This window comes from Jatropha curcas, chromosome 7 (assembly GCF_041381405.1).
Source record: "Jatropha curcas cultivar XTBG-Jc1 chromosome 7, XTBG_Jcur_1.0, whole genome shotgun sequence".
Lineage (NCBI taxonomy): Eukaryota > Viridiplantae > Streptophyta > Magnoliopsida > Malpighiales > Euphorbiaceae > Jatropha > Jatropha curcas.
This window is the reverse complement of record NC_143157.1, coordinates 27,811,491-27,947,555: the sequence shown is the minus strand read 5'-3', so window position 1 is coordinate 27,947,555 and position 136,065 is coordinate 27,811,491. Positions and strand designations below refer to the sequence as shown.

At 33.9% G+C, this 136,065-nt stretch overlaps 23 protein-coding genes, 3 long non-coding RNA genes, 1 other non-coding gene and 1 pseudogene across 33 annotated transcripts in view; 13 read left to right on the top strand and 15 right to left on the bottom strand.

Annotated features, from left to right (window-relative positions):
* LOC105638685 (non-specific lipid transfer protein GPI-anchored 5) overlaps window positions 1-355 on the bottom strand; it is a 1,127-nt gene extending 772 nt beyond the window's left edge. Inside the window, exon 1 of the mRNA XM_012222523.3 lies at window positions 1-355. This exon is cut by the window's left edge and continues 195 nt beyond it. Within this exon, the coding sequence (XP_012077913.1) occupies window positions 1-133 (133 nt within the window). The 5' untranslated portion in view covers window positions 134-355.
* Window positions 356-852: 497 nt separating this feature from the next.
* LOC105632014 (non-specific lipid transfer protein GPI-anchored 20) lies at window positions 853-2,038 on the top strand. Its single transcript, XM_012214281.4, has 4 exons — window positions 853-1,273; window positions 1,366-1,392; window positions 1,474-1,533; window positions 1,627-2,038. The coding sequence occupies exons 1-4, from the start codon at window positions 931-933 to the stop codon at window positions 1,845-1,847; spliced, it is 651 nt and encodes a 216-aa protein (XP_012069671.1). The 5' UTR covers window positions 853-930; the 3' UTR covers window positions 1,848-2,038.
* A 1,651-nt stretch (window positions 2,039-3,689) lies between these two features.
* Window positions 3,690-6,868, top strand: LOC105632015 (sugar transport protein 14). The gene is made up of 4 exons (XM_012214282.4): window positions 3,690-3,995; window positions 5,085-5,407; window positions 5,495-6,124; window positions 6,305-6,868. Exons 1-4 carry the CDS (start codon window positions 3,854-3,856, stop codon window positions 6,755-6,757), a joined length of 1,548 nt encoding a protein of 515 aa, XP_012069672.1. The 5' UTR covers window positions 3,690-3,853; the 3' UTR covers window positions 6,758-6,868.
* Window positions 6,869-7,003: 135 nt separating this feature from the next.
* Window positions 7,004-8,580, top strand: LOC105632214 (Bifunctional inhibitor/lipid-transfer protein/seed storage 2S albumin superfamily protein). Its single transcript, XM_012214537.4, has 3 exons — window positions 7,004-7,550; window positions 7,965-8,030; window positions 8,211-8,580. The coding sequence occupies exons 1-3, from the start codon at window positions 7,169-7,171 to the stop codon at window positions 8,432-8,434; spliced, it is 672 nt and encodes a 223-aa protein (XP_012069927.1). The 5' UTR covers window positions 7,004-7,168; the 3' UTR covers window positions 8,435-8,580.
* Window positions 8,581-8,678: 98 nt separating this feature from the next.
* Window positions 8,679-13,016, bottom strand: LOC105632016 (putative RNA helicase SDE3). Its single transcript, XM_012214283.4, has 5 exons — window positions 12,680-13,016; window positions 11,375-12,153; window positions 11,123-11,290; window positions 9,490-10,953; window positions 8,679-9,141 (listed from the first exon to the last, which is right to left on the bottom strand). The coding sequence occupies exons 2-5, from the start codon at window positions 12,149-12,151 to the stop codon at window positions 8,899-8,901; spliced, it is 2,652 nt and encodes an 883-aa protein (XP_012069673.1). The 5' UTR covers window positions 12,152-12,153; window positions 12,680-13,016; the 3' UTR covers window positions 8,679-8,898.
* A 659-nt stretch (window positions 13,017-13,675) lies between these two features.
* On the bottom strand, window positions 13,676-16,815 carry PBD2 (20S proteasome beta subunit D2). The gene is made up of 3 exons (XM_012214284.4): window positions 16,554-16,815; window positions 16,329-16,452; window positions 13,676-14,129 (listed from the first exon to the last, which is right to left on the bottom strand). The coding sequence occupies exons 1-3, from the start codon at window positions 16,709-16,711 to the stop codon at window positions 13,803-13,805; spliced, it is 609 nt and encodes a 202-aa protein (XP_012069674.1). The 5' UTR covers window positions 16,712-16,815; the 3' UTR covers window positions 13,676-13,802.
* A 242-nt stretch (window positions 16,816-17,057) lies between these two features.
* On the bottom strand, window positions 17,058-19,496 carry LOC105632018 (vicilin-like antimicrobial peptides 2-3). The gene is made up of 6 exons (XM_089724513.1): window positions 18,686-19,496; window positions 18,417-18,592; window positions 18,249-18,329; window positions 17,904-18,149; window positions 17,514-17,811; window positions 17,058-17,409 (listed from the first exon to the last, which is right to left on the bottom strand). The coding sequence occupies exons 1-3, from the start codon at window positions 19,446-19,448 to the stop codon at window positions 18,288-18,290; spliced, it is 981 nt and encodes a 326-aa protein (XP_089580639.1). The 5' UTR covers window positions 19,449-19,496; the 3' UTR covers window positions 17,058-17,409; window positions 17,514-17,811; window positions 17,904-18,149; window positions 18,249-18,287.
* Window positions 17,213-17,802, bottom strand: LOC149495121 (vicilin Jug r 2.0101-like). Its single transcript, XM_089724501.1, has 2 exons — window positions 17,514-17,802; window positions 17,213-17,409 (listed from the first exon to the last, which is right to left on the bottom strand). Exons 1-2 carry the CDS (start codon window positions 17,800-17,802, stop codon window positions 17,213-17,215), a joined length of 486 nt encoding a protein of 161 aa, XP_089580627.1.
* A 5,859-nt stretch (window positions 19,497-25,355) lies between the features above and the next one.
* On the top strand, window positions 25,356-26,512 carry LOC110009277 (hypothetical protein). The gene is made up of 2 exons (XM_020678573.3): window positions 25,356-25,857; window positions 26,171-26,512. The coding sequence occupies exons 1-2, from the start codon at window positions 25,526-25,528 to the stop codon at window positions 26,304-26,306; spliced, it is 468 nt and encodes a 155-aa protein (XP_020534232.1). The 5' UTR covers window positions 25,356-25,525; the 3' UTR covers window positions 26,307-26,512.
* Window positions 26,513-28,583: 2,071 nt separating this feature from the next.
* CVL1 (CVP2 like 1) lies at window positions 28,584-34,218 on the bottom strand. The gene is made up of 13 exons (XM_089724223.1): window positions 33,429-34,218; window positions 33,219-33,303; window positions 32,707-32,775; window positions 32,513-32,597; window positions 32,323-32,427; window positions 31,529-32,228; window positions 31,236-31,429; window positions 30,771-30,879; window positions 30,499-30,647; window positions 30,074-30,327; window positions 29,279-29,351; window positions 28,996-29,178; window positions 28,584-28,909 (listed from the first exon to the last, which is right to left on the bottom strand). Exons 1-10 carry the CDS (start codon window positions 33,456-33,458, stop codon window positions 30,105-30,107), a joined length of 1,749 nt encoding a protein of 582 aa, XP_089580349.1. The 5' UTR covers window positions 33,459-34,218; the 3' UTR covers window positions 28,584-28,909; window positions 28,996-29,178; window positions 29,279-29,351; window positions 30,074-30,104.
* Window positions 34,219-41,537: 7,319 nt separating this feature from the next.
* ATSUV3 (ATP-dependent RNA helicase) lies at window positions 41,538-48,686 on the top strand. Of its 3 annotated transcripts, none has more exons than XM_089723596.1 (16): window positions 41,538-41,824; window positions 41,955-42,081; window positions 42,803-42,924; window positions 43,054-43,244; window positions 43,947-44,087; window positions 44,647-44,769; window positions 45,174-45,251; window positions 45,576-45,744; window positions 46,075-46,187; window positions 46,282-46,362; window positions 46,983-47,048; window positions 47,221-47,285; window positions 47,481-47,526; window positions 47,607-47,723; window positions 48,053-48,144; window positions 48,219-48,686. In XM_089723596.1, the coding sequence occupies exons 1-16, from the start codon at window positions 41,755-41,757 to the stop codon at window positions 48,331-48,333; spliced, it is 1,716 nt and encodes a 571-aa protein (XP_089579722.1). In that variant the 5' UTR covers window positions 41,538-41,754; the 3' UTR covers window positions 48,334-48,686. The 3 variants fall into 3 exon arrangements, with proteins under 3 accessions (XP_089579722.1, XP_089579723.1, XP_089579725.1); XM_089723597.1 differs by having other exon boundaries at window positions 41,539-41,824; window positions 41,958-42,081; XM_089723599.1 differs by having other exon boundaries at window positions 41,540-41,862; window positions 41,958-42,081.
* A 516-nt stretch (window positions 48,687-49,202) lies between these two features.
* Window positions 49,203-50,729, top strand: LOC105632215 (uncharacterized; the record flags this gene model as incomplete). The annotated part of the gene is given in 4 exon segments (XM_020678541.3): window positions 49,203-50,139; window positions 50,142-50,251; window positions 50,253-50,589; window positions 50,592-50,729. Coding segments are annotated over 4 exon segments (1,506 nt in total), but the record flags the coding sequence as incomplete, so codon positions are not given.
* Window positions 50,730-52,114: 1,385 nt separating this feature from the next.
* RDM1 (RNA-DIRECTED DNA METHYLATION 1) lies at window positions 52,115-53,710 on the top strand. 2 transcript variants are annotated; one of them, XM_037635497.2, is made up of 3 exons: window positions 52,115-52,300; window positions 52,744-52,921; window positions 53,092-53,710. In XM_037635497.2, exons 2-3 carry the CDS (start codon window positions 52,762-52,764, stop codon window positions 53,457-53,459), a joined length of 528 nt encoding a protein of 175 aa, XP_037491425.1. In that variant the 5' UTR covers window positions 52,115-52,300; window positions 52,744-52,761; the 3' UTR covers window positions 53,460-53,710. The 2 variants fall into 2 exon arrangements, with proteins under 2 accessions (XP_037491425.1, XP_012069678.1); XM_012214288.4 differs by having other exon boundaries at window positions 52,116-52,384.
* Window positions 53,711-53,954: 244 nt separating this feature from the next.
* LOC105632216 (putative F-box/LRR-repeat/kelch-repeat protein At1g11620) lies at window positions 53,955-55,474 on the bottom strand. Its single transcript, XM_012214539.4, has one exon. It carries the CDS (start codon window positions 55,405-55,407, stop codon window positions 54,226-54,228), a length of 1,182 nt encoding a protein of 393 aa, XP_012069929.1. The 5' UTR covers window positions 55,408-55,474; the 3' UTR covers window positions 53,955-54,225.
* A 148-nt stretch (window positions 55,475-55,622) lies between these two features.
* LOC105632023 (homocysteine S-methyltransferase 3) lies at window positions 55,623-58,092 on the bottom strand. The gene is made up of 7 exons (XM_012214289.3): window positions 57,680-58,092; window positions 56,971-57,027; window positions 56,642-56,868; window positions 56,439-56,568; window positions 56,152-56,355; window positions 55,996-56,067; window positions 55,623-55,901 (listed from the first exon to the last, which is right to left on the bottom strand). The coding sequence occupies exons 1-7, from the start codon at window positions 57,854-57,856 to the stop codon at window positions 55,746-55,748; spliced, it is 1,023 nt and encodes a 340-aa protein (XP_012069679.1). The 5' UTR covers window positions 57,857-58,092; the 3' UTR covers window positions 55,623-55,745.
* A 2,325-nt stretch (window positions 58,093-60,417) lies between these two features.
* LOC105632024 (pentatricopeptide repeat-containing protein At2g22410, mitochondrial) lies at window positions 60,418-62,558 on the top strand. Its single transcript, XR_016321885.1, has one exon. It is a non-coding gene; the product is annotated as a pentatricopeptide repeat-containing protein At2g22410, mitochondrial (transcript).
* A 284-nt stretch (window positions 62,559-62,842) lies between these two features.
* LOC105632025 (serine/threonine-protein kinase 54) lies at window positions 62,843-67,659 on the bottom strand. Of its 3 annotated transcripts, XM_020678464.3 has the most exons (7): window positions 66,439-67,649; window positions 66,202-66,364; window positions 65,263-65,384; window positions 64,744-64,940; window positions 64,479-64,653; window positions 64,050-64,184; window positions 62,843-63,322 (listed from the first exon to the last, which is right to left on the bottom strand). In XM_020678464.3, the coding sequence occupies exons 2-7, from the start codon at window positions 66,326-66,328 to the stop codon at window positions 63,113-63,115; spliced, it is 966 nt and encodes a 321-aa protein (XP_020534123.1). In that variant the 5' UTR covers window positions 66,329-66,364; window positions 66,439-67,649; the 3' UTR covers window positions 62,843-63,112. The 3 variants fall into 3 exon arrangements, with proteins under 3 accessions (XP_020534123.1, XP_012069682.1, XP_012069683.1); XM_012214292.4 differs by having other exon boundaries at window positions 66,202-67,651; XM_012214293.4 differs by having other exon boundaries at window positions 63,208-63,322; window positions 63,971-64,184; window positions 66,202-67,659.
* Window positions 67,660-73,764: 6,105 nt separating this feature from the next.
* TCX2 (TESMIN/TSO1-like CXC 2) lies at window positions 73,765-77,998 on the top strand. Of its 2 annotated transcripts, XM_012214295.4 has the most exons (10): window positions 73,767-74,167; window positions 74,889-75,049; window positions 75,130-75,790; window positions 75,909-76,384; window positions 76,465-76,533; window positions 76,627-76,807; window positions 76,888-76,983; window positions 77,062-77,128; window positions 77,252-77,408; window positions 77,489-77,998. In XM_012214295.4, the coding sequence occupies exons 1-10, from the start codon at window positions 74,117-74,119 to the stop codon at window positions 77,835-77,837; spliced, it is 2,268 nt and encodes a 755-aa protein (XP_012069685.1). In that variant the 5' UTR covers window positions 73,767-74,116; the 3' UTR covers window positions 77,838-77,998. The 2 variants fall into 2 exon arrangements, with proteins under 2 accessions (XP_012069684.1, XP_012069685.1); XM_012214294.4 differs by having other exon boundaries at window positions 73,765-74,167; window positions 76,888-77,128.
* A 905-nt stretch (window positions 77,999-78,903) lies between these two features.
* Window positions 78,904-86,834, bottom strand: LOC105632027 (protein NETWORKED 1A). The gene is made up of 5 exons (XM_012214296.3): window positions 86,555-86,834; window positions 85,819-85,926; window positions 85,465-85,732; window positions 80,772-84,934; window positions 78,904-80,327 (listed from the first exon to the last, which is right to left on the bottom strand). The coding sequence occupies exons 3-5, from the start codon at window positions 85,565-85,567 to the stop codon at window positions 79,158-79,160; spliced, it is 5,436 nt and encodes a 1,811-aa protein (XP_012069686.1). The 5' UTR covers window positions 85,568-85,732; window positions 85,819-85,926; window positions 86,555-86,834; the 3' UTR covers window positions 78,904-79,157.
* Window positions 86,835-90,571: 3,737 nt separating this feature from the next.
* On the bottom strand, window positions 90,572-92,911 carry LOC105632028 (small ribosomal subunit protein eS1). Its single transcript, XM_012214297.4, has 7 exons — window positions 92,761-92,911; window positions 92,609-92,656; window positions 92,391-92,496; window positions 91,555-91,692; window positions 91,260-91,445; window positions 90,961-91,161; window positions 90,572-90,858 (listed from the first exon to the last, which is right to left on the bottom strand). Exons 1-7 carry the CDS (start codon window positions 92,769-92,771, stop codon window positions 90,760-90,762), a joined length of 789 nt encoding a protein of 262 aa, XP_012069687.3. The 5' UTR covers window positions 92,772-92,911; the 3' UTR covers window positions 90,572-90,759.
* Window positions 92,912-93,601: 690 nt separating this feature from the next.
* LOC105632029 (leucine-rich repeat extensin-like protein 6) lies at window positions 93,602-95,231 on the bottom strand. Its single transcript, XM_012214298.4, has one exon. The coding sequence runs from the start codon at window positions 95,021-95,023 to the stop codon at window positions 93,911-93,913; it is 1,113 nt and encodes a 370-aa protein (XP_012069688.1). The 5' UTR covers window positions 95,024-95,231; the 3' UTR covers window positions 93,602-93,910.
* A 1,387-nt stretch (window positions 95,232-96,618) lies between these two features.
* Window positions 96,619-98,798, top strand: LOC149495120 (uncharacterized). Its single transcript, XR_016321811.1, has 3 exons — window positions 96,619-97,014; window positions 97,748-97,829; window positions 98,623-98,798. It is a non-coding gene; the product is annotated as an uncharacterized LOC149495120 (long non-coding RNA).
* Window positions 98,799-102,196: 3,398 nt separating this feature from the next.
* LOC149495119 (uncharacterized) lies at window positions 102,197-104,607 on the top strand. The gene is made up of 3 exons (XR_016321815.1): window positions 102,197-102,823; window positions 103,557-103,638; window positions 104,432-104,607. It is a non-coding gene; the product is annotated as an uncharacterized LOC149495119 (long non-coding RNA).
* A 2,647-nt stretch (window positions 104,608-107,254) lies between these two features.
* LOC149495118 (leucine-rich repeat extensin-like protein 4 pseudogene) lies at window positions 107,255-108,929 on the bottom strand (annotated as a pseudogene).
* Window positions 108,930-111,682: 2,753 nt separating this feature from the next.
* LOC149495117 (Tetratricopeptide repeat (TPR)-like superfamily protein) lies at window positions 111,683-116,142 on the top strand. Its single transcript, XM_089723825.1, has 8 exons — window positions 111,683-112,105; window positions 113,343-113,436; window positions 113,532-113,582; window positions 113,695-113,868; window positions 114,166-114,345; window positions 114,471-114,590; window positions 114,970-115,103; window positions 115,624-116,142. The coding sequence occupies exons 1-8, from the start codon at window positions 111,945-111,947 to the stop codon at window positions 115,697-115,699; spliced, it is 990 nt and encodes a 329-aa protein (XP_089579951.1). The 5' UTR covers window positions 111,683-111,944; the 3' UTR covers window positions 115,700-116,142.
* A 587-nt stretch (window positions 116,143-116,729) lies between these two features.
* On the bottom strand, window positions 116,730-121,563 carry LOC149495116 (sulfate transporter 3.1-like). Its single transcript, XM_089723823.1, has 12 exons — window positions 121,030-121,563; window positions 120,695-120,902; window positions 120,265-120,436; window positions 120,088-120,153; window positions 119,289-119,402; window positions 118,884-119,000; window positions 118,384-118,510; window positions 117,988-118,274; window positions 117,715-117,905; window positions 117,511-117,596; window positions 117,344-117,420; window positions 116,730-117,242 (listed from the first exon to the last, which is right to left on the bottom strand). The coding sequence occupies exons 1-12, from the start codon at window positions 121,343-121,345 to the stop codon at window positions 117,054-117,056; spliced, it is 1,950 nt and encodes a 649-aa protein (XP_089579949.1). The 5' UTR covers window positions 121,346-121,563; the 3' UTR covers window positions 116,730-117,053.
* Window positions 121,564-128,388: 6,825 nt separating this feature from the next.
* On the top strand, window positions 128,389-131,387 carry LOC105632034 (uncharacterized). The gene is made up of 3 exons (XR_005176918.2): window positions 128,389-128,623; window positions 129,506-130,608; window positions 130,738-131,387. It is a non-coding gene; the product is annotated as an uncharacterized LOC105632034 (long non-coding RNA).
* IQD19 (IQ-domain 19) lies at window positions 128,888-131,206 on the bottom strand. The gene is made up of 4 exons (XM_012214301.3): window positions 130,790-131,206; window positions 130,435-130,671; window positions 129,481-130,167; window positions 128,888-129,356 (listed from the first exon to the last, which is right to left on the bottom strand). The coding sequence occupies exons 1-4, from the start codon at window positions 131,204-131,206 to the stop codon at window positions 129,336-129,338; spliced, it is 1,362 nt and encodes a 453-aa protein (XP_012069691.1). The 3' UTR covers window positions 128,888-129,335.
* Window positions 131,388-136,065: the final 4,678 nt, after the last annotated feature.

Genomic DNA, 136,065 nt, shown 5'->3' with positions numbered 1-136,065 from the left:
TTACATAGTTTAGGCAAGGAGCCAGGCCAATGATCACACTGGTGCAGCCTGACTGAGCCATGGCTCTTGCCCACAACATGGCCACAAGGAGAATCACTAGACCTGTATAGTTCATGATTCCCCTTGAGGCCATGTTGGATTATAGTAAAGGATGGATTCTTGAAAGTGCTACTAAAGTCTCTTATCTTTTTTACTCAGTTACAGAATTATGTAATAACAGCTTTAGATTATCTAGTTTTTACTGAACTGAAGGGACTAATTTATAAAGATAAATTTTTTCATTTGTTTATTTGGATGATAAACTCTAATGGAGGCTTTGGTGAACTAGAACAGACTATATGAGGTAAGATTTGCAATTTTTTTTTTTATGTTATGAGGTTTAAGATTCATTGCATAGTAAGTATTGTTATATGCTACACTTTTTTTTCAAAAACAATTTCAAGGTGCTGATTAGAATAATTTTGTGTAGCAGCAATTGGAACTTGAATGTGACCTTTGAACAAATAGACAGACAGCAGTCTGTTTACCTAATTTCCAAATGGATCACATCTTCTGAACTTGGCTGAGATAATTACTTCTCTGCCTTTGACAAAAATGCTCAATTGTATTAAAGTTGACTATGATCTCTCTATATATATATACCTCTCAAGGGCCAGGTGAGCTAAAATGCCAAGTCAAAATACGGTCCTGAAGGTAACCTATGCCACTTGGCAAACTCAAACTCTTTTGTTACAGACAGAGTTAGTTAAGGTAGTTGAACTTCATACCCAATAAATCTACACCTAATATCCTACCTCCTCCACGCAAACTCCCCTATAAATCCCTTAATCTCTCTCTCTCTCAAGCACACCAAACATAAAAGATTCAATTTTTTTTTTTTTTTCTTCTCCAACAACTCCTAGTTATCCACAAGAACTCTTTAAACCCAATATGTACATTTTTAGGCCTGTTTCAAGAATGCTAGCAATTCTTGCAATTGCTTTGATAGTCTTGATTAATTTTCCTGCTGATGGCCAAATAAGTACCCCATGCACACCGTCAATGCTTTCTACATTCTCTCCTTGTATGAATTTTCTAACAAATAGCAGTTCCAATGGAACTTCTCCAAGTCAACAATGTTGCAGTTCACTCAAGAACCTTACAAGTAATGGCGTGGACTGTTTTTGCCTTATTGCGACCGGAAGTGTTCCTTTCCAAATTCCGATCAACAGATCCTTAGCTATCTCTCTTCCTCGCGCTTGTAACATGCCAGGCGTCCCACTCCAATGCAAAGGTACAATCTTTTTCAACAAATTAGTAACGTTCAATATTGTTATTTTAACTTGTACAGTCAAAATATTAATTCAAACCTTTAATTTCTTGCAGCCACTGGTTCACCAGTTCCAGCTTCAGGTATAACTTAATATTTTTTTTATAACTAAGCCGAAAATTCAGTTAACTATATGCTTATTAGTTGTATTTATTGATATTCAGGCCCTGCCTCACTTGGACCAACTCTTTCACCCAGAATTTCTCCATCTGCTAGTCCTAAAGGTGGTCTGCTTCAACCTTTATATTAGTTTTGCAAAATTTTTTATATATGTAAAGATTTGTGTGTTAACAGTAAAAATTGAAATCATTGAGCAGCTTCTGTTGTGCCTGAGCCAACTCCATCTGCTATTCCACCAGAATCCAGCACAACACCAGTTCTGCCTCCACCTTCAACAACAGTAGGTACTGGAGCCCCTACATCGACAACTGGGAGCCGCCCGGTTCTGACTCCTCCGTCAGCTGCTGTCTCCTCTCACAGCTTTTCACCATCTCTTCTAATTTTTGCATTAGGATTTGTAACTTTGAAGTACTACTAGATTGTTATAGATCTATTCATGCCTTTATTTATGAATTTAGAAATATTCTTTTGAAGTTTGATTATTGATTTTAGCCTTTTAGTATAATTCCCATGATTGAGTCCCCTATTGGGTGATAATTTATTAAATAAAATTTTTTTGTATTACACATGTATTAGTGAATATAAATATCAGTTTATTTCTGTAAATAATCTTCAAACATCCTTCGAGGATTTTCTTACTTTTTTTTTTTAAAATTTATTTCTTGATTGGCAATAAAAAAGAAGCCGAAGGTAATTCATGATGGGCTTTCTCAAAGGGCCAATAGCCCAATACACTGTAAGTTATAAATTCCATAAACAGACCCACCATTTAGATTAATATTTAATTTGATAAAATTAATTAATTGTGATGTACTACTTATTATTATTTTATACCCATAACGGTAATGGATTCCCCAATTATCAGAGGGTATCTAACAAATAAAAAAATTTGTTAAAATAATTTCTATTTGGTCCAAATTACTAAAGTCAATTTAATAATTTTAAGTTTATCATATTTGTAAATATAATTAATAAGTGATAGTGCTCTAGGAGTTGATGGTATGATTGTGCTCCAACCATTGGTACCTTTTCGTACAACTAATATAACACAATTAGACAACTAATTGTTTATATTGAGAAAATTAATTATTTAGAATATATTTATAATATTAATTAAATACTTATGAAAAAAAAAAATCAAAGATGATGTGAATGTTGGATATATATCTTTTAGTTTCGTATTGGATAAAAGATTAGTGTTTGGTGTGAATCATACATTTTGGTAGAAACATAAAGCATGATCCACTAAAAATATAATCACTGCTTAATTATATTAATTAGATTAGATATGCCCTAAATATTTTTTTCCCTTTGTTAGAAATTTGAATTACTGTACCTTACCTGGCTAAAAACCTAGAAAAGGCAATTTTTCAAAAAAAAAAAAAAAATGTAATTTGCCTTGTAATATTAGTGTTAATGTATATCCAAAACTAAGTAAGTAGATAAGATATGATTGAATAGTATTGAATAGCCATTATTCTTGACCTGTATTTTTCTTTTTCTTTTTTTTTTTTTTTAGAGAGGAATTCTTTAGCTGTATGTGCACTAGATCAAGATCATCAACTTGCTGTCACCTGTACCTGAGGCTTTTTATTATTAGCCTCAAGGTCAAAAAATTGACCAATGCATAGTAAAGATATTTTTTCAGCTTTTTCTTAAAAAAAATTGATATTTTCTTTATATTAAGAAGAAAAATTGCTAGGGAGACCACTTGTGCTATGACAATAACAAATACTCAAAAATATAGACTTGTAGTTGGTGCTTATTAATATTTATTATTTTAATTTAAAAATAAGTGTTTTTCATAAATTAAACTATAACGCTAAATACTCTCTCCGTACTAAAATATAAGTTATTTTAAATAATATTATTTTTATTTAAATTATATACAATAGTTATTTTCACAAATTAATTTTGAGTAAATTATTCTTATTTTTATTTATAAAAATTAATTGCTTCTTCAGTCCCGATAAAACAAAATTTTAACTAACTTCTATTTTCAAAAAATATATATAATTGAGCCATTACCGGTTCCTAAAACAACTATTGAAATTGTTTAATAAAAGAAAAAAAGAAAATACTTATCTAAAGCCGCCGTGTATTTTAAGTAACTGGGATATTTAATTTAAATAAAAAACTAATATTTTTATCGAAAAATAAAATAATAATAAATGATAATAGTTTTTTAAATGGAAATTAATTATTGATTAGATAGACGAGAAATTGTTTGTCCTACCCATTATGTTTTCATTTGCCCTCCGTTGAAGTCCAACCTTATAGAGTTGACTCTATTGCTATTTGCTTTATAAATACTATAAACACAACATTCTCTGAATGCTGTAGTCTCTAGTCTCTCTCTACTCAGAGATCTCTTCTTCTCTGCAACACAGAAAAATCAGAGAAGGTTAGGTGAGGTCTTAAGTAATGGCAGGTGGAGGATTTGTAGACGGAGGAACTCTCAAAAGAGCTCATCAATACGAGTATAAGATCACCGGTTACTTTATCTTTGCTTGCATAGTTGCAGCTCTTGGCGGATCCCTTTTTGGTTATGATCTTGGTGTTTCTGGTCAGTTTTCTTCTCTGTTCTTCTTTTTTTCTTTTCTTTTTCATTTATGTTTTTTTGTTCAAGATTCATTTGATTTCACGTGTCACTATATATGGAACAATGACCTGTGCATTTCTTTCTTTTAATAATAATAACGATGTTATTGACTATTGTTGTGATTATCAAGACTTACAATGACAGCTTCTTTTATTTAAAGTATTATACATAGAAGAAAGAAAGAAACTTTCAATTTTTTATTCAATTATTATTGTTATAGTGAGACGAGAAGAAAAATACATAAACTTCATTGTTCCTCTGTTTTGTTTGGATCACCAGAATGGAAAAAAATGCAAAAAGAGAAAAGAGAAGTTTCGTACTTATCAAAAATTTCTTCTTGTTTCATCAATTTTCGTTCTCATAAAGAGAGGTATCTTTCATCAGTTTCTGATTACAAAAAAGCGCATATCTTTTCCTGTTACCGGTGAGCCTGAAACATAACTTTCTATGGTTCCTCTGTTTTGTTTGGATTACCAGAATGGCAAAATGCAAAAGAAATAAAAGAGAAGTTTGATACTGATAAAAATTTTCTTCGTTCTCCATAGAGAGAGAGCTAACTTTCATCAGTTTCTGATTACAAAAGCGCAGATTTTTTCCTGTAACTGGTGATCCTGAGATCGCAGGCTGTTGGTTTTTGTTGTTACTGGAAAAGATTCCCTCATATAGACGATGGAAAATATTACTTCTGACATTTTGTTTTTTTTTTTTCCTCGATAACTTGTCGTGTAGAAGGAGAATATGGTGCCGTATAGGAGGATAATTTAGTGCATATCTTTTAGATTCGAGAGAGAGCTGAATGAGTGAAGAGTGAAAATGATTTATGGATGGTAGTTCTCAATTGGGTAGTTACTACATCCTTCACTAACAAAGCAATATAACTAAGAATACATGAAAATGCTTCAAATTGATTTTCTTGTTCAGCTTGATTTAATTTGGTTCTTTTGAAGAAAAAGAGAGAGGTGAAAAATTTATTACTAACTTTAGATTTTAGTATATGTTTATCTAATATTTAGAGGTGGTAATAGCAATTGAACTTATTGTGTGCTTATCCAGGTGGAGTTACTTCCATGGATGATTTCTTGAAGGACTTCTTTCCAAAAGTGTATCGGAGGAAGCAAAAACATCTTAATGAGACAGATTACTGTAAATATGACAACCAAATCCTCACACTCTTTACATCCTCATTGTACTTTGCTGCTCTTATTTCAACATTTGGAGCCTCTCATGTTACCAGAAATAAAGGAAGAAGAGCCAGCATTATTGTTGGATCAATTAGTTTCTTTTTAGGAGCAATCCTCAATGCAGCTGCCGTCAACATTTCAATGTTGATCATAGGACGAATCCTGCTTGGCACAGGCATTGGATTTGGCAATCAAGTAAGTCCATTTCTTTCAAACCAAAAAAGTTTTTACTTCAATTATTTATGAAACTAATTTTATTGTTTTCTTGTCCTAATGTTTCAGGCAGTTCCTTTGTATCTTTCGGAAATGGCTCCTGCAAAAATTCGAGGAGCAGTTAACCAATTGTTCCAACTGACAACCTGCTTAGGGATCTTGATTGCTAACCTTATAAATTATGGAACTGAGAAAATCCATCCATGGGGATGGAGGTTATCTCTTGGTTTAGCCACAGTTCCTGCAAGTCTAATGTTCATAGGAGGAGTTTTCCTGCCTGAGACTCCCAATAGTCTTGTAGAACAAGGCAAATTAGAAGAAGCGAGAAAAGTATTAGAGAAAGTTAGAGGCACAACAAAAGTTGATGCTGAATTTGATGATCTTATAGATGCAAGCAATGCAGCAAGAGCTATACAGCATCCATTCAAGAACCTTCTCAGAAGAAAGAATCGCCCTCAATTGATAATAGGGGCTATAGGAATCCCTGCATTCCAACAACTTACTGGCATGAATTCTATACTCTTTTATGCTCCTGTTATATTTCAAAGCTTGGGTTTTGGTTCTGGTGCTTCTCTATATTCATCAGTCATAACCAGCGGAGCACTTGTTCTTGGTGCTCTTATTTCTATGTCTTTAGTTGACAAATTTGGAAGAAGAGCTTTCTTTCTGGAGGCTGGAACTGAGATGTTCTGCTATATGGTAACAGCACTCATTTTTAGATATCGTTTCAACTGCTTTTCAGATTGCACTTTTTCACCTTCTTTTAATTTTTTTTTTTTTTTTTTTTTTTTGAGTTGTTTTTCTCAAGCCATACCAGTATGGCAAAAGTAGTCTAACCGCAATGTCAAACAGACACTAACTTCATTGTTTGATTTACAGGTTGCTGTGGCTATAACTTTGGCCTTGAAGTTTGGAGAAGGAGTGACTCTTCCAAAAGGAATTGGCATATTTCTTGTGATAGTAATTTGCCTGTTTGTGTTAGCATATGGAAGATCATGGGGTCCTCTTGGATGGCTAGTTCCAAGTGAGATCTTCCCACTGGAGACAAGATCAGCTGGGCAGAGTATAGTTGTGTGTGTTAATATGCTCTTCACAGCTCTTATAGCACAGTGTTTTCTGGTTTCACTCTGTCATCTTCGATACGGGATCTTCTTGGTGTTTGCTGGTTTGATTTTGATCATGAGTAGCTTCATATTCTTCCTGCTGCCAGAAACAAAGCAAGTGCCAATTGAAGAGGTCTATCTTCTCTGGCAAAATCACTGGTTCTGGAAGCGCATAGTGGGTAATGGGGACCAAATTGAACTAGATGAGAAGACAGGATCACGAGTTTAAAAGTCTACACTCTGTAGGGGGAAAACTTTGTTTTGAGAATTGTTTGCTGTTTGTGAATTAAAGTATTTAGTTAGTTGGGCAAATTATAAATAACAACACAATTTCATTTCATATCCGCATGAAATATAAATAATTGGAACGCTGAACGTCATGAATAAAATGGTGATGCCAAAATTGAAATTAAGAAATTGTGTTAAACGAAACTAATACGGCGTCGTCGAGTTATGGGGAAGGGTAATTTTGTCAAATCAGACGAACAAGCCAAATCTTCCCGCCAATATAAGAGTTACCAGTAACTAACTTGGAACAAACTAAACAAACCAGCAAAATTCCTGTGTCTCTCTCTTGCTCTCTCTCTAACGCGCGCTCTCGCTCTCTCTCTCTCTCTCTCTCTCTCTCACACACACAAACATGACTGCCATTTTTGCTCTCATTTTCACCTCCATTCTCCTTCTCACCACTGCTTCACCTCCACAACCATCGCCGCCTCTGCCATCATCGTCACCAGACTGCACGGAGGAGCTCGTCGCTTTCTCCCCTTGCCTTGGCTATGTCTCGGTGGAACCAAACAACCTGACGGACATGGCTACTCCTCAGTGCTGCAACGCCTTCTCTAAAGCTGTCAATGCCAGTGATGGTAACTGCTTCTGTTATCTTATGAGGCAGCCTCTGATCTTTGGATTCCCGTTGAATGATTCGAGAGTGGTTTCTTTGCCTTCTGTTTGTTCTTCCGTTTACGGTTATGGAGGTTTAGCGACAATTGATGGCGGATCACTGGAATCGATTTGTTCAGGTTCGGATATGAAGCATATTCTTGATTGATCAGTTATATTAAATGTTCAATTTTGATTTTACTGTTTTTCTTTTCTTGATTAAATGATCGATGACAAATCTTGGATTTATTTTTGTTTCTTTTTGAGTAATCACTTTGGAGTTCAGAGTCTTAGAAATCCATAGCCACAGAGCTCTCTCTAATCTCTTTCTCTTGGTTTGGCGCCATGTTTCTTCTAGAATTTTGGGCGCAAGTTAGCCTTCACTCCAGGAATAATTAGGTGTAGTCAGGTCTACTGATAATTCTTATGATGCTAAAATTGCTGCTGTAGCATTGTATATTTAGAGATCATGGCATTGTATTGACCAATAATTATCCAAGATTTGCTCCGGAACTGTCTAATTATGATTATGGATCTGCCCGCTTGTGCTACAGGGTCATCAGCACTGCCTCCTCTCCGGAGCACAACAGGTTTAATGATTCCAAAAGGACCTGATTCTGGTAAGCAGACTCACTAACCTCCTTTTACCCTTATATCCACTGTCCTCTTCACTTGGTTGAATCTTAATTTTGTTTGGCACCATAGCTTACTTGACAAAATGCTCTCTGAAATATTCATCTCTTATAGTTTTTAAAATAAATTAACTGTCCTACTTGGTGAGTTTTACTCCAAAATTGCAGAAGTTCCAGACATTGCGTCATCTCCTTCAACAAGTTTTCCAGCAGAAAACGCTGAGACTTCACCTACCCCGCTAAGTTTGATACCAGAACCTGTTGTTAGTTCTCCGATAGCTTTGAAATCGCCACTAACTCCAGCCAATCATTCATCTGCAGTGAAACATATTAGCAACAGCTGGGTTTTTCCTGGAACGCTAACTTCCCTGGTTATCTTTTTCTTTTCATGAACTGGATCCTTTTATTTTCAGTCATCTGTAATGCTGCACCTGCAAACACCATTATGATTTCTTCACTCATCTTTGTCACTGCATAATCGACGAGTGACACTTGATTTTGAAATAGCATATACAGTTTCAAGCAAAAGTTAAGAGCATCTCAATGTGCATACAGCAATATTTGCTTATATGATACATTTTTTTTCCCTATCAAGTGTTTAGAATGGCATTATATCACCATACGCTACAAGTGAAATTGTAGTTAATTCTCAGCAACATAGAGAATGATTCATCAAAATTCACGGCAAAAACAACTGTTAGATTTGAAATTGGCTGGACAACTTGATTCCTTGAGCCAACCGAGATTCCATTATCGAGTACATAGGAACATCTTATCTATCTAAGGATCAAACTAAAATAAAATGAGAATAAGCATTCCCGTTGCTTTAACTTCTGTGAACAAAAAGACTGCACATCTATGACTTCCAACCATCGGACCACTCTGCTTCATCCACAGGTTTTGAAATTTCTGTTCGATATGAGTCTTCACCCCATCCAGCCTCTTCGGAGGGCTGAGGGTTTTCTACACCATAGTTACTGTTGACACAGTCCTCCTGCTCTTGAGATTCATCAAGAGGATCCTGTCTTTCTGGGAGACCACAACCTTGATAGGAGTCGTTGTCTACACAATACCACAAAAGCTGATTCCAGTAAGGGTCCTGCAAATTGCAAACAATTAAATATAAGTAATCAAAACAAATGATCAGCAAAAATTTCAACCGAATCCGACTCTTTAACTGTGTATCATATGGCCAAGGCACATAAATTTGACACATCAAATTTTGGTTTGGTCAATAATTTAGTTATCATATCACTCTTGCACATGCACAGAAGCAGCAAATACAGATCTCTAAGTCTATATATCTGCACAGGTCATGCATGTATAGAATTATAACGTTTAAGCTAATTAAGATGCAATCTTCAAGGAAAAGTATAATTGTTTGCCCAGTATCCTTCTGTTCCAATCGATTAATTTCTTACGATGGCCTCTAAAAAACAAGTAATACCTTACTGATAATGTGTGGATTCCCAATAATGATAAGCAACGACATAGCACGGGTAATAGCCACATTAAACCTTCTTGGATTGCTCAAAAAACCCAAACAATGTCTTCGGTCAAACTCATTGTGTTTGATTGTCGATCTGACAGTTGATACAACAATAACTTTCCTTTCTTGCCCTTGAAATTGTTCAACACTGCCAACTTTGATGTCAGGGATATCCAAATCATCAAAGACCTTCTTTAGTTTGAGTACTTGCTGCTTATAAGGTGTGATGACCCCAATATCAGCTTCATTCATATCTCCTGCACAAATCAGTTTGTTTACAACATCTACTACCTTGCTTACTTCAATGCGGTTAAACCATGATGGATTATTTCCTTCCCTCTCATCACAGCCTTGTACACCAAAGAAGAGAACAGGAAAGTTCCTGCCCGGAAGGAGATTCACCAAAGACATTAAGGAATTTGTATCATCTGTAGACTCTTTGCTTGCAATCAATTCCCCTCCATAGAACAGGTTTGAAGGGAGATGCAAAATATGTGGGTGACATCGGTAGTTCCTAACCAGTTTTGTTACATAATTTTCATCTCCATTGCAGTAATAATCACATTCAAAGAGCCTTTCCAAGTATGATTTTCCTAGTCCGAAATTCTCTGCATATTTAGAGTATATTACAGGACCCAACTGCATGGGGTCTCCAGCAAGAACAACAACTGTATCCCTCTGGCTGAGATTAGATATAGGGACCATGCTTTCTGGCTCTGAAGCTTGCCCAGCCTCATCAAGGAAAATATGAGAAAAGTGACCACGCTCAACACCCTCTCCATAAAGAAATGAGGCACTCATATAAGTTGATATTATGATCCTATAGCGTGTGAGAGCACAGAGTGGAGGACATTTGAAGAGGAACTCATCAAAAAAACAAAACCTTTTATATTCAGATTTTACATCATCTAATGGTCGGGAAGTTGCATTGAGTCTGAATACTTCATTTTCTCGAATATTAACAGCATTCTCACATAGAATTTTCTCTAGCAAGTGATCTGCTGCGCTATTTGAAGGTGCACACACAAGAATCCGGGTATCTTTTCGATTTTTGTAGAGCTGGAGGATTGCTTCCACTATTGTCATAGTTTTACCAGTACCAGGTGGCCCATAAATGACATAAGGGGGACCTCCTTTGCAGCCAAGGATCATCTCAACCGAAGACATCTGCTCTTCATTGAGATTATAAGTAATGGGCACCAGAGGAGTAGTTTCAATAAGCCTATTTTCAGAGCAATCAGATGGAAATAAGAACTCTGTCTTTAAATTTTCAGCTGCATCTACAGCCTGATACTGCCTTCTCACATTGAGCCGATTATATGTAAAGTGTACATCATACAGATTCCCACTGAAATTGCCAGAGTGAAATTGAGGGGCAAACTTTAAATAAACTTCATCAGCCTCAACACGGTGAACAAAGCCCTGAGAACACATTTTTTTAACAAGAAAACACAATTACAAAACAAATCTAATATAGTCAGAAAAATAACATAGTACATTGTTGTTTCTTTGCACTTGGATTCTCTCTAACCGAAATTCTTCAAGCAAAAACTGATCTTAATGTAATTATTTTATATAAGAAAGGACAAACCTGATACGGAGGGGTTGCTTCATCAGAATTTGCAAGCTTAGCAAAGATGAAATCTCCATGGACAAGTGAAGGTCTCCGCTCAGCAAGGCCTGGGACCACGAGGGACAGAAAATCCCCCCTCTCCTTCCTCATCCCAACATTCTCCATGTCATAAGTTCTCATGTCTTCCTGAATAAAAATAAATAAATTCAAATGAATAGAGTACAAATTTAATACCATCATTGCTATTGTAATTGCTCAAAGAAAAGCTACCTCCATTTGTATTTCCTCCATCATCAACAATGTTTTGAAGTAAATAGCATAATTCCCCCTTATTAGACCTTCTGTAATAGCATCAGGGGTCTGCTTGCTCTCAATCGATTCTCTAACTTGTTTAGGAATATCATAACGAGGAAGTCTATTTTTGGATGGACGGCCTACTGCCCTCAAAGGACGTGAACCTGCAACAAATGTGTCCACAGTGAATTGCTTCTTTCTTGTAGATTTTGAATATGGCCTTTTTGAAGCCAAAGACCTGGATATCTTATCTTCAGCCAATAGGAAAACCACCCGTTCAATTCTATCATCTCCAGCATCAAAATGCACAACTGAAGTGTATAGTCCTATTTCTTTCGGTTTGCAATTTAGCCAGATGGTTAATGTTTCATTAGGTTGAAGCATTCTATCCTCTAGACTATAAGACTCTAAGAAATCCTGACTGTTGTTCCCACCATTTACTGATGTTGGCTCCATTAGAGAAAGTGTAAAAGAATCTTCAGGATTGGAGGCATAAATTTTGGTCCATAAATCAACAGCTTCATCAGTGGTATTCCTAATAGTTACTGAATCTGTAGCAGTTTCTCCAAGAAATACCGACCGAGGTTTCCCATCAACAAAGGGAAATGGGATGGAAATGACGATAGGACTCTCTTCAATTGGGTTATAACTGCAAACAGATTTGTCATCCTGATAATCAATGAACCCAATTTCACCTTTTCCTCCAATTACAGAGTATTCATCATCATCCCATCCACCATCAACGCTACCCATCTCTAAACCACAAAACAAAAAACCCATTAGTTCACCCAAACCGTAGCATGTTCAATATATACAAACAAGAGCAGATCAAATAAGAATTGCTCATTTGATCTTCCAATTTTTATAAGTATAATAACACAAATCATTAACTGGACAGACCGAAACTCCGAATAATCACAATCCATGAACAATAGAACAACCGCAAAGAACAATGTAAATGAAATACCAGTATTATTTAATAACCAGGGATTTAAGCGAGCTTCTCCCTTCCATTTCATCAACAGAAATAACATTTAAAAACACATATAAATGCTACTGACAACTTCAAACATGCACAATGTATATTTACTTGCCATTGATCGGAAACACGACATGGTCTCAATAAATAAATAAAATATTCACTCGATCCCAGCAAAAACAAACCCATCTTCACTACTACACTTAATATGATTATTAAATTCTTATTACCATCGTACATGAAAAAAAAAAAAAAAAAACAAACATAAATATATAACAAAAAAAAGAGAGAACAACACGAACCTTTGTTGGAAGTTCAGAGATGGTTGAAACTCAGATGCGGATGATAGAAATGAAGAATTGAGATAAATTGAAAAGACCCTTTACATTTGGTAAGGTGGGTATAAATTGGAAAGTGAAAACCCTCGCAAAAAGGGTTGGTTTAGCATACCGCATATAGTGATGAAAGTAGAGTGAAAAATCAAGCTTAACGTGGCAGAGTCTCATTGCACAGCGTTACTATATTTCCAGGGATAGAGGCCTATATTTCGGTCGTTCGTTAACTCTTTGATTCTTCACTGTGTGGATTGGTTAGTACCGGTGTGCTTCCCAGTTCGACCGATCCCATGGGCCCTATAATCATAATGACTAATGAGTCCATTTGTATCTTTGGATTTCCCTTGTTTACGAAAACAGACAAGTTTTTGTCATCACTCCAATGGCTTCGACTTTGTTATAGAAATATAAGAAATATCTCATGAAAAATTAAATATTTAAATATTTGATAAAAAGAAATATCAGTGCTATTGGTTTGACAAGTCAAAAGTAAGTCAGATGAGTATTTTTGTTTTTGGGTGGGTTCTTAATTTCTAATCATCAAAGTAAGGTTAGTGTAGTCTCTTCTTGTTTCCTGAAAGCCCGCCCCACTGTTCTATTTTTGACCTGTTTAAGAATCCACATAAGAAAATTATCTAAATCTCGGAAAATTAAGGTAATGTTACCCCTGGCTCCTATAAGTTCTCAGGTAATAATTGCTGCTTCTCAATTCTCATTCACAATCCAATAGGCTTGGCAGCCAATTGAATAGCGGAATTCACCACTGAGAATTTATTTTATGGACATCAGCGCCATATCAAGTAGCTTCTTTCCTGCTTCATGGTATGGATGATCGTGCCTTCATTTCCCATTCCTTTATAGTTTTGTCACTTCTAAAGACAAACTCAACTGACTTTTGAGAGTTGAGAGAGCTTAGTTCAGAAGCTGTATTTACAACTTCTCAAGAATATAAACAAAGTAATCTTTAACAACAGGTACAAAGAAAGAATTTGAAATTAGTCCTGAATTCTGATCCAATTGATTAAATCATTCAGTATCGGCCAGTCAACTTAAACATAAAACAAGAAACGGATGCCCAAAGAAGAAAAACTCAGGCTGCTGCAGCGTCCTTGACAGATTCACGCCATGCATACTCTCTGGCTCCATCCTTGTCAACAATCTTGATCACGAAATTTGGTGGTGCCACAACCAACCTAGAACGTATCTCCATTATGCACTTATCAACTAAATCAATTGCTTCTTCCACTGACATGCCACTGTGGTAGTGTCTGTCCATCATGGAGAGAGAGAAATAAGACCCGTATCCAAAAGCTCCCTTATCAACCTTGTGAAGGGTAGCAATATAGTCGATGTAGTAGAGAGAAGGGCCAGTCTCATTGTCATAGCCAGCCAGAAGGATGTTCACAGAGTATGGATTCTGAAAAACCAAATTTTAGAAAAGGCATATTAATAGTTACCTCAGAAGAAGCTTCGAACTTATAGGCTTAGCACATGAGTATTTATGATAACTTCATCTAGAAATGGTTTACTTCACCCTTAACACGGTTTTTTTTTTTTTTTTTTTTTTTTTTTGGGGGGGGGGGGGGGGGGTGGGTGGGCCACTGCTCCCAACTCCTAAGTCCCATAAGCATAATATGTCTACTTAACAAACTATTGACCATGAAAGAGTCATACTGCACAAAAACGGGGAATAGTAATAGAAAAAAATAGAGTAATTACAAAGGGGATGGTTAAAAATAAGTGCACTTTTCCAATAAAAAAATTTGCATAACGTTCAGGTTTATCCCATTTGAAAGTGGCTTCCTTCTATCTATACTCTTCCTGATAAAAGAGATCTTCATAATATTCAGGTGCATCACATTTGAAAGTGGCTTGTCTCTATCTTCTTTCATGTGCAAGAAAATAGTTTGAAAATAGTTTCTGGTACTACAAACATTAGCAACATGCCCAAGATGATAAATTTTTGCAACGGAAGTGGTAAGACCATCCTTACAATAAAGCAGTCACTTGTTAAGAAATTTCCCAACGTAAAAGGATTCTTATGAAAGTTGAATCCTTCCTGAGCCTTCTTTCAATTTGAGTTCCATGACATGTTAACATACATATCTCTTCTATACAGCTAAAACCAGAATGCTCATGATGAATATTAGTGCGAGAATCCACTTCCAAAACTTAAGCCCTCACTGCCGAGTCCAGAAAAAAAAAAAAAAAAAGAAGCTACATATGCACATACATGTTTTCTCAAGCCAAAGCAATCTCATATGAGTGGCTAGATGCAAGGATCATTACACACCTGGACAAAGCTCTTCAACTCAAAAAGTTTCCCACTACCATGTAAACCTAGTTACATCTCTCAGCCATGGGGGACTATATAAGGCCTCAATAAGCCTTAACTAAACCAAAAAGGAAAAGAACATTCTAGTTGTAGATTCACGCTCTAGAAGATGTCAAATACCCATGCCCAAACCCAAGAGAATCAGCCCAAAAGGGTTATACAAGTCCCAACAGAAGGGCAAGGGAAGCACATGTGACAGGATGATCCACCAATTAGGTTCATAGATGATGTAGCAATTGGAAAATAGATGTTTCAACAAGTTCCATGCTATAGAAGCCATCAAGCCAAAATAAACTACCATATCTAATGGGAATACCCCAATTTCTTATGGTTCCTATCTTGGGATTAAAAAATAATTGTGATTCTAACCCACTTGACATAAGCATAACAGTTATCCCTAACATATTGAAAATCAGTGATGTCCACAACTTTTCACGGAGGACCTTAAGGAAGCTAGTTGTCTCCTGACACCTGCTACTCTAAGGGCCTGTTTAGGTGACATTGCTTCACATAAAAGCCTGGAATCAAAATGGCTTGCTACCAAAGGGCTCTAACACTAAGCTACATGGAAGAATGGAGTTTGTAAATAGCTTATGCTTGGACTAGTGACAAGTTAAGATGTTTGCTAAAGTGCTGGGTCAGTCCGAGAACTCCTCGATCCATAGTGCAATGTACCTTCTATTTTTATAGAATATGATGGAAAATTGATCTTGAAAAAGCTCGCAGTGCACAATCTTAGTGATAAAATTCAGAGTCTACAAAAACACTGAAGTAACTCATAGTGCTAAAGCCAACAATACATTAATTGCCTGACTAATTCTCAACAAAGCATACCTTGACTAGCTAATCAAAAAGTAAATTTTATTTCATTGCTTAAACTAACCAAATAGCAAATCTCTATAACCAAATAGACTATACTTCAAAGTTCTTGGCCAAACACAGCATACCTCTATATGTTCTCAGAGCATGCTGAAAACTCTTTTTAACCAGGCATTCTCCATCAATTAATAATACCTACATCTCTAATTCCAAAAATTCACTCTTAAAAACATTTTCCTCTAAGAATAACTTCAAATAATAAACATAGCACCCAAAACCCATCAGCTCTTAGTTTTAATCACAAAGCAAAGTAATCTATACCATATTCAATTCGCATTGCAGCATCAATAGAGCAAAAGCCCTTAAATTTTCCTCAATGAAGCGAGCATGCTCAAGACAAACAGTCAAACCCTAAACAAAACCATCAAATCTGTAACTGCCAAATAAATGCGACCAAATTACCTTTCTCAAAGCAGTAGCTAGCTCTCCTCTAGTGAAGTTGGCAGCAGCCGCAGTTGTCAAAGGAATTCCATTGCGAAACTGATACAAAGCCACGTTTTTCTGTATGTACTCCGTGAATTGAACTCTGCAAACCAAACCCCAAAAAGTTCAAATCTTCAGAATATAGATTATGGTTTGTTTAAATTTTAATATGGTTTCATTTTATTTTGTAAGTGATCGAAGGACCTGTCGCCGGCCTCGCCGCTAGCGGCAACGAGCTTGTGGGAATCCAGGATCATGATCTTGTCTTCATTAGACTTGTGTACGAGGATACTGTTTACGGCCAATGTGTCCGCCGCAACTATCGCGAAACCGTTGCCTACTAGTCCAAACACGCACTCCATTGTTGTTGATCTATTTGTGGATCGGTTTCTGTTATGTGTTTTTCTTGTTCTGTTTTGGTAACCAAAGATTGAAGAAGATGGCAGGGTTCTCTTCTTGAAGAACAAGTAGGAATTTCTGCATTAATTCAGGGATGTTTTGGTCATTGCAAGTTATACGGTAATGTTTGGTGGTAAGAAGTAAAACGTTGTCGTTTTCGAATAAGAGTTACTTCGGAACTGCTTAGGATATCCACCGTTCCGTCCCAAACGGAGTTTATTCTTTTTTTGAAAAACGGTTCAGTTTTTGAAAATCTTATTACTCAGTTCTTAAACTAATTGATTGTTGCTCTGGTCATTTATAAATTGATTTGATTATAAAGACAAAAAGAGAGTACTCTTCTCTTATTTATCCACAGTGGAGATCTTAATCTCCATAGACACATATTGTCAGTACTCTATAGGTAATTTACATAATTTTAACACTTTAAACGACCAACCTTCTGTACTATTACATTAACCGAACTAAAAGAAACCGGAAAAATCCAAAATTGAAGGGATAGAGTGGTCTCTATCCTCTTCTCTTCCATGGCTCTGTTGACGCGCAGCCACAAAGTGTGATTCTTTTTGGTTTCTAAATATCTTTTCTATCAGTTCTGCTGGTGAGTTGAAAGACAGCTCCTTTGCTTCTCTCTCAATCTGGTTCATTATATTGTCCCGTCCTGCAAAACAAGAATATGTACATATATATTTGATTAGATTATTTGGTTAATTGGGAATTAATGTTTTGGTTTAAGCAGCAAAGATTGAAGAAAAGATCCCTAACCAGCAAGGAAATTTCTCTGGTTATCCCGTGCATTGATTGCGAAGCCTATTAAAATCAGATTCTGGTTTTGGGAAGCCAGAACTGCAACTGGATGACCTGCCGGTGTTATGAAGACATCACCAGGAGATAAGTCAGAGCTTATCTTTTGGTATTGTCGAGTCCCCTCTGGTGGTTCTTCTCTAGGTTCCATTCTTTGACTTGCTAGATGTGGACAAGCCATTTCAAAGCGTCCAGCTCCTTCCACAACTAAAGCAATCATTGTAGCCTTCGAATTATAGTGTGGCACCATTAAAGCTCCCTACGATTTTTTTATAGTTCAATTATTATTGATAAAACCTTCCAATATTTAAGAACTAAAATTAGTATTTCCATAGTAACTATTTTCCTTACTCTTTTGATTTCTGCATAAGAAACAGAGATGTCTACGTCCTGCAATGAGGCTTCAATGAAGTTACCAAATCTATTTGAGTACAAAGGTTGCCGATTGAGAAGATTAAAAGGGCGTTCAGATTCATGGCCTTTCTGCTTCGTTGATGAAATATGTTGGCTTAACGCCTTGAGATGTTCTTGAGAAGCCTTTAGAATCACACCTTGTCTCTGTTGTCCAAATAGTCTGTCTAGCTGATCTCTTGGAGTCTTTATATACACATCATAGACAAGATAATGGAAAACCCAAATTAATATCCAAAAAATAAAAATAAAAATAAAAATAAAAATCATTAGAAGAGGCCTTACGTCAAGAGCAGCTTCAAGAACATCATTGATGAAGACTGTCTAAAATGACTCAGGGTTATCTCCTCCTGCAGCGAAATATTCCTGCAGGATATGTAAAAGGTATTACAATTATAAGATTGTAAAACTAAGAAAATTGGACCGTAAGAGAAAAATGAGTTAATAACTTACCCTGAAATTTCCAGGGGAATTGACAGGTTGCATAAGCTTTACCATATTCAGTTTTTCGTTATTATCACGGTTAATCAAGTATAGAGTTGCCCCTGCAGGAATCCTGATAACATCTCCTTTCTCCAGGTTGTAGGAACGTCTTTCATCCCGCAGCACACAAGTAATAGTCCCTTTACCTGCAAGGAGATTAGTACATTTTTTGTTAAGAAATTAACTATGTATTAAGGGTAAACAATTCATACAGCATGCAGTTAAGAACTCTAACTCACCCCTTAGGACAACAATAATGGATTCTGCATCACAATGGTGTGGGACAACAAAAGTGTTAGGATTTGCTTCCAACGTTGACAAACGATAATTTTCTATACCACGTAGAAGCTCAGACCTATCAGAGAACTTCTCAAGAACACTAATATGACCTTCTTGTGTCTTATGTCGAGACTGTAATCTCTGTGCATGGAAATAGTAAGGGTTATCCCTCTGTTTCTCCATTTCTCTGCTTTTGGTTCCTCTGTCCGAGCCTCTTTCTTCACGTTCTTTCTGTTTTTCCTCAAATTGCCTCTCGCACCTTCCTCGACACTGCGATTTCTGGCGTTCTGGTTGTCTATCGCATAGCTCTTGGCATCTCTCATATTGCACGCGAGGATCCTCACTTTCGCCCTCTCTCTCTTTGATAACTTCCTCTTCACAGCGTTTCTGACATCTCTGTAGCATTCTATCATCAGACTCCTCCCTTCGGCATTGTTCCTGGCAACGCTCAATCTTCCATCGAGGGCTCTTTGGATCTCGGGGTGAGATTTCTTCACCTTCACGCTTTTCCTCTCTATGGTTTTCATATTTCCGTTCACAATGACTTGCACAGGAAATCAACCCTGAAAAGTCTTTCTTAGTTTCATGGCAACGTTCTAAACATCGCTCCTTGTCAGTTTTTGGATACGGAACCTCATAACCAAGAGAAGAAATTCCAAAAGAAAAGAAAAGCAATAATATTGGCAAGAACAAGAAAAAACCAGGCTGTGCTTTGATTGTCATAACTAGGCACCTGGTTAATACAGCTTGAGGGATAATTTAAACAGAAAAACCCACAACCTTATTTATACATAGTGCAGGCGAAGACACTGGCTTCGTGGGTCAACATGCAAGGTGACACGAGTGACAAGATAAGTGTCCTGTTACTGCCATTAACGAGGCGCTACATCCTTTGCTATGCCTCACGTGGTACGGAAAATGAAGGCTTTATAAAATTACAAACATGATAGTATTTCTATTCATGCTTATCTTTCTTTTTGTTTTCCTTCTGGTAGTTCTTTGTACAGACATGTATAATCATTCTTGTAACAATGTAGTTTCTGTTGCAGGTTAATGTAATGTATTATGTATGGGTGTGTGCAGGATGGACATCCAGTCGTACACTTGTTGACTTGCATGCAATACATTACAAAATAGTATAAGATACAAAAGTTTGATTGTTAAATGCGGCGAAGCTTATCTGTACCATCAAGAGAATACAGACATACGCCGGCAGCTGGCGGTTGTCTTCAAGGTTGGAGTTTTCTTGAACAAGATTGCAATTCCAAACAAAGTATAATGTCGTTTAATTTACATGTAAAATTAAAAGGTGTTTCTAATTTGCAAACGAGAACCAACTCTAGAGTCAGGTGATTTTCAATTTTTTGACGGCACTTAGTTGAACGATGCGTCGTACTAAAATGAAAGGGGAAAAAGAAATACTTACTGTAACTGGTGCGCGTCGAAACTTACGGGATCTTCATTTTACTGCCAACAGCAAATGAGTATTTAGAATTGGGGCCCGCGGATGTCGGAGCGTCGCTGTTGGGGCGGAACTGTTATAGCCGTGAGCAAGAGAGAGTCTAGGGATTTGGGAGTTTTTCGTGCGTTATAAAGTTTACGAGTCACTACAATTCCCGTCGATAGCAGACGACAACGTATTATTTTGGCCTTGTTCTCGTGTGTTAGAGCTCATTAGGTTTCACTATTTATACTATTTACAATGATATTCTCGGATATAATTATTTTATATATTATGACATATAATATATATATTTTTTACCAATAAAGTGTTATCTGATTAATCTTTCTATCTCTTGTAGAAGATATAGAAAGTAAGAGGTTTCGAGTTCGAGTCCTCTCCATTGCAAATTGCAAACATGATCGAATAAGTTACTACGTATCATACATGCCAACTCGAATTAATGAATATGAAAATTATATTCTATATGATTAATACTACTTATTCAACAAATTAGATTGATTGATACGGGTTGATTTTCTGTTACGATAAATTGATGAAACAATAGCTGGTCCAATAGCTGCTTCAGCGGCTGCGATAGCTATAACAAAAATTGAAAAAATATTTCCCTTTAGTTGGCGACTATCAAAAAAATCAGAAAATGTTACGAAATTTATATTAATTGCATTCAGTATAAGTTCTTATTTCAGTCTATTAGACTTATCATGTATCAAAAAAAATATATATTTTTTTTTTTATTTTAAAGATCAACATATTGTTTTTTATTATAACTGAAAAATATCAAGTAAATTTTGAGAGTAATACTTAATAAAATTACATTATAAATAAAATGATTATAAATATTAATTTTTAAAAAAATATCGATAATTATTTTGATTAAGTTAATAAATTAATAAAATTTAAATATAGTGTAAATACAAATCAGCTAAAGTTTATATAAAAAGGTTTCAAAACCTGATTGATGAAATTAATCATCAATTAAGACTTTCATAAAAATACGAAATGTTCCAATTTTGTGCTTCTATTTTTAGCAATGCATTAATAATTGTATTGACATTGCATTATATTAATACCATGTTGTGAAATTTCAAAAATAACTATTAATGCATTTATTAATATCTCATTTGAGCTAGATTAATTTGATTCAAAATTTCATCCAGCAGTGTCGTTTAGATAGTATAGATTACAGATACTTTCTCTGTTCTATAACTTTTGTTGTATTTTCTTTTTCCATTTGTCTCAAAATGTTGATCTATTTTTTCTTAAAAGTGAATAACATTTGAAGTCCATTATCTTGTCTTTATTTAATACTAGTGTTAAAATCCGCGTAATGCGACGAACAATATTAAAAAATGAAATAATTTTTTATAATTTCAATACGAACACAATACGAAAAGTAGACGGTTGACACAAACATGACACGTTCAACTCGCTTAATATCATAAGCAGGTTAAGTGAGTCGTGTTGATCCATATATAACTTGTGTAACCCGCTTAATATCATAAATAGGTTGAGTGGATGTGGTGACCTATATACGACTCACTTAACATACTTATAATATTTTTAACTTTTAACCTATTTAACTCAATCATATTTAAAAATAAATTTTCACACGTAAAATGCATAAATTCTTTAAAATTCACAATTAAAGTAAAAAAAGTAATACAACAATAAAATTTAAATAGGTTTTAGTTTGACTATTTATATCTATTACTAAAATTATCTCTTTACTCTTAAATAAACGGATCACTACCCTAACTCGTGCGTCAATCCATGACACAACACGTTTATATTCGTCCATTTATTTCTCGTGTTAGACGAACCGTACTCGCATGTCGTGACCCATTTTGACACCCCTAGTATGACCCGCATCAAAAAATGCACACACACTATTCATGTATTTTTCTACGGTGATAATAATTTGCAAATTTAACTAATTGTATTGAAATAAGAAATTAAGTTTTTTTATATTTATAATTTATTATAAATGATTATTTATTTATTTGAAATATTAATATATTATACTTATTTAGTATAGTGTATCTTAAGGGCATGGATCTCTTACTTTTTTAAAAGTTACCGTAGCACGTGATACAATATTTTTTTAATTTATTTTTTATCCTTTTTTATTAATGAATAATCATAAAAAAAATAAGAATGGACTAAATTGTTATTTCGGAAAAACTTTCGTTACTTATTTTTTTGGATCTAAAAGAAAATTAAAATTAATTTTTCTATACAAATTTATTTTTATAATTTCTTATTTTTCTTCTAATTTTAAGAGAAAATTGTCAAAATTCTTTTCTCTTATATTCTTTTCTTATTTTCAAATAAAGTAATTTTTGCTTATTAATATTAATTTAGTTTTTTTTCCTCCTATATGATATTATCTGAGAATACAAAAATTGCTTTTTTTCCATTATAATCTGCATAATACGTAGGGTAATATTAAAATATGAAATAATATTTTATAACATCATTCAAAATAGTAAAATTATATAATAAAATGATAAATTATATCTGATTGAGATATGATGAAAAGTTACGATTCTAAAATATGTCTTCTTAAGTATCATGCGAAACTTTTTATAAGGTATGCAATAGTAAAAGTCATCTTCTATTTTTTTTTTCCTCCTATATGTATCTTATGTTTATAATTTATTATAAATGATTGTTTATTTGTTTGAAATATTAATATATTACTTATTTAGTGTACTATGTCATAAACGTGTGGATGTCTTACCTTTTTTAAAAATTATCATATCATGTTTCCATGCAACATAGCTCCCGGTATATGAGACTACTCTATACACCAAACTAATCAATCAAGGTTTTTTTTTTTTATTACCAATAAAAATGAAGTGTTTTTTAATTTATTTTTGAGTCATTGAAATAAGAAATTAAGTTTTTTTTATTTTGTGTTTATAATTTATTGTAAATGATTGTTTCTTTATTTAAAATATTAATGTATTACTTATTTAGCGTGTGTCTAAGCGTGTGGATATCTTACCTTTTTAAAAATTATCGTATCTTGTACATTATTGCATCTTATGTCCTGTGTTTATGCAATCTTCCTTCTGGAATATGAGACTACTCTATACACCAAGCTAATCAATTAATTTTTTTTTATTATCAATAAAAATAAGTATTTTTTTAATTTGCTTTTGTCTCATTGAAATAAGAAATTTAGTGTTTTTTATTTTATGTTTATTATAAATAATTATTTATTTATTTGAAATATCAATGTATTACTTATTTAGTGTAGTGTGTTTTAAGCGAGTGAATGTCCTACTTTTTTAAAAATTATCGTATCTCGTACGTTCCATATCTCGTGTCCTGTTTCCGTGCAACTCAGCTCCTGGTATATAAGACTATTCTATACACCAAGCTAATCAACCAAAATTTTTTTTATTACCAATAAAAAATGAAGTATTTTTAAATATTTTTTGTTTCATTGAAATAAGAAATTAAGTTTTTTTTATTTTATGTTTATAATTTATTATTTATTCATTTGAAATATTAATGTATTACTTATTTAGTATAATGTATTCTAAACGTATGTATGTCTTAATTTTTCAAAAATTATCGTATCTCGTACATTATAATTTATATTTTTAAATTGCTTATATATTATTTAATAGTAATGTATTGTTTATTCACACTCTTTTTCAGCATGTGAATTACTTATTAATTATTTTATAAGAAGAAATAAATTTATATTAATATATTAAATGCTAGAGATAGTCCTTTTTATATGGATATTATCTTGATATAGGGATTATCTGAAAATATAAAACAACTGATCTTTTTATAATTTTTACAGTTATACTAAATTGTGTAAATTTTAACATTTGTGATTCTATAATGCAAAATAATGCTAAGTGGCAAACTGTGCTAGTTACACTTGGCTTTCATATAAAGCAAACTACCCTACTTTTATATATTATATAGTTAGGTATAGATTTTTCAATAATGATAATAATTTTGAGAATTTAACTAATTCTATTGGAATAAGAAATTAAGTATTTTTATTTTATATTTATTATTTATTATAAATGATTATTTATTTATTATCGTACATTCTCGTATCTCGTATCATGTATCTATGCAAGCTAACTTTTTATATATAAGACTACCACATATGTCAAGGCAATCATTAAAATGAGAAATTAAATATTTTTTATAATTTGGGTTATATGTATTTTAATTTAATTTTAATTTAAATTAATTATATTTCAAAAATTAAGTATTTTTTATTTTATGTTTTATATTTATTATAAATGATTGTTTATTTATTATTATATTTCGTATGTTTATGTATCTCGTGTCTCGTGTCTGTGCAACCTAACTTATGGTATATAAGACTACACTATACGACAAGGTAATCGATAAAATAAGAAATTAAATATTTTTATTTATTATTTATTATAAATAATTATTTATTTATTGTCATTTATCCCGTATGTTTTGTATTTCGTGTCTCATGTCCATGCAACCTAGTTTCTGATATATAAACTACCCCATACACCAAGATAATCATTAAAATAAAAAATTAAATATTTTTTATTTTATGGCTTGGCTATTTATATTTTAATTAAATTTTAATTGAATTTAATATATTATCTTGATGGGATGTAACTAATAAATACTATCATGATAAAGATAATATCTATAAATATGAAACAACTTATTTACTTACAATTGCTATCATTATACCTTATAATCATGCTAAATAATTGTTGTCCTCTTTATACTTGTCAATTTTAGATGTTTACACTTGGCTTCCATATAATATAAACTGCTCTGCTTTTACATGTATAGATGCTTCTTTGTGAACAAATATAATAATCAAACTATTATATTATTAATTAAAATATTGATATAAACAAAATTAGAATATCCACATCTAATATTTCAAGAAAATTCTATTTAATTAAATATATATTTGATTATAATTTGATTAATTTTAAGAATAATTTGATACGAAGCATTTAATTTCAATGGATATTAAAATAAAAATATATTACAAAAAATTATATTTTACCTATATTAAATAAATTTTTTCTTAATCCGTATGCAATTCAATTTAGGATAAACATTATGGAACTGATGGAATATTAATTAATATGCAACTCAATAAATATCATATTGCACCCTAAAATCAAACCAAGCTAAAAGCTCTAATTCCATCAATTCCTTTATATCTACAAATCTAAAAAGACAAATCGTCCATTTATTCACAGAATATACTTCACCGACAAAACCCTAAACACAAACTTCTTGTAAACTTTATCGTCAACAACGTCTAAACCCTAATTAATACCAGCAAGCTTCTCCAATGTCGTCGAAGCGATCTCGTGTAGTTAGATCATCGAGTCAAGGAGAGATTGGGCTATTCAATCAACTTCAACCTATTGAGTCTCCAGTGGCTTTATTTCAAAGGAAGAACCCCGCCCCAATCACTACTACGTCGTCGGCTTCAAAACCAGTTAAAGAATCTCAACCGACTCATCGCCAATGTATATTCTCGTTGGATACGCCAGAAAACCAGAAGAATGAACTAACATTGTACGCGAACAAGGAATATGGTAAAGGGTTTGGAGAGTTTCTTAAGGCTTGTTCCTTGTGCAAGAAGAAACTCGATGGTGGCCAGAGTCTTTACATGTACGGGTAAGTCTTTTCTTTCCTTTATTTAATTTGATTCAATTTTTCTTTTTCTTTCTTTCTTTATTTTTCCAGGAGATGAATAATGATCTTAACTTTATGCCAATCCGATTTTCACTTGACATTATAATTGCTCCAATAATTATTTCATGGATTTTCAAAATTTTCTTGAATACCAGTTCTTGCTGTTGATCTCAGATTTTAGTGTTTCTGATATGATTTTTCGCTCAATTTAATATTCTTTATTGAAGATAAAATATTTTGCTACCCTTTTGATTATTTTTGCACTAAACATGCTTTCTTTAATTGCACTGATTAGTTACCTAGGTGCTTTTTGCTCAAGGGAATGCCGGGAAGATCGGATGGCTTTGGATGGGTTTGATAAAGAAGTGGCTGAAGAATTATCAAAAAGAGCAGCCAAGTATGCGCCAAGGCTGGGTTTTAAGCTTAATTGACTCAAAGTTCATTTGTTAGTTGCAGAAGTGCATAGCTGATAGCTCTAATGTTTTCCATTCAGGTTGCACTTTAATCAGTATGTAAAAAATAGTAAATTTTTCCTAGCTCACATGTCAATGATCTTGTAAATTTCCACTTTCTGATCATTTTTATGTTTTGGTCTCTTTTAAAAAATAGTACTCAATTTCAATGTTTTTCAGATAAATTTTCTTCTTCTGTTAATATCAGCAGCCAGCAGGCAAGGCAGCATATATATATATATATATATATATATATATATACATACATATATTCAATATTTATCCATCTTTTGCTTGAAAGTACAAGGTTTTGGCTTTGATTTGCATGTGCACAATGATTATATTGCAAATGTGATTTGAAAGTAAAGTGTGGGGAGAATAAAAGAAATAAAGAGATTATTGCCTTTTGCAAAAAATATATTGAACACTCAGAATCCTTCAACTACATGACATAGTGAGTTGTTACTAATTTAAGGAGCAGAGAAGCAAGACCAATCCTTTAGCAGGGTTCTGTACTGCAAAGACAAAAAGAAAGACTCTTGCTTTTGTCTTTCATTCTATTTATTTGGCCAATGTTGCTTTCAACATCCACTAACAAAAGGGTACTGAATACTGATTTTTCGCAGCCAGCCCAGATTTTATCAGTCTATTCATCTAATCCTTATTTAAAGTTTGCATCAGTTAATAATATCAGTAGTCGAAAATTATGGTTATATACCAGTTTTTTTAGTTAGTAAATCACTATGGCCTTGATGAACTGAAACAGAAAGGTAATGTTAAAGGCAGAAGATGAAGTGGAAGTTGCACACATCATGACTTTCTAATATGTCAGATTTTTAGTCTTGTTTTGTGCTTTTCAAGTTTTTATTTTGATCACAAGGATAGACAGATCAAGCATGAGATATCAGAATATGCTTTCTGTTTCGTTTGCAATTAGTATCAATTCCTTAAAGAATTTCTGCAGGACCGCAAAATGTTTACAGATTCAACTAATTCAGAAGCCATCTGATTAATTAAGGCTTAATTGATAAATATAAAAATTAGAAATGTAAGAATTTTTTTTTTTCAAAAAAAAAAAAGACAAGAGTATCAGTTGGTTCATGATAGAAACATCACAGACACATGACAGGAAATTTTGCCTCCAACTGGGGACCATTTCTACAATAAACTAAAGGAAAAGGAGACCTGTTTGGAAAAAGTGTAGGATTGGAGATAATGCAATTAACAGATTCTATTGGTTCATTTTTACTAATTTTCTGCAACATATTATCTACATTCTCTGAGAAATTTTAATTGCTATTGTTGGATGAAGATGGGAATGAATTATTGTATTGATAATGCACACATTGAAATTGAATCGGTTGACATTAAATAATGAATACCTGTTTATGGAAAACTTGGGTGGTCTGTGGTCATAATCCCGTAGAGATAGTTCACTGATAGACCCGGTTATAATCCCGTAGAGGTAGTTCACTGATAGACGGGATAAGTAATTCGATTCATTCACGTCCAAATCATAATATATGGAATCCATATTATGTAAGGAGACATTGCTTTTGCTAATTCAAATTCGTCTATTTCCGGGTCAGTTAAAAAGAGCATATTTTTAGGTAGAAATTGCTTTTTTTTTTTTTTTTTTTTTTCATTGTCTAGTTATCTTCTGAACAAGTGATACAGAATAAGTATTTTCCAGTCACAGAAGATCCATTGTCTTCTAACTTGAACAAAGAATATGCATTACTTTAAAGCCAACATGATCCAATCAGCAACAGTGCTTTTTTTTTTTTTTTTTTTTGAGGAAAATCCAATCAGCAGCAGTTGATTTTGAAGTTGACACAGCAGTTCAACTTTAACTAATTCATGTGCCTCCACCGATATGCCTATCGCATTCACCCTATCTAATCTAAGTTAATATATATTAATACTTACTTTTAATTTTCTTGAAAAAAGTAGGTGCCTAAATTGGCAGCTTTGGACATAAAATATTACTCATAAGGCACTAACTTCCTGTTTTTCCTTCTCGTGGACTAAATTTTAACAGCTGTATAGGCAGAACCTTTCAAATGTCACAGTAGGCAGATTAACAAAAGAGATGGTGGATAAGCTCGTGATATAGAGGAAACACTTAAAAAGAGGAGTCTATAAATCATGGCTCCCAATAAGCCAGCAAAAGCAGTAAAACTGTCTTATGCTTTTCTAGTTTGTTATTCAAACCACAGTAAAAGAAGAAAAGAAAAACAATGATGAAGCTGCAGATTATCAAAACAACCTTTTTCAGTAAAATCATCAGCAACAACACAAAGAGCAAAGAGGCATTCTGGAATCTAACATAAATTTCAATACTATATAATTCTTTCCATTTTCTTTTTCTTTTTCTCTCACTTTAGTAATCAATATCCATCCAATCTTTACTTGGCTTCTCATTTAAAACAAAAAGTAAGTTCTCAAATGATTGCATTGACCATCATCTTTCATCTTCTTTCAGTCATCAAAAAACAAAAACGCCGTCCTAAACTAAGAAAAAATTGAATAAATTAATCTCTGGACACCCACTTGGCAATTCCTGACGGGGTAAGTTCATCCTGCAAAACAAGAAAAAGTTTGTTCATTATCACTAGGTTATCTTTAACATGAGCAAAATAAAGATAGATAAAGAAGGATATAGTACCTAATCACATTTTATGCCTGTGAAATGCAGTGCAAAAACTGCCAAAAAGTAGGGTGTTTGTTAATCAGGTTAGCGAATCATGTGACTGAACAGAAACTGGTTGTTAGTGGCTAACTACGTTTGATGATCCAAGTTACAATGATTTGATGATGTGTGGAGTTAATTAGCTACAAAAATTTACACCTGAAAAAAAATAAAGAAAGAAAAATGGAGATAAGTTAAAAGAAAGAAACAAACATGTACAGCAAAACCAAGAAAAGTTAAAGAGAGGAGAAAACTATACCTTTTTCGGTTAGTGGGCAACGGAATGTCTCTATCACCCTTCAAGGAAAAATTTTCTTCAAAGTTATTCCCACCTGCAAATGAGACCAAATTCAACATTAGAATAGGAACAAAGCAAAAGATTTTCTCAAGAAAACTTGTGAAGAGAAAGAGGGTGTCTATGACCGACTCTTATGCATAAAATATTTCAATAAATTCCCAATTCAGGTTCTGTTTTTTCAGTTACATTTTCATTTAGATTCACATAATCCATGAGGTAAATTACCAAAAGCAGCAATATTCAGTTTCTTGTGAGATACACCATTGATATCTCCTTAATGCTTAAAATGAAATCTAAATTCTAATTCTACTAGAGGACCACCAAATTGGACCCTAGCATGCTAATCCATTTTGGTACCATCCATTTATCAACAGGAGAAAAGACAGTGAAAAGGGGAAAACATTTTAAAAACGAAAAGGTCAATAAGAGTTTACCCTTGATTGAAGAGTTATGCTAGGAACTCACAGGTATTGTTTGAAAATGTTTTGATGACTTGGTTATAGCCCACAGAAGTCACTCGATGATGCAAAAGAGGAATAAATGCATACTACAGTTTCAGATCATTCCTCTGTGTGCTGTTTCTTGAAAAAGATTATGGAGGTGCATGTAAAGCATCTAAAAGCCTAACTACTTGGTTCACACAACAAAAATGCCAATTTTTGTATATGCAGGAGCGAGTTTGAGTGCATGATTACATATGCCTGTCCTGCAATCATATGCAGATATATCAGAGAAAAAGAGAAAGAGGAAGCATACCTGCACTGCCTCATTGCCATCTCCTCATCCATCAGAAAAAGTTTAGCTCTGTGTAACCATGTGAGTATGGCAAGAGCTCCTCGACCTCAATCCTGGAACTGGAGTAACTCACACTTTTCTTTAATCGGCCCTGGCTAGACTCAACCTCTGCCCAAAATATGCCGTACACTGGCCTATGATCAGAGAACCTAGATTCTCCACGTACATAAGATAATTGCTGGAGGCCTTCTCCATGCCATAAAATTCTATCGCACCTTCACATAAAATTGGTCGATCAGCATGACAAATGATTAAGAATTAATAATAGTGCTCACATATTACCATTTTTAGTCCTATATTGATTGTTTCTTTTGCATGGAGAATATGTCCTACTTTTTCTTTTTTGCATAATTCCTAATACATTATGGTAATGTAGATGTTCTTACCAAGCTGGAGTGCGACGCTTCTCCTTTGGGTGCATGTCATCTCCTGCATATCTGTCTGAATTAGTGGAATATTTGTATGTAGGTGGGAAATAAATCTTTCCTTCATTCCAGCCTACAAAAACCCGACCTCTTCTCTGTTCTATTCGTAACTGTAAGAAAACAATCATCAAATCAGATGGAAGCTTATTTATAAGTGATAAAAAGATTTTATATGTTCCTGAAACAGAAAGAGAACTGAGAGTAGAGCTCAGAGAGAGGGTACGTAAACATGCCTGGTCATTCTGCAACAATGCCCTCCAGTTTTGCATCTCAACCAGTGCCTTAGCAGATCGATAAGAGAGGGCGATGCGATAATTCAAATCCCCAAGCCAAATAATTCGACTACATCAACATAAACCAAATTAGATACAGAAAAAGTAAAGGGAAGAAGACTTGTTGGGGGGGAGGGAATTACATAGATAAATAGAGTGTGAACCAGAACCACATGAATGTTGATTTAGAAAATTCATACAGATATTTACCAAACAAACATAACATTACAAAAAGCACAACTTGGCACTTCAAATGCATTAGAAATTATAATTAAATCAACTCAATTCTCATGTAAAGGGAGATTATTTTCCTTTCATATCCTTAAATCATCAAATCTTCTCCTTTATGTAAACACTTATCCAAAATTTTCCAGTTGCATGTAGTAAGAATAAGTTTCTTTAATAGTTAACAAGAGAGGGCATTACTCATGCTGAAGAATTGTTTCTGGGGATTTCTCATCGGCCGCACTGTTAACACGCGGAAACCTTGTCTTCTTAAGAATCTCCATGACATCGGCATTCCTTCTTAGCTCGTCACCTTCTTTTTGTCCAGAGGTTAGATGACTACAGATGAAGCAAAAGGTCGTTTCATGCAAGGACATGCTAACTGAAATAGATCCCTGCAATACCCAGCAGAAGAATGCTTCTTGATATGTATGACTTGAAAAGCCAAGTAATAAAGAAAATATGAGAAAGTACACGTTTCACTTGAACAATACCTTATTTCCAAGATAACCCATCAATCCTCTGCCAACGCAAGAAACTTTCATGTTTCTAACATGATCTCTCAATTCACTCCGGACCCATATTGTGAGGAATATGCCAACCATTTGTTTACTTGCCACAAGACAGTACCTTGAATATCCTGGCCTCCTATATCCATCTTCCATAGATGTAGATCCACTATATGAACCACCATAGGACATTGGTGAGTACAATACAGTACTTGGTGAATCCCCCGGCCCATTATCATCATCTGATGAACCCCATCTGGAGTAATCACTAGGCCTGGAGTAATCACTTGGCCTTGAAAAATCACTAGGTCTGTGACCCCATCTATAACTGGGATCATAGTCACTTGGCCTGTGACCAAATATAACCCTGTCACAAACGCTAAACCGCCGATCTAGTCGTGGTTGTGGAATTGAAGGGTCATTCTCCATTCTCCAACTGTGAGTTGTTTGGAACGACCGGCGATGAAAGAAAGATGAGTTCTTCTGCCTAGACGATCCCTCGAAATCTGCATCCATTTCTACAATTGGTTCAGGGATTGGAGAAGGTGTATAACACCCACCACTTCCACTAGCTCCAGGAAGATTGTTTAGAGTCTTTCTAATGAGGGCCAACCATTTTTTGGCAGGGCCATTGTCTTCTGCACCAAGAACATTACCAGCATTCAAAGGAACTATCTCTTGAAATCTGAAATACAAATGAAGTAACACATTTTTCCATTACTAAATAATTAGAGAGCTTATTAACAAAAGATGAAAAGATTACAACAACAGGATCATACCCAAGAACATATATGTCTGCAGGAGGTGAGGCATGAAGCCAGTCATCAAGACTCAAATTACTTGGTGGGGATCTTCCTGCCACATTCCATGTAGCTACAAAAATGCTGCCCCAAATTGCAAACAGAAAAGCCATCAGTACTTACACATCATTAAAAAAATGCTAGGAAAAGAAAATTAACGACAAAGCACCTGTAGTTCTGCACATCTATGATTCGAGGGTGATCAAGATTCATTCTCCCTCGCCGGACCTGCTCTGGATTCTTGGTAAGTTTCTCTGCATCAAAGTTGAGGAAAATATTAGGAGTTTACATATTGAAGGGAATTGAAACATAAATCGAGGGATATTCACCAAAAGTAGCTCTTAAGTTTTATTGATACTCTACCTGTTTTGCTTTTCTTGATGGTGCACGGCTCCCTCTCAGAGAAGCTAGTCCTGTATTCCACTTCACCACCTGAAGAAAGAGAATCAATACTCAACATCAATCTTATTTTCGTCATGAAGGGCTAAAACAGTAGGAATTTGTAGAAACTCAATTTCTATCAGCAACAAGGAGAGAGTTGGCATTAGCAAATTTGTTAGACGAGGAAAAAAAAAATCCTTTTAGTTCTTAAGGAACTGTGGGAATAAAGAAACAAGAGATACGAAAAATCTTATTTCTTTTACTGATTGGATGCCTGCAGTTGCTAGTTCTACTATTGGCAAAGGAAAAGAAAGTGTGATTGATTCTTGAGAATCACAAGATCGTTAAACACAAAGTTCCAAAGCATATTCCTCTTTCTTTTCCCAATTTTCTCAGCAAAAACCAGAAATTTATAAATTGTACAGTAACCCACTAATAGAAGGAAGCAAAGTTTGATTCTTTGATTCTATCAATCCCAAAAAGAAAATGCCAACCTCCATAAACATCATCCGCTTGAAATTCCTCAGTTTTACTCCTGATATTGAACCACTTCCTGACCATTTTTTTCGACCATGAGAGCTTCACCATACAAAAACAGAAAACAAAAAATAATTAACATCGTCCAAGAACCATTATAATTGCTCAATTAAACAAAAGGAAACAAATTCCATTGGTTTACAGACGCAAATAAAGTGAAAAAAAACCTTGCTTTTCTTGGAGTTCCCATCTCTCATTTTTCACCACTACTTCATATAGCACTTCTTCAACTTTCTGCTACCCCAACAAATTATTGGGTTCCGTTTAATATCCTCAAAAATATCAGAACTCGACACCAGGAATTTGTCTCCTCCAGTTTTAGTTTTCTTGCTACAATAAGCTTTGATACAAGAGGCCAATAAGCACAGCTCTGTACTGTCTATAAACTCCAAAAAAACTCCCAATGCTACCAAAATAAAAACTGGAAAACGACCAAACGGACCAATTAACAATTGGGTATCTTGCTTTCGGCTAAAAACTCTGAACTAAGCAAATAATTAACCAAATAGACCAAAGAACCAATTGGTTTTCTCTTGGTTTACTCTTCTAGTGCTTATTATGCTTATGAAACACCAAGGAAGAGCAAAGAAGCAAAAACCTAGAAAATATGAGAGTGCAATTAGTCAAGAGAGACAAATGCTTTAATGCGTGGAAGTGAGATGAGATTCTTGAAGTAGAACAAGACAATGTAGCAGACATAGAGAGAGAGAGATAAAGGAAGCAAGTTTTAGACAAAGAAACTACAGAGAGGGAAAGCTTATAACCTTCTCTCTCTCTCTCTCTCTCTCTCTCTCTCTCTGTGCTACTCTTTCTCTCTCTATGTCCCCTCTTTGAAACAAAGAGCCTCGTTCTCAGTGAACAGCAAAGTATCGAATTTGAACAGAATAAAGTGCAGCAACAGAACAAGAGAAGAAGAGAGAGAAAGAAAGAGAGACATAAGACTCAGTCTCAAGGGCTGGCTTTTCTTTTCTTTCTTTTTCTCATTTTCCAATTATTTTTTCCTTTTATTTTATTTTTTTATTTCTTAGTACCCTTCTTCAAAGTTCAAATCTCAAGGCAGGCCCAGCATGCTTAGGGCAAAACGGGCAGGTCGTTTTGTTCTATAACCTTAACATAAAACGACAATGGTCAACTAAGCAGAGCCTGCCCTGGGTAAACAAATAATGATCTACAGTGTCATGTAGCTGTGCCCTTCCCCTTCTCTTCCCACTCGTACCCATTCTGGTCTTTCCATCAAAGTGAAAAAGCAGTTAAAGAAGGAAAAAGATAAAGGGAATGTATGTGTAGTACTGCTATATCTTGTTTCTGCTTCCATCTGTCTCTTTCTCTTTTTAAATTTTTATTGATTATAATTTTTTTTTTTTTCTTTTTGGGTTTTTGTGTTTCTTCTTTTATTAGGCAAGGAATGTTTTTGGAGATGGAGAGGGCTATTGTGTAATTGAGTATTGACAAAGGGATTCTTCTTAGTTCTTCCATATAGGCTTTTTGAAAATTTTGGCTCTTTTTTTCAGCTCATTATTTTTATAATTATGCTTTTGTTTTTGGAGCATTGTGTAGATTTTGATTGCATGGGAGATTGGTAGCTCTTGGCGTGTCAAAGGAATGTTGTTAACCAATTTGGAGGGTTCTTTTGGCTCAGCCTATAAATTGTCCTTCAAAATAAGGGCATTTGTCCCAATTTTAAGGTCTTTCTGTTTTTTCATTTCCATTGCTTTGCTCCTTAAAAATCTACCATCCATTTGAGGTCCCTTGCTTTGTGCTTATTGTGATTTTCTGCTCTATAGGGAGCCTCCTAAATCCTTCCCCATAGAAATAATGCTATGTAGTTAATTTCTTGTTGTAGATAAAATTTACATTATGCTTTCAAATTTATATTATGATAATTTTATTTCAAATATAAATATTTGAACTCAATTATGAATCCTATATTAAAAATTCAATATGAATATTATGAAAAGGATAAATATTTAAGTTAAGTAAAAATCCTAATATTTTTTTATAAAAAAGCATAAATAATTTTTTTTAGTAAGGAAGGAGGGCAAAAAGAATAAATAATTTTAACTTAATTATGAATAGTTGAACTTAATTAGGAAGAGAAAATATTTTTATACAGTGAAGTAAAAATATAATTATTAATTTATTATTATCACATTTTTAACTTAATTATAAATATTTTTGAACTCAATTAAGAATTCCAATATCAACAAAGATAAATATTTTAATTTAATTAAAAATCTAATATCTTAGCAAAACAAAAAATAAATTAACTCAATAATTGTGAATTCTAATATTAAAAATTTCAATTAGTAATTTAATAATTATAAGTATCTGATATCTGAACTAAACATAAAACAAAAAAAAACGTGATAAAAATTTTAAAAAGTTTTTTGAATTAGGAAAGACTCATTTCATAACTAAAAACACAAACAAAGTAACAATTTTTTTTCCGCCTAAATTATTGAGCTAAATTTGGAAGCGCCCCGCCGCCCATGCCTGTGCCTCCGCCTTTATGAGCGGCTCCGCCGCAGATAGTCAACTCTAGATTGAAAAACATAATTAAACAAATAAAAGAAAAGGGTTTCAAATTTTAATTGACTAGTCTTATAGCTACTTAGTGGGTTTCTTTTACATATGGCATGTTGCTAATCTCATGATTGTTGGGCCTTAGACATTGATTAGAATAAAAGAATTATATTAATTAAGCCTGACGGCTAGGCCATGCCTAGTTGTGGTATTGTAAGGCACAAATTGAAATTGGAAAGTCCTTTTTTTGATCACTAAACCCTAATCAAAGTCTAGTTTTTGTTTTGTTATTATTGCAATTTGGTCCCAATTAGGAGTATAAGCCGTATAAAAGTTGTTTTTGCTAGCAAAAATAAAACACACCCAGGTGTCCCATGACATGGTGTCTAGATTTGCTTTATTCCTCAGAAAGAAACCTCACTTAGAGCTCAACTTGCAGTGGATGGATACTGATAATATCCAATGTCACATCCCATTAATTTTACTCTAAAAACTTCTAATTTCATAAATTTTACCCTGTAATTTGATCCATTTTTAATATTAAATTATTAAAATTTTAATCATTGAATTCTCATGTTACGGGATAGATGCCTGTATAAAAAAATATATGTTAGAAATTTTGTTTATGTGAAAAGAATATTCTACTAGTGATATATTTGGAATTTGTCTTTCAGAGTAATGTATGTGATGATGCTTATATAATTAGGATTGTTGGACAAACTGTTAACTGTTACGATAACTAATGACTGTTTTAGTAGCGTTTAATTATTAGCTGTTTAAATAGTTTTTATAAGATGCTAAAAAATTAAACGTTACACGGATTAACTTTTTATAAAACACTACATTAACCTGTAAAAACTAATTCAAACGATATATTATCAAATATTATAAAACGCTAAAAACTATTTAAAAAGTTAACGTGGAACACGATATTAAACAAAAATAGAAAATGAATATAATTTTCAAAACATGTGTAATGAGTGGACTTCCAATGTGTTCAAATCAAGGTTATCTAATCAGCATAAAATCAATTACATAAGTGAAAATGGATGCTAATGTGCTTTTCCTTTTGTATGAAATTTAGAAAAACAACAGATTTGGGTTTTTGATTCGTCTAATGTGGGTCTTAGGAAATGATTTCAAGCAATAAGGTAAAAAAAGTGAAGAATGAAATAATACAAAGAAACTTGTAAAGTGAAGACTTGTATCAAAGGCTAAAGAGCAATTGGGTCCTGTTGGGCAAATTGGGATATCTAAAGATGAAAAGAAGAGAGTAGAGAGACCCTACATTTTGTGACACCACTTCTATTTTGCCCCTTTGACAACCTCAAATAATGGTATCAAGAGAAACCAAGGTTTTTGGATTCAATAAGGACATTATGAAAAGTTGAGTTCATGCCTCATTGTAGGGAGAGGAAAAAAGAAGAATGTGCATTTTTTGTTTGGATTCTATTGAATGTTCATTCTTCTTCACTATTCTTTTGTAGTATATAAATAAATATATGAACAATGTAATTTTTTTTTTCTATTTTTTGAGTATCTAATCTATTATTTTAATTTTCTGAATTTTAGGAGTGGGTGTAATAGGTTAGGATTTCAGTCAGGGTGTAGTTATCAGATTTACAGTTTACGACCTATTTTTTACTATACAAAATAAACGAATTTAATAAATACACGGAATGTTGAAATTTTATCATTTAAATTCAATCGAGTTAATAAGATATCAATCATGAAGCAAAAAAACAAAAAAAAAAAAAAAAAAAAAAGAGAGTATTTTAGTACCTATGTAGCTACCTCTTTTTTTAATAATAATGAATAAAGTTAGTCTTTGAAGTTTTGTGGATACAAAAGGGCAAGGCAGAGAAAAAATGGACCGTTGGTTAATAAATATAAGTAGGCCCTATATTTTTCAATCAAAATTTTCATATCCACCATGTAAATCAAATGTCTATTTCTTAGAAACTCTAAACAGAGAAATTCCATCAAGTGGTATCCAATCTAAGGGAACACAGCCTTCATGTATTCAACTAGGAAATGATGAATTTGTGATACGTTTTTTTTTTTTTTTTCAATAAATAAAAAAGAAAGCCAAAATATGAATATCTACCTATATGTAGCATGACCATATTTCAACGTTGAGCACCATCTTTCTCATTTAATATGGACCGCATAAATATTTTGCAAATTGCTTAATGGAAAAAAATATGAAAAATTCTAATAAAAGATCTCACGAAAAACAATCCATGTTGTAATTTTCATTTTTCGTATTATAAATATTAAATTTTTTCCATTTTGGTTTAAGATAATAGCACGACAACTCATTTTTCACTCATTAATATATATAAAAGTAATTAGAATATAATTTCTAATAATTCACTAATAAAGTTTGAAATTGTTTTTTTGTGCATGCATGCTCAAAGCAACACAATAATTTCCAATATGTCTATATATGGTACGTAGTACTATTAATTTTCCCATTATAGCTTCCTTTGTGTGTGTATATATAATGGAAAGTACTAACTTATATCTTGGTGTATCTAACAAAATTAATTAATTTTTTTTTATTTAAACAATTATATTTTTATAGGAAAAAAAAGATAAAATTGTAATAATATTTAAAAAAAATCTCTTTTTAATTAGTTAGATACATAAATAATCTATGCACCGGGTATAAATAAGTAGCATTATTGTAAATAAATAAAACAATATTGGACTAACAAGCCGCCCATATATATAAAGATTATATGAAAAACAGGTCAAAGAAAACAAAAAGAACTCCAAGAAGATCTTACTTTGCTCTTTTTTCTTTTTTCTCTTTCCAATTATACCCTTTCAAAGTCATTTCTTTGGTGAATCTTAAGGGCTTAAACTTAAATCATGATTTACGAGGCAGTCAAAGGAGGAGGCAGCAGCATATTTATCATTTTCTTTAAGATTTTTTTTTTATTATTATTTTTCTAAATTTGCTTTTCTGGCTTTGAAGAGAGACCCCATTTTCTCTTTCTCTTTACCATATGGTTTTTATCCGTTTTAAGGCAAATTAGCTTTCATCTTTTGATTTTCAAATTCTATAGGGAGACTCTTTCCTTTCTTCTCATGTCATTATCTTTAGCATCTTCCACAGTTTCATGTGTCTGTTAAATTTCATTTTACCATTTTTACAATATGGTGTTTTTAGTTTTTTACACACATTATTTGTATTTGTCTGTATATTTATACTTCTTGTGATGTAGACATATCTTACATGTACATGTATCTATCTTCTGATACTTTTACTTGATATTTTCTGTCCTTTTATTTTTCTTTTTTCAGTAGAAATATATACAAGTATTGTTTTCTTTTTTTTTTTTTTTAAACTACAAATCTCCACTTCCAAAACAGTGAAGGAAGAAGAATGAGTAACGTTGGAAGGAACTTTTGGTGCCCCAAGCAATGCATGCAAGTAATGGAAATTTGTCAAGCTTGATAATTAAACCCACTTTTTTTATCTATAGAGGGTGAAAAAAGGTTGTAATAATTAGTAAAACATGTCGGACCATTTGATATTATGCTATGAGTTCCCCAATTCCCACCCATTTTGCACCCACAAAATGATTAAAAACACAAAATTGATCGATTCCATTTTACCCCTTTCATGCAGTTAATTTTTTAATTATTTCAATTCGGTACTAGTTGGTAAGTGTGTGCTAGATATTTAGTTACACACAGATGACCTAATTATTTTACCACTCATAATGATGTAGTTTTATGACGAAGAAGACTCGGGATTTGAGACCTCAACTTTCTATATCCGTTATAGGATGTAAAAAGACTAATTAGACCATTTAACTCGCATGAAATATCATTTTAAAGGCAAACTCATCGATCTTACTTATTTAATAATTTGGAGTGTTTTTCGATGAGGATCAAATGTTGTTCCTTTAAGACTCCATTCCCTATTTGTTGGAGAGACTTTATTGGTTTTTTTAATTTTGAACGATAGGAAAAGCATATTATGTTCTTATCATTTTGATTTCTTAACATGTAAAGGGAGTGGATAAGCTTATTCTCATTGAATACAGGTTAATTGTAGAATATTGCAAGGTATATAATTGAGAGAAAATAAAAGTGATATTGACAATTTCTTTCGATATTAATTAATTATACAAAAATATTAATTTGGAAATAATTATTTATTACTAAGTATTTTATAAGATTAATATGGTCCAATATAAAAATAAATATAAAGTCTTTAATATAACAATTTATATTTAAATCTGGAAATAATTCTTTAATTATTTAAATTTTATTTTCCTTTGATTATTTGCAAGTCTATTTGCTTCTGCAAGTCGATGGACATAGTTCACCAAAATGGGGTCAACAACCATGTATACCTCATAATGCAGTGGTCAATACTTGGGAGAATGTCTGCAGATAGGACCATAGCAATAAACGTAAACAAGAGGAAACCACACCTCTTTTCTGCTATATGTCTACATATACATATCTAATAATGTATACTCTTTTTTGGATACGAAACTGATCTTATTTTGGTATATTCATAGCTACCTTTTCTCGTAAACATTTTTTCGTATATCGAATCACAATATGTAAAAGACATCCCAATAATAAATTTTAGAAATCAGTCACATAGTTATACTGTTCAAGTTGAAATTCTAATAGTTGTTAGAAGAACCTGTGGTGATGCATTTGTATAATTAGGTTTGTATGGGGATAGGGTTGAAGGGAATGGAGATGTCAAGAATTGAATGATCTCATTAATGTTTTGAACAAAAATAGGTAGATGTAGATGTGATGAGTTTATTACAGGTTCATAGTACAAGATGAAAAATCAGAAAATGGGGAATGACCCAATGGATCATACAAGTGGAAGAGCCATTTGATGACCGTTTACTTGCTATTGGTGGTTGCTCTTTTTATAAACCACCTTCTTCCATGTTGGCTATCAAATCATCGAGGGTCTTTTGTCCTTTTTCAGATCTTGTCCTCCATCAACCTCCCTCTCTTGTCTTTCAGTTACCACTTATTGACTGATTGATAATAGGCAGAGTTTCAATGTCAATGGTGTGCCAATTCTATCACTATCCCAACCCCATCTCGCAGTTGCCATGCACTCACATCTAGTGTCAGGCCCAGGTAGTTGTAATTCACTATTAATTGTCTTTATCCTGTCTATATCTTAATAATCCAAAATTGTGCTTGGAATATAATTTATGCCTACCCTAAAGGAACTGGAAATTGTCTCTACGAGGGTATGGATTTGCTAGGAAAGACAATTTTCTTTTTTTAATTTTTATTCTATTTGGCTAATAATTATGGATGGTAATTATATATGTTCTCGCCTTATTTCCGTCCTTTTTAATAATTTAATACTTAAATTATCAAATCCACCTCAATTACCAAAATCAAAAAAATTAAGTTGGTTTGAATTATAAGCTGCCTTTTATAATGTTGAAATTACGCAATTAGTCCTGATCCATTTTATAGAAAAAATAAGTGGTAATGGGCTTTCAACTTACTATTTGGCCACTAATAAGCGTCCAATTGAAAACAATATTAGGGTTTGTATTTCGAAAACCAAACGGACCTATTCCAATCAAGATTTGGATTTGCAGATATTTTGGGCCTGGCTAGGACTAACTTTCGAGCCTAGGGATATGTTTGCAACATATTTTAAGAAAAGGCGATGTAAATGAAAATAACACAAAATTCATGGGCAACTGGTATATTTACAAATTCTTGTACCGTTCGACAATCGAGTATCTCCAATGCTTCCGGCGAACAAGCAACTAGACTAGAATAGACATAAAGGCTGTCTATTCTTGCAGCGACCGCATGTACTCCTTCGATTTCGTTATTGCTTCATTATCTAAAATAGTATATATATATATATATATATATATATTCCATCATCGACAACGGTAAAAAGTTCTCCGACTTACCAAACGAGAAAGAGAATAGAGAACGAATATGGCTGCCTTTTTACTTCCCTTTCGCCATAGAAAGGTTTCAGCTCTGGGAATTTTTTGCCTTCTAAAAGGTTCAACTTTAGATTCTTCTCGCACTTGTTGAATTGAGGTTAACTGTTATTTGATTATGGTTATCGCATTGGTAGAAAGTTATGTTATTGCAACTCTTTTAACTTTTTTCTAGTTGAATTAAATGTTTAGCAGGCAATTTGGACCCTTATCAGTTGCGTGTAGAATTGAAGGTTGGAGGTTTAGTTGGTGTTCATAATATGCTGAGAGAATACAGCAGTGGCAATGCTACTGCCAAGATTGATTTTACGGACTTGACGTAAGAAATCATTTTCTTGCAGATTTTTTTTGTTGTTTTTTTTTTTTTTTCACTGGACATGCAATTGCTTTTGTGATCTTAGAAATTTAAGCGTCCATGTAAGATAGGACATGCAATTGCTTTTGTGATCTTAGAAATTTAAGCGTCCATGTAAGATATGTTACATCTTCCCGTTCTGTTTGTTTGGCATGAACTTTTTAAATAGAAGAAGTGTACTTCTGTAGTTTTGTTCATCATATATTTGCAGTAATCTATGCATTATTTCGATTGGATTTTAAAGAATGAAGCTAGGTTCTAGTTTTAATTTAGAAGCTATGTAAATGAGAAATTATGAATTCCCAACTGTGGACTTGGGATTTGTAGAATGAGGTGCTTTAATTTCACGCTTATTGAATTAAGAAAAAGAAAATTTGTGGGTGTTCCTGTGAGTTTGCTCATTCAAATGGCTCGGAAGATAATCTAAATTATTAGCTCTTCCGCAACATTTATTTTTGGATTCTTACATTTTAATTTTTATCTTCAGTTGTGGCTTGGAATACCATCCTGGACTCTGTAGTAGATCTTATTTTCAAGCGTTTCTTTGTCTACTTGATTGATTTGGTTATGCTACTTGTGATAACTGGCATTTGTTTTACAACTATATGTTAACTGAGAAACATTTTTTTTACAATCTTCATTCTTCTAATTATCATCCTACTAACCAATGTTTTGTTCAATGCAGTTGTCCCCATTCATGGTACCCAAAAGCTCGGAGGAAGCATCGCAAGGTTTATCTGCATGTGGGACCCACAAATAGTGGTAAAACTTATCAAGCCCTAAAGCAGCTGGAGTCAAGCCCTTCTGGTGTGCTATTACTGCCTTTACCATGCTTTTTTATTAATGTTGTCATCTAAATCACTAGTTCAAGAGTAAGACAGGAGTGCATAAGGCAAGGGTGAAGAATATATTTGCATTGGCTTTGTCACTTGGTAGGTATATATTGTGGTCCTTTGAGGTTGCTGGCATGGGAGGTGGCAAACAGGCTGAACAAGAGAAATGTTCCGTGTGACCTAATAACAGGACAGGAGAGAGAGGAAGTTGAGGGTGCAAAACACAAGGCCGTGACAGTTGAAATGGCTGATGTAAACTCCGATTATAGTTGTGCTGTTGTTGACGAAATTCAGGTACATTGATATGGTCTATATGAAAGATTTACTTCAGGGATATCTTCCCAAACAATTCTAAGACTTATGATCAGTTGCAATGTAAAGTTGCAGAATATAAAATAGTCTCAATGATAAGGCAAAAAGTAAACAGATATTTCATCATCCTCAATGATTACAGTGTCCATATCTGTCTGGTTCTCCAGCACATTTTCTCAGTTACTTTATTTAATATTGGTAATCTTGTTTATTTCATTGCTCTTCACACGGAAGGGGAATTTTAGCTTAATCTTTTCCTATTCTTTAATAAAGTATGATTGCCCTTAAAAATCTTATTGTACCTGTAGTTGTAGAAGTTAAAAATGTGGATTTTATATTGGTATAAGTTGAAGAAAACGTATTTTAGGAGATGGTCTGATGCTAAACAAAGCCATGAGGGGGCATAGGTTTTCTTTTCTAATTGATACTTCCAGTACATGTTTTGGCTTTATTTCTTGAGTTCACTAAGTACTCCAACAAATAGCTTTATCATTTTCAATATGAAAACAACTTGAGGTCTTTTCTGATCTCAGGATAGGCTGTTATATAATGTAACGAGTCATCTTAGAGCTGATTGACGAATTACAGTTTCTGTAGCCAACCTTAGGATTAAAATATTGGATAGGTTGTTGTATTTGAGCATTAGTGGATTTCTAATGTCCATTACTTCTAGTTTTTCTTCAGATGTTGGGGTGTAAGACAAGGGGTTTCTCATTTACACGTGCTCTTTTGGGAATTTCTGCTGATGAACTTCACCTTTGTGGAGATCCAGCTGCTGTTCCTCTTATTGAGGAAATACTCAAGGTCACTGGCGATGAGGTTAAGGTAACATAATTTTCTTAATGCATAATTGGTTTATGCCTTTTTTTTTTTTTGTTAACTTCTTCAAAGTCACATATACAAGCATATTTAGTGATCTTGCCTTTAATGAGAGGGAACAGTGGAAATAAATTGTGAAGGAATGCAACAACATGTTGCCCTTTTAGTTGGTTTTCTTCATGAATGTATTCCTGGAAAAATGCTAATTTCCTCTAGGTGTCACCCTCCTGTTTTATCCTTTCCTAAGAAATTGAAAGATATTCAATATTTTCGTAACATGAACAAGAGTTATGGTGCTGTTATGAATTTTCAGTGTATTTATTTCGTTTTTGGCTATAGAGAACCATGCCAGTAGCGGAAAGCACAACAAATGTTAAGGGACTTTTGTTTTAAGTGGTATAGAATTAATGGTGAATATTGATGTTGTAATTTGGAATCATGTAAATTGGTGCAAGTAAATTTGTATTAAATGTATAATTGACTATTGAGGCTGTAAATATGTATTATTGGAGCTATAAAAAACCTTGTTATTGAAATTTCTGACCGTTTTTGTATTACCTTCCAGGTTGAATACTATAAGAGACTTTCACCGTTAGTTCCATTAGAGATACCTCTCGGATCCTTTTCTAATATACAAACAGGCGATTGCATTGTAACATTTTCACGTCGTGAAATATACAAATTGAAGGTTAGAGAGTTATTTTAATATTTTCTCCCTTATTTTCATTTCAATTCCCCCCCCCCCCCCCCCCCCCCCCTCCCCCCTCTCTTTTCCTCTTTAGATGCCACTATGTACACTGTTTCAGTTTCTCCTGCATATTTCTTCATGTATCTCCATCAATTTCCTTTATATTTTTTCAGTGTTCATATTTGATGATGCACTGTTGAATAAAATGCTGTGATCTTGCCTTTCTATTATCTAATGCTGAGTCTTGAACTCAAGAATGAAAATAAATACTAATGTCATAGTTCTAGGGTGGAGAATGAATTTACATTTTCTTATATACCGTTCATGTTACTGATTATTTGATTGTTAGATACACAACATCTCTTTTGATTGGCCTTTTCTTGTATCCCCTTTTTTGTTGCTAGAAAAAAATTGAAACTGCTGGGAAGCATCTATGTTCTGTAGTTTATGGTTCACTGCCACCAGAAACTCGAACAAGACAGGTGCAAGTTCCTTTTCTTGCTTTTAAAAATCTTCATTTACCTTGTTAGGTATATAGTCTATTTTAAACTCGACATATGTATTCTCACATGATACTTCTATTCATATATTTCAAATTTGCTGTTTTCAATTGTTATGTGCATTATTTAATTGGTCTCCTCTCACTGAAGTGCCTCACGTGGAAATGTTTATTCAATCTTTTTTTTTTTTTTGGTGTGGATTTTGAAATTTATATGCAGCTAGGCGGTCATTATTTGTGCCATTCCTTCTATGATATATGTATTATATTATGAGTTGCTGAGTTAATATGTTCTATAGGATTTCAGGCAACCATGTTCAATGATTCTAGTAGTGAATTCGACGTTCTTGTGGCTAGTGATGCCATTGGGATGGGTCTTAACTTGAACATTTCTAGAATCATATTTTCAACAATGAAAAAGTTTGATGGTGTTGAGATGCGGCCTCTAACAGTTCCAGAGGTCAAACAAATAGCAGGTATGTGATTAAAATGAGGATATTAGTTTGGTAAATTGTTTGGCCTTATTTTAGCTAATTTTATATTTTATTAAAAATTTGTTTAGCTATGTTGTTGTCATATGTTAATATGCCATGATGTATTTTAGATACATTTGCAGTGTTTGCATGCCAGTTATTCTATTGTTTTTCAGTTAATTATTGGTTTTTATTTGTTTCCTTGACCTGTGGGTTTAGCATGTTAATGTATAACAACCCCTCCTATTTGTGCTTAGGTTTAGTTTAAGTTCCATCGAGTTACGTTTTAGTACATTTATCTATTCCCTTCAACTGTGTATATTTTGCTTTTAGGGCGAGCTGGTAGATACGGATCGAAATTCCCTGTTGGTGAGGTGACTTGTCTGCATGCAGATGATCTGCCCTTGCTTCACTCATCATTGGAATCACCATCTCCCATTCTTGAGGTGATTACTGATGTAAAACAATTTTGTGCTTTAATGGTTTTAAGACGTGATTTTATAATTGCATGTTCTAAACTGAGCAACTTGTATACTGCAGAGTGCAGGATTATTTCCTACCTTTGACCTCATGTTCATGTATTCACGGTTACACCCCAAAAAGGGCTTTTACCAAATTTTGGTAGGTCACTCTATAACTATTTGCTTTCATTATACTGGATTTATCACGTAATGAACATACACATTTCTCACCTGCAAATTTAGTGACTGCTAATGGTCATATGTTTCCGCTTTCTTTGGTGCAGTTAATATTCCTTTATTGTTTTGTTAGGAATATATAATGTGCAGAGTTATTCTGGCAAATAAATGGTTCTGCTCTTTTCACTGTGTAAACTTATACTTGTATATAGTGAACTTTATAGATGGATTGTTTACATTTAGCTTCAATTTTGGTGTATTTAAAAAAAATAAAAATCTCCCACTTATAATACGATATTCTGCGACTTGAATTATTTGTATATTTATTCATTCTAAAAGAACCTATAAATATTAGTTACTTTCTATGTTCTATTTTTCTTTTCTATCTATTTTGCTATGTGTAAATCTGAAACAAAAATACAGTGTTATATTTGTGACTTTATTATAATAGATGTTTTGGTTCAGAATTAAGCTTAAGTTGAGACTTTTAAAATATTTTGGGAATTCACACCTTCCTTGTTTCCTCTAGTAATTGCAATCCATTAAGCTAGTTTTTTGTATTCTATTTGATATTCAGTTGACCCTTTCCCCTTTATGCTGCAGGAACATTTTTTAGAGAATGCCAAACTGTCTCCAAATTACTTCATTGCTGATTGCGAGGCATTATTGGTAAATATCATTAGAAGACAGATGTATAGTTTTAGCGTAGTCTTGTTGGCAACATAGAATATCATCTCTCTCTCTCTCTCTCTCTCTCTCTCTCTCTTCTTCTTCTTCTTCTTTGTTATTTTTGGATTTACAATAACCTTTTGTCTAATTTGTTAAAAATGTTTGACATCAGAAAGTTGCTGGGGTTATTGATGAAATGCCTCTTTCGCTGTATGATAAGTACCTTTTCTGCATCAGGTAACTATTTTTCCTTCCCTCAGTCAACAACGATTTTGTTAGCTGTGCTTTTCCTTCAGTTAATGTTTTTTAATGGTTCATTAATTTCTTGGACACTGCTCACTGCTAATTTTCTTATTATAATCTATATCGGTGATAAATTTTAATACCTATGTTGGGTTGCATTTCTAATGTATTACTTTTTCTCACATGCAGCCCAGTCGATATGACTGATGATATCTCATCTCAGGGTCTGACACAGGTAAATTTGTGGTCCAATATTTTAAGTATGTTTTGTTTGGGCATAGAAGTCAATTTAATTGTTATGTTGAAATGGACCAGTTTGCTGAAAATTATGCAAAGAAAGGCATTGTTCGACTAAAAGAAATATTTACCCCTGGGACACTTAAGGTGCCAAAAACACAAGCTGCACTCGGGGAGGTCGAGTCAATTTACAAGGTTAGTTCTTTTGCTATTCAAATCCTGAGAGGGAGAGAGGCAGAGAGGGGTTCATTTTCCACATTGAAAGGTTGAGAGGGTTTCTTGTATGTATGTAAATCGTCAAAGTTTTGCTTGAAAGCTTGTTCAGCAATGGAGGAAAGCACACAAAGTTGGAATGCATATATTTGTTAATGTGCTAGAATTTGTAATATCATCTTAACTTTTTAAAAGTCCTGGAAAAATTATAGTTGTGCTTCGTCTTCTTCTATATTGAGTTTTGAATGTGATAACCTCACTCTATTTTACTACATCTGTCTCTGATAATCCCTTTCTTGGTACAACTGAAGGTATTGGATCTATATGTTTGGTTGAGTTTCCATTATGAGGATTCATTTCCAGATCGAGAATTGGCAGCTTCTCAAAAGGCTATTTGCGGCATGTGAGTCTGATTCAACCTGCATCTTCTGTTGTTTTTCATTGAGCTTGTAATCACATTTTCAAGCATTTCTTCAGGTTAATTGAGGAGTTCCTCGAAAGACTAGGATGGCAGAAGCCAAGAACAAGAAAGTTGCCATTAAGCAATGTCTCAAATTCTCTCCTGTCTAAAAGCATTAGGCGGTATCTGTGAACCACTCTTATTATTTATTTTATTAATGTTTTCTATGAAGTGGACAAAATGGTTTTGATATTTAGAGGATTTGAATCAATCGTCTTCCCCGTTAGTGAAATAATAATGGGAAGCAAAATTCGCAAAGGCGCTATAAATTGGAGAAAAGCTCTGTATTCAAATACCTTTTTTTTTTTTTTTTTTAAATAGTTTAAAACAGTAATTTAGACTCTTTAATACGATGCAAAAGGGAAATTTGGTCGGTTTTGTTCGCGTACTAGATAATTTATTTGCACCTAATAGGTTAATTGAATGTGTTTAGTAAGAATTTTAATCAGTTCTTAATTATTGATTAAAGTTTGCATTATGGATCACACAGTTTATATTATAATTTTGATTTTCTTATTGATTAATAATTGATTTGTATTTATATTATATTTGACGAATGTTAGCTTTATAAAATAATAATTATTCTTTTTTAAATTAATGTTATTATTTTAATAGATATTTTAAATGTTCTTGTGACAACATTTAATTAAATAACATTTTTGTTTGTATAATATATTAAAACAACAAATAATAAAAATGTTATTATTCTTTATATGGCTCTCTAGTGCAAGACCAACGACCGAAGCCAATTTCAACCAAATCCGCCTAAAAATGGTAAGCCCAACAACTCTTCTTCTCAGGTCCCAGTGATCTTATAACGCTAGAAACTGTTGACTGTTGTCTTCCTCCACTCTGCACCATACCTCTGTTTCGACTTTCAAGCTTTCCTCTTTTGCTTTGACCATATATGGGTTATAACGAAAATGGCATCTGAAAATCAAATTCTCAAGCTTTCTTATTTATTTTATCCCCAAAAAGTAACCGAACCGTTCCCTTATTAACTAAGCCGTCACAGATTATCCCTTACTCCTGCTTCTCGCGAGTCACCTGATGTCCCCACTTGGCTCCGCGAGAGCGAAAACCCAGAGCTAGCCGGAAACAACGACAATGATTTTGTCATTCCTTCGCTCGCTAAATGGATTGAGAACCGCAACCTTGTAAATGAGAATAATGATGTCAATCATCTAATATTTGAAGCAGACGTTAGTGATGTGGATAAAGCGGTCGATATCCTAAAGAAACACTAGCCATCAACTGATAGTGTTGTTCAAGCCTTGAATGAGTGCAGTTTCAATGCAACAAATACTTTGATTTCACAACTTCTGGAAAGATTTAGCAATGATTGGGTTCCAACATTTGGAGATTTCATTTGGGCAAAAAGTTATGTGCATCCACCTGAATTATATAATTCTATGGTTGATATACTAAGGAAGCACAAGAAATTCAACCTCGTGTAGGAATTACTCAAGCAAATGGAGAATTTAGAAGGGTACATTTCATTGGTCACAATGAGTAACGTGATGAGATGGCTAGCTATAGCTGGCAAATATGAAGCTGCTGTTGATGCATTTAGAGAGATTGAGAAATATGGTATAAGTAAAGATTTAGAGGCATCGAATAAAGTAATGGACACATTGGTGAAGGAGGGAAGCGTTGAGCATGCTTACAACGTGTTTATGGAGTTTAAGGATTGCATACCTGTGGATTTAAGTAGTTTCAATATTTTGATACATGGGTATTGCAAAGCAAGGAAATTAGAGGATGCAAAAAAGGCTATGAATGAAATCGAGAAACATGGATTTCACCCTAATGTTGTTTCATACACATGCTTCATTGAGTTATACTGTAAATTGAAAGACTTTCGAAATGTCTAGGCAACTTTAAATGAGATGTAAGAAAAGGGTTGCAAGCCTAATGTAATCACTTATACCATTGTTATGCTTGCTTGGGGAAAGCATATCAAATAAATGAAGCATTGGAGTTCTATGAGAAAATGAAAAGAAATGGTTTTGTGCCTGATTCTTCATGCTATAGCTCTTTGATTTTTATCTTTAAGTCGATCTGGAAGGCTCAAGGATGCTTGGGATGTTTTTGTGGATATGAAAAAACAAGGAGTCAGTCAGAATTTGTTGACGTATAATACCATGATATCTTGTGCTTGTACCCATTTGGAAGAAGAGAATGCACTAAAATTGCTGCAAAGAATGGAAGAGGATTCGTGCAAACCAGATATAAAGACATATGCATCATTATTGAAGATGTGCTGCAGAAAGAAGAGGATGAAGGTGCTCAAGTTTTTGTCGAGCTACATGTTTAAGAACAATGTTAGCATTGAACTTAGTACATATACTCTTTTGGTGAATGGGCTTTGCAAGAGTGGCAAGCTTGATATGCTTGCTCGTTCTTTGAAGAAACAGTACTCAAGGGGATGATTCCTAAATATGACACATACAAGATGTTGGTGCAGGAACTTGAACAGAGCAGCTTTTCGTCTAGCCTTCAAAAAGTGTAGCAAGTTTTTGCCTATTCTAGACCCTAGCCTGCCTTTCCATTTTTTTAATTGTTCCTAAAAATATCTTTTTTGCTATTCAAATCACCATATCATTATTAATTCAGTACACCAAATACAAATTTAATAGTTGGATAAATAAATAAATAAATAAAAAGACAAAGTCACTTCAAGATCATAAAACTAGCTTCATTTATTTATATCTAGGTACTAGAGTTAACAATGTGGCAATGGAGAGGGTTCTGAACCGAATTATTTTCGTTAAGGCTGTGGTTCTGATTTTGAAACTACAAGATTCATTCGAAACGTTGTTCAAATATCAAGAAAATTTTAAACAATTATTATCCACCTCCAATTAAAAATATTTTTTTCATCTTTCTAGCTTCCCATCATCAAGGTAGGAAGGAAACGGAAGAACTTGTTAAATTTTTAAAAATAAGCAATATTACTATATTTTTTTTTGTCGTAAAACCAACATTACTATAATTTAAAATTAAGGTGTCTAAACACGCCTTATCGATTTCCTAACTCATTGTTTGCCTTCCCCAAAATAGGATGGATAGTGTATAAATGGGTTTGAATAGTGATTTTAGTACCCGATCATATCCGGTTGCAATGGGGTATCCGTCATCCACCCCGTTATCCATATGGTTTAAAGCAAAATTTTTATTTTTATATTGATCAATATTATTAAACCCATGACCTTTCTAATATTAATGAAGTTACCTTACTACCAAGCTATTTAACATTCTTAAGTGAAAAATATGCAAGATATACATATATATATATATATATATATATATATACACACTAATTATAATAATTTATATTTCTTTTGAGAAGAATAATAATTTATACTCTAGACATTTATTAATGAATAAAATATTATTAGATAGTAATATAATCTTATTCGTAAGTAAAATTTTAATAAAATTACGTAAATTAAATTATAATATCTTAATAAATTAAATTTGTTTTCTTTTTCATAAAATATATTAAATAAAATTATATAGATAGTATTCATGTCATGTCTTAGTAATTTAATTGAACGATTTATAGTTTGGTAATTGTCCACAACCTATCTTAGATTTTGTAATAGCAGACAATGTTTTAAGCTAAGCAGTTAATGAAATTGCAACTTTCCTTTTCAAAGAGAATATTACATGTTAAATTGTTTTATTATTTTGAAGTTGAATTTTAATGCATTTTTTATATCTTTTTTTGTTGCACTTAGGGTTCGGATTCGGGTTCCATGCGGGTTTATGTTTTCTGGATTGAATAAATTTGTGATTAAACGGGTTCGAGTAGTATGCGGGTAATTCTAAATGGATTTGGGATGGATCGGGGTATTATTAATTTATTCTTTAACGGATTTGGGTACTTAAAATGATAATGGATTTGGGGTCGGGTAATTTATTTCTGGCGGGTACTCGCCCTGCTACCATCCCTACCCCGAAATATCCTCTTAAGTGTTCGTGTTCGTCTCGCTGCGCTCACTCGCTCCCGCTATCTCTCTCTCTCTCTGCGCATCTCTGGCTGGTCTCTGTGTTGGTCTCGCTTACTCTCTCAGCTCAAGTCTTACTGACCCAGGTCATCTAGCCTCTGCCCCGCTCAATTGGGTTGATTTTATTTACCCTACCAAAATTGCAAAAGAGAGAAGATATTGCAATATAGGTTAATCCGCGTTGCTTTCTTGATTTTCTTTTTTATTGTTTTTCATAGTTTTTTTTTTCTTTGCTTTAGGGTTATTTGTGTAATTTTTTCGAATAATTTTGAAGGAAAATGAATGGAAGAAATTCTTGATTGTAGAGAAGAAGTAACATTGATTGACGATTCTAAATGGTTTATTGTATAAGATCAAATTATTAAGACAGATGTGAAATGTTGGTAGATTCCCTTTCTTTTTCTTCTATTGCTGGTCTTATTTTCATAAAGATTCTCGCCATGTGATTTTGGTTGCTTATTCTTGTATAATATCCAGTGCTTCATTGGCTTCCTTTGATGTGTGGAATATGGTGATTCCTTTTCTGCAGGGTTAAATTGTGTGTACCATGAAGAGGTCAATGCCATGGAGTGAGCAGATTGATGTTATATCATCAGATGAATCTTCTTCCTCAGATGGAGATATAGAGACTAATGATGGAGTTGATCCACAACAATTGTCCCTTAACGTTTCACTTGGTGAAACTACAAAAGAAATATCTTCTGAAGGTATTAATTCCACTAAGTTTCTTTTTTTGAAATGTTACAATGCTATGCCATAGCACCTCTTATAAGAAAAGGGTTAAATTATGCACTTCAATTTTGTTTAATCTTTTCAGCACCATCTATTCCTCCATTTGTTAACTAATCTTACAATGCAAATATGGTTGACATTTTAGGTGTACTTACCAGAAGAGCAGAAATGTATCAAGAATACATGAGGCAGCTCCCTATCCCACCACATCATGGCTCTGTTATACCATTTTCATCATGGGTGGGTTTAGGCAAGTCAATAAAGCAACTCTATGGACAACCTTTGCATTACCTCACCAACATTCTTCTAAAACAGTGGGATTATCTGAGAATTGGCAGCGAGGACGAACAAAGGGCCTTAGATACTATGATTCATCCTTGTAAAGCTGAAGCCACCATATGGCTTGTTGAAGAAATTCACAGGCGTACCTCATCTCATCATCATGTTGCAAAACTCTGGTTGTTGGATCCAATGCATCATACTTTTGTTGACTCCATTTTCCCACAACTGTGAAGCATCATTTTGATTGTCAACTGGTTATTAGCCATGTTTGAGCTGATTCTGAAGGATGCCTTTTGATTTCTGAGGTTTGAGCTTGGAAATGTATTTCCTGGATCTAGAATGTAATAGAACCTTCTATTTTAGAGCTGATCCTTTTTTTTCTGTCAATCTTTGTAATTTTTGTTAAGGCGTATCACACTGTATCATGGATGGGAAACTACCAGAAAGGCAGACATAAAGGATCCAAATTTTGCATCATAAAATTTTTAACTCTTTTAGTGTCTAACAATGAATATCATTAAAAATATTACAGGAGTCTTGGTATGAAAATCATTAAAAATGTTACAGGAGTCTTGGTATAAAGCCCGCTGGTTATAAAAGGATCTAAATAATTATTTATTTTTAAATGATAATTGCATATGCTTGGTATTTATATTATATGTTATCTTAATCATGTGTGAGTGGAGTAGACTTTAAAGTTAAATAAGAGTCAAGAAACCTTCTATGCAGCTATGTTCAGCCATCAATGGTGCTTGAAATATAAATATAGCAGAACATAATAAAAACACGAATAGCTAAGGACAGAAAGAAAATGTGCTTGGAGCAAATAGTCCAGCAAAATATGTTACATATAGAGAGAATCCTAAAATATAAATAAAAGGCAACAATACATGTTCTCAGTAACAAAAAGCACAATATGCAAATCCCATTGCCATTCGAATTGAATCTCATTCTTGATGTTGGAATGCAGGTAATAAGGTGTCTGTCTGTCGAGTGATTACCATTTCAAATTGCCACCACTTGGTGAAACGAGGCTCTCAACGTAGGGAGTGCCACGTAGAAAGCCGCCACTATGGCCTTGAATTAAAGGTTCGATGAATTTACCATCTTTTCCATCATACACGCCTAGTTGTCCTTCTGCGGTCCTAAATAGCACTTTTCCGGTCTCGGTAATGAACACTGGCGCCGGCGCGCGATGCCAAATACAACGCTTGGGTGCAGGTACATTAGGGATAGTCAAGAGTTTGACCCAAGAATCAGGTTTTCCATATTCTTTCATAGACCACAAGATGAACTCTCCCTGAATGGAAAACTCGGCCAAACCAAGAAATCCTCTATAATTGTGAACACTCACATTCTCTTGAACAGACGGAGGCAGCATCATATCCCCAAAATTATCCTTTCCTGCATCAAAATAGAAAATCACACATTGCGATGAATCAGGATTAGTAATATGGGTGGCTATCCAGTGGGGACGTCGGTTGACTGTAGCAGGCGCCAAGCGCTTAATGAGGTACATAAAGCCTCCATCTTGGATGATCTTCCAGGATTTGGTCTTCAAAGAGTAGGCTTCAACCAAACAGTTGAATCCATTCTTTTTATCAAAAGTCATATTCTCCCTCGCCTTCAAGGCAGAAGGGAATCTGAGAACTTTGTAGTCATCGGTGTGAGGATCATAGCCAAGACCAAATAGATCTTCTCGTGGCCCATAGCAATCAGGAAAATGTAGAACAGGGCGAGTTATAGGCATTTTAATGAGCTTTTTAGTACAAGGATTACATATGACGATACGATTTTCCTCGAGGGATCTCCGGCGTTGGGCTAGAAACAACAACAGACCATCACAAGAACCATGAACAAAAGTAAATTCAGGAATCACCATCTGAGGAGGCAAGACAGGAACTTTTTTCTGGGCGTTATCCTCTTCGTGATAGAAGATGGAATGAAATCTGTTTTGGTGCGTAACGAGGATCCTGAATTCATTCTCTGCGGTGGAAACATAGTTTAGATGGTCTCTCAGAAATTGTGGATGAGTGATAATGGAATACCATGCCTTGCTCACGGATTTGAATCGAACGAGATCCGCGGCAGGTAAACGCCTAAGAATTTCCCAAATAATGTCGCTAGCTAATTTCATCACAGGTCGAAGTTTGCGTCTTTTGTTTTCAATTCGAGACATCTCGACAAAAACCTTGAGTTAGAGGGGTTCGAGGCTTTTAATGGCTTGTCCTGCAATTCCTTATCCAATTTGGTTTCGACTTTTGTTCGAGTTTTACAAGGAATCCATCATTCCTATTCAACACTGGATTGAAATCTTAAATCACGAATTTAACTTTTACATTGAGAATTATACGTTGAGTTCCTATATTATACCCTTTGTCAGTAATTCAGGAATACCCAGAAAATTGAAATCATCTTTATTTCATTAAAGATGCAGACCCTGTTACACTTCTACGAACTTAGATAGACCAAAAAAAGAGGGGAAAAAAAAAAAACCAAAAGACATTGGGCTATTACTTAAAAGGGTGAAGAAGAATTGTCAGAAAGAAGCCTTGATATAGCCCGAATAGTATTTGGAGTAGTTCTACAGCAGCCCCCGAAAAGAGAAGCTCCGGCCTGTCGCCACTTGCCAATGTATGAAACGAAGTCTTCATCCGTTACTCCACTTGATTTCTGCACCAAATAAACCTTAATCCATCTCAACAATCTCTAACAGGATTATACAATATTGCTAAACTAAAACAATAGCAAGAAAAATATAACTCACCACCCATATTTTGCGCTCAGCATCATAAGTCTCTCCGCTGTTTGGATATATCACTACTGGCTTATTTGTAACCTGACAGATTAATCACCCACTACTTAAGTGTCATTACTGATAATGACAATATATGTATTGTAAAATTGCAGAGAAAATGTGCACCTTGGCAATGGAGAGAATAAGTTCGCGAATAAATCTAGGAGGAGTACAGTTGATTCCTACAGCAACTAGTTGCTTGCAGGAATCTGCAATGGAAGCACATTCTGAGATAGAATCACCACTGACTACGTTAATTCCATCCTTGGAATTGAAAGAGAACCAAGCTGGAATTTTTATGTCTTCTTCTTCAAGCAGCTCAGCATATGCCTGCATTCCAATTGGGTCATTTAGAAAGATTAAATTAAATTAACAAGAAACTAATCTATTTTTATTTGTATCTACGTATATACCTTTGCTTCAAGCTTATTAGGAATTGTCTCAAATGCAATTATGTCAGCTCCTGCTTTGGCTAGAATTTGTAACCTTCTCCTGTGAAAATCTTTCAGTGTTTGGAGAGAAACTGAATCTCCATAGTTGCCACTGTAATTAAATTAATTAAAAGAAAATTAATTAACTGTTATGCATAAATTAAGCAATTGCTTAATTTATTTACCTATACTCAGAACCATCAGCCAAATAAGCACCATAGCTGCCAATGGAGGCAGCGACCAGAATTGGACGCCTTGTTACGTTTCCACTTTCCATAAAATCCCATGAACTTTTTGAACAATTGTCATAATAAATTTCTCTTGCTTCGCATGCAATTTCAACACTTCTCCTAAGTAATAACTCTGCTTCTTCTCTAGACAACCCCTTCGCCTCGAAGCCCTGAATAGTTGCCTGTCACAAATTTAATTTTTTTCCAGGCAGCATAATTAGTCATAATACTTTCTTTTTTCTAAAAAAAAAAAAAAAAAAATAGTAAGAACGAAAGATTATTACCTGATAAGACGCTGTTAATATGATATTTGCACCTGCATCGAGATAGTCAAGGTGTACCTGTCACATTTAAGCTAATTAGCAGAGTCGACTGGTAATTAGAGAATTTGTTCTTCATAATTCAATCTTCTATTTCAATATTAACGGTTAGATTCCACTCAACAAAAAAATTAAAACCACTTTTTTTTTCTTTTTAAAGAATCACTTTATCGAATATTTGACGGATGTTATTAAGAATAAGATTTACTTGGATTTCGCATTGCATGCAGTAGACAGGTGTCACAGAAATCCTACATGAGGATGAGCTGGACAAGTAATACCTGCCTAGTTGCCACGTCTTTGTCAGAACATGACAGTCGTTGCCATCGTCAGCAACCTACGTTGTTTAGAGTTGCGGTGTTCGGGAAAGGAACTGAGCCACGTAACAATCAAAGAGCTGAACCCATTAAATTTCATTTAGCTTCTTTACGCCATGTTTCGGTTTTCATTAACTAAACTAAAAATGAAGTCTAAATTTGCCAAAAATAACTAAAACCAAATTAAAATCCAACTGTTTTCAATTCGGTTTATTTTAGGAAGCATTAATTCGGTTCGGTATACGGATTGAATGTTCATCCCTTCAGAAAACAATACAAATGCTATTGGAAAAGATTCATTAAGAAACAAACACTGGAGGCGAATAAATTTAAGAAATAAGAAAAGAGTAGAGTACCTTTCTGACGAGGTGAGGAGAGCTGATAAGGCACTTGGCGCTCCAGAGAGGGTCATTTAGGTCAGCGCCATGTCGTTCGAGTTCAGTGGCAAAGCCGCCATCGATGACGGCGTAGCCACCACATTTTTGGAGGAAATCCGACATGAATGATGAAGTATCTACGCTTTCCAATCCCATTTCTCTTTTTAAGAGAAGGCGCAAGTTTGGATATGGAAGGGTTTCTGTCGGAAAGTATTTGATCGACGGATAAGTTATCGTCTTATTGGTACGTTTTGTTTTCCTTCAAACTGGAAGGACCAAAATGTTGCCTTATTTCTCGAAGCCATTTGTTGTATTATAGAGCGAAGCAGAGCAGAAGGAAGGAAGGGACCGCCTGGATTTGGAATTACCCTTTTGCCCACATATATGTTACTAATAGTTTTCTTTTTTTTTTTTTTTTTTTCCAAGGCAACGTGGCATGTCAAGTTTTTTTCTTTCCTTTTTTTTTAATAAATTAAAAATACTTTTAATTATTTTATATTACGTCTCAATAAAAAAAAAAGACTAAAAATCTTAGCAAAAATTCCTTCTTTTAAGTAATTTTGAAGATAAAGCTATGTGTCTATCTCTTAGAGCAGGAAAATGAAGTGAAAGGAAAGAGATTCGTGCCATAAAGACATCATTTCCGAAAAAATAATAATAATAATTGAGGCTTATCTATTATTAAAACTTATCTAGATTTAGCTACATCATACATGCTTATTTCTTGCAATAGGTTTCTTAGCTACTTATAACAGATCTAAAGGTCACACGCATATGCCGTGCAAGGAAATTCCATTCCAAAATGCCAAATTCTCTCTCGCCACGCAAAATAATTTCCATGAATGAGTTGTTTTGAGTTTTTGATATATATACGGATATCTCAACTTACTGATTTATAATTAAATTTTACCCGTATCGAGTCAATCGATTAAAAAAAAGTTTATATTTAATCATTTGTACATGAATTTAATTCTTAGAATACGAGGTTATTTATAGATAAAATGAGGTGGAAAGCATATGCATATAAAAGAGATGGATTGGAGATGGAGGTAGTAGTGATCAATCACCAATCTTTTTGCTAACAGAATTTTAAAAATTCATCATTGATGTAAGAACAGAACAAGCAATTAATTTTTAATTATTTTAGTTTCTTAGATACAAAAGCTGATAATATTATTCATTCATCTTTTTTATATTTATATAATTAATATATTGATGTGGCGTCTTATCTCTACAACTGAATCCACCATCATCGACTAATTTTCATGCGGATTTAATAAGAAAAACTAAAAAAAAAAGCACAAATGTCTGCCTAAATTCTGGACAATTCAGTTACATGAATCTGTCTCTATCAGGACACCAGATATGTTTAAAGAATAGGAATTTGTTCAATGAAAGACAAAGTTACACCAACATTTTCATGAGTGAGCAAATGAGCTCCAATAAGGTGAAGTTTCATTTGGAAAAACAAATTACTACTGAAAGGGAAAGGTAAATTCAGCTGTACTGCTACATATGCATTATTATCTTCTAGTCATTGGAATCCTTTTTCTCCTATAAAAATAAATAAATAAATAAATAAACACAAGTTTTTTCATCGATCAAATTAAAGTGTACCATAAATTATAGTATTATACTATGATGGATATACATATAAGATTAAGAGTTAAATACGCAAAAATAAAATATTTATGAATCAACTATAAATTTTGAAACGAAATTAATTTTATATTTAAAAATTAAAAGAATATTCGTGAAAAATAAAATTTTCACGGCAAACAACCAATTCAATTTTTTGTTTTTCAATTAACAATTAAAATTGTTTCTCAATTTATTGTAGAGAAAAAGTAAAGATTGTAGATGCAACATTTGAAATCAGAAGGGCCACCATATACAAATTGCTGCCTTGTTCCTGTGATACGAATAGATTGTGTTGGTATGTGTGGATGATAACAAAGAAGAAGCGACATAAATTTTGGTCCGACTAGAAATCCACTTGTCAAGAGATTATTGGATTACATGAAAATGGTGCTTTGATGAATAATGATAGCAAAGCTTATCTTGTCCCAGGCTCTGTGGATTGTGGAGAAACCTTTTTTTGTTTTTGACACGACTGAATTGATCTCCATTACAAATTACATTATCTAGATTAAACTCTTTTTTTTTTTTTTTTTTCATATCTATATTGCTTTAAATCTTGTATTCCATCTCTTTTGTTGAATTTGAGATTCTTTAATATTTTTTTTATTCTATATCCGGAATAATTGAACTTAAAGCATCTGTAGATGGCTTTTAACTTGGCTACCATTAATTATTTTATTCTAATTTTACTCTTATTTAGATATATAGATATATTAAAATTTGTCTAAAATAAATAAACACTAATTAAAAGGGTAATTTAGTCTTTTTTTTTCAGAATCGAGGTGATTGAATGATGCTAAAAGAAGGAATTACAAGTTTAATAAAAAGTTAAAAAGAAAATTTTTTGGGGAAAATATAAATATTAACCTAAATACAATTTTATAATTAACAAAATAAAATGTTGGACCTCCCCCATATGAACAAGAAGGCCTAACCTCACAGTTAAGACAGGTGATGGTCTAATTCTAAAATAAGATGGCCCATTAATTATAATGAGTTGGCCCAACTGAAACTCAAAATAGCAGCCCATATGTATGACAATCTATGTGTTTCTCAATCCTTTCACCCCCTCTAGAGTTTCAATTGAAGAACTCGGATAATCCTTGAATCGAAACCTATATATTATCGATGTTTAGATTCATCTTCACATGAAACCATTTCTATCTTCTCTAAACTCCCCACGGTCTCTGTTTGTCTCCTCTGTTGCTCTCACTCTCAAGCGCCAAATCCTCCTTTTCCATCCTCTCAAGCCATTCTCATCAACCTCGACTATAAGAGCAACCAAATGGAACTCGACTACGAATGTCATCATCACTCACCCGATTCTTCTAGTAATGGAGTCTTGCACTTCGATGATCCAGTTGAAGCAAATCCAAGCTCACATGACCAGAACTGGTCTCATTACCCACACATTTCCTGTAAGCCGTGTATTAGCGTTTTGTGCTCTTGCTGACAGTGGAGATATTAACCATGCCTATCTGCTATTTACCCAACTTGAATACCCCAATACTTACATATGGAATACGATGATCAGAGGATATTCTAAAGCCATAATGCCGGTTATGGGGTTTTGTTTCTTTCGCCAAATGGTTCGAGAACGGGTTGAAATGGACGCTAGGAGCTGTGTTTTCGCACTGAAAGCTTGTGAGCAGTTTTCGAGAGTTTTACAGGGGAAATCAATTCATTCGATAATTTGGAAAATAGGTTTTTCTTGTGTTTTGTTAGTCCAAAATGGGTTGATTCACTTTTATAGTGTGCATGGATGTTTAGTTTTAGCTCGTAAAGTGTTTGATGAAATTTCTGTAAGAGATGTTGTTTCTTGGACCTCGATGATTGATGGTTATTCTGCGCATAATTGCTATAACGAGGCTTTAAAAATTTTCGATTTGATGTTATTGAGTGATGTTGAGCCGAACGAAGTTACTATGATTTCAGTTCTTTCAGCTTGCTCGCAAAAACGAGACTTGAGAATGGGGAAGAGTATACATGAATATGTGAGAAGGAAGAACTTGAATCGTAGCCTGAATTTGATGAATGCAATTTTGGATATGTATGTGAAATGTGGTTGCTTGGCTGAAGCCAGAGAAATTTTTGATAAAATGGAAATTAAAGATGTATTCTCTTGGACTAGCATGGTTAATGGGTATGCTAAAAATGGCGAACAAGAGTTAGCAAGAAAGTTGTTCAATGAGATGCCTGAGAAGAATGTGGTTTCTTGGAATGCCATGATTGCTGGCTATTCTCAAAATAACCAACCAAAGGAAGCTCTAGAATTGTTTCATGATATGATGAAGGCTCGCTTAGTCCCACTGGAGAATACTTTGGTCTGTGTTCTCTCTGCTTGTGGTCAGTTAGGGTATTTGGACTTGGGTCAGTGGATTCATCTCTACGTAGTTAAGGAAGAACACTTAGAAACTAGTGTGATATTAGCAAATGCATTAATAGACATGTATTCTAAGTGCGGAGTAATACATGCTGCTGCTAAAGTTTTTAATGAAATGATGGAGAAGGATTTGGTTTCTTGGAATTCCATGATTGCTGCCTATGCTAGTCATGGGCATGCCAAGCAAGCTCTCTTTGTTTTTGAGCAAATGATAAGCAGAGGATTTAAGCCAGATGATATTACATTTGTGGGTGTCTTGTCAGCTTGCAGCCATGGTGGACTTGTTTCTGAAGGCAGAGCATATTTTCAGGATATGGAAAGACATTATGGTATAAAGCCCAAGGGAGAACACTATGCTTGCGTGATTGATTTACTTGGTCGAGTTGGGCTTCTAAATGATGCTTATCAGTTGATAACTAAAATGCCAATGCAGCCAAGTGAAGCTGCATGGGGTGCTCTTCTCCATGCTTGTAGGATGCATGGCAATATTGAACTGGCAAAGCTTGCAGGTAAAAATCTTATGTTGTTGGATCCTAACGATAGCGGTATTTATGTCCTACTAGCAGCAACTTGTGCTACTGGCGGAAGCTGGGGCGATGTGAGGTTCATTAGAAGTTTGATGAAGGAGAGAGGGGTTAAAAAGATCCCTGGCCGTAGCTTGATAGAGATTGAGGGTGAGTTTCATGAGTTTTTGGCCAGCGATGAATCACACCCGGAAGCTGAAGGCATTTATAAAGCATTGGATGAAATATTTTTGCTGTCCAAACTGGAAGATTATGTAACAAATTCTTCTGATTCAATGGAACTTAGGAATTGATAAACCCTTTAATGAAATGAATATGGATTTGGATTTCAGGTTTTTAGTCTTAAAATCATAAAAAAAATTAATAGAGTGCTAATTTGGAGAACTTAATTATTTCAAATGTATCCCTACGTATCGACAATCATTCAAAGGTATAGATTTCGCAGCAATAATTGTTGGAATTGACTTAAACTCTAGGCAGGAAAGGAAGCAGAGTTCCCACGTGTAAATATGCATAACTCATTTTGCAGCACCATCACAATACCCTTTAGAGGCAAGAGAAATTAAAAAGAGAGAGAGAGAACCGCCATCAGAATCAGTCAAAACTTTTTCTATTTCCCTTTGTACATTGGAAACTTTTAACATGCGGATAGGTTTGAATCCTTGACCTTCTACAATATGAGAGAACCACTCAAACAATGATCTAGTAAAAATGTAGAACTTTATGAACCTTATAGCTTGTTTTTAATACTGTGAAGAAAAATGTCAGGTAACAACCAATTGAAAGCTTGTTGACATGATTGTCTGTGCCTTTTAAATTGAAACGAGAAACAAAAAGACACAAGGAAAAGAGGTAATGAGGAAATCAGGGGCCGCGAGCAGGGGCAAAACAGAAACAGCCACCAGGTGAATGGTCATCGGGTATCATCCCTCCTCCCTTGCTTGTATCAATATTTTCTAACATACGCACCACGTCAGACATTTCAGGACGTTTTTCTGGATTTGCATCCCAGCATTTTCGCATTATGCTTGCTAAAGAACTTGGACAGCACCTAGGGATCTCCGGTCGTAAATTCTGCCAATGAAACTACAATATTAGATTCCCAAGCTGGTTGAACTTCAATAGTAGATTATTTTTTAGCATTACAAGGAAATCTATCACCACAGAAAATATTCTATAAACTGAAAATATTATAATATCCATTTTACTAGAATACGCTACAAGTAGAGACTCCATAACTTTGTGGATCTTCTCGTGGCATACACTAAAGCTGTGTAATTTCTAAAAATTATGCCACACCAAATTCTCTAGTCATCACAACAATAAAAGAACAAACCATTTTCATTGCAATATAGTGATATACCAATTCTGCAAGGACCTCCAGATTACTTTCTTGCCAGTAAAAAATCTAAATAAGCATCGAAAAGTATTTGAAATAAGATTTTCTATTAATCATTTCATATTAACGTCAAATGTATATCACTGGAAGAAGCAGAGTGAATTGCTATTTTGCAATTTAAGTAATTAAAAATATTTATTAATCACAAAATAGAGGCATGACTTGGAATAAAGCTGCTGCTCATAAATTTATTAAATTCAATTCCAAGAAATTAGACATGAGAACTACCCAAACCCAATGATGGCATCATGCTCACCACAACAGTCATATTCATCAAAGTGTTCTTGTAATTCCACTAGCTGAAAACGGTGAGAAGTACTTACATTAGGTCCACTTAGGTCATAATATTGCAAGTGAAGCATCAAGTTATGCGAAGAAATAATTACTGCTCTGTGAACTAACCTGTCGAACAACAGCAGATGACACATCAGCAAAGCTAAGATCAGGATATGGCATATCACAACAATAAATTTCCCACAAGCATATGCCAAAGCTGTAGACATCACAACGTCTATTATACGGTTTGCCATCAAGAACCTACAAAATGTACACTGTTAGAATGTATTCAACTACAGATCAAACATGAGAATTCAACACCATTTTCATTTTTATATTAATTAATTTACAAATGACAGTGAGGATACGTCTCTTTAGGTGCAGTTATAGAGAACCACATGAAACAAGTCGTATGGAAAGTTAAAACACCACACTGGAAAGATAACTTGGAATTTCTTCCCCACTTTATTTTCCTTGAACTAATTCCCATACCCATTCATTGTCAAATAGGACCCTGTCTGTTAATTACAAAAGCATATGAAATGGCAACAATACCTCTGGGGCCATGTATCCAAGTGTACCAGTTTCACCAGTCATGTCCCTTGGATTCTGTGCTTCAACACGGGCAACACCAAAATCAGCAATTTTAAGGGTTCGATGAGCATCCAGTAGCATGTTTTCTGTTTTGACATCTCGATGCACAATCTTCTTTGAATGTAGATAGCTAAGTCTGCAAAGAAGCACAAGCAGAATCCCAATGAATAACTAATTTATTTTAGAAAACTTTTCTAGCCAAAAAATACAGAAAGACAGAACTCACCCCCTAGAGAGATCCAGAGCGATTTGGATCACCACCTTATAAGCAAGCTTCCTTCGCCTATTCCTTATCAAGTATTGTTTTAGTGTCCCACCAGGGAGATACTCAACAACCACACAACATGCCCTTGAAGGGAAGGAAGTTTGACCATCCTTAGCAGGAACTTTGAGATTTGATGTTCCCATTGATGCTCCAACAAACTGTTAAAAAATTAAGAAGGATCAAAAGCCCAGTTGAAGAAAGGTGAATCTGCTTTGACAGCCAAAAAGGTAAGGCACATCCTTTATGTAGGCAAGTCCTGACTGATCAGACCACTTTGGTTGTTGATATATCATCACCTCATAAATAAGAAGATATCATAACAAACTATATACATATATGAAAAATCAAATATCAAGAAACAACAAGCTTGCAAGGCACAAGTTTTTGTTATGACGATCCAAGATGAACAATTGCACATCCCATAGATGCCAGCTTATTAAGTTATGATAACAAACTAGAAGTTTAAAAATAAGTTGGTACTTTTGTGACGTTAGGATGGGTGAGCTTGTGCCAAACAGCAACCTCTTGCCGAAATGATGTCCGCAGAGCAACTGTTTCAGCAGTTGTGGCAATACCATCCTCACCCCAGTCCAATAGCTTCACTGTAATATCCAACATAATAATGCATTGAGCATTCAACATCAATAAACACAGTTTTAGCATACTAAACATTACAACAGACACCAAATAATTAACCCAAGCCATTTACATCTAAATTTTAATGAAAACATCCGTTCAATGCATTCAAAATTTTCTTGGATAAAACTTCAATTATTTAATTAATATGCATACAAGTACCACGATATAATTTGATTGTTTTCAATACTTATTAGTTAACAATTTCAGGAGTTTAGCAAAATCTAATTGTTAATGACCAAGTTGTTGTGCTGACTATAATACCAGGAAGATAACATCTACTTTTTTTCTGACTCTGACGGCAAACAACCACCATCTCCACATACACCCAAAGAAAAAGTTCTGACTGACCTCCAAAGTGGCTTCTCGACACCAGACCACTAGTCTACTCAGGTTTCCACTTACAGATGTAATGACTGAAATGCTAAACAAGTTGAGTGGTTCGTCTGATTGAACATTTTAATGGACTCAATATACACTGGATTAGCATGGGCTGTACTACAGATACCATCATGCAAAAGAAAGCAAAAAGAATTTAGGCGCCATCAGAAGAAATTCAACAAAGTAGTTTTAGGATTAGTTTACAAAATCTGAAACCATGAAAGTAACCCGACCGCTACAACTACTTCCCTGTAAAAAATTTCAATAATATAACGAACAAAGTTTCAGAACATACATTACACCACTCTCATAGCAGCATTTCTGAGCTCTGAAATCATAATAGTGCTTTTTTACTTGAATAAACCAGAGCAACTGGGAAAAAGGAAAGGAGAAAGCAATTACCTGCTACTTCTTGGTTATCATATGTACCACGATACACAGTTCCATAAGTTCCATGGGCTACCACATGCTTTATGTCCAATTTAGACAAATCAATCTCCCAATCTTCTTTTGCCCTCTGGGGCTCCATGCTCTTTGACCAAACCTTGCTAAGGTGCCTCTCCAGCTGTACATCCAAGCTCTTTAGATCGATTTTATCGGCTCGAAAAAGCATATCTTTGCTAGTAACACTTCCTGTACCTTTCACCTTTGAATTGACACCACTTTGGTTATCAGATTTCTCCTTTGCCATGACACCCCCAGCATCATCACTTGTTCTTGAATCCATTATATAGAACCAAATACAAATACAACCTCAAATTCCCAGAAAGCAAAAAATAATCACAAAACTCAAATCCAAGTCACTTGTTTACTATCCTAGAAAGACCTTATTGGCATAAAATTCAATTTTTCATCATTGTCGTCGAATCCCGAATAAAATTTAATGATCAACAACAGCAATCCGTAATCAAATCAAAAAACTAACCTAAGATCAAATTACAAATCAAATAGTATAGTGAAAAACTTGATCAAAACCCAGTTTCACCAACCCAAAATCCTATTCGAGTTGCCTCTAATATTGACCTTACAACCAAAAAATCAATATTTTGTAGTAGATTGCTCACCAATCAGAAATTGAGTAAGCAAAATACCTTCTCTGTTTTGCCTGAAAAAATTGACCATTATAGTGGCACAAAATCCCCAAATTCCCTATCACCAACCCTTTTTTTAATTTCATCAACTAATTTAAATAAAACCACAAAAAATTGAATAAAAACAAAAAGTAAACCCTAAGAAAACGACCCAATTCCCACCATCATCTAAACCGAGACCGAAGACCCAGAATTTTCAAAACAACAAAATAAAATAATAATAATAATAAAAAGAATTTTTAACAAATAAACCTTTAAGCACAATCAAAAATCATCACTGAAGCATGCAAGCAAAACCCGAAAACCCAAATCCATCCCGCCCTCAAAGAAACAAGTTCATTAGAGAGAGACGAAAAGGTTGACTTTGAATACTACAAAAATGTAGAAGAAGAGGAAGAAGAATAGAAAGGACAGAGTCGGTGGTGCCTCAACAATGATGTCATCGCATCCCTTTTTTTTACTTTATCACTCCATTGAAAGGGAAACGGAGGGAAGGTTTTGCGGCTGAACACGCACAACACACAAAAAGAGAGATTCTTATTAGAGACGAAACTCCAATAAGCCACCAAAAACCCAAACAAAGAAGAGAGAGAGGAGAGCGGAGTTTGTGCCTAAAATAAGGAGAGACTGCTTCAAAATCTAAAAAGAGATAGTATATAAAATGGAAGGAATATAGAATTTTGAGCCAAACCAACCAGTCTCCCATATCATATCCATATCAATATCAATATCGAAAGTACAAAAAGGAAAATCCAAAGTACACTACAAATACCAGATATGGCCACCTTGATTCATTGCCTCCTCCTATAGTCCTATTCTATTCTCAACGAAATTACCTGTATTTTCTGCATTGGACTATTTTACCCTTTCCATAAATTTGTCTGCAGAAATTATCCGGTAATTAATATGAAGATCCAATTAAGATAACATTACTTTATCTAGATATCTTTAAAAAGCATAATTACAATTATCTCCATTTGGCTAAACAAAAAAATAATAATAATTCCATTATTAGCGGAAAAACGCCAGAATCAATGAGGTGGCATATTTTCTAACTTCGGAATTAATGAAATTAAAATAACAATAAAATTTACTAATTCCATAAATTGCAATCTATTTTTTTAACAGGACAAAAGGATTGTATTAAATCTATAGAATATATAATTCCATTGATCCAAACACTCCTTAATTCTATGTGCGTAAATATAGAATCCAAAAGGGGCATTTTGATTAATCATGGATTCGGAATTTGGCACATTTTTGTTAAGTATGAAAAAGAAGGGCGTAAAAAGGAGAGATCCAAATGGCGTGATACCGTCAAAAAGCACACGAGAATAAAACTTTCCAAGAATGGAATTTTATTTTTTCTTTTAAAAAAACTGTACGATAATTGGAATTTCGGTGCCACCGAAGCACATTGTGCCAGTCAGTACTATAATTGTACTGGTCCACCTGTCTTTTTTTCGCAATTTACAAAATTATTTATTTATTTTTATGGAACCTTGTGTATTATTTTAAGTCTTTAAAAACAAAGTCGTGGATATATAAAGGAAAAGAAGAAAGAAGTTAAAAGAAACAAGAAGAATAATATTTTATATTTATCCCTATATCTAGAGCAAAAAGTTTTGGATCGGCGCTCTATTCATTTAGTATTTAATTTATATATTTTTTAATTTCTAAAATTTTCATTTATTTTTTGTCTTGTGATTGGACCACTAAATGATTTCTCTGAAAAATTATTTTATAGATAATTATAATTTTGAAATATTATTTAATGTATTTTTTCAATTTATTTTTTAATAAGTATATAGATAATTAAGATTTTTAAATTTTTCATATTTACATTTATATATATATATATATATATATATATATGATTAATTTCCATAACATTTTCTTCTGTGATTTATGTTTCTTGAAGAAAATTTGGATTCCATATTTTTTATCTTCCATAATTTATATATTTTTTTTTATGAAAAATTTAATATATGCAAATGAAGTAAGTATTACAATGATCCACTGCCTTTTAAGCTCAAGAAAAATTGTTAGAAATAAATACCTTAATGGAAAGCTCATTATCTAGTATATATCTAATTATATATATAAACATTTTCGATAATCTTTTTGATATAAATTAAATTTTACAGTTTCTTTTCATTTAATTTGATAGTGAAAATAATACATGCAACGGATAGACTCTCGTGTAAAAAGAATTTTTCATTCAATGCATTACTGCTTTTATAATTTTCATTGTTAATTATATTTAAATTGAATTTTAATCCTTAACAATTGCACCTAAAAAGCAATTCCAAAGCAGAGTAACATACATTTGTAAATATTAGAAACAAAGAGAAAGTTAAGAATTTGGTTTTCTCTTGTTTAATATTTTTCTTCTTTTATAAATTTTTAATTTTATTTTTAAAATTATTTAATGTTCCTCAATTTAAAAGAACATAAAGTCATTATTTTTATCATCTATAAGTGAGCGTGCACTTCATAATATTTAAATAAGGAATTCAAATCTAAATAATTCATTATCTTTTGAAATTCTTAAGAATTTATTTCACAACGATAAACTTCTTCATACATATTTTATCCGGTATTGAGATTAAGAAGATAAAATTATCTTCACCCTACACACAAAAAAAAAAAAAAAACTTATCTACAGTGATGGGCTCTCATATCAGTTTGGGCCCATCGTAAAGCGTCTCATTTTTTCGTTTTGGTGGCAGCACGTGGGACACGATTGGATTCTGATGGGGTCAATCATTTAAGAGATACGTACCACTTGTTTTCTCATAATATTACAATTACGATTTGATTTGAGCACATAATTCTGTCAATAATAAAAATAATAATAACCTTAATTATCGGTACACGAGAGGTTGAGAAACTAAGTATTATTATTATTATTATGTGAGCCCAAAAATGGGTGGAGAAATAAATTGTAAACTTCTTCTTTACAAAAATCCCATCCATTATTAAGTCTTATGGAGTTATGAGTGATTAATAATGGGTCTACTTAGTCCTATATTTTAAGGTAACCCAATTAGTTTTGGGGCACTTTCTTTTTTTTCTATTTATCTCTTTATTTGATCGTGAAGAATACTAATATTAGATTCATGAAAATAATTCCAATCAAGTCAATGCAGATAGTTTTATTCGATTACATAATTTTGAATTTTGAATTGTCATTAACTGAAATTATCAATCTAATCAATTCATTTTAGTTTTTTGTAGGAATAACTTAGTTTTCATGTCTTTATTTTAACTTTGAATTAGATTGCAAAACAATACCCGCGCAATGCCGCGGGCCTTCATCTAATCGTATTATTCAAGTAAAACCCCTTCCAATAATAACTACTCTTAATGTTTAGTGTTTTGATTGAGTTAAAACATTATTTTAATTAATTATTGTGTTCGGTAACGTTACATCTATCCTAACTTTTAGAGTTTAAGATAAATGGTTTATAAAACGTTATACTCATTAACTTTATCGCTTTATAAATTTTTTATGATATTTATGTCTATCACTTGTCTTTGTTTTGTTTTCTATGATCTTATCAACTTTTGTCTTTTTATACGAAACAGTTAATCAAATACTTATTTTTCCGAACACATCTATTTTTAACCGCTATATAAACAACTAACCACTAACAGCTGACATCTACTATAACCGCTAATATTACCGAATAGGTCATAAATTTTATTAAACTTACGAATAAAATTTTACTAATACAATTTACTTATGCTAATACAACTATCTCCTCGGAAAATGCTAAGTAACTCTTATCTAAAAACTGAACAAGCAGCCTGAAAAAATGGCCTTATATGCTTGTGAACTAGGAAACTTCCTTCAACAAAATGTTAAGGAAAAATCCAAAACTAAACCAGCTATATATTACAAAGTACTATCATTTAAAAGCACCAGAAAATCCCAAAACCCAGAAAAAATGGTATTCTAGTAATGGCTCGTTTTACAAGGCAACAGATGTTACAAGCAACTGGTCGTATGTAAGCAGGAAGATATTCATCATTGCTTAAAATATGACTTTTTCTTTGGTCTTTTCCAAATTGCAAGAGCATAATTAAAAATTAACAACTAATTTTAATTAATTCAGGTACTTTAGTAGTTGGTCAACTAAACTATGTATTTTAATAATTCACAATCTGACATTTACTAAACCCTCCAAAGACTTTAGTATACATATTTAATTAATTATTGATTAACACTAAATTATTAAAAAAATATCGAATAATAGTTTACTTAATTAGAGATAATGTAAATGTGTCAGATGATTAATTAATTTTTTTTAAAAAAAAAACAAGTGGAAGAATTAGTTTGGCCTGCAAAGTAGGCAAGGGGACAGTCGACATTATGATTTAGGCATGAAGTTCACATTCCAGAGAATGTGGGCAGTTGGGAAAGAAAAAAAAGAACAATTTATGCCATTATTTCACCACCGCTTGCTTTTGTTGAGCCCTAATTTAAGGCATGAGTTCTCACGTGACAACCCGCTCTTTATGCTTAACAATATTAAGGGACCACTTGTCTGCCCTTACTAAGGACACCCTATTCTGTTTTATTGCACCTGATTTATTAACCATATGCCAAGAAGAAAATTCCTTAACACTTTGTTTGGAGGAAAGGAGATAGGGATTATTAAAATAAGGTACAGTAAAATATCGTAAATGAAAGTATGATAAATGTCTTTTTTGTACTTATGAATAAAGCATGATAAATGAAAGCATGTATATAAAAATAATTATTCTAATTTATTCAGTTTTCTTTGTATAAAATCGATTGACCAAATTTAAAAAATTGAATCGAACCAAAATTTAATTGAAAAAAATGGGAGTTTTTTATATAATAATGTTGGTTAAATTGTACTACTATAAAGAGAATTATAATGTGCTACCAAACATTACAACATATAATAAAAAGACTAAATGAGTTGGTGATAAAGACTAAATGATGTGAATGGCTAACAGAACCATATAATGTCCTCAGCTAATGTTTCCTTCCTAGAAGAATATTTGCAATAATTTGGTGATACTTTAGTTAGGAAAACGCAAAGCCATAATAAAGTGTTGCCTAACTCACGAGTCTTCATGATAACGCCTCTTGATTTATTGGGTTTATGTCAATCAAAGGATAATAAAGTTAGATTTTGTTGACTCCTAACTCCTAAGCGCTGCAATATCGGTTGAGGTCTATCGTATTTGGTGCGCCTCAAACCTACCATATAACTTATTAACCTACCTTTTGAAAATATTTGCGCGGCAAAATTGAAATCGCCAGTTGTCACCACGTCAGCCAAAAGGGAATTATATATTACTGCTATTAAAGACTGATTTGGACCGGTTAGGCTATTTTGTCTAAAATAACCTTTGCGGGTTGGTAATTCCAGAATTATGTAGTTTATCGAATTAGGGCCACAATGGTAAAAATAGTAGAAAATGCCTAACATTAAAATGCGAGGGGAGGAGGATTGAAGGGTCACGGGTCGTTCATGAAATAACGTACTCGATTCAATGCCACGTATTTTTCTTTTTCGCTCTCGTGTGCAATTACGCATTCAATACCAAGAATGTGACATGCTTGGCCCTTGCCCATGGTAATTTATTTATTTATTTATCTGAGTACAGTACTTTTAATATGGAAATGAAAATTTTAACTTTGGCCGTAAAAATAAATTTATTTTCCCATATAATTGCAAGATATTAATTTTGATAAATCATAAATTATTAGAGAACATACGCAGCAATCATTGTTTTTTATTTTTTATGGAAAAAGAAAAAAAAATCATTTGGATGTTCTTAAATCTTAATTAATTAAAATGAGAAGTAAAAAGGTGCGTAATTAGTGGTAATTATTTGTTTACGTCTTTAAAACCTTTGGTTGATAATTATTTTCATAAGCACGTTTATTTGACCATCATTAGTGGAAATTAGGAAGTTTTAAAGTTAATGTAATTACATCGTTTTAATATTTCTTGTTTAAAAGGAAATACAAAATAATAATTTTTTTAAAAAATGTTACTCTTATAGTTAAATGCATTTGTCCTTTTCGATAATGTAAGGACTCCATTTTATTAATCAGTGATTGTATAAAATAGTTTCAGTTCCAAAGCATATCTAGGCAATAACAACAAAAATGAGTAATCCAATGCATGGAAATCCAACAATATTATAAAATATTAATATCTAAGTTTTTTATTTAGTGAAAAAAAAATTAAAATAGCAACTTTTTTTATCAAAGTAAAATTATTAATATTTTTTTATTAATTGGAATTTGAACTCACAGTACAATCAAGCAATTATAAAAAACTTCAAATAAATTTGCAGAAATTAAAATTGAAATATTTCTAAATGTTTAGATAAAAAATTAAGATAAGTAAATACTTTTAAATAAAACCGAATAATAAAAATGAAAATAAAATATAATAGAAATTGACAGAATTGAACAATTCTTTGTAAGATGATATTGGAAGATATCTTATTGTGATCTGAAAAACAGCTGAATCTGATACTGGTACATTTAATTAAAAAATTCTGCATAAATTTGACTTGCACAGTAAACTCACAGAGCTGTTACAAAGCTGAGATTACAGAAAAATGCATAAAAACAAAATAGAAGTGGCGTATATTCTGTAAATAGCAAAAGCAAAGAAAAATAAAATAAAATAAAATAATAAAAAAAAAAAAGTAAAAAGAAGAGAAAGGAAAATCCATAATCAGTAAAGAGAGAGAGAGAGAGAGAGAGAGATCAGAGAAGCCAAAATCAAGAAGACGTTACTTTTGAAAAAGTAAAAGTGAAAGCGGTAGTTTTCATGGAGACACAAATGGCATATATTATACAGGAGTGGTTGTATCTGTTATTGAGTGTGTGGTGGGGCTGGCTGGCTATGGTCATGGTGGGTCATTTGGGGTTATCGCCACGAGAAAATCCTTGCCTATCCCGCCTTCCCGCTTCTTCTTGCAATTGAATCTCATCTTCTCTACTTCCCATTTCTAGAGAGAGAAAAACTCTCTCTCTCTCTCTCTCTCTCTCTCTCTCTCTCTCGCAGTCACTCACTCACTCATTCACTCTATCTTTAGAAATATATTAGATATAGAAAGTGACGTACCAACAAATTGTATGTGGAGATAAAGCTGCTAAGCTAAGTGAAGAATTTAGCTTAGTTAGCTAGCTATATGGAGCAGCTTCTTCTTCATTGACGACCATGGATACGCCTAAGAAGACTCAGATAACTACTCCGCTTTCTAAATTCGAGGTGATTATGATTTGTTGTGTTTTTGCTTATCTTTTTTTTTTTTCTGGTGAATTAGAGAGTGTTAGTGTGCATGTGCTTGATTTGGATTTTGGGTGAGCTGACGCTGACCTACTTGGATTTTTCTGAAATCAGTTTAATTTTTTCTGAAATTCGGTGTTGGCGTCTCTGTGTGCGAAATAGTACAGATCTGTAGTTGAAGTTGTATTTCTGATTTAAGCTGTGTGTGAGTGAATGTATGCATGTGCAGTGTTCGTTGAATTATCTCTCCTCTGGTTTCTTCACAACTTGTAGAAGAATGAAACTTGGATTTCTCTTATTTAGCTTCTTCGATTTGTTGGTTTATTTGCTTATCCCATTCAATGCAAGAGAATTCGAGTACTCTTTTTGGGTTTAATTTGATTCATTAGTCCTTTCTTTTTTTCCATCAGAGTTATAGGTTCTGCTAAAACATGCAAGTTTGGCGTATTTGTCCTTTTCTTCTTCCTACTCAAGACTGCTTAATTTTGGAAAAACAGGATTTATATTTCTGCCTAATATTACTGTTCCTAGATATGGAAGGATGAGTTTCACTTCTATACTTGGATTATCTTTTATCTAATTATGCAGATAAACACGAAAACCTTATTCTGATATTGGCATTTGAGATTTATCCTTTTCCTCCATCTGATTGCTTTTTTATTCCAATATCATCTTAGAGAAAAGTCTTTATTACTGGATGCAGGATTCACCTGTCTTCAACTACATCAACAGTCTATCTCCTATCAAGCCAGTGAAATCCATACACGTTACTCAGACATTCCATTCGCTTAGTTTTGCATCTCTGCCATCCATTTTCACTTCTCCCCATGTTACTTCTCACAAGGAATCAAGATTCTTAAGAAGGTAATTACCTTTTTTTTTTCTTGGTTGTTCATATGTACTGTAAACCGCTCTGAAATCTTATACTAAACTGTTATTTTCAGGCATAACTATTCAGATCAGTCAAAACCAGAAATCTCCTCTGAAAATGGAAATAAAGTTGGCAGCAATGAGGGGGATGTAGCTCAGTTGTATGATGACTCAAGAGAGCTACAGGAAAATTTTGATGCAGGAGTGTCTATTGCTGAAGCTTCTATTGAACCTCCGAGTGAACATGCAGAATTCGCAATTGAGCTGCCACGGAGGTTCAAATATGATTGTGGTAGTCCAGAATGTGACACAATGTCTTGTTGTGGTCCTCACGTGGATTGTATGTCAGAATTGGCTGGAATATCCGCACTAGAAGTCTCTCAAAAATGTGCAGACATGCATTTACAGGGGATACACCCGACCAAGAGGAAAAAAGAAGCTGCAGATTGTGACTGGGAGAGTTTGATATCAGACACTGCTGATCTATTAATTTTTAATTCTCCTATTGACTCAGAAGTTTTTAAGGGGCTAATGCAGAAATCACTGGATGCTGGTGGAAGTTATCCTACTCCCCTTGATGAGGTGCAAATGCAAATAGTTCCGGTTGGTTCTGTTGAACCTGAGATGGAATATACTTCAACTCAACCTGGAGAAACTACTGAGCCTAAGGAAATAAAACAGAGACTGGACAACCTGACTGCTAATAACAATCCAAGTGAGGAAGTGGATAACGAGGTGGGAATGCCCATTAGAATTAGGGTAAACTTGAAATTTGTTTCTGTTGGCTGAAAATCATGGAATTTAAGCTCCAGATAAAACTGACAGCACCTTTCTTTTCTGTCTCTCTTTGTAGGTCGTTTCTAATTTGCATCGTGGCATGCGAAGGCGTTGTCTAGATTTTGAGGTGGTAGGAGCTGGTAGGAAGAACTTAGGTGATAGTTCGAATTCAAGTACATTGATAGCTGGGCAATTTGATAAGAAAACTGCCTCTAAAGATAAGCAGCTGGTTTCTGTTAAGCCTGGCAGTGATTCTTCAAGGCGTGTTTTACCCGGAATTGGTTTGCACTTAAATGCTCTGGCAATAACTTCCAAGGATAGCAAAAACGTGAAGAATGAAACTCTGTCTTCGGGCATAAGTTTGCCTAGCTCTGTTGCTTCTTTTCACTCCCCAACAGCTGATGAAGAACTTAATGAATCATTGGCTCTAGTTTCTGTTGAAAGAGACACGGAGCCAACTGAAAATGGTGTTCCACCTGGGGAAGATGTTTCTCAGGCATCAGCTTCTTTAGTTGCTGAAGAGTTCAATCATAGTAGCCCCAAGAAGAAGAGGCATGCTCCTTTAACAAAAATTTATTTAATGTTTAGCATAATACTCATGATTAATTATGATTGTTATTATTGTATTTCAGGCGTAAGTTGGAAGGAGAAAGTGAGGCCTGCAAGCGTTGTAACTGTAAGAAATCAAAGTGTTTGAAACTGTGAGTTCGTTTTTCAAGTTCTAAATTCTATCATAAATTGCACACTCGATATAATGTCCATCTTTTCATGTCATATGCATGCTCTTCTTGCAGTTATTGCGAATGTTTTGCTGCTGGTGTTTACTGCATAGAACCATGTTCATGTCAAGAATGCTTCAACAAGCCCATTCATGAAGATACTGTTCTTGCAACTCGCAAACAGATTGAGTCTCGCAACCCTCTTGCATTTGCTCCAAAAGTGATTAGAAGCTCAGAATCTGCAACCGAAATTGGGGTTAGAATTTAAGCATTATCTTACTTTTTTCTTTGGTAACTGTATTGAGCTTCTTTAACTTTGTGTTCCTTTATAACTAGGACGAACCCAGCAAAACACCTGCTTCAGCACGGCATAAAAGAGGATGCAATTGCAAGAAATCTAGTTGCCTAAAGAAATACTGCGAATGCTACCAGGTTTTTCTCCTCAAAAATACCTTTTATGCATTTTTTGTTTCACTTAGACTGATTCATTATCATGGTTTTCTTGTGAAGGGCGGTGTTGGATGTTCCATTAACTGCAGATGTGAAGGGTGCAAGAATGCATTTGGAAGAAAGGATGGTGAGTTCATTCTAAAAGAGTTCACATGATTGGCTTAAAATTTATACTTCGAACCATGGGCAGCTTATTCCATAATCAGTTTTAGGTACTGTACTTAATTTCTTGACTGCTTTTGGAATTTAGGATCTGCTCCTATGGAAACAGAAGCTGAACCAGAAGATGAAACAGATGGAGATGAAAAGAATGGGGTTGACAGAATCTCACAGAAAACTGAAATCCAAAACAATGAAGAGCAAAATCCAAATTCTGCTCTTCCAATGACACCATTACCACTTTGCAGGTTTCATTTCTGAGCACTTTGTTGTCTTGTAAAGTTGAGTTCCATATTTCTAGATTCTTAATGATATTTTTGATTGGCAGACCATTGCTTCAGCTGCCATTTTCATCAAAAGGCAAACCACCAAGATCCTTTCTTGGAATTGGATCATCTTCTGGATTGTATACTGCTCAAAAATATGGCAAACCCAATATTCTCAGACCTCAAACCAAGTTTGAGAAACAATTACCAACTGTTCCGGACGATGATATGCCTGAGATGCTCAGAGGCAACTACACTCCCAGTACCGGAATCAAGACTTCTCCAAACAGCAAGAGGATTTCTCCTCCTCACAGTATTTTAGGATCATCACCGGGCCGGAGAAGTGGCCGGAAGTTGATATTACAGTCTATACCTTCATTCCCTTCTCTCACTCCCCCACCATTGAAATGAAATCTTAATTCACATAAAGCCAAATGAAATTCTTTGCCTTTTGTCATGTTAAGATGTAGTTGAGTGCTAGTTCTACTCTCTTGTACAATAATATGCCATCTGGCTCTCATAATGTCCAAGTACTTCAAATCATTGTATAATATGGTAATTTGTTTTTTTCATCTCCAAGCTTAATAGTCAATAGCATCATTCTTACATCAATATCCTGTAATTTGTGGAGCCACAGCGAAAGAGAAAACACCCACTTCCCTTTTTTTTTCACGTATAAACTTTCCCTTATATTTCAGACGGAAGAAAGTAATATATTTTCAAAAGACGGATCCGCCCATTAATCCATCATGGGCCCGGGCCCAATTCGTTAAAATCACATTGTAACCATCCAATCCAAGTACGCAATCAACATAGATTCGAATGGATTCATATTCCACGTGTACTGGATCTCAACAAATAACTCACGTGACAAGCTACTCACATTCTGAGATTACACGGGATCGTTCAACGACCTGAAACTCATTTCTGGTTGACACCGTTAACGGGTTGTTACTCAAGTTGCACGCGGGCACTTGCGACACCCGCTTTAGATAATAAGTGGTCGTTCGATATCACACTCGAGAGTTTTTCCGTTTCCTACGGCAAGTCGTTAACTGACCAAATGTGCAATACAATCCCTAAAGAAAATTTTTATTTTCCAGTCGAAAGTTAAATACCGTTTCAGAATTCGAAACTTTGGGTGAGGAAAGACTGAAAACTTGTAGATAGATAAAGAAAATTCAAGATTTGTAAATTTAATCTTGAATCTTTTAGCCCTAATTCAAATACTAAATTAAACATCAGAGGTGTCTAATTGTGAGCGATTATATATATATATATATATTTCAGTGGCGAGCAAACTGTGATTGTTTTTTTTTTTTTCGAGTAACTGACGCAGCCTGACCGCATAAGGTTACCAATACATGCTGAATTGCTGATGCTGGTTTAGACAAATGCTAAAATCACATTTTGCTCCCATTTTCAGAAGTCAGACAGGAGCTCGTCCATATTTTCCATCTTCAGTATGCAGCAAAACTAAGCAAATTGAATTCGACATGTATATAACAAATGTATACTGCATTGATAATGTTTAGCTGGAAAATGTAAGGGAAGAAATGCTGAGGGCAACAGCTTATTATTACTAGATTAGGATTCTTAGCTTTCTCCTAAGCTAAAAGGACAGATTCAGCCTAACTAATCCAAGAAATGCTCTCTTAAACATAACATCAAGAACATTTCAAAGAAACTTTAGCTTATAAATACTAGTAGGCTTCTCCATGATCAGTTACCTCAATCTTCATGAGTTGAAGGTCTTGCACATCCACAGAAACAACCTTTCTTTCGCCTTCTGCTGCTTCTCTTGCTACCTCTGTAAATGAAGTCCTTCAAGATGACACCTGTTCTACTTCCAGGAAACCTGAGTTTACCTTTGCTTTTCTTTTCATCCTCCATTTTTAGCAGAATGTATTGAATGCTTTGTACATCAAACTGCAGCCGTCCAATCTTTTCAGATCCTTTCTGTGCCTGTTCCGTCAGTCTTTTTCTGCCGATGTTAGTCCCTTCTGATGCTGCTGAAGTGTTTGCTTCTGAAGGTGAGGGACTCTCTTCGATGTCTTTTGTCAATTGATCATGAGCATCAACCAATTGTACAACAGCATCCTCAACTTCTTTTAGCTGTCTTTTCACCCTTTCAAATTCAAGGTTATTGGCCTTCTTGCTCCTTTTCTTGGTTTCCATTTTCTTCTTCAAATCTGCCACAGCTGTTTGAAGAGATACTAATTTCTGTGCATCAGAAGCAAGTCTCTCCAGGATCTTTCCTCTGTTCCCTCCTTGATTTGGCTCTTTATTCATGCTTGTAGACACCTCTAGCCTGTCAATGCCCACTTCCCTCTCTTCTTGTAACTCCAAAGGAGGATTTCGACTCTTATGGTTGGCATCTTTGAACTGATGAGGGGCATTAACATTCTCCAACTGTGAAGCTGCCTGCTTTTGTATAGCACTGGACATTGGATTAAGGCTATAGTCTTGCTCAGCAGATTCCCATAGCTTGAGCATCTGATTATCATTCTCGGTCTTCTCCATCTTGTTTCCCCTATACAATGAACAATCTGAAACCTGATCAAGCGGAATGTCTTTCATCAAAGTTCCATTCTTCACTTCAGAAACATCAACTTTACTTTTATATGTACTAGCATTTTTGGTGGGCCCATTTTCAAGCTCTGCCTCTTCCTTCTGTCTCATTTCCAACCAGTCAGCCTCTTTCACTGGATATTCTAGCTTGATGTTGGTGTTTTCTCTTGCCTGCATTACAAGCCTATTCATTTCTTTGACCACAACCTTATCAACTGCTTTAATTCTGTTTTGTATTTTGAGTAGATCTGAAATTCCATTTGGCACTTTTTCATTATGTGTGAGTTCCTCTTTCTTCATTTCCAGAGGTTGAATAGCCATTTCTACACCCTGATAACACAACAAGAAAAAATTTATATATTAGTATGCCCAGTGTAGAACAGTTGAATAGAAGAACACGTAGGAGACCACTTGCTTGGAGTCCGATATGCATATTTCTGCCACATTGAAAATTGCAAATAAAGACTAGAAATATTCTCTTCAAATTACATGCAGCATTTGAAACTCAAGTAAAATCAATAAAGCAATTATAATTTCTAGTAGCATTAGATTTTGAGTGTATCATGTCAGATGGTCAAGTTTCTATAAGTAGAAGGTAAATCAGGTGGTTGGGCATAAAAAAGCTCATTTCAAAGCCTAGGAATTCAGTACCTCCTATTTCACCCAAAAAATTTGAACAAGTAGAGGACAACATGACCTATGTACTTTTGAGCTGTAGGCACAAATATGAATTGCTTCAAAGTTAAAATTTTCAGTGGAAGTAAAGAACTTTACCATTTGTCCTTGATTTGCAGTTGCTAATAACCTTGTGCAAAGTAGGGCATTGCACTCAAGAGATTCTATATTTTCTCTTAAAGAAGCTACCACTGGAGCATATGCAGACAATTGAGCCTTCATTTCTCCAAGTTCAGTTTCCAAGAAGCCAAACCTTTCCTTCATCTGATCAATTTTGACATCCTTGGTAACTTTTTCATCTCCAAGGTTCTCGCAAACTGCAGTCAGCTCATGAACTTTATTTTCAAGCAAAACCTCACGTATGCATGATATCTGAAGATCAAAGTAGAATGATGAAGCCTCAGCCTCAAATAGTTCAAACTCATTGCTTCTCTCTTGCAACTCCAAACTCAAGTTCTCTTCTCTGGTTCTTCGTTCTTCAACTTCCTTGCATAATGAACTCACTTCTGACTCCAGATTTTCATTTGCTTCTTTAAGATATTGAATTTCCTTCTTCTGACTTGTACTCTCTTCTGACAGCTCAAGGACCTGCTTCTCTATATTCTCCTTAGTTATTTTTGATTCTTCACATTCCCTCTTCAGTTCCTCTATGGTTTTACACAATTCTGCATTTACATTTTGTGTAGCCTTAAGCTTCTGTTCCACTTCTAAAAGCTCATCAGCTTTCTGTCTGATGAAATCCTGTTTAATTACAATTTGATGGTTTAATTGATCAGTCAAGTCTTTGCCTTCTTCTAGCTCCTGGTGCAACTTCTGAATTGTTTCGCTAAGATGCAGGCTTTCTGTTTCTTTTGCTTCCAGCTTCCGCCCCAGCATCTCAATCTTCTCCTTGAGGTCCTTGTTAATCACATGGAGACAGCTGAGATCTTCAGAAAGTGCTTCGAGTTCCTCAACTTTCTCAGTCCCAAAGCTCTTGAAAACTGATGATACGTTACCAAGGGCTAGTACTTCCTGGAGAGCATCATTGTTTTCTTCTTCAAGCATACGCATTTGCTCTTTCAGATCTGAAAATTTATCAAGCAAAGATCTGTTTTCACCAAGTGCCTTGAAGTTTTCCTTTTGCAATGCCAAGTATGAACCCTGTAAACTTGCAAAATTCACATGCTGACTTTCCAATTCAGTCTTTAGTACTTTCTCATGCTGTTCTCCCTTGCTTATTTCCAGCCTCAACTGCCTGTTGCTCTCCAGAAGTTCATTCTTATCCTTTTGAAGCAGACTACAATTCTCTGTTGTTATCTCAAACTCCTGCCTAAGGATTTTCTTCTCTGAGTCAAGTTCAGCACCCTCTGATCTTAGTTCTCCAAGCAAAGTTAAGAGCACCAAATTCTCAACAACCAGTTGCTGCTTCTCATCCTCATGTCTCAAAAGTGAACCCTTTAGGTCCTCAATGTTGTCCAATATGTGGAGAAGAGGAGTCTGCTCTGCTTCAATCCCATCCTCGTGCTTATTAAGTGGATCAAATTGAACAGCCTTGAACACTTGATGAAGTCCCATTCTTAGCTTATCAATTTCATCTAATAAGAATTCTACTTCCACCTGCTGCTCAAGATTCTCAGTCTCCAATTCTGACATTAGTTTGTTTGACAATTTGGATGCCTCAACATGTTTCTTGCATTCAATCAACAAAGATAAGTTCTTCTCTTCCAAATCTTGTATAAACTTCTGCAAGATGAATATCTCAACCTGAGCATTTGCTGCCTTGTCTAGTTCTTCTTCAAATTCTTTCTTACTTAACTTGCTTTCTTCTTTCAGAAGAAGGACCTGGTTCTCTAGATCTGCCAATCGGGATTCACTGGACTGCATATAACATGCCCGCTCTTGTTTTTCTATGCCAAGGTAACTCTGCAATTCTTTTACTTCACAAAGCGTCGATTCTTTCTCCTTCTCCAGATCAGTGTATTTCTCTTCTAATCTTGTAAACCTTCTTTCCAGGTTTCCCAGTCTCTGTTCAACATTTTCCAGCTGACTCACTAGGGTGCTTCTTTCATTTTGAAGAATGGATTTCTCATTTTTGAGCATTTCACAAAAGTCTTCTAAACTTTTTGACTTTGCCCTCAAACCTTCGAGTTCAACATTTGCATGAGAGATAGAATGCTCCAGCAATGCATCTTTATCCAGAAGTTTTTGCATATTTTCTGTCATGGTTTGTAACTGAGAAAGCAGGATGGCTTTTTCAGCAACAAGACCAGATTTTTCTCCTTGAAGAAACTGACAGGATTCATGCAATTCTTTAACCCTCTCTCTTGATTCTTCCAACTTGCAATTCAATTCTGATAGAGATCTTTCTAAAGCAACATTCTTTTCCAGGAGCTCATTCATACCCCTCAGCTTCTCATAGAGATCTTCCTTTTCATATCTGTCCTTTTTGCAGACTTCTTTTAGCTTCAAATTCTCATCTTGCAAGTCCCTGATTGATGAAGTGATGCACTCAGGATCTAAATCTACTGACTTCACTTGCTCTATTAAAGCCTGATATCTTCTATTCAAGCTTTCAATCTCCTCTTTCAAATGGTGAATCTCTTGCTGCAGGGAATTACTTAGAGCCACTTGCAAAGCAAGTTCTTGTTCAAGTTTATCCTTAATTTCCTTCAAGCTAGAAATGTCATTTTGTAAATTCATTATTGAACTTTTGGAAGAACTGTTCAATTCATTGAGACTCTGGTTCTCTTCCTTAACCCGTTGGAGATCTTCCTGCAGGTCACTGTTGCGTATCTCCATGTCCTTCAACATTTGGAGCCTGTCCTGAAGCTCTTGTGCCAAAGCTCTCTGTTCCTCTTGAGATTGAGAGTGCAACTTCTGCAAAGTTTGTAAAGCAGCTTCAACTTGAACAAATTGTGATTGCTCATATTGCAGTGAAGTTTGAAGTTTCTCCAATTCATGTTCCTTCTCTGACAGCTCTTCATCCTTTGTTGCTATCTTCTGCACCAGATTGTCTGCTTCCAACTGTAGCGATTGATTCGATTTTTCTAGCAGAAGATTCTGTTGTTCTACACTTTTCAGTTTTGCAGCTCCTGTCAGAATTTCACTGTTGAGTCTTTCAACATCTTCTTGGGCACGAGAAATTTCATGCTCCATTTTAGCTATTCTCTCCAAACACTGCTCATACCGAAGTTCAGCAGCTTCTTTCTCTTTGTTCAACCTATCAAGAGCTTGCTTCAAGGCTTTAACTTCAGATTCTGCTCTTTCACTTTGCTCATTAAGTATTCTAGAACTTGCCTCTGCAAGAGAGATTTTATTCTCTAGAACTGATATCATTTCAAGACATTGTTTGTACTGACAAAGACCAGCTTCCTTTTCAGCTTCCAACGCAGAAAGTCCTCGCTTGAGATTTTGAGCCTCTATTTCTGCTTTAATTGCTCTCTCACTAAGTCCCTTAGCTTCCTCTTGTGTTTCAGAGATCATAGTTTCCAGACTAGAAATTCTTTCCAAGCATTTATTAAACTGAAGAAGACGGACATCTCTCTCGGATTCTAATTTAACAAGGGTTTCTTTCAAGATTTTAACTTCAATTTCAGCTCTGCTTGCTCGTTCATCAAGTCCCCCAGCTTCTTTCAGCTCTCTCTCTAGGCTAGATAACTTCTGCAAGCTCTGTTGATACTGAAGAACAAGAGCTTCTTTTTCAGCTTGAATCTCTGCAAGAGTTTTCTTCAAGTTTTGCACTTCAGTTTCACTCTCTGCCATTTCATGGATGTTTGAGAACTTTTTCAGCTTTCCTTCGGAAACTTTTGAAACTGCTAATACTGACCCAAACAGTTCATTGAGCTGTTTCAAACCTCTCTTGCTTATTCCAGAATCTGATCCATCTGTATACCCTTCATTGCTTTTCATGGCATGCAGGTCAGCTGAAGAGAGTCCCAGTGCATCCTTATGCAAGTCATCAGGATCAAGAAAAGCACGAATTGGGTGAGGCATTTCTGGTGTGTGAGGCTCACCCTCAGGACCTGAAGAGCTTGATAGTGAATCATCATTCAGAACATAAGGTACTTGATTGGGAAATGCTTCTGCCATGGTTCGATGGGCTTGGCGAAGCTCCACAGTTGCATGATCATATCTCTCTGCTAGTGCACGGTAAGCCCGATAGAACTCTTCAACCAATTTCATCAACTCTGGACGTTTCTTATAGTACATTTCTGCCCTCCTTGCAAATGAATCTGCATCTTCTTCAATGAGCTTGATCATTGCTTTTACTTTGGCATCCATATCTGTTTAAACAAATTTATGTTCGGTGAGAAAATGGCCTGTGAATTGCAAAAATGCAGCTATAAACACACCAGTTCAGTTCTTAAATGTAAAGAAAATTCAGCATTTGAGATAAACAGGTTAGACAATCTAAAAAACCATCAAACAATTACTTTTTTAATTTAAAAACCACAAGGTTGTTGTCCCAAACCAAGGTGTTCATGAGGTGATGCAGCAAAGAAATTTTCTCAGATGCTAATGCCCAAACCCAGCTCAAACTATAAATAAACATGTACTATTCACCTAACTATAAGTGATTGTATATCACTTTTACAACCAAGGCAGGAAAGTAGATGCATCAGTATGGAGCTCTCAACTAAATTCAGCAGTAAAGTCTTTGCAGAACAATTTTTTCTATCGTCTCGGTATCTTGTATAATTGTTTAACTTCTAAATACAAAGCTCTCAAAGGAATACATTTGCACAACAGGAAACATGCATTATATCAAATAATGTTAAGAAAATTCACCAAGATCTAAGAAGAGAATAAATACCTGTAAGATTTTCCTGAAGCCATTTTGAATTCTTTGGACTATTGTGGCTATCCCACCACCAAGAATACAATCGCCTGGATTCAGAATGCGACAAGGTAGCCATGATTCCAGCCAAGAACAAAAAAGCAACAGGTATGGACTTCACAAAGGTCTGGTCCTTGCACCAGTAATAAAAACCCAAGTATTGGATCCAGGCCAGACTAATAATATAACTTCTTCCAACCACCTAACGGACTTTGTCAGATCTTTGTTTTTCACTTCTTACACCCTATGTACAGACACCAAGATCGTCAATAACCGTAAAATGAAATTTCAAGGAACTCCAAATTTACGAACAGTTAGGACGCAGCCTACCTGCTCTATTGAACAAAAGAGCAACTATTTCTCCAGCCACAGGAACTATGCACTTCAGTGAACTTCAAAATTGTAAATTGAAGAAAAATGAAAACCAGATCTCCAAACCTGTACATTGCAAAACATCAGTAATATACGGCCAAACAATGCGAAAAGGGCAAAAAAAAAAAAAGTCAACAAGGAGAAATCAGGACATAAACTCAAATGTCATGCATTCTTTTGATTTCCCCAAGCCAAGTATTAAGAAAAACAAAATGCAGCATAAGAATAAAAGATAGAACAGTAGAAAATAATTTAACAAGAAGGAAGAGAAAATTGAACATAATTGAACAATAGAACTCCGAAGAAGACATAATTTAACAGGGACCAGAAAATTAAACACATATCTAATCACTAAAACGGAAAACAGCTAATGAACTAAAATCTACCAGTCAAAGGAATAGAAACTCGATCTTCGAGCAAAGTTAAATCTCAAGAAGCAGCTAAGCAGAAAAACATGCTTAAACGAGCCACAAGGCTATGAACCTAACAAGTCAAAGCAAAATCACAGTTCAAATGAACACAAAACTATGAACAGAAAATGATCCTTTAGGCGCATGCTAGAATGTGTCGATGGATTTTGATCTGCAGTAGAAACTATTATCCAAAATAACATAAAAACAGAAACTTGAACCAAATGGGCATAAAAAACAGCAAAAAAATGATGTCTTGATGGCATTTCAGATCAAACACCTACCAAAATGAAGCCCAGTGATGGGTAGTGATCACTGATCAGCAGCTGCGACGCCAAACCTCCAGCTGCGCATATCGTCACAGTCACCCCATCTTCTTTATCTACCTCACAAACGCTCACACAAAGAGTCTCTCTTTCTCTCTCTACAAAGGGTCACCTGCACTATATTCTGAGATTTTGGTAGACTGGCAGTAAAAAAGAGTGACAACTGACAAAGAATGAGAAGATAAAATGCAGTACAGAGAAGATTTAATATTTTAATGGAATACGTATCTGCACATATGAAGTAATATAGATGGGATTAAGGAGGATAATACATTGTAATTGTGTGTGTTAATTGTGGTTAATGATTTGATTAATGTTGGAAATAAAGATAAACGGTCACATTCTTCAGTTTTTGCTATTTCTTGTCGTTACCATTTTATGAGGCATGAGATGGGGACTGCCAAAGTACCATGAAAAGGAAGTCAAATGACTAATCTGCCATTGCTTAAGATCTCAATAATGTTCTTTCTTGGGTTCCGAGATCTGACTTTTTCCACTCTTTTCTAAATTTATTACTCATTCTAAAAAAATAAATAAATTTTTTTAAGTTTGATGATCTTTTTTTTTTTTTTGTTTATTTCATTTAAGTAATATTTTTTAAAAAATTATTAATCATCCTCCGGTAAAGAATAATGAAAGTGTTTTCAATTATTTTTTAATTCTTGTGTAAGGTATTTTTTATTTTTTAAAATTAATTTAATGTAATTTTTTTAAAGGAAAATTAATTTAATGCAATTAAACAAAATCAAACAAATAATGGTATTGATGTCTTTTACAATTTAGGTTCTTTTTTTATCCTATTCTTTGTCAATGTGTTCTTTGAAACCATTGTTTCTTCTTTGTATTATTCTTGGTAATTAGTTACTTGATGCCATTAATTCCTATGAATTGCACAAAAGAATGAAATTAAAGACTAATTATAAATTTTTTTGAATAGTTAATTAATTAATTTTAAGATAAGTATGACTATAAATTTAAACTCTCTCTTCATTAAATTTCGAAAACATGAATATATAATACTCAAAAATTAATATTAACGTGCTTGATAAAATTATACAAATTCATTAAAATTTTGAAATTAGAAAAACATACATGTAAATTGATTTATATCAAAACTTAAAAAGGCAATAAAAATGTACATATTTTCCAAAAAAAAGAAATATTTCGAAACTAAAAAAAAAAAAGCATTGTAAAATAATTTTTCAAAATTTTGAAATAAATTTCAATAGAATTTGTAGATGCAATTTAATTTAAATGAGGAGTCTTGCAACAAAATGATACGAGCTATCGTGTATTACCCTACAAATAAAAATATAGAAAACAAAAAAAAAAAATGCAGGCATGGTAATTTAAAAAAAAAGAAAAAGAAAAACCAAATGAGTGACCGACACGTATTTTTAATTTTGGGTTGTATTATTATTATTATGTGTACATAATAAATGCTACTTTAGCAAGTTGTTGACCATTGACTTATTTGTCTTGATATATAAAGGAGTTTCCAGCACATTGAATCTCCTCAATGTGAATAAAATAAAATGCTGTTGAAAGATTGGTTCTGATTCCATGCCCCCATTGTCTTGTCTTTCTACTCATCGTCTCGTCATCATCGTCTCATCATATCATTTAACCAAATTTTTTTAAATGGAAAAAAAATACTAAAATATAAATCGAAAATTAATATGAAATATATATAAAGAAGTGAATTTTTTTTTTTTTTCAATAATTTCCTTTGGGTATTAATGAGAAGCTTTTGAAGTATATATAATTAAGTTTTCAGTGAGTAATTAAGGTTCTAATTCTAATTAATATGGAATGTAAATTTGGGAGGTGGGCCATTCATAAGGTGGTGCAATCTCTATCACCACTTAATGAAAAAAATAATAATTAAGGATTAAATTAATATAAAAAGTTACTTCCAAGTTTCTCCATCTGGTAGAGGAGGTGATTGCATCAACCGCGATTACATTAACTTTCATGGACCCCTTCTGTCTTTAAATAGGAAAGCAGATAATAAAAATAATTAATTTGGTAAAAACTATATTTAACACAAGATACAAAATATTTTTAAAAACAAAAAGATTTTCCCTTACAAATTACTCCTATTTAATATAAGACACAAATAGCGATAGATTCTTCTTCATCGAAAAGTAATAAAAAAGTTACGGCGCACATTTTTCACCGTGACAATTGCCGAATTAATTACTAAAAATGGCAAATGAAATGATAGAAGAAGATACGGTTAATTTATGAGGAAAAAAACAGAATAATGAGATGCCATAATTATGATTTTTATCATCAATGAGTATTATTAACTAGGGATTAGTGGTTTGTTTGGCAATTTGCTAATCCTCCAGAGGAAAAGATTAGAGAGAACAAAAAATGAGCTGTTTGGGTTGAATTGATGAGCTAAAAATGGACCCAATGGGCACATGGGAGTCTTTAATTAGTTGAGTGATTGTCTTGTTAATCTAAAAATGTTGTCTGGTTCATAACCCAAACTGATCTATAATTCTATTTTTAGGTTTGTAATCATTTACCAATTCTGGAAAGACAACTCTCATCTCCACCTTTAAGATACAAAATCAAAAGGGCTCGCTCTTACTATTTACACGTGAGCCATCTTATCATGCAATACAAATTTGATGATTTTTTTTTTTTAATTTTCTTAAAATACAAATTTTTTTGTGAGTACTTTTAAAAATCAAATCCATCTTGTTAAAAAAAAAAAAAGATTAGTAAAAAAATCCATATTAATTAATGAAAACTTCATTTAGGTTGTGATTATAATAGTGAATAGATGGAGACACTCACATTTGAAATGACAATGCAATACATGTATATATGTACGGTAGAACTGTATTGGCACGTTTATATAATTGAATAATTTATTTTTCAAACTGTATTTGAATTTGGTAATCTCCTTTTCAAACTAAAAAAAAAAAAAAAATTGATGCTTACTTCCCACCTTCTACCAAATCAAGCTACCATGCTTTTAAGGCACTATTGATGGAAATTAAAGTTCAACAAAAAAAAAACAAAACTCTAAGATCGATGCTCGTAAACTAATATGATAATATATATAATTAAAATTTGAAATATTAAAGAAAAAATATGATCTTAATTCACATTGTCACACTTAAAGCACCAACAGCAACTTACCAACCATTAATAAGTGCATTGAAAATCTTGAAAAAGCAAATTGAGAGAAGCAATATGCAAAATGGACCCCAACCCAAAAGATAAGATGTTGTGTTTGTGTTTGGTAGTAGAGGAGGAGCCAGCTATAACAATGCCAAATAAAGATTCTGAAAAATCTATTTATTGCATTTTTGTATGAAATCTGAAAAGGAGTTTGCTGGGTTTTGTACTAGCAACTTCAAAATAATTTAATTTCTTCCCCACCATCTGTCACATTTCAAAAGCAAAAGTCATGTGCTCGTTTTTTATTTACCACTTTTTTCTCTTAATTTGGCTTGTCTGCCTCACATTTCCTTCCTCATTAGGGATCAATCAAATTGCTTTCAAACGACAATCAATAATTATCATCACTTAGCAATATTATGTCTCAACATTTCCACCGTCAATAAAAATCAGCCTGAAAAATTCTTTATTTTTTTTATAAATCCCAAATACACATAATATATCCATATGAAATTTATTTTATTTATAAATTTATCAAAAAATTCTTTTGAATACACTTTTATAATTGGATTTAACATAAAATTCATTAGTTTTTTTAATAATTTTAACTCTTTTTAAGTGTAGAATTCATCTGCAAATTCTATTCACTAAAAAAAATTATCTGAGCAAATAATGAATTTCAAAGAATTAAAAAGATTAAAATTTAGAGATGATTTCCACAAAAATTATGAAATTCATCTCATACCAAGCGAGCTAGTGATCCAAACATGTCAATTTTCCTGCACTGATTAAGTACCTTAAAATAAAAAAATGAAAAATGCCAATGAATTCGAGTTTTCTGGCGACGAAGTAAATTGACTATTTGAATAAAAATGCCAAAAAGAGGAACTCAACAGAACTGTCAATCTCAATTATAATTCAAAAACGTACTGCAATTTTTGACTGCAGCTTAATTTTTCCTTTTTTTTTTTTTAAAAAAAAAAGACCTAAACAGTAAATAAATTGCAAAAACAAAAATCATTTCAAGTTGATGCAGCAGCTTCAGCAGGAGCCTCGGCCATTGTTTCATCAGCAGGCCGCTCCAATTTCGTACCAACATCTTCTGAATAATCTCCATGTACCTGCATAGCATGGACAGACAATCAGAATTCAGAAGAAAGAAAGAAAAGTACTTTCCTTCAAAATACTTCAAAAGAAAGAAAAAACACGAGCAAATGACATGCCTCCATAAGCTTTCCAAGATCAAATTTTGGAGCTTTCAAAATCTTGACTTTCCGAACATAGACATTTTGTAAAGGGTAGATGCTTGAAGTTGCCTTTTCAATCTCTTTGCCAATTATCTCAGGAATGAACTTGCGTACCAACTCCTTGAGATCACAAGATGTTGCTTGGGCTGTCATGATCTCCCTCATCTTTCGGCGTATCTGGCAAAATAAAAGCAGGTTTTGTCACATAAAAGCAACCAAAAACAAAGGACATTGAGAATTTGAGCTTTCAACTTAAAAGCAATGTAATGCTTTACCTGTCTAATCTGGCTGGATTGGGCATAACAAGTCCTCTTAATTTGGTTTGGTCTTCTCTTGGTAAACCCAATGCAGAACATCCTCAAAGTGTAGTTGTCAGTTGTCTTCACATCCACATGAGCTTCGATCAAAGTTTGCCATTTCCTCACCAAAGACCTTAACTTGTCTGTTGTAAAATCCATTCCCTATATCATGCACCATGAATGGAAAATAAGAAAAAGAAAAGAACAAATTGCTTCAAATGGTCAACAGATACTAATAGAGCATATAAAATTTCAACTATGCATATCATACCCAAAAATTTGTCAAAACATTCCTCCCTTGAACATCCTCGGCTCTCAACCGGATCTTTCTAAAAGCATAATCCTCATCGCCTTGAAGATCAGCCAGTGAGATGTCAAAAACACGATGTTTGAGTCCTTCCGAAGCAATCTATTAGAACAATAGAAGATATAATATAGCAATAGGAATTTGGACATGTACATCACTTGTAGGCATTCAAAGAAACATGCTTAATTTCTCATATGTATGGTATGCATTAGAGAAGTACAGTTTTTTATGAGTATACAAACTCATACACACTGCTCATACTACACCACAAAATATGGTTGAAATATGCTATTAAGTTATTTAGCTGATAAAGAGGAAAGGGTCGTTATTGCAAGTTACTACACAAAGAAATGAGTCACAACTGAAAATAAACTAGTTTATATAACAAGGGGTGGGGTTAAGAATATGAATAAAAAATTGCAAGAAGATTATTGGGAGATTTCACAATACAATTTTAAAAGAAAACGAAATTCAGAAAAATAATTTCAATGTCATCCAAAATGCATATTAGCACAGAAGTAAACCACTTCACATATGGCAGTTTTGGATTAATGACTGTCGATACTAGCAATCAGGCATATGAAAGTTCAGTTTCTATGATGAAATGGAACCCACATTATAGAAAGGTCGACTTAAAGATTGAATCCTCGCATAAAGATTGTGTTTCAATCTGTGAATAATATCATATTGCCAATCATTCAATAACACAATTCTAATCCAGATATAAATATGACACAGAATACTGAAAATAAACAATTCGCACCAGCATAAGTAAAGATTCAAACAGAAGTAAAACGAACCTTGGTACCCTGAGTTCGGCTAACAAGAGTCTTGCCCACATTCTTAACAGAGAAAGCAGAAGGAGCTTTAATATCATACCAATCCTTCTTTGCAAATGGATCCGCACTATCCAATGAAAACAAAATGAAATAAGCGATTCCAAAATCCATCTCAAAAGGAATTTTGAGAAAAATTCAAGTAAACAAAAACTGAGAGATAAATTAAAAGTAAGACTCACGCCTTCTTCTTGCCACCTTTCTTTCCCTTCGAAATCCTCTTGTTCTTCCTGCACAGCGACAACAACAAACCCAAATTACAAATCAACTCATTTGCAAAGTCCAGAAAGAGAGAGAGAGAGAGAGAGAGAGAGAGAGAGAGAGTGCTGCGTACCCGACGGCCATTGTTAATGGTGTGGAGAAGCTAAGGGCAGCTTTAAGTGCAGAAGGGAAGTAAAACAAAAACGGCTAAGCGCAAACCCTTTCAGAGACAAAACCCTATTACTGTGTGGCTTAAATAGGTTTTAGCTGATTCAATGTTGTGCTTCTTTCTGTTGTACCTTGAGGGTAGTTTAGTACTTTTTAATACTGTTGAAGGGTAACTTTGTTATTGCATGAATAAGTTGAACGGCGTCGTGTTTATGAACGCAACTGGGCCGAATATCATAGTAAATTCATTGGGCTCCCAAGTTCAATCAGCTCCTTCCAATTTCAAGTTGCACAAAGTTTAAACTTCCTAAGTTTGAAACCCAGCCCATCAACTATGAGCCCTACCTTAGCCCTCTCTACATATAATACTATACTTTTTGAGGATATGTATTACTATATTCTTTTCTTTTTACGGACAACGTAAAAACCATTAAAGGCTATATATTTAAATTCAACAAGATGGGAATTGAATTTAGGATCTTATGTCGCAAATTAATTTCTTTGGCTTAATTATTCTGTTAAAATTCACCAATAATTCTGTGAAGTTAAATACATGAGTAAATTTTAGATAGATGCCATCCTGTCCATCTAATTAAGGTAATTGACTTTAATTAGCATTATAGTAGAAAAACCTGATTTTCTTTGTCTTAAAATATTTGACTTTATGTTTATGGAAAATACTTGTCTACACCCGATTTATAGAAAGTTTTATATACTAAATTAATAAAAAATTTTAAAAAATATTATTTTTTTTTTCATGCATGCTTAGAAATATATCTTTTGAATTAAAATACTATACAAGGATATGTATTAAGAAGAATCATTTCATTGCCCAAATATATTAACCAGTTTGCGGTTTCTCAAGTAGCCTCTAAAAAGTACATTTTAACCTTGTATAGATATGCACTAAATAGCTTTTACTAATATGGAAAATACTATAGTAGAAAATTGTACTAGTAATTAATTAATTTGTTTTTATTAATCATTTCTATTGCGATGAGCTGTCAAGAAACTAATTGATAATGGTGATGGATCCGCGGTGGCAGTGGCCGTGTTTTCGTGGCGTTGGAGGAGGAAGCCCCGAAGCGGCAGTAACATATACCGACAGAAGACTTCTAGCTTTTTGGACATTTATTGGCACCGCAAATAACTCTCTGATGTGCGTAAAATGACCTGCATTCTTCAGGAGATCGCTGGAAGGGCCTAGATGGAATACAATTTCTCTGATCATCAATCGCCGGCAGCCGGAGGCACACAGGAGACTCGCCGGAGAAATAATTAAACGAGTAAGTAAAATTCTTCAAGTTAGGCAAAGAACAAATACTCTGCGGAACCTGACCATAAAATTTATTATGTGCAACATTTAGCTGCTCCAAATTCCTCATTTCTCCTATAGACGCCGGCAGATAACCTGATAACTTGTTAAAGCTTAAATCAAGAACTTTCAATCCTTTTAGTACCCCTATATCTTGCCGCAAACAACCTGTTAATCCCAAATTTGAAAGAACAATCTCTTCAAGTGTCGCCGCCATTCTTGCCAAACTTGGAGGAATACAGCCTCTAACATTACTGTTAGCCAATACAAAAACTGACACCGGAGAATTACCTAAATTCTCCGGCAAGGATGATTCAAATTTGTTATCGTTAAGAAAAAGAGCATCGAGTGGTAAGTCGAAAACCTCTTCGGGAATCTCGCCGTCGAATTGATTGAATCTAATGTCAAGATATTTTAATGAAGGTAAATAAAGAACAACATAGGGAAATGGACCGCTAAATTGGTTATTACTAACGTCAAGCTCATACAGAAGATGAAGATGGATAAAGCTTGCAGGAATCGTACCGCAAAAGCGGTTAGAGTTTAAGTGGAAAAGAGCAAGATCTTTAAGAAGGCCAAGCTCTTCCGGCAAATATCCGGCGATGTTTGCGTGATTCAGGTCGATTCCGGCGACGGTTAAAATGTGAGGATCGTCTAGGGCTGGTGCACAGTAAACACCAGTGTAATTGCAGACATTGTGACCATACCAGTTGGCAGTGAAGTTGTTGGGGTCAGAAGTGATTGCCAGTTTCCAAGCCTGAAGAGCTATGTAAGCTTTCATTAATCTAGGATTTAGGATGGGGAAAGAAGGAAATGGAAATATGTCATCTTGGTAAGACGGTTTGGAGAGGAACAAGACGATACTGAGAACAAGCCATATTAGGGCTAGACTAAGATGCCATGATTTCTCCATCTTGGAGAAAGAGTTGATGATGTTTGGTTATGTGAATTTCATGTTGTTGAACGGTTTATATATAATCTGGGAAAATGCAAGAATTAGTAATAATGTTCGGCACGATTGGGCTTAAAATCTTTGATAATTTCTAATAATTTTATTTTGTTCTTGTTTTTCAAATGAAAATTTGGATTAGTGGAGAACACATGGGGGATTGAACATTAGTTGACTTCCATGGATTAAGGGTGACCAGAATCATAAGTCTTCTTTTAATTATATTTTAGTGTTAATTCGATATTTATACTATTTTTGGGTTTGATGTTCGTTCCAAGTCATGTCATTGGTATATATATAACATTTGATTCAATCATTGCTACTGTATTAACAAATTTTAAGAATGTATTACACCACAAAAAATAGCAAGTAAATTTAATTAACTCTGTATTTTTGTCAATTATCCTTTTAACTCTCTAATCTTTGTAGACCTTACATATTTGTATTTCCGTAATAACTGTGTCTCCAGTAAAAATGAAATGTGAAAATGCAGTAATAATTGAATTCTGTACAATTATTTCATTTTGGCGAGAAGCATAATTATTAGTGAGATGTAAAACTGCAGGATCACGATGAGTCACCAAAGTACATGATCAAATTTATGCATTAGACCAAAATATCAAAATCGATGTTGGTTTGAATTAAATTGCTAAATGATGTCCCTATCAAATTGGAATCCAAGCAATTCAAAAATCAAAAGAGCATTCATGTGAGTGGGGAAGGGTTTTAAATTAGGGCTGGTTATGTCCACATGGATTATCATCCCAGATTATGAACATCAATAACTCTTGGTGGTTGGGAATTAAAATGAAAATAGATGCACGATAGTGCATTATTATTCGTTAAAGGCCTGCACAAATTATTGATTAGAAACAAGAATTGATTATTGTTGAAGTTTAACTAATTGGTCTTGATATATATATATATATATATGTATCAACAATGAAGAGCTGTACTAGATAGCAAGCCTATCTACCTGGCTAGGTGAAATACCCCGAATTTTTATTTTCTAAACTTTGGAATTTTTATTAAATCAAAAATCTGAATTTTTGATAATATGGGTTGTTACGATCGAGCAATTCTAACTTTGAGTCCAAATTTGAATTGGGCCCAAGCCCAAAACGGATTATTCGGGATTTTCGATTGGACAATGCTTAAAATGTTGATGAAGTAAAATAGGATACAAATTATTAATTGATTTTAAATATATGATTATGTATGTAATTGGTATATAAACTAAAATCAAATATTATTACTGTTACTATTTTTATTGAGTAAATGAAGGGAATGTTTTCTAACCTAACTGAATAATAAAATTAAATCAAACCAAACTCGGGAATCAAAGCGATTTTTTTGAAAACCACACGGATAATCTGAAAACCAAGTGAAAAACCTACAAATCAAATAAAAATCGAGCTAAATCATTGAGTTGGACCAAACCGGTTCGAATCGAACCGGAATGGCCTTGAAACCTCTAGAAACACTCCCTTTCTTTTTATTTTTTTTTTTCTCTCTTCTTCTTCGCACATGCAAGGAGCAGCGCCGCTCCTCCTCCTCCTCCTCCTCCTCCTCCTCCTCCTCCTTCTTCTTCTTCTTTTTCTTCTTCTTCTTTCTCTTCTTTCTTTCCTTTTCCTTTCTTCTTCCTTGGATCTGCGTCGGCGTTGTGTTCCAGCCGCTCCAGCAGAGGCGATCGACCACCGAGCGCCACCGCACGCAGCTCCGGCGCCACGTCCAGCCGCTCCACGTCGCAGCGCCTCCACCAGCTTCCTGGGTCAGATCGCGCGGCACGAGCAGACCCAACCTCCCTCTGTCTTCGTTCGAGAAAACGTCGCGCCATCGCCACCGCCTAGTCGCTGCTCCAGCGCGCCTCCGACCACCAACAGCCACTGCTCTCCGATCCGGCACGCGTGGAAATTTCCGATCTAGCAGAAATTCTACAAAAAATTATATTTGGGGTATAAATTAATTTAAATGCATTTTCGTTAATTAATTTAATTTTATTCATGGTAGTTAATTAAATTTAGTCATGTTAGTTAGTTTAATTTTAATAATTTAGTTGATTAATTTGATTTTAGTAATTTTAGTGAATTAAATCGATTTTAGTAATCTTGATTAATTAATTTGATTTAGCAATTTTGATTAGTTAAATGAATTTAATTTGGTTAGATCTACTAAATTAATTTAATTTAGTGTTGATCCATTGATTAATAAAAATTACTTGAATAATTAAAATTAAATTCGTGTAATAAATAAATTGTTAGGAATGATGATATATAGAATTAAAGAAACATTTATAAATTTATGTTGATATGGAAAATATGGAGGATGGGAGAAATTGACTTGTTTGATTGCCCGATGGATGGGCTGTGTGGTTTGAAATATTTGATGAACTGTTGATATCTTAACAGGTGGATAGTCCAATTTTTAGGGGAGATGCCGCCGAAATTTCGGTAGAAAAATAAAATAAATTTCGGTAGAAAGTAAAATAGAGTTCGGTAGAAAAATAAAAATTGAAATTAATATCGAGAGTAGATTACGTAGAAAAAAATTTAGGAGAAGACCCAGATATATATATATGCATATATAACAAGTGAATTAAATGACCGGTAACCGAAATAAATAAATGAATGTGAAATATAAGTTTTTGAATTAAAATTCTTATTTAGAATTTTCTTGTTTATTTTAAAGGTTTATGGAATACCAAAATGCGAGAACAAAAGCTGGAAGCATGTGGCTATAAAGACAGTCCTTTAAAGGACAATAAAGAACTGTGAGTAGTGTTAGATAACTAGTATCATCCACCTGCATTCATGCATTCACGGCTAAATGTTATCATGCATTATTTTGTTGAATTGCCATATCGTGCTGCACTATTTGTATTGCTTGATTCGCTGTGATGTGATATTGCTGTGCTTTGTTTATGTGGAATTGGGATGAAGTGGGTCACCATGGGTTTGTGAGAATGGTATATGTGATATGGATCCTGAATATGATATGAAATTTGGCCGGGTAAATGGGAGATCGGCGCCCCCGTGTGCACCTGCTGCTATGATCTGTGTGATATGGAAAACCACAGGTTGGTTTCTTTATTGGGCGCACCTGATAATCTAGATCTGATCGCAGCCCGCAGGGTGGCCTCCTGTTGTGAGCGCCTGATGATCTAGATTTGATGGAGACGCCCGGGTTACCTCCTGTTGGTATGAAAAAGAAAAGAGAGAATGGAAAAACAATGAGAGGGCTGGTCAAGTGAGGATTAGACCGGTCGGCCAGTATGGGGGATCGGCTCCCTGGTGCACACGTGAGAGGATGGGCCATGTGGGAGGACGGCTCATCGGGGGTTCGGTGACTCCACTGACTAATTTCCACGTGATGTGATTATATGAAGGTGATAATAATTGTGGTTGCTGTTGTATTGTCATTTGTGTGACACTGCATGATCATAAACTTAATCGATAAACAAATAAAAATATTTTAGCATTTGTATGATTGTGTGGGGTGAGAGGGTTATCTAACCCTACTCATTGAGTTTGGCGCTCACTCCTGCCTGCCTATTTTTTTTCCAGGTAATAGAAGAAAGAAAAATCCTATGGAGTTGAGACATAAGTATAGAAGACTGTAAACAATAAATAAATGATGATGTAAATATACAGGTAGAGTTCCGCAATTGTATTCTAGTGGGTTGTAGATGAACTGTACTAGTGATACATAATTGAAATAGATTATTGGGCCTGTATCCACAGTTATGAATAGTAAATGAGAATTGCATAATATAGCCTTACTACGGGCTTCGGGGGCCTTAAGCCCACCCAGGTCCTAGTGCCGGTCCGGTCCATGGAAATGGGTCGTGACAAAGTTGGTATCAGAGCATAAGTTAGGCCTTAGGAATCAATTGCGGAACATAGGAAAAGAAGTATAGGACTCCTATGTTGGGATCGGCCGTAACCAACAAAGGAGTTGTAGTCTGGATTGAATTCCATTTTAGTGCCGGTGGACGCATCGTGCACGAGAACGGAAGGAAATCTGTATGAAACTTAGGATGAGAACTAAAGGGACATAAATAATAGGAAATTATAAATAGGTCTGGGTAACTGACGTTTATAAAATAAATATTTTGAGCTTTGCTAAATTCCCTCCATCTATTTTGAAGCAGAAGATCAGTTGGAAATTGGTGTAATGGCCTGATCACCCAGTACACCTTGATTCGACAAGAGACACTGCTTCAAAAATTATTTGAAATTGTTTAGAAAAGAATTGGGAGTTTTAAAGACAATAAGAACGTGAGTTTATTTAAACTATGATTTGAAAAAAAAAAAGAAAAAAAAAATGTTTGATTATTTGCGTATTGGAACTTGTTTTTATTGTGAAGTTTCAATTAATTGCTTGGTTTTATTATTCTGTCGGCATGTCAAAATTTGTTTGATTTTAGAATTTAAATGATTTACAAGAATTACATGTTTGATTTATTTTATTGTCTATCCCGAGGACTAAATTAGGCTTACAGAAATTGATACTGATAAATTAATAATAAATGGTATAGAATATGAATTTGAATGAAAATTTCAATTAAGATATAGATTAAATTCTAGAAATGTTACGGTTAGGTAATAAAAAGTGGAAATTGTAATTTAAATTAAATTAAGGGTTAGAAAATGAGGGTTTAGGACAAATAATCATACTAGACAAGAAATCCTCAATTAACTGAGGCAAAATTTAAGGATGTAAAAAGAGAAAATTTGTAAATTATTTAAAGTATAACATTAAGGAGAATAGAGACCTAGAGGCATAATTAAAAAGAATCAGATGTAGAAACGATAAATTGTGTCTAAGGATAATGAAGGGTATTGATTGAGGTGGATGTTGATATGTAGAATTTAGATGGAGTAATTAAAACAGTATAAAGGAGAAAAAGGTGAATTAATTATGTGAAAGAAAATAATGTTAACTGGATATGTCATATTGAGGTGAGGCAGAATGACTGGACATAATAAAGAAGCATGTAAAAATTTCCTTTGGAGAAATTAGTATGACGGGTAAGATTGTAGTACTTTTAAGTATAATCAAAAGTGGCTAGTGAATAATTGGGCAAAAGTTTGAAAAAATAACTAAATAAATAAAGATAAGATAATAATAATAATATAAATATAAATAATAAATCATTAATGAAAATAAATTTTGGAAAAATTTAAGGTGTGGACCAGTCTATTTGACAGACTAATAATAGAGAAAGGAATAGTAATAATGGAGATTAGAATATTTTTGGTTTAAGAGGATTATTTAGGAATGAACTATGTAACAGTAGACTGGAACTAGATGAGTTGAGGACTGTCCTCGTGGAGATAGACAATTCATTTTTGTGTTAAATACAAAAAGATTTTAGAAAATACAATGGGTGTTGATTTTCAAACTTTTCGAAAATAGGTTATATTACCATTGATATTGGTTTTTGAAGGAAATAAAAGTGAAATGCAAATTTCTATTATAAGAATTTCAAAGTTATATATGAGTGACATGCCGATATTTTTAACAGTGGAAAAGGAAAATTATTTTGAAATTGTTTGTAATGGTCAGTTACCCATAGGATGGTCGACCTAGAGTATAGTCGTCAACTCATTAGTCGAATTTTGAATAAACGATTAATCTGTCAGTGAAACAATGTATAGTGAGAGTATTAATAAATGAGGATTCTTAAATTACTCAAAACTCCTTAGTTAGTACACACATTCGATGAAATGCACAAGAAATAGCTAGTATCGTAGACTATTAGTACAAGTGAATCTGATGAGGCAGAAATTTTCTCAAAATAAGAAATAGAAATCAATAAAAATTTAAAGATAGATACGTTAAGAACTGTAATTTTTAGTATTATGCCTTTTAGACTATAATGACTTGTGACAAATCAGAACTAGAGAGTCGTGATATTTAAATTTGAAGTTTTGGGTAGTTGCTAGATCATAAGAAAATTATTCAACTTTAGGGGATGTTTTGGAGTTAAAAGACATGTTAATAAAGTACAATTGAAACATGTGGCAATTAATTTCTCCGAAGTCTTCGATAAATATTAAAATTAATTAATTTAAATCCTGACAGGATGGTTGTCGGTAAAGAAAAAGAATATTCGAAGTTGACTCTTCTATGAGACAATGCTTTGACTTACGTTGATTATGGGGCTATCTGAAAATGATAACAGTAGTAGATGTAAACAACCCATTAATAGATTAAACAATTAAACTTCAAGAGGTTAAATTAGTGAAATGTACAGTTATTAGTTGAGGTTGAGACGATAACAACAGGTGGCAGTGTGCTAACCTGAGAAACTAGAAATGATAAGGTTAAATGGATAAATTTAAGGAAGTTGTAAATACCTTGTTAGACATAAATAAGAAAAGATGAGATAGATAAATTGATACTATATTTTAAAACTTGGATGGAAAAATTTAACAATTAGCTTATGTATTATAAATGTGGAGTAGGACCTTGCTATTATTTCATAAATAAAGTATAAACTGAACGTTCATATGGAAACAAATAAATTAATTTTTTAAATGAAAGTAAATAAGCTTCGGCTAGGTGGTACTATGTAGCTTGAACGAAATTTTATTCTAAATATAATAATTGGCGGTAGAAGTACAATCAGAATACCCCCACTCACTTTGTTTTCTCGATATGTATTTTCGCTTTTGAGCTGTCTCTTTGGTATTGGAAGCAATTTCTTGCAACTTTAAAATTTTCCATGCATTCATTCTTATTCTTTCCCACTAGATTCAATTCGAGGACGAATTGTCTTAAGGGGGGGAGATTGAAATACCCCGAATTTTTATTTTCTAAACTTTGGAATTTTTATTAAATCAAAAATCTGAATTTTTGATAATATGGGTTGTTACGATCGAGCAATTCTAACTTTGAGTCCAAATTTGAATTGGGCCCAAGCCCAAAACGGATTATTCGGGATTTTCGATTGGACAATGCTTAAAATGTTGATGAAGTAAAATAGGATACAAATTATTAATTGATTTTAAATATATGATTATGTATGTAATTGGTATATAAACTAAAATCAAATATTATTACTGTTACTATTTTTATTGAGTAAATGAAGGGAATGTTTTCTAACCTAACTGAATAATAAAATTAAATCAAACCAAACTCGGGAATCAAAGCGATTTTTTTGAAAACCACACGGATAATCTGAAAACCAAGTGAAAAACCTACAAATCAAATAAAAATCGAGCTAAATCATTGAGTTGGACCAAACCGGTTCGAATCGAACCGGAATGGCCTTGAAACCTCTAGAAACACTCCCTTTCTTTTTATTTTTTTTTTTCTCTCTTCTTCTTCGCACATGCAAGGAGCAGCGCCGCTCCTCCTCCTCCTCCTCCTCCTCCTCCTCCTCCTTCTTCTTCTTCTTTTTCTTCTTCTTCTTTCTCTTCTTTCTTTCCTTTTCCTTTCTTCTTCCTTGGATCTGCGTCGGCGTTGTGTTCCAGCCGCTCCAGCAGAGGCGATCGACCACCGAGCGCCACCGCACGCAGCTCCGGCGCCACGTCCAGCCGCTCCACGTCGCAGCGCCTCCACCAGCTTCCTGGGTCAGATCGCGCGGCACGAGCAGACCCAACCTCCCTCTGTCTTCGTTCGAGAAAACGTCGCGCCATCGCCACCGCCTAGTCGCTGCTCCAGCGCGCCTCCGACCACCAACAGCCACTGCTCTCCGATCCGGCACGCGTGGAAATTTCCGATCTAGCAGAAATTCTACAAAAAATTATATTTGGGGTATAAATTAATTTAAATGCATTTTCGTTAATTAATTTAATTTTATTCATGGTAGTTAATTAAATTTAGTCATGTTAGTTAGTTTAATTTTAATAATTTAGTTGATTAATTTGATTTTAGTAATTTTAGTGAATTAAATCGATTTTAGTAATCTTGATTAATTAATTTGATTTAGCAATTTTGATTAGTTAAATGAATTTAATTTGGTTAGATCTACTAAATTAATTTAATTTAGTGTTGATCCATTGATTAATAAAAATTACTTGAATAATTAAAATTAAATTCGTGTAATAAATAAATTGTTAGGAATGATGATATATAGAATTAAAGAAACATTTATAAATTTATGTTGATATGGAAAATATGGAGGATGGGAGAAATTGACTTGTTTGATTGCCCGATGGATGGGCTGTGTGGTTTGAAATATTTGATGAACTGTTGATATCTTAACAGGTGGATAGTCCAATTTTTAGGGGAGATGCCGCCGAAATTTCGGTAGAAAAATAAAATAAATTTCGGTAGAAAGTAAAATAGAGTTCGGTAGAAAAATAAAAATTGAAATTAATATCGAGAGTAGATTACGTAGAAAAAAATTTAGGAGAAGACCCAGATATATATATATGCATATATAACAAGTGAATTAAATGACCGGTAACCGAAATAAATAAATGAATGTGAAATATAAGTTTTTGAATTAAAATTCTTATTTAGAATTTTCTTGTTTATTTTAAAGGTTTATGGAATACCAAAATGCGAGAACAAAAGCTGGAAGCATGTGGCTATAAAGACAGTCCTTTAAAGGACAATAAAGAACTGTGAGTAGTGTTAGATAACTAGTATCATCCACCTGCATTCATGCATTCACGGCTAAATGTTATCATGCATTATTTTGTTGAATTGCCATATCGTGCTGCACTATTTGTATTGCTTGATTCGCTGTGATGTGATATTGCTGTGCTTTGTTTATGTGGAATTGGGATGAAGTGGGTCACCATGGGTTTGTGAGAATGGTATATGTGATATGGATCCTGAATATGATATGAAATTTGGCCGGGTAAATGGGAGATCGGCGCCCCCGTGTGCACCTGCTGCTATGATCTGTGTGATATGGAAAACCACAGGTTGGTTTCTTTATTGGGCGCACCTGATAATCTAGATCTGATCGCAGCCCGCAGGGTGGCCTCCTGTTGTGAGCGCCTGATGATCTAGATTTGATGGAGACGCCCGGGTTACCTCCTGTTGGTATGAAAAAGAAAAGAGAGAATGGAAAAACAATGAGAGGGCTGGTCAAGTGAGGATTAGACCGGTCGGCCAGTATGGGGGATCGGCTCCCTGGTGCACACGTGAGAGGATGGGCCATGTGGGAGGACGGCTCATCGGGGGTTCGGTGACTCCACTGACTAATTTCCACGTGATGTGATTATATGAAGGTGATAATAATTGTGGTTGCTGTTGTATTGTCATTTGTGTGACACTGCATGATCATAAACTTAATCGATAAACAAATAAAAATATTTTAGCATTTGTATGATTGTGTGGGGTGAGAGGGTTATCTAACCCTACTCATTGAGTTTGGCGCTCACTCCTGCCTGCCTATTTTTTTTCCAGGTAATAGAAGAAAGAAAAATCCTATGGAGTTGAGACATAAGTATAGAAGACTGTAAACAATAAATAAATGATGATGTAAATATACAGGTAGAGTTCCGCAATTGTATTCTAGTGGGTTGTAGATGAACTGTACTAGTGATACATAATTGAAATAGATTATTGGGCCTGTATCCACAGTTATGAATAGTAAATGAGAATTGCATAATATAGCCTTACTACGGGCTTCGGGGGCCTTAAGCCCACCCAGGTCCTAGTGCCGGTCCGGTCCATGGAAATGGGTCGTGACACTAGGGTTCCATTGGACCGCGTTGCTTCTCCTTCTTTTCCTGTTTTATATCAGTACATAGTGTAATAAATAAAGAAGAGGTAAGATGGAAGTGTGAAAGACCCTTCAAATTTAATGTCTTTAATGCAAACACGTTACTGTCTCTCAAGAAACTTGACATCAAGTACATGTTGCCATCTAAGATCATCTCTTTTCATACCCAAAAATTAAAATGAGAAATGCCATCTGAACTCACTCAAGGACTATAGTAACCCCAAAAGACCTAAATTACATTTACAAAAACTGAAAATTTAAAATCTTGGATTCGAGATTAGAGAAATCAATAGAAATTATATAAAAAAAATTATGGATTCGAGATTAGAGAAATCAATAGAAATTATATAAAAAAAATTATGAAATCTTTATACAAATGAGGTGAGATTGAAGGAATTGAATGAAGTAAAATGTTTTTAACTGTACTGTATGATACAACCGACAGTATTTAATCAGGTATAAAGAGAGATGCACGGGAATTGCATGAAATGGAGTAATATATTATTGATAAGGCAGAAAAGGAAAAGAAAAGAAAAAAAAGATGGTGTCTGGCATTGCCATTTTCCTCCCTGCAGAAACATTAGTTTTCCAATTCATCTGCATAATTCTTACTATATATATATATATATATATAATTGGCTCTCGAGATCAATGTGAGTTAATGTCATACAGTAGACCAGGTAAGCTTTAAAAGCTGATCTGACATTGCTATCATGGTCTATTATTTCCTTAACAGCTTTATATTATTATGATGGATATATAATTGCTTATTCAAAACGAATAGGTTATTTGTTTCAAGTTAATGATAGTTTATAATTGAATCTCTAATTTATTCGTTTATTAGATAATAAAAAATAATTTTGTTTTTATGAACCGAACCTTATTTGCTTATTTAAATTTTATAAATCAAAATTTCAGTTGAATGAATTTTTTTTCTTTTTTATAACTGATTCAATATACTGTGTAACTTATTCAAGAAAATATAGATTTTAGTTATATATAATTTTTTAATTATTTTTTATATTAATTTTTAATCATTCGACTCAATAAAACGGTAAATTTATATTTAGTCTAAACAAACAATTCATTTAAGGTAATAAAAAAATTATTAATAGATTCATATATAAGTAACTAAACATATATTTAAATGGATCTGAGTTTGGATATCAACTGCTTGCTTCCATCCCTGAATGATGTGATGGAAACATTTCTTTGTCGTCCCACATCTTCTTTAGAGCAAAGTATGGCAGACTGAGTCGTTTGTCTATTTCCGTTGGAGCCCATTGCAGGTTAAGCTCCATTTCTATTATAAGCCATTAGTTCTGTTAATCCAAATCCAAGATCTGGATTAAATCAGGAAAGGAGAGTTGGGCTTAGTACTGCTCGATCACAAGGTTTGTTGTAAATAATATATAATATTTTAATAACATAGGCGGAAAAATGGGAATTTTATTGGACCTATATGCAATAAATTCCGCATGAAAGATGAAACATTTTAATTTCAAAATTTCGGGGGTGGGAGGATAAAGATGAGAAAGAAAAAAAAGATCAGATTACAGAGAAATTCTGTGGTTTTAAAATTTATAATTATAAAATATGTTGTCAAAAAACAAAATTCGAAAGAATCCAAACAACAAATAAATCCTTCCAGATATGTGAAATACATTGAAAATACGTAAAGTATATTAATATACACTTAACCCTATATTTCTATTTTGCATTATTTGGGAATAATACTATTTTTTTGTGGATTATTTCAATAGTCAACGTATCATGATCACCCGTTTATAATTTTTGTCAATTATTGGTTTAATTAGTAATAATTAAGAAATTCACTTATGATGCTTAATTCAGCAATTTATGGATTAAAAGTAGAAATCAACCTGACATATTCTAAAATTCCACTATTAAGTAGGTAGACGGATGCATTAATTAGTCTTGTTTAAATCAAATGATTTACTTTATTCAATTTGGTCGTGAGAGGCCACAAGATATAATAACATCAATCTTCAGATTGAAGGCTGTTTTTTTTTTTTTTTTTTTTAAGTAATAGTTGGACTAGGAAGTTGCAGAGAATGTTGTTGCAGAATTTAAATTGGAGTTGAGTTCTGTTTCTTTTTTAAGTAATAGTTAATCACGGAGAGAGACTTGGGAGTTGAAATTGGATAAATTAATCTCAAGTTGAGAGATGCAAGCAAATTGAGTCTGTAAAATACAAATTTAAGCCATAAATTTCTATATGGATCCAAATGATCTCTAAGAATTTCTTATGCAGATATATAAAAAATGAAAAAAATTTATAGCTAGGTAGACAGATTAATTCAGTGTGTGTGATCATCACTGAAAAAAGCAAATTAGGTAGCCAACCTACATTGCTTAGCAACAGGACATAAGCATAATTATTTTAACCCACCAATACAAGAAAGCAACCATTCTTGGACTGATCGAAACCTCTCAACAAAAAATGTCGCTGTTCGAACTGTGTATATAAGCAAACTGATACGTTAGCCAAGAAGAAATTCTGCATTTTATTTATCATTATTTCCGAAATTATGCACAAACATACAAATAAGAAAAGTCAGACAATTTTCATTTCTATACAGAAAGTTGAACATCAAAGCCAAGCAGTTTAAGAAAATGGTAAAATTAAACAATCCCTATTTATGATTATGTATTTCCCATTATTCCCATGAAAGGGATGGACCACGTTCAAGAAATAAAATATTTTTAATTTTTTATTAGTCTCTACTCTGTTCAAGGATAGTGATAATAGTGATGCACTGGTGGCGGCGGAGGTGATGGTGGTGGAGGAGGTGGCGGCGGCGGTGGAGGTGGAGGAGGTGGCGGTGGCGGAGGCGGCGGAGGTGGAGGAGGTGGCGGCGGCGGCGGCGGCGGTGGAGGTGGAGGTGGAGGTGGTGGACTTCTAGGTGAGCACCCAAATGCATTACAATTAACTGGATAAGAATAAAATACCTTACATTCTTCAGGCGATCGTTGCAATGGCCGATGAGGTAAGCAGTTTTTCCGATCATCTCTAGCCGAAATCTTGAGACAAACAGACGGTTCAGTACAGAAATAGTTATAAGAGTAAGTGAAACTCTCCAACTTAGGCAATAAGCATATACTCTCTGGTATTTCTCCGGACAGTTTGTTATGTGCCACGTTTAACTGCTCCAACTTTTTCATTTTTCCCATGGAATCTGGCAATGAACCCACAAGCTTATTAAAGCTTACATCAAAAACTGTCACTTGATTGAACAACCCTATGTCCGATTGCAGACAACCATGCAATCCCATGTTTGATAGGATTATCTGGTTTAGGGTTTTTGACATTTTAGTCAAACTCGAAGGAAGGCAACCAGAAATGTCATTATTAGCTAAGACTATGACTGAAACTGAAGAATTTCCAAAATTTTCAGGCAAAGAAGAATTGAATTTGTTGTTGTTGATGAAAAGTGCGTCGAGTTTTAGATCGAACAGTTCGGAAGGGATATTGCCTCGGAATTCATTAAATCTAATATCAAGAAACTTCAGTGAAGGTAAAGAAAGAAGAACAGAAGGAAATTCTCCACTAAATTTGTTGTTACTAACGTCAAGCTCGTAGAGAAGACGAAGATGTCGAAAGCTATCGGGGATGGTCCCACAAAAGCGATTGGTGTTGAGGTGAAAGAGAGCTAAGTCTGTTAAGAGGCCAAGTTCTTCTGGTAATAACCCAGAAATGTCTGCATGGTTTAGGTCTATACCTGCAACTGTTATGGTTTCATGGTCATCTGGTGCTGGTGCACAATAAACTCCTGTGTAGTTGCAAACATTTGGGCCACACCAGTTTGAGGTAAAATTTTTAGGGTCAGATGTGATTGAGTGTTTCAAAGCTTGGAGAGCTGTGTAAGCATTTAAGAGTCTAGGGTTTTGAATTAATGGAGGAGGATCATAATCAGAAGCTTGAAGAGAAGGTTTAGACAAGAATAAAATTATCAAGATGCCCCAAATGAGGATTAGGGTTAGATATGGGTTCTTGATCATTTTGGAGAAGAAAATTTCATCAAACAAGTGATTTTAATGAGCTGTGTTTTTGTGTAGTTTTAATGCTTATGGAAAGAGAGGATCGATAGTTATTTATATGTGGATTTCTTGAAGAAGGTTCTATAGTCCTATCAGTGATATATAAGATAAAACAATTTATAATTAAAAATAATTAAGACTTTTCTCATTATATATATATTTCCATGTGTGTTTTATTAACTAAGGAAATATGATTTAATGGAATACAGAGAGATTTCACATTTCAATAATTTGACTTTCTTGATGGAGAAGCTCACAAGATTGTTCCTCATCTCTTTTCGTTACATACATATTCTTCTAATTTCTTCTATTTAATTTGCACCTCCTTCATGCAATATATATATATATATATATATATTTGCATTGTTTGGAGAGACTTTGGTACCTCATACTTACCGAAAACGCGGTTCTTGCATTTTTGTCCTTTTAGCTGCCAACATTAGAAAAAGTATTATATTTTCCAATTTGAGGTTAAAAATACAAACAAGCCAACAATGAATTATTATTAAAAAAATTTTTTTATTAATTTTTTTTCTCAGTGAAAAGACAGTAATAATTAATTGGTGTACGTGCAAGAAGAATGCTACAGTGGGATTAAATTTTTCATCAGCAAAAAGAATTAATACTATGAATAATAAATCACGAAAAATTAGATGATCTAATTCCAACTTAAGCCAATATACCCCTTTTAAGGATTTGTAGATTTATAATTGACTGTGTTTTCTTGGGGTCATGGAAGTGTATTTTCTTCTGAGTGAATTTGAATGTGTCAAAATCACATATAGAAGGAAGAATCTGTTTTAGTTAATGTTTGGTTATCCATAATTAAGTCTTATGATCCAAGATTATGCAAATCATCAGCAATTGGTGCGTATTTTGAACGTTTGGAATATTAGAATCTTTACAATTGCATGAGTAAGTACTATACTGGATTTTTTTTTTTTTTTTTTTAATCCTAATCGAAAATGATTAAATACACGTTTTGTCCAAGTTGACAAAGCCTACATACATTCATCTGCAAGCCATATGTGTGGTTCGGGTACTTATAAGCAAAATTAATGGATCTAGTAAATAAATTTAAAATATAAATTAATTGATTTAGCAAGAATAAACATAAAATTAACGGAAAAAAATGCATATTTATTGTGGAAATATCGAAATCAATTATTGTATCAAGCACGATAATTAATATTAGGAATTTAAAGATTAGGTAGCTAGGTTTGTATATTTAACTGCATTTATTATATTGACTCATTAGAAGTAGATGATCATATTATATAAATACAAATTAAATTTAATACACACACGCTTAAATCGCAAAGATAATTAATATAATACAGTCTTTATCGAAATCTTTAACTAATATATCTTTACATATATATGCTGATATACATACATGTCCACTGTTCTATATATATATATATATATGTATATATGAATTAAGTTATGATACAGAAAACACAAAGTCTATGTTTGATCATAATCAAGGAGAGTTGATTTGATCATAATCAAGTGGTAGATATGAGCTGGCAAGGAGAGTTGATTCATTCAATTCAAGTATATACTACTGATGGATGCACCTAATTTCGTTTTCTGGGATCTTATTCTGTTTGTGATGGTAACAATATTTGTTTTTAATTTAATTCCACTTGCACTCAAAGACCTGCTAGAAAGGGATTATATTTAAAGCCAACATAATAAAGTAATTAGTAGTTGCAAGGAGAAAACATTATTATTCCTAAAGAGAGTAGGGCCATTTCTTGTTTGGATGAAGGGAAAAAATCATTAAAAACTCGTAAAGAAGAAAGAAAAATTTAATGAAGCAAGCAACCATTGAATTATAAATGTTATGCAAGGAAGGACAAAGTGAAGCTATATATATGTATATTTTTTCAGAAAGTGATTTTGTATTTTAAAAAAAAAAAAAATGTGTGATGGTAAATTTTGGCTTGCTGATTGCTGCAATAAAAGAAAGAAATTCTTAAAGTCAATTTGCCAAACTCTTTGGACCAAATCATAAGGCAAATGTCAGCTTTCTTAGAAGACTTTAAGGTCTTCAAAAATGCTTCTAATGTATTTTCATTTAGTATTATGTTTTATATTTGATGATGACATTATCAGAACTATATATCAATTAAGATTTCAAAGAATTAGAAAATTAATTAGCCAGTAGCAACCACTCCCAAAAAAACATATTAATTAGTACTGATATGTATATATATATATACAATCATAGACTTGATTTTGATAGTTTATTTAATTAATATTCTATTTATATGTTTTGTGTGTGACTTTAAACTCTATAATTTCTTGAGTTATTTATATATAAGCCAGGGTAGTAGTTGAGAATCAAAGATGGAAGTTGGTTAAGTGTAAATTAGTTTCTAGTTTCTTCTCTTTGTCTCTGGTTAACTTGGTTTGAACAGGACTAGCAACTGCTACGAACTTGGTCGTTCCAAGGAGCTGGCTTTGCAAATTGTATATATGCACTTCTCGAGATTTGAATTTGTGTTCTTAAACTTACGAAAATTGAGGTCGCTAACCAATCAATAATTTATTGATAAAAATTAATTCTTATTTTATTAGTTATATTAGGATATATTTCTTTACATTCACAAAACTAAAAAATAGATTTGTACATTTGAATTAAACATGAAATGACATCTTATGGGTGACAAGAAAAAAAAAAAGAAAAAAAATAGTGACTGTCTAGATGTCGTTTCGAAAGAAGGCGTTTGACGACAGACTTATTGCTTTTCTCGAACCATGCGACTGGTCGAACGACATCTTATGAACCTGTCACTTATACGGGAAGGCTGGTATTTGGAAAACGAAAAATAGACAGCTCAATAAGGCAATTCATTTTGTAAAACGTCACTGATGGGATCGTAATTTGCAAATTAACGGTCAGGATTCCCCATTGAGCACCCCCGCGAAGGCGAAGGAGCTTTCTGCTTCAATCACTTGTACACTTCTGTAAGTATCGATAATTAGTACAAACAAAACAAACCTCAAAGAGTTCAGCGCAAAAACCCTCAACACAAGATCTCTGATAAGCCCTAGCAAATTATACTCCAAAAGCAACATTCGCTTGTGAGTGGTCAATTCGATCCGCTTCGTTATTCAGTAACAATGGCAACAGCTGCGGCAGCCTCCACAGAAGGCAATGGTGGGGAGGAGGCATCATTGAAAGATAAAGGTAATGAATTCTTCAAAGCAGGGAATTTTCTTAAAGCTGCTGCTCTTTACACTCAAGCCATTAAGCTTGACCCTTCCAATCCTACTCTCTATAGGTAAGTGAGCTAAATTAGGGTTTTTTTTATTATTATTATTTTTCTTTTGTCTTTTAAAAAGTTAGTTTTTCGAATGTTTATCAAAAGACAATAGTGATTGGATCAACGGAGTTCGATTGATTGTTTCAATTGGGTATTCTCATAGGATTCTGTTTTGGCTTTTTTTTTTTTTTTTTTTTTTTTTTAAATTTGTTTTTGGATGAAAGTTCGATGCTTTGCACTTTTCGAAAACTGAGCTGAGTTAGGATAGGGTACTATATGCTGTTGGTTATGGCGGTTTCAATTATTTTCATTTTCTTCATAACAAAAACACCTTAGTTTCAAGGCATTTTGCCACCGAGATCAAGCTTAGGTTGGCTTTGTTAATTGGATGAACTGTCGGCTTTTAAATTCAATTTAAGAATTGGAATAGTCCGTCTGATAGTATCATGGGTATCCTCTCTGCTAGTGAGGGAACATAGGGGGAAAAAAGGGCCCTTTTGAAATCAGAGATACTGGAGTATGGTATTGATGGCTATTTGGTCAAATTTTGCATTGTTAATTCATACAATTGGAATGTTGATGAGGGTGACTAATTCAAGTCATGTCAGCCGTAAATTTATATAACTAACTAAAATTTTTAATGGAAAGCAAATGTGCTATAATAATTGTATCTACTTCAACTTCAAAAAGCCTATTGAATTTAGAAGAAAGCTTCAATTTTATGAGGTTTCTTAACATCTGACATATTGCAATAAGTATGACTATAGAAAATAATAGGAATAGATGAATGCCTTGCTGATTTTGAACTAACTTTCATGCCAAGCCTCATGTTTGTGACATGCAATGTGCTTGACCTGATTGAATCAGTATTCTCAATACAGTTTATCTTTTTCAACTACATGTGCAAAAAATGCAGTGGGCAATGTGTTAATTAATGTTAGCAGTTAGCACCTAGATTATTTGCTTTAATTTTGAAATCTTAACTAATTGGCTTCTTAACTCTCACGTGTCACCTGTTGTTTTCAAGGTTAGTTTTATTGTCCTTGATCTTTAACACTCGAGAAAGGCACAAAAGTTTTGTGGGAATTGGCTTGGTTGTGTAATAATTATAAGTTTTCTGAATTTTTCTATCTAAATGTGAATAAATTTATGAAGGTGGATCCTTCCTTGTGTGATTGTTTTGCTTCACATGTCTTTTTGTTAATATACATTGTCCTGGTCTAACTTCGACTGCTTAATTTTTATTCATTTCCAGCAACCGTGCTGCGGCATTTTTGCAATTGGTTAAGCTTAGTAAAGCTCTTGCTGATGCTGAGACAACAATCACATTGAACCCCCAATGGGAAAAGGTTACCAAACATCAAACATGCATATTCTTCTTTGCATGTCTCGCATTTGATTTTCCCAGGTTGTTCTTTACATTTTCCATTTTGATTACCTCCAGGGGTATTTCAGGAAAGGGTGTGTATTAGAGGCCATGGAACGGTATGATGATGTATGTCTGAAGATCTTATTCTCCTGACATTTTTTTTTTGGCTGCTCTCTGTGTTAGAGCATAAGGTTGTGGTTTAGTTCTATTGATTTGTTTTCTGTGAATATAATTTTAGGCCTTGGCAGCCTTCCAAACAGCATTACAGTACAATCCACAAAGCACTGAGGTATCAAGAAAGATTAAGAGAATATCCCAATTGGCAAAAGAGAAAAAACGAGCTCAAGAAGTAGAGAGCATAAAATCTAATGTTGACATGGCCAGGCATTTGGATAAATTGAAATCTGAAATGGTGCGTGTGTAAGCAATTAATTATGAATATATGCCCTTTTTCTTATATTCTAACATGTTTATAAGAATATAAGGTGCATCTTTGACAATGGCTCCCTCTTTTTTATTATTATCATTTTCTTTTTGTAACTGTAATTTTGAATTTGTACTCTCGAATCTGGATGTCTCTACTTTGTATCCTTGCTCTTTCCTTTCCATATAGAAGGTTAATTACCTAAACTACGTCAGATGCTCTCAGTTTTCATATTCTGACTGCTGTCATTTTAGAGGACTAATTTTTGTTTTTTTTTCTCTGCAGTCTGAAAAGATTGAATCTGAAGAATGTTGGAAAGAAACCTTCTCTTTCCTTGTTGAGACAATGGAAGCAGCTGTAAAATCGTGGCATGAAACTTCTAAAGTTGATCCTAGAGTCTATTTTCTTCTTGATAAGGAAAAGACGCAAACTGACAAGTACGCTCCAATGGTCAATATTGATAAGGTATTGGCTATCAAAATGTTTGGATTCTACTGCTTCACATCTTTGTACTTCTCATCTCATCATTCTTGGTTTGTGTATGAGTGAAGTTTTTGTATTGCTTTTAATTGGCTTTACATTTTCTTCAGGCCTTTGAATCACCCCATACACACAGCAGCTGTTTCACATTTCTACGGCAATATGCTGAGGAGTCTTTCTCAAAAGCAGCTTGCTTAGTGGTACCAAAAAGTATCATGTCTTACCCACAGGTAATATTTCACTTCTTCATCAGTGTGACTGATACAAAGGCTTGTCACATTAATAGAGAGAATTTCTTATGTGAATTATTAAGAGATTTGTTGGCAAGGTCTGTTAGATGTTTTGCTGTACATTCAAAGTTCAACGTTACCTTGAACTCTATCTATATTTATATGCTAACATGATTATTAGTCTGTTTCCATTGCCTTGAAGTCTGATGCTTTATTGTAAGGTTTAGGTTTTCCAGATCAGCGGTTGCTTGTTGCCTAGATCTTATCTGTAGTTATCGGGATGCAATGACATAAAAGATTATGGCATTTAGTTGTTTGATTCTGTTTTGGCATGTGTTTTCAATTTAGCTATTTCTCACTGATTGCATATACTTTTCAGGTTTGGAAAGGTCAGGGATCAAGGAAGTGGAAACATGGGCAACATGATGGCTTCTTTGTTCAATTTGAGTCACCTTTCTTGCGAAAATTGTGGTTTATTCCTAGTTCCAATGAGAAGGGGCAAACACTCTGCAGGTTTGTCTCTCCCAGTTTCATGCTCAATTTTCTATTCAGTTTCACCTCTGCTCTTGTGTGCATCCATTGTTATCTATTACAAAAGCATGCATGGTAATAAGTAAGCACTCGGGTATTGTAGATGGTAAATTAGGTGTAAATCACCATCTTAATGTACTACTCAACATTTGCTGGCATAATTGCATTAAGGTCAAATTTATCATCTTTCAGTAATTACCAGAATTATTTTAGCTTTCTAAAGTAACATACATTAAGATGGTGTCTGCTACTGTGGCAGATAGAACTTTTGTTGTTTCAAACTCGATAATGCTTCATGAGATGGTGATTGGCTTTTACTTCAATGAGTTTCACTTTTAAAGGAACATGCTCAAGCCTCAGTATGCTTGTTCCATTGATCTGTTATCATGGTGATGCTTAATATACCAAAAGAATCCTTGTGTTTAGAATGATCATCTCCTCGGAAAATGTCATTTTGTTTCTTTTCTCTTATGATCAATTAATGGTTCATCCCTCTTTCCAGGGATCCAGAGACTCTAGACATTAGTGTACACGAAGTACTTCCACGCTTGTTCAAAGAGAAGCTGCCAAATACTTAGCAGTCACATAGCTTTTCTTTGATCTGCCAGAGGAAATAGAATGTGCACTTTGAAGGAAGGGTTGCATAAGAAAAAGACAAGAAAACACCAGGCCCATATTTTGCCTTCACTCATTATCGGAGCTCCTGGCTAGAGGTTGTATGCACTTTCAAGAAGGTGCATTTTGTCTGCCGCGGTGTGCATGTATTCAATTTTTGATCTCTTCTCAAGATTATTCGGAATTTGAAGTTATTATTACATTTCTGGATACTCATTTGTTGGTTCACTTTTCTTGTATTTTTTTGGCATTTGGGCAGGAGAATTTGTAGAATCTAACAGTTGCTTGCTACACAACTAAACTTTGACTTCTGAGTTTTTTTTTTTTTTTTCCCCGATATTATCGCGTATGTTTTGGAGAGTGCTCAAAATTATTCTATACCTATATTAATAGTCTCATTCGTCAATTTTTAACTTTTTATATTGTCTCTGTGCTTTGTTATAGTACTATGAGTCAATACTGGTGCAATTGGTTAATCATTCTTAAATATGCATTTTTAATTGATTTTTCATCAATTGGTGGCTTCAGTTTATGGAGCCTTTATTTGCTTTCTATTGATCAAAGTGGTGGATCCCAACTTCTGTTCAAGTGGCATGAAAGGTCCATTTCTTTATCATATGTTGTATGGAACATCACATCTGCGACTAACAATGATGTCGAGAAAATGCATACATGTATATTTATGGATCAAATTAATGAAGATAAAAAATCTTTTTAAACAATGATATCTGACTATATGTTAGAAAAAAAAAAATTGATAAAAGTGTTACATATTTCTAAAAAAAAAATTATTTTTATTAGCTTGTTTCATAGATGGGACTGACTATTAATCGGATTTAAATAATAGGTGTAAGTTTTTATATTTTTAGGATTTTTGTTTGGTTGTGGTTTTTATTGAAATGAGTTTTTGGTTAGTAATAAAAATTAAATATGAGGTCATTCTCGTCGTTTAGGACCATAACGACACGATTTGGACCCAGTCAGAATGTCGTATGGAAAATAAACAAACGAGCATATCATTTCAAAATCTTCCTGGAGACATTTTCTTACGCTATTGATTTTAAATATCCTCGTTTATAGGTACAGGTAGTCAACAAGATAAGAACCACTCATCTCTATCTAGAACTTGACTTTCAGAGACCAGCTTTTCTTCCCCCAAAAGACTCATCTTCTGTTAATCCACTTGAGGGTTAGTCAAATGGATTATAGATGGCTGCTTGACTGGGTAAAACCTTCAACGCATAGTTGTTGAACCTACCCATCATCCAAATTTGACCCTTTTATTCCTTCCTTCCTTAGAAGTTTTACATTTCCATATCAAACATTATCTTGTGCATCGAACTTATCAACTGTTACTGAATTTGATTTGCACGAGTGTAGCATGAAGTTGCATGCTGCTACTGCCTCTCCTACTGTAAGATATATCCATTCCTGACCAATCGCTTCGATAAATTTCGATTTTTCCAGCTTCTTGATCACCTCACTTCTCGGGTTTGCCAGTACAAGCTACATTAACAAGAACATGACCAGTAATTTGTAAGAACATAATAAGCATTGCATATTATATAGTAATGAATGTGAATATAGGTTAATCGATCTGTCCGTACCTTGAGACCTCTTCTATCAGTGTTCTTCTTGACTTCTTCAAGCATGCTAATTCCACTTGTATCTATGCTACCATTAGCTGTAAATAGATTGGGTTCAAATATTAGAGAAAATAATTTAATGTCGTAATTAAAACGTTCAAGAAATGATAAATGAGACACTTAATTACCACTCATATCCAGTATCACATATTGTAAAGTGGATCCTCCTGTAGATTTTATCTTGTCTTCCTCCTCATAAATCCATCTTGAAATCCTGAGAATTAATTAATTCAAAGTACCAATTTAAGTAACTACGAATAGTTCTTCGTTAAAATTTTTACAATTTAGGATCTATTTGGTTCAACAGTTGTGGTTAGTTGTTTCCTGTATACCTTTCTCTTAAGTAGTTAGCATTGGCAAAGTAGATAGGTGCATCAATCTGAAGAATGAGAACTCCAGGAACACTATTAGCAATTGGGTATTGGTCCATGCTTCTATAAATCATGGAATTGGGGATGTTTCCTAGAAGCACAGTCCTTGGCCTGGCTATAAACAGGAGCATCCTCAGCAATGAAATAGAAACCTGCATTTCAAAAATCTAGTCTTATTAGTAATGTTCATATCTTATAAATCTTTCTGATGTAAATTGTAGATGAGTTACTTACAGCAATGACAAGGCCAATTTCAACACTCCCAAATACTACACCAACGTATGCACTGATACAAACGACAAAATCGAACTTGTCGACTTTCCAGAGATGAATAGCAGCTTCATAGTCAATTAGGCCAAGCATGGCACAGATTATAATTGATGAGAGGACTACTAATGGTGTGTAATGGAATAACGGGGTTAGAAATAACAACGTTATCATAACGGCTGTTGCCATTACTATGTTCGACACTGCAGTCTTGCATCCTGCATTGAAGTTCACTGCTGTTCGCGAGAATGGCCCTGTATTACAGTACAAGATCATCATTTTAAAAATACTGACACTCCATTCTCTTCAAGTAAAAGCAGATATATTTCGCTTAACTAATAAATTGGGCTTGGGCTGAAGTACCTGTAGTTAGATAACAAGAAGTGCTAGAGCCTGCAATATTCATCATTCCAATAGCAATCATCTCTTTGTTTCCATCAATGTGATAGTTCTTGAACATGGCAAAGGTCCTTCCAACAGCTATTCCTTCCTGTATATCCATTACACCCAACTTTCAAGTCTCTCTTTATCATTAATCTTATAAAGTAGGATTAGATTTGTTTAAATTAGGTTTACGTGCATTCATGAAATAAATATTGTTCCCATTTTATTATTATTTTTTTTCCAAAATACACTCATCTCAGTAAAAAAAATTTGTTTTTCATTGATTTAGTTTATAGTTGAATCCATAAACCAGAAGCAAGCAATTCAATTTGTACAAGATAATTACAATATTTTCCAACTCTTTAATTATATATGGAGCCCACCACAAAAAGATGATGACATGTCAATATAGACAAGTTAAGAGTATTGGAGAACATGTGACTGGAAGTGGAGTGTGATGTGAGAAATGAGAGACTTACAGCAAGAGCTATAACACCAGTGATAATTCCAGTTTTAACAGCTGTCATCACATATGGAGACCCAAAAGCCAACTGATGTAAAGATGGTGGATTCAAGCCTTTCTTCAGGTTTCCAATCTGGAGAAAACAACAAATCGAATTAATAAAGTTTGGTTTATAATAATTAATTCTAACAAGTCAAAAAAAAAAAAAAAAAAATCAAGAGCTTTATTATTGATAAATTTCAGGATTGGGTGGGTTTCTTGACATCCATAGTAACCCTAATTGACAACCCATCCAACAAATATAATTGCGAGCACAAGTGGGAATGGTTATTGTAGTGTTATTTGGTGCAATAATGATTATTTATAGCTAATAAAACTGAATTAAAGAATAAAATTTAATTAATAGAAATTGACAGCTTACCACTTGAACTCCATGTTTCTCAGCATGAGTCAAGTAGACAAGGACACTTCCTAGAACAACAGACGTTAAGGGCGCCATAGCATTTATCCAAAAGAAGCATGGCTTTCTCTTGCTCTGTTTGCCAATGGCAACATTAAATTAATATAGAAATCTTAATTAAAGTAAAAAAAGAAAGAAAAGAAAGTAATTAATATCTCAATGAAAAGATCGAATTTGAACTCATGATTATTAAATATAATTTTTTGCAGGTATAATTAACATTAATTGATTCGACCTTAGTCGGTCAGGATCATATCATTATATGTTTTTATAACTTTAAGTCAAAGAATATGAAAATGTTACGACAAAAAGTACTGTTCGGTAGATGGTTACTTCAATTTCTTACACTTGATGTTTGACTTGCCTCTCACACATTCTCAAATCAAATATAAACAGACTAATTAAGAACTTTTTCTACTTAATACCCTATGTAGATCGGGTTGACAAAAGCACTAATTCACAAGTAATTATTTTAAGTTTTTAACTAATTAAACCGAACATTCCATATTATTAGTAGTTAAAATAAAATTATTCTTATTTTTTAAGAAACGTATATATTTCACCAATATTATTTTTGTTAGGGGAATTACTTTTTTTGACAGCAATAGGTGGGTAGCTGAAATGGAAATTTTACATTTTCCTAAAATTTATTGTAACTTAATTAATTAATTATGGTTCAAGCTTAATTACCTTAGGGATGAAAATGATTTAACAGCTTAATTACATTAGAAAATGAAAAAGGATTTAACTTTTAACTTACAAAGTATCTAGTAAGGAGGAGAAAAAAAAGAAAACAGCATCCCAGTAGTCCACTTTCCCATCGCCACTGCAACCACCACCATGGTATATAACAATAATTAATCATTACTCTATCCAGTTAAAAGAACACATATATACTTAAATTAAAAGATTAATATTATAATTAATCATTAATTACCTGGTGTGTTTGGCTAAAAACCGATTCCATAACAGAAAGAAGATCAGTACCATGAGTGAAATGAACCAGCCCGAGAATTCCTTTCAGCTGTTGAAGACAAACAACTGTGGCTGCACCGCTCATGAAACCGACTATGGTTGCATGAGACAAAAAGTCTACAATAAACCCTAGTCTGCAAATCAATTAAACAAAAATATAATTTTATATAATAAATAAATAATGCATATATAATTACAAAAACTGCATGCAGCCCATTGTTAATGGTGTAATATTCTTTTCTGTGTCTTCATCTACAAAATGAACCGTTTCTGACTTCCTCAATCGAACTCCACCATATGTGCATTAAGAGACAAATATTATCGGTTTCGACTTTCGATAGAGTTATTAAATTGGTCAGTGGCATGTTTCACATGAGATTGGACAAACTGACCTTAAAAAGCCAAGAGCGGCTTGAAAAACTCCAGCAAAGAAAGTGGCCGTTAGAGCCAACTGCACGTAAAGCTTAGGGTTCTCATTAGGGTTAACTTCCTTCCCTAACATGGACGATATGAGCAGTGATGCCACAGCAACGGTTCCCACTGCTAAATCTTTTGAGCTCCCTAGCATCGCATACACCAATGGCGGTACAAAGCTTGAATCTGCATTCACCAATACATAATTTCACGTTTTCAGAAATTAATATAAAGAAAATCAACTTCTCTTGTTTAAGAATTATGATTTATGAAAACAAAAAGAATATGATTAATCAACAGAAACTGTGCTTACATAGTCCAATAATGGGAGGCAAGTTGGCAAGGCCAGCATAACTTATCCCTTGAGGAACAGCAAGACTGGCAATAGTAATTCCAGCGATAAGATCAGCTTTAAAGAAGGAGAAGGTGTAACGAGGAGCCCATTCAAGGATTGGTACAAAATATTGCAATCCTAAAATGAACTTCTTAGATGTTGGCTGATTCTTGAATTGCCTAAAAGGATCATCGGGAAAAAGTGTCTCCTTTACGCCTGATTTTAGCGAGGTGAGAAATGGTTTTGCCGGAGGAATTGCAACACGGTGTGGGCATTCATAGTCGGCGTTACCCATTTAATGTGGGTTAAAATCAGATTTCCCAAAGCTTAGAAATTAGAACTTAATTATTTGTTTTGTTTTATATGTATTTATGGTGTAAAGGCAATGTTGTTAGTCGGCAAGTTGCAGTGACATAAGAATTTTTATTTTTTGATAAGAAAGGAAGAAAAACAGAGAGGCAGAAGTTGGAATTTAATTACGGAATTGATGGTTTTGTGAGGAGAAATGGAGCTACACCATTTATATATATATATAAAGAGGAAGGAGAAGGAGGAAGGAAGAGGGGGAGGTGATATCCAAAATGCTTTAAGGGACCCACATTTGGACTTAGACACGTGGCATTTCGTCAATGAAAACTTGACTCGTTGTCTATGACCCTCTACCAATTCTGCTCACAATTAACTAGCTTTATTATTTTTTTTCTTTTAAAAAAAATTCCTATAATGATTCATATTGTTTATTACAAGTTACATGACATTTATCTAAATGGGAAATTACTATTATACCAAGACATAGCGCAGTGGTAAGTGCATTATAACCTGAAAATAAATTTAGGTTCAAATCCTCTTTTTTAATACTTAAAAAAAAAAAAAGGAAAATTACTAACATGCTCCATGTATATTTAACATCATCTAGATTATTACTTAGTGTACAGTTGCTACAGTACCTGAGGAGTAATAAGTAAGTTTAATCCTCTAAATTGAAGTGCTGATATCATGATGCCTGTCTCACCGCCAACATGGCCTTTTCAACACGTGGTTGTTTCTCGTTGGATCAGGATGTCGAGAAATACACGTGGTGGTTCACTTATTAAGTGGGACCCAATGAATTATAAGGATTTCAAGCAGATATGCAAATCTTTGTAATTAATAATTATATTATATAGATACATATATCATTATTTAGAATCATATGGTAGGCAATGAGAAGTGGGATACTAACTTGCTTTGCTTGCTTCAATTGGCAAAATTTATCTTCTAGGTACATATTTTTTTAATTGTCGAAACACTTTTAACTACTAGAATATGTACCTATCAATGCTGATGTGATATGAAAATTAATCATTAACACTAAGGAAATGACTGTATTAGGCATTCGAAAATTTGATGCTGTTTCCATTGAAGGGAACGGTAGTAAATAATTTAAAACGACAACGCAAAAGGGTATATATAAAATATAAATATATATATTTGTTTATCAGCAAGGAATATATTGATTTATATTAATTTAAATAGAATGGAAATTGGTGTCCCACAGCACATGATTGGTATTAGGTAATCTCAGATCGATTAACCAATACAATTGGAAGAATCAAATTCTGGAAATGTGGCATTCTAATTCTACTCTTTTCTTCTTTTTTTTTTTTTTTTTTTTTTTTTTTTTTTTTAAATAGTGTCCCTGGAATTTTAGTTGAGATTCTAGAAATTTGTTTGATAAGGAGAGGAAGTGCATATATGCCTAAAAATGAAATGTTATATCATTGGAAATAGTATAGTATATATATGTTTGCTGAGCTTTGGCCAGTAAGGGATCATCTAACAAGGATATATGTAGTAATTATTTATTGAGGATTTGAATTGATATACGTACATTCTGATTAAGAAATTAAAAGTTAATCACTAGTATTATCTATGTAGGTAATTCGATTAAAAATACAAAAAAAAAAAAAAAAAAGTACCAGAAAACTGAATGCATAGGAGACTGACACTTGTCTGGTAGGCAGATAATGATAAAATGGCTAATTCCTTTCTTTTTAGGTTTTGCCAGCGGCCCTTTTTCTTTGGCGTTCTTTCAAGGGTCAAAAGGGCACCATCTTCTTCTTGACCATGTAATAAATAGTTAAAACCGTTATTATCTGTGTGATACAGTGAATTAGATCGACTAGATTATCTATATGCAGTAGCAGCTGATATAATACTAAGTTAGGTCTTACATAATAAAATAACAGATAAATCCATTGAAATTTCCTACAAAACAAAGTATATAAAATTATTTATCTTTTGATTGAATAATAATTATCCAATTCTAAATCATTAATATGCGTCCAGAAATTCAAATTGAAGTCCTCTAGCTAACAAATATAAAAAAAAAGAACTGGAGTTCAAGTTACCTCGTTCACAGTTCATATATTATTTCGAAAGCAGCTCTCCTTCCCCATTTCTATGTCCCTATCCCTTCCATCTCCTCTTTTCCATTGAAGGAAAAGAAAGAAAAGAAAGTTAAGAGGAGAATAGTCAACGCGGAGCTGAGGAAGAAGGGATTTGGGATCCCATTTCATGGAAGTATAGATAGGTATAGGTGTGTTTCACGTGGCATCATCATCAATGATTCAGTGATAGTGGGAAATAAAAGAATTTAGTTTTAGGCAAAGCATGCCATTTTTGACTTTACTGAAAAAGTGAAACATTATATTTGTTCAGGATATTGAATTCCCATGTGTTTTTTCATTTTTTTTTTTCCCTGTAATAACCATTGTTGCATGTAAGAATTGCCAGATTATTCCTTGTACACCCACTTCTGCTACTTTCTTTCAAATCTTATCGGAAAGTGCCAAGTGGTAATTCTATATGTCAACCCACTCATAATTGAAAAGTTTCTATAATTGCTGATTTTTGTTTACTAATCCCATTCTGAATTCAGATTTTATTCAGTTAATTAATCTCATTTACAATCATTATAATCTGTATTCAATCATAATCAATATTTAATTGAATTATTTTTTAATTTTAATTAATAATAATTATAGGTGATATTAGCATTTTTTTTTGTTTTTATAATTGAAGTTTATTATTTCTTTTTTTTGTCTTTATTGACAAAAAAGAAACATTGGGACTAAAAAGAAAAATAATAATGCTTTTTGTTCTTTGAGGAAATAAAGTGTTTAAAATAACAAGTTAACTTAATTAATCTCTTAATAATTAGACTAAATTTGATTAACTTTCTAATATTTTATTGTCATATTACAATAAAATTTACTCCTATATGTGTTCTCCATTATAACTTAGATTTACAGATCAGATTCTTTCTATTAATAATTTATGATTTCTATTTTCCTTGGGACTTAATCATACATCTACCACTCATATATTAATTAAGAAAGAATAAGTTTAAGCCTGTTGAATGTTGATAATGACACTGCATCTGACGGAGAATATACATACATACTTCTTATGTCATGATATATATAATATAATATGATTTTCTGGTTTATTATATTAAATTTGATAGTGCTATATGGCAATCTGTATGTGGGAAAAATGTCAGCAGAACACCGCACACATGTGTATGATTGAAAACAACTCCATAACCAGATTGAATAATTATGCTCTCTCTATATATGACACTAAAAGAAAACAGTGCAAATGCATATCTTTCTTGAAGTAAATCTCATTGGAAAAAAGAAAGAAAAAAAAGGGTTCAACATATCAATTTTCGGATTCTTTAAAGAGATAAAGAAATTGAGCACTTTCCCAGATAAAATATATATATATGAAGGGTTGAAATTATTTCGTATGCTAATGATGGATTGGATTAGTTAAGCATTTCACCAGATAAAACTAAATCTTTCAATTGTTCATGTATCATTAATTCCCTAAATAATAATTAAGTAATACATTACACTTCTACTATCAATTATTGGATTAAAGTAATACTAGCTAATGAGCTTTTTCCATTTTTTAATTGAGAAATACCATTTCCTGTAGTGATTAATAGAAGTTGATAAGCATAGGTAGCCAGTTACTAAGGAAAAGCAACGAGAGTCAGTCTTTTATGCTTTGCTAGCTTTTGTTTGTTAATGTGTGGCAAGCAACTGAAACCAGTTATCCCACACGCAACTACATGTATAAAGTTTGATAAATTATGTAGGGTTGATATTCATTTGAAGCGAAAAATTGTTCTCCTCGTCTGCGCAGAAGTTGAATCAGATATCAAAGTTGTATATGCGTCTCTACGCCTGTTCAGAAATGATATTCAAGTAAAACCCTCTCAACAGTTCGATCACTTCCTCTTTATAATTATGGTAGTAAAATGACACATTTTTATATGCATTCAAAATTTTAAAAAATGAAAAGATCGTTAGAGATTGAATATCTCATCTTCTGTTATTGTAACGCAAAGCAAACACTTGACCACTGGGGAAGAATGAATTTTTGGGGATTTATTTATCAAAGAACTTTAAAGAGACAGAAGACATGGTTCGTGGACTTTTGTTTACATTTGAAAATCCAAGTGACTGTACTATACATGTGATGATAGTATTCATAGTCCTTTTTAGTCGGCAAGATGTTGTCTTTTGTAATGAGAAACTGAATATTCTTTTGACAATAATAATAATAATAGTGCAGTAGTCCATTATTAATGTTATGGTATACTTTAATAGCCTTTCATATACAGCTAGACTGCATATCTATTAAGGTCAGCCATAAGTTATAATCTATTTTCTGAACCAGAAAATGGGTGAGAGAAAATATCAAAATGCCTTTTCCTTCTAATCAGATTGTGAAATGACCTTAAAATCTGAAGTTGAATGATATATGAACGTCACACACTCTCTTTATTGAACTAGTGGTTCTTCTATTTTGTAGCAGAAGCAAGTCCTGTTCCGAGCAATCTAATATACAGGCATCCATAGTATATGTAGCAAATTAAAATTTTCTTTGATTTCTAGCCATTGATTGGTTTGAGGTGGGATTTGGAGGAAGTTGAATAAATATATCCCACATGCAAAGCCATTATTTTAGTTTAAGAATAGGAAAGTCACATCCATTGCAACACAAACCCATGACACACGGGTATAAGATTCTTTACCATTTGATCGTGGGAGGTACTGTTTCATTCAAGCATGACACTATGGATCAGGAACTACTTGATAACAAAAAGATGGTAACTTATCAAGGCCATAGCTAGGAAATGATGAGCTTTTGAATTTTTAATGATTTAGGAATCTTCATTATATCTGTATAGATTTCTATACTGATGTCGAACCACAAATCAAACACAACCATGTGAGTGATTGAGGTGGTAAATTGAACGCGTAAGTTTTTGTCTATTTCTTGTGTATGTACGGATTAAAATAAAAATGGTATTTTAGAATATTTGCATGCTTTTTATGTCTAATGAGAATATGTGTAATTATAAGTTGATTTAGAATAAAATTACTACATGTGACAAATACAGGAATAAATTTTAGATATTGCCTGTCCTCTATTACCTGTTATATTAAATGTATTTAGTCATACGGTACCCCTAAATATACTATCTATTATTGGTGAAAAATATATTTTAAGTAAATTTGAATTTAAATAATTGAAAATTTACATGTGTCCTACTTGTTTTAAGGGGTACTTAAACGAGTTTAATATTCTACACTGTTTGGATGTGAAATATTTTAATTATATGTCTCTTCTTTTTGTATGAATGCATTAATTTCCTCCATTTTTTCCTTTTGTTTTTCTTTTGTGACATGAAAATTTTTAAAAGAGATATTAATGTTTTTTAATTTGATAAATATCGTTGAACTAAATATTAACCCAACGGCTGTCAGTTATAAATTCACAAACTATTTCTTGAGCAAGAACTACTAGAAAAATAATGATGAAGCTTTTACTTTGCTTCATATTTATATCTCCCAATCCATCAGTTCTATTTATTATAATAATGATGAACGATGGTGATGATAACATGCAATGCATGGAACATTCTCCAAAATATATATATAATTATTATTCTAATGGTGTACATCACTAAAACAATAAATTTTATTTTATTTTGAAAAATTGTATGAAAGAATGAAGACAGAAGCCACCATACAAAAAGAACGCATATTGTATTAATTGGAAGAACAGAAGAAAACTGATATTTCTTGCTAAAAGAAAGACAGAAGAAAGTGCAAAATACCAAAATCAAATTAATTAACAACAAAATTGGAAATTTCTTGTGCTCTTTTTTTTTTTTTGTCAACGGCCGACCAACCACCCAAAAAGTTGTGTAGCTTTTCTTTTGTTCGTCTACAAGATGAACACATCAAAATATTCCTATCAGAAATGGAACGGGATGTCCTTTTTCGAGTGATGAGAATGAGACCTCCGTTGTGTGAGACTTTGTGAAAAGATTTGCCCCAAAACGACAGCCACGCATGCATGCGAAGTGTGGGCTGGATATTCATATTCTTAAAGACGAAAGCAAATTTACAATTTAGCAATTCTATGGCGTTTTGCGTTACTCAAAATCACATCTTGCTACATTGATCTTCGAAAATAATTAAAAAAGCAAACGTCAAATCCAAAGGTAAAAGAAAAAAAAATGTTTGGAAGAAAATTTCAGAAGATGAAAGTGTGTCTGGTTGACTTGTTCAAATAATTGAGAGAAAATGGTATTGGAAATGGATTGGCCTCTGACTTTTACCATCCACTGCTGTTTCTATTCATACCATCTTTTTCATTTGATTCCATTTTTCATAAGGACAAATGGGAAATCACTTTCAGAGACCTCCTAATAGTGTTTGATTGTGAAGAAATATTTTCTGTTTGATTTTGTCGACCCGCAGGACCATGCATGCAGGCCTGTTTCTGTAATTATATGGATAATTAAATTTAATTTATCCTTAGGTATGATTTAATTGGTACTTTCATATTTTTTAAAATTTATAGTTAGTTAATTAATTAATTATTAACATAATAATTCAATAGTTAAATATTTATCTTGCAATATAAAAAATTATAAATTGAAAAAAATTTTCCCATCTCTACTTAATTTTGAATTAATAAAAATATTAACTTTTTATTATTTTATATTGACGTGTTAATGAATTTGGATTTTTTTTTTTATTTTAAAAAAAGGCATTTGCGTGTACTTACGTATAACCCATGACAACGTCGCGTCCTACTGGGCCAGGTGTTGAATTCCTGCTTTGAAATGACAGTAATGGGCCCGTTCAAAAAAAAAGGAGCCGATTTTTGAACGGTATTGGGCTGAGCTTTGCCATACCATATGGGCCTCCTAATTTCCTGTTTAATTTGTTGGGCCACCATTTTTTTATTTTAATCTTAATTTTTACCTTGCATTTGTGATTTGTGAACAAATGACCCTAGCTGGAAAGACTTTTCTCCGTCCGCCAACGACAGGAAACAGCAAAACATTTTGTGGCAGCTGGAGAAATTCCAATCCAAACAATGCGGCTTTGTCAGAAGTCAAAGCTTCTCTCTCGCCTGTGACTACTGCCGATCACCACTATATTCTGTACGGCCAGATTCTACACCATCTCCACCGCCGCGCCACCACAAAACGCCACTGGTAACTCTCTCTCTCGTTACCGCCATTTCTTAACAAGTAACCAATTTGGTTAAATTTGGTGCTGATTATGGCCATTGAAGGCACTACATCTTCTATTTTCTTGTAAGTTAATTCAAGCGTGTTATGAACTGATTCTGTCAACTTCCAAGGCTTGTAACTGTAGACTTGTAAATGGTGCATAGTACTTTACACTTAAACAGAAAAGCTTTTGTTCTGTGTCTTTGCAAAGAAGCATTTTAGAAGTTTTGCAAATAATTCATACAATTTATAAACACATCAAATTTTCAGGATTACCGTGAAATCAAATAGTACAAAAGAAGTGACTATTTGGGGAAAATTCACACTCAAACAAATTTCTATTGACAGAGAAAAAGAACAGTTAAGGACGTGTTCCTGCACTTTCTCTGTGTGCCTGCGGGTTAGTTCCCATTGCATTATGCTTTCCTATGGAAAACATTTATACAAATCACGCAAAGCAAAAATAAAAAATAAACAAAAGATAAGATAAGGGAATTTTTTCTACACTGGCAATAACGGTGGAGTGAGAATTGAGCAGTTGTCAGAAACACTCCAGCAGCTCTTTGTGTGAAACATTTCGATGTCTTTGATCTTTCTTAGCTGACACTCGCATCATTTAACTCATGTCTAAGTTTTGTTTTCATCTGATGGGGCACACGAAATACCAATTGCAGTGTTGGAGAGTGCGGCAACGTTAGTACCTATTTCCATGAATCTGCAGTCGTACAACAAAATTAAGTTTGCAATCATGAATCATGTTATATGGTCACGAGTCACATATATTTCCTTTCTTGCGTGTTTTTGCACTTGTTCTTAATATCAGATTGATTCATACTCACATCAAAACCAACGACTGTTCTGCAGTAAGTGGTGTTTGTGAGCACTGTACTGGTGGATCCGCATTCACTATCTTTGAGGGATACTGTTGATCTGTCAAGTTTAGTTGACCATGGATATTGGTAATTCTGAGCTGTAGCCCCGACATGTGAAGATGATCGCTGCATTCGCATGGCCCTTGGAATATTCCTTCCTTCAACTGATGCCCTCCTTCTGCTTGGTTGCCTCTCAAACGAGTCTGGCCTTTGTTTTGGCGCACTATGTGACCGAACTTTTGCTCTGGAAGATTCTGTGTTTGCCATGTAATTTGGAAATAATGGGTAGTCATAGGACAATGATTCTGCATATTCTGGCTGGGGAAAAGCAAACGGAACTCTTGATGGTTCAGGTTTTGATACTGCAGAATAGTAGGGGCTGCTTTCTGCTGTGTTGAGGGAATAGTCCTCAAAATGCCCACTGCAGCCTCTGGGGCTCATGTCGGTTAGAGCTGATGGAGCTGGTGAGAGTTGGCACTTGTCTGGCTTCGAGTATACATGGTTTAGTGATTCATAATATGTGGAAAATCTAGGGTCTTCATATTCAGGTTGTGGTTGGTGTGAATAACTATTTCTGCTCTTTGTGCTTCCCTTTGCTTGTCCAAGATCCATCTCAACAATTTTGATGTTCTCCTCCATGCCTCTATCAGTATCCTACATCCATCAAAGCCATGTTGCATACCATTCAATCTTGATAAAGTTAGCCAAGAATTGATAAATAATTTAGATTTTCTTTTCCCATTTTTTAACTGATATTGAGCAGACTAGGAAGGATATTGTTGATCAATAGATATTCCAAGCATGAAAGAAAATAGAACTTATTCCTTTCTTGAGATACGGGATAACTTTACTGTTATTGCTCCTGTTTGAAAATCAAAAGATATGAATTGGAAATTCCAACATAAACGAAATAACGCGTACATAATTTAAATGTCTAAATCTGTTATCGTGTGTTGATTTTTTGTGGATTGATTGTCTCTGACTAGCAGGCTTTGTTTCTTCTGCCATTAGGATCCTTTGGGCTCGAGCTCTAGCCTGTACAGTCACCAATGCCTGCATACACCGAAGTGTAGCAGTGGCCTGTTTCCTTACAAGGTGACCTCTTACTAATGCCTGCAACTTCACTAATCCTTTTAATGCACATAATGCTTTTCTTGCCTGTGAACAGCACAATGAATACAGTTCTTATCATCATCTTCGTAATGACATTCTTTCAACTCGCAGAAGACATGTTAATTTCCAGATTAAAGATAAAAAAAGATCAAGAATTGCGTACCAGATAAGAACGGAAGACGGACTGAATCTTTATGGCAGCAGCCTCTTCAATAGCACGTGTTTTCTGATTGGCAACAGTTGTTAGGCGGAGCACAACAGCTGCATCAGCAGCTACAGCTGCTGCCAAAGCCATTGCATGTTTCTTCTGCTCGTTTTCAGAATCTGATGTAGCCTGCACCGGGGGTTGTGATGTGGCAGTCGGTTCTGTAGAATTCAAGTCCCTTGGAGTTGGAGCTGTTGCTGTTGCTGAAGATCTGCGAAAACTCCATCGCCTTTTTTCTTTCTGAGTAGTTGGTGTGGTTGAAATTGGAGTCACTGGATTCTCAACACTAATTGTTAGATTCTGATCAGTTGTATATTTTTCTTTATCTTTCTTTCCTGTCAAGAAACTTCTAAGCCATTTCCCAGCTTTCCCCATTTCTATAATCTTTCTAATCTAGGGTGCATTGGATTATAGCAAGATCATAAAGAAAGAAACAAGTGAGATGCAAACAGATCTCTCCGTTTCTACTTATATTTTCATAAGTAGCTTTCAACACTGTAGTGGTCCACCTTATTACAACACTATCTAATTGCATTCCCTTTTTTTTACTGCCTAATCGTTACTGTTTCACTATCCGCATTCTCTATTATAACTACCAGTTCCGAAAGATCATATGGTGTTTCTGTTATATTTATTAGGTAAGGCCTGCAAGAAAACAAAGAAATAGAAAGGAAGCTCCCAGTAGAGGTACCTGACACCATCCTAGAAGATCATTACCAGAGATTCTTTGCCTTCGATCTAACTTATTTAGCTACCCATTTTGTCCTTCCAGGTAAGACTCATTCCTTTGTGTCTATCAGGGTGTTAAATGTAATTTTAACTTTATGCTATGTTTCTTAATGACTAAACATGGGATGGCGAACCTCAGAAACCATGTGAAAATGGGTCAAGAACATGCAGAATCCGTGTAAAATACTCATTTTCAGAGTAGCGGAGAGGATTGTCCACTTGAGTTCTATTTTTGGGTGATGAATTTTAGATCTTGTGTCATTTTGTGGTGATGTGGGTCCTTGAGAGTATTGTAGAAAGGGTGTGCACGTGCTTATCCTATCCTAGCTGGTGGATTCTGCACTGTCTTTAGTGTCAAGTTTGTTAATGCTAGTCAAGAAAGCGAAGATGGCCTTCTGATAGTTTACCTGAATCGCAGTTACCATTTTTCCCTTTCTATCTTTTTCCTATGTCCAAAAAGTGTAGGGGTCCCGTTGCTTTCGTAACCCTATACTAAAGACACAGCTGTTTGATGATAGATGATGAGAGTATGATAGCAGTTGTTGGGGTGACAGGATAATTAATATCAGAGTTACTATCTGGCTTTTGCTTATCGATTACACTGCAAATTGTCCCAGACCGGTACCACTTTAGATGGCATTAGATGCACATCCCATGGAAAGGAAAGGATTGTAAACTAAGAAAATGTAGCATCAGATAGACTTGTTAATTTTTGAGACCCCAATTGAGAAAATTGACAACTTTACTAAAAATCATCTAGGCTACGATTCAAATTCAATAGAAAAATGTACGTCCTTTAATTCCTTTTTTTTTCTATTTTGCTCCTTGTACAATAAAGATAAATGCTTCAAATAAGAAAGTGTGTTAGATAATTGATTAGGTGAACATAGGCTCTTGATCTTAAACAGAGCGTTTGTTAGTACATGAACATTGCATTAATGGTATTAGGCCCATCTTACCTAATGATAGAGGAACGATTTAGGGCATTATTAATAATATTTAAATAGTGATAAAAGGATTAGTTGGCAATCACATGGTATGTTTATATGCTTTGCTCTTGGACTAGTTGTTTGGTTTAGGGAAACACGATCCTGTTGGATTTTTGTCCATTTTCCTTCTCTGTAACTGCAAGTGCTCTAATCCCTAATCTCTTTGTGAGAATTTAAGATATTATTAGGTACATTATTACCATGTTGATGCTTTGATAATTATTTTCACATGGAATAAGTAGACTAGAAAATTGTTGGTAAATTGTTCTGAATATCTGTTGGGTGGGTCCTGGTAGAGATATATTTTGTCTTGTCTCAAATGTTAATCATGTGAACACAGTCCATATCCTTCCAAAGACATTCTGTATATTGCCTCTTAATAATATTATCATGTCATGTTATGTGATTAAGTATTGGTTTTATTCTTAAAAAAGAATCTATTTTGATTTACTGAAATTGGTAAAATTTCTGGCAAGAGGTCATGTCATCATGCTCGTGGTGTAGACATTTAAGACTATAATACATGCATGTGAAAGATTTCTTATTTGAAGATGAAACTTTTCCTCTTTTTGTTTGTATTTGTAACTCCTTTTTATTTATCCAAAAAGAAAAAAGCACTAATCAAGTGGGTCAGGAGGTCGCCGACGTTCTTCTTTCTGACAGTTGGTTGTTTCCTCATGTGAGAAAAAACGATCTGGATTGCTAAGTTTTTGTTAGGCTTGGTTAGATCGTATTTAAGTTTAATTCGTTTATTGATTGAGTTGGATAAATGAATTTGGACTGGGTTTGTTAAACTTATTTTTGAGTCAAGTCCTTTTATATTTGAATTTACTTTATTTATACTTTAGTTTGGAATTATAATCCTTAGGGTAATTGTTTAATCTAATTGCACCAAAGTTTAGTAAATGTGTTTCCATAGTCTTCTTCTAGTAAGAGGACCACAGACACAGAATAGTATTTGAAGTAAGAAGAGTGGACACTTAAACATCTTACAACCTTCCATAAGAGCGATGCTCTTGGATCATGTCGGATTTACTCTGTTCATATTTACATTTTTTATATATATCTATAAATTTTACCTTCACTTTACGAGGTAAATGAAGTGATTTTAGTATTTGAATGCACTCAGCTGATCGATTGAATTTGTACTTTGTTTTAGGGAATATATTTGTTAGTTCGAAATGTTCGAGTTCTATTAACTTGTATTTTAATATATTTAGAAATCACTCGTGAATATTTTTTTTTAGAAGAAAATACTTTAATGACTTAAATCAAGAACAAGAAGAGTTTCAATAGCAGAAGGAATAAATTGAATTCACTTCGAATATTATTAATGTTGTTGAAAATTAATTCAAATATATGATTGAATTCATAAAATAAAGAAATAAACTTTGGAACAAATTGTGAATATCAACATAATTTATAACCTTTCATTTTTCTTCAAATGAGAAATTTTTCATTTGGATAAATATGGAATATTATTTTGGCAAAAACAAAATATTAGGGGTAATATATATGTGAATTCCTGAAAGCAGTCAAATTAAATTTTTGTTTCTCCAGAGTTAATAAAATATGGATTTGAATTTCCATACTTGGGATCCCAAAAAATAAAAGGTTGGCATTAAAAGAGAACTATTTACGAAGCGGTACAGTTTATAACAATCCATTTAAAAATAAATACTGGGCTTTGAACCATTTTAATATTAAGCATTAATGGACCTGGAAAGTAAAAAATTGTTGCCCAATTTATACGGCCCAAAGCTGTGAAAGTCGCAAGCGTCCGCAAAATCGCCAAGTCATCAACTTTGTTGCCATGTAAGACATTCTGCCATTTGTCAAGTTTATAGCACGCCAACTGTCAGAAACGACAGCAACTTGCGACCACATCATCTTTAGTGCCAGCTGTTCACCAAGTCGGCATGAACTTACGGCCACCTCATCAATCGTTCCAGCTGGGAGACACGTGTCACGTCAAGAAGTTATCCATGTCACTATCTAAGCCTGTGGTGCCACTGTCAGTCTGCAACATGCCAACTGTCTGACAAGTCATCAGTGTCGTCCACGTCATCATAGGCGGCCCAGCTATCGTCCAAATCAGCACGACTAATTGGCCATGTCATTGTAAAATGCCAAGTGGAACATAGTGACACGACAGCTCCAACGTCATCATCTATGTCACCGCGGGTGCAGGTGATCACCTGTCAATGTGCAGCATGCCACCTGTCATCTTACGTCATCAACCTACTCACACGTCATCCACTTCACGCCAGGTGTCTTGTTCTTGGCATGACTGAGAAGCACAGCATGGTCTGATGCCACCCGGAAGAGACGTGATGACCTTTTGTCCATGTCATCTGTTCGTCCATGTCACTATGACTTCTGACACGTCATCTTTGACTGGCAGTTGGATGACACGCAACCTCGACTTTCTCCACGTCATCCAGCCTGGCCACGTGGGATATCCAGCAGGTCTGCATGACGTACTTGACACATTTTACTGCCAGCTGGTTTACACGTAAGGCGGCAGTTGCCAACTGTTATCGGTGTTGGCATGTTGTCATGTGACACGTCAGCAAAAGCACCAGTTTTCAGCGTGAACAGTTCATCTTATGCCACGTCAGCATTTGGAAGTTGTCTGTCATATCAGCAATTGTACATCAGCGTAATCTGTGCCACTTGAGGAACGCGTGGGACATTAATTTGTGACACCACATTTGATGCCGCGTTGCATTGAAATATTCTCTCCCACGTCAGTATATTAATTTCTGACAGTTATTATATTGCGCCGCCGTAGCATGAATTGTGAACTTGATCGTGGAGAGAGAAGCTGAAAATTGACGGGGTAGCATAGCGTTGCCGGAAACGGAAAATTCAAATTTGAAAGCTTCGAACTAATCCCAGATCTGCACATTTCATTTACGTAATCTACACTTTAGAAGGATCAAATTCTCTCCATTTTGTTCTCGAAGAGGCAACTCTTTCAAGATATATTTTTTTTCTCTACTGAAACTCCATTTTTCTTTCTAATGGCGTCAAGGATTTCGAATTTCCTTAAGCTCATCTTCTTCTCAGGCTTGCATTTATGTTTGTTTTTTTTTTCCGCTTTACTTTTGTTCCAGTAGAAAAGCACTCACCTCACAACAACCACTGTGACTATTAAAGGATAGTCATTACAAATCCGCTCACAAAAACAGAAATTCCTGAATTTTCATATATCTTATACAGTTCCAAATCGGTGCCCAATTACGGTCCCACAGAAGTTAAATCCATCGTATCCTGTTAGTTGAGAATGAGAATATATATAAAGAATGTATCCATTAGAATTTAGAATACCCATTCAATTGTTGACTTTAGAGCCTGTTATGACTTTAGAGTATTAAAGAGAAGGCAATGGGAAGCATGCATGTACAGTTGAGATGGCCTTCAATTCCATGGTTTCATTAATTGAGTTGCAACTACTTCTGTTGACTACTGCTTCATTCATTTAAATTTCACACAACTCATTCATAAGTCTAT

Bases quoted from the DNA above. Each gene is read 5' to 3' on its own strand.
- LOC105632014 (XM_012214281.4), top strand. From the start codon at position 931: ATGTACATTTTTAGGCCTGTTTCAAGAATGCTAGCAATTCTTGCAATT. The intron at 1,393-1,473 runs GTATAACTTAAT...ATTGATATTCAG, and splicing joins TTCACCAGTTCCAGCTTCAG to GCCCTGCCTCACTTGGACCA. The intron at 1,534-1,626 runs GTGGTCTGCTTC...ATCATTGAGCAG, and splicing joins TCCATCTGCTAGTCCTAAAG to CTTCTGTTGTGCCTGAGCCA.
- LOC105632015 (XM_012214282.4), top strand. From the start codon at position 3,854: ATGGCAGGTGGAGGATTTGTAGACGGAGGAACTCTCAAAAGAGCTCAT. The intron at 3,996-5,084 runs GTCAGTTTTCTT...GTGCTTATCCAG, and splicing joins TTATGATCTTGGTGTTTCTG to GTGGAGTTACTTCCATGGAT. The intron at 6,125-6,304 runs GTAACAGCACTC...TTTGATTTACAG, and splicing joins CTGAGATGTTCTGCTATATG to GTTGCTGTGGCTATAACTTT.
- LOC105632214 (XM_012214537.4), top strand. From the start codon at position 7,169: ATGACTGCCATTTTTGCTCTCATTTTCACCTCCATTCTCCTTCTCACC. The intron at 7,551-7,964 runs GTTCGGATATGA...CTTGTGCTACAG, and splicing joins ACTGGAATCGATTTGTTCAG to GGTCATCAGCACTGCCTCCT. The intron at 8,031-8,210 runs GTAAGCAGACTC...CCAAAATTGCAG, and splicing joins TCCAAAAGGACCTGATTCTG to AAGTTCCAGACATTGCGTCA.
- LOC105632016 (XM_012214283.4), bottom strand. From the start codon at position 12,151: ATGGGTAGCGTTGATGGTGGATGGGATGATGATGAATACTCTGTAATT. The intron at 10,954-11,122 runs GTTTGTCCTTTC...ATGTGTTCTCAG, and splicing joins AAGCAACCCCTCCGTATCAG to GGCTTTGTTCACCGTGTTGA. The intron at 9,142-9,489 runs GTATTACTTGTT...TGCAATTTGCAG, and splicing joins ATCCACACATTATCAGTAAG to GACCCTTACTGGAATCAGCT.
- PBD2 (XM_012214284.4), bottom strand. From the start codon at position 16,711: ATGGAGTGCGTGTTTGGACTAGTAGGCAACGGTTTCGCGATAGTTGCG. The intron at 16,453-16,553 runs GTCCTTCGATCA...TTTGGTTTGCAG, and splicing joins AGCGGCGAGGCCGGCGACAG to AGTTCAATTCACGGAGTACA. The intron at 14,130-16,328 runs GTAATTTGGTCG...TTGGTTTTTCAG, and splicing joins TAGCTACTGCTTTGAGAAAG to AATCCATACTCTGTGAACAT.
- LOC149495121 (XM_089724501.1), bottom strand. From the start codon at position 17,802: ATGGTGCCACACTATAATTCGAAGGCTACAATGATTGCTTTAGTTGTG. The intron at 17,410-17,513 runs GTTAGGGATCTT...CTTGTTTTGCAG, and splicing joins CCAGAGAAATTTCCTTGCTG to GACGGGACAATATAATGAAC.
- LOC105632018 (XM_089724513.1), bottom strand. From the start codon at position 19,448: ATGACAATCAAAGCACAGCCTGGTTTTTTCTTGTTCTTGCCAATATTA. The intron at 18,593-18,685 runs GTGAGTTAGAGT...ATCTCCTTGCAG, and splicing joins CATTATTGTTGTCCTAAGGG to GTAAAGGGACTATTACTTGT. The intron at 18,330-18,416 runs GTAAGTTATTAA...CATATCCTGCAG, and splicing joins ATTCCCCTGGAAATTTCAGG to GAATATTTCGCTGCAGGAGG.
- LOC110009277 (XM_020678573.3), top strand. From the start codon at position 25,526: ATGTCGTCGAAGCGATCTCGTGTAGTTAGATCATCGAGTCAAGGAGAG. The intron at 25,858-26,170 runs GTAAGTCTTTTC...TGCACTGATTAG, and splicing joins CAGAGTCTTTACATGTACGG to TTACCTAGGTGCTTTTTGCT.
- CVL1 (XM_089724223.1), bottom strand. From the start codon at position 33,458: ATGAGAGATGGGAACTCCAAGAAAAGCAAG. The intron at 32,776-33,218 runs GTTGGCATTTTC...CTCTTTCTTCAG, and splicing joins AGCGGATGATGTTTATGGAG to GTGGTGAAGTGGAATACAGG. The intron at 32,598-32,706 runs GTAGAGTATCAA...ACTTTGATGCAG, and splicing joins CATCAAGAAAAGCAAAACAG to AGAAACTTACCAAGAATCCA.
- ATSUV3 (XM_089723596.1), top strand. From the start codon at position 41,755: ATGGCTGCCTTTTTACTTCCCTTTCGCCATAGAAAGGTTTCAGCTCTG. The intron at 41,825-41,954 runs GTTCAACTTTAG...TTAAATGTTTAG, and splicing joins AATTTTTTGCCTTCTAAAAG to CAGGCAATTTGGACCCTTAT. The intron at 42,925-43,053 runs GTGTGCTATTAC...GTCACTTGGTAG, and splicing joins GCTGGAGTCAAGCCCTTCTG to GTATATATTGTGGTCCTTTG.
- RDM1 (XM_037635497.2), top strand. From the start codon at position 52,762: ATGAAGAGGTCAATGCCATGGAGTGAGCAGATTGATGTTATATCATCA. The intron at 52,922-53,091 runs GTATTAATTCCA...TTGACATTTTAG, and splicing joins AAAAGAAATATCTTCTGAAG to GTGTACTTACCAGAAGAGCA.
- LOC105632216 (XM_012214539.4), bottom strand. From the start codon at position 55,407: ATGTCTCGAATTGAAAACAAAAGACGCAAACTTCGACCTGTGATGAAA.
- LOC105632023 (XM_012214289.3), bottom strand. From the start codon at position 57,856: ATGGGATTGGAAAGCGTAGATACTTCATCATTCATGTCGGATTTCCTC. The intron at 56,569-56,641 runs GTAAATAAATTA...ATTTAATTACAG, and splicing joins GCTGATGGTTCTGAGTATAG to TGGCAACTATGGAGATTCAG. The intron at 56,068-56,151 runs GTGCACATTTTC...TTAATCTGTCAG, and splicing joins TTATTCTCTCCATTGCCAAG to GTTACAAATAAGCCAGTAGT.
- LOC105632025 (XM_012214292.4), bottom strand. From the start codon at position 66,526: ATGGATTCAAGAACAAGTGATGATGCTGGGGGTGTCATGGCAAAGGAG. The intron at 64,941-65,262 runs GTACCAACTTAT...ATTTTTTAACAG, and splicing joins CCCATCCTAACGTCACAAAA to TTTGTTGGAGCATCAATGGG. The intron at 64,654-64,743 runs GTGAGTTCTGTC...GCTTCTTTGCAG, and splicing joins GCTCTGGATCTCTCTAGGGG to ACTTAGCTATCTACATTCAA.
- TCX2 (XM_012214294.4), top strand. From the start codon at position 74,117: ATGGATACGCCTAAGAAGACTCAGATAACTACTCCGCTTTCTAAATTC. The intron at 75,050-75,129 runs GTAATTACCTTT...TGTTATTTTCAG, and splicing joins GAATCAAGATTCTTAAGAAG to GCATAACTATTCAGATCAGT. The intron at 75,791-75,908 runs GTGGGAATGCCC...CTCTCTTTGTAG, and splicing joins GTGAGGAAGTGGATAACGAG to GTCGTTTCTAATTTGCATCG.
- LOC105632027 (XM_012214296.3), bottom strand. From the start codon at position 85,567: ATGGCTACCTTGTCGCATTCTGAATCCAGGCGATTGTATTCTTGGTGG. The intron at 84,935-85,464 runs GTATTTATTCTC...TTGTTTAAACAG, and splicing joins GCTTCAGGAAAATCTTACAG to ATATGGATGCCAAAGTAAAA. The intron at 80,328-80,771 runs GTAAAGTTCTTT...TTGTGTTATCAG, and splicing joins CTGCAAATCAAGGACAAATG to GGTGTAGAAATGGCTATTCA.
- LOC105632028 (XM_012214297.4), bottom strand. The intron at 92,497-92,608 runs GTGAGTCTTACT...TTCATTGGATAG, and splicing joins AAAGGTGGCAAGAAGAAGGC to TGCGGATCCATTTGCAAAGA. The intron at 91,162-91,259 runs GTAAAGCATTAC...TTATTTTGCCAG, and splicing joins AATCCAGCCAGATTAGACAG to ATACGCCGAAAGATGAGGGA.
- LOC105632029 (XM_012214298.4), bottom strand. From the start codon at position 95,023: ATGGAGAAATCATGGCATCTTAGTCTAGCCCTAATATGGCTTGTTCTC.
- LOC149495117 (XM_089723825.1), top strand. From the start codon at position 111,945: ATGGCAACAGCTGCGGCAGCCTCCACAGAAGGCAATGGTGGGGAGGAG. The intron at 112,106-113,342 runs GTAAGTGAGCTA...ATTCATTTCCAG, and splicing joins TCCAATCCTACTCTCTATAG to CAACCGTGCTGCGGCATTTT. The intron at 113,437-113,531 runs GTTACCAAACAT...GATTACCTCCAG, and splicing joins TGAACCCCCAATGGGAAAAG to GGGTATTTCAGGAAAGGGTG.
- LOC149495116 (XM_089723823.1), bottom strand. From the start codon at position 121,345: ATGGGTAACGCCGACTATGAATGCCCACACCGTGTTGCAATTCCTCCG. The intron at 120,437-120,694 runs GTCAGTTTGTCC...ATTGATTTGCAG, and splicing joins GCCGCTCTTGGCTTTTTAAG to ACTAGGGTTTATTGTAGACT. The intron at 119,403-120,087 runs GTAAGTTAAAAG...ATTGGCAAACAG, and splicing joins TCCTCCTTACTAGATACTTT to AGCAAGAGAAAGCCATGCTT.
- IQD19 (XM_012214301.3), bottom strand. From the start codon at position 131,206: ATGGGGAAAGCTGGGAAATGGCTTAGAAGTTTCTTGACAGGAAAGAAA. The intron at 130,168-130,434 runs GTACGCGTTATT...TGATGGATGTAG, and splicing joins GATTTAGACATTTAAATTAT to GATACTGATAGAGGCATGGA. The intron at 129,357-129,480 runs GTGAGTATGAAT...GTACGACTGCAG, and splicing joins GAACAGTCGTTGGTTTTGAT to ATTCATGGAAATAGGTACTA.